This window comes from Panthera onca, chromosome E1 (assembly GCF_046562875.1).
Source record: "Panthera onca isolate mPanOnc1 chromosome E1, mPanOnc1 haplotype 2, whole genome shotgun sequence".
NCBI classification, from domain to species: Eukaryota; Metazoa; Chordata; class Mammalia; order Carnivora; family Felidae; genus Panthera; species Panthera onca.
In genome coordinates this window covers 1,090,952-1,203,137 of record NC_138352.1, presented here as the reverse complement: position 1 = coordinate 1,203,137, position 112,186 = coordinate 1,090,952, and the positions used below count along the sequence as shown (strand labels likewise).

Below are 112,186 nucleotides of genomic sequence, written 5' to 3'. Positions count from 1 at the left end.
TCCACCTGTCCAGTGGGAATAGGCAACGTGAAAATTATTTAGAGCAGCGTTCTACAGCGGATTTATTGGTTTTCGTGGGACGAGTAAAATACTGTATTATCCCAGATTCTCTTTCCTTACTGTTCCTATTTCTACTTATCTTGAAGGATATTAAAGGATGTCAAAGGGAGAGGGCAGTTCTACCCAATAGGAGTGGCTTCTAGTACAGACTGCTAAAACAATAGTGAAAAGTATTACTTTTCTCCGTTTCTGGAGTTTGGTGACCAGCAAAAGATTTATTTGCATTTGGAAGAAAGTGTAATGTTTTAATCTTTGGACAAGCTAAATGCCATCTTCTCAGCTCCATTAACTGAGAAGTAATACCGATTTCAGAAGAAAACTTTTTTTTCCTAAAAGGCAGAAACTTTCATCTACCGTACCACTTTTAATGGCTATTATGTTTTCATTTTCATCTTTTAAAATTAACTGCCTTCTTTAACTTCATCTATTTGGTCTTATCCAAATAGTATAACTTTTATTTACTTAAAAGACACCCAAGCCTTTTTAAGTGATTAGTTCTGTGGAAGTTACATTTGGAAACCAGATAGTTCATCTGCCTAGGTTATTGTATCAGTTTTGCTTGAGGGAGAACTCTTAACTGCTTTCCTATCACATTTTGAACTTAAGTGCTCAAATAGCTTTCTTCTGCATCTTTTTTTTGCATGTAACTGTATCACTTAGAAAGTTTGTAGCCAAGCTGGAAGCTAGTTTTCTGCTTTAGGAAAGAGCCCTGGGTTTGTAGGCAGGGACCCTGGTGCGGTCTTAGTGTTTGAACAAGTCTGTTTCCTCCTCTATAAGTGGGCATTATCCACTCTTACCCCTTCTGAAATGGCTCTTCAGAGGACCTAACAAACACCATGTATAATGTGTTTTGACATATAAGGTGTTCTACAAGTTAAATAATCCCGCCCAATTTATTAAAACCAAGTATCATGAGCATTTCTCTCACTTGAGTATTCTAGGCAATTGGTTTTACCTTACCTTTCTAATCATTTATCTTGAAGAGGCCATTGTGCTTAGTTTAAACTGGATGCGCAGAGTTCAAAGCAAAACTTGCCCATAACAAGTCAAAAGCAAAGCAGGAAGACTTTGTAAACTCTGAAAGTTGACCTTCCATTAACATTGGTTTTCTAAGCTATCTGGATTTAGGAGATGCTTTCGCAAGGAAAACTAAAGTGAGTGGAAATTTGCTCCCTGAAACAGTCACAAAGTCTGCGCCAAAAGTTTCTCTAGCTAGCTTTTGTGGGCAGTCATGAAGATGGTGAGACCTTGGAGCCTCCTTACCTGATTAACATCCAGTTAGAAAATGACAGCTGGGGCGCCTGGGTGGCTTGGTCGGTTGAGCGTCCGACTTCGGCTCAGGTCATGATCTCACGGTCCGTGAGTTCAAGCCCCGCGTCGGGCTCTGTGCTGACAACTCAGAGCCTGGAGCCTGTTTCGGATTCTGTGTCTCCCTCTCTCTCTGCTCCTCCCCTGTTCATGCTCTGTCTCTCTCTGTCTCAAAAATAAATAAATGTTAAAAATAAAAATAAAAAAAAAGAAAATGACAGCTGCCTGGCCACAGGTGGTGGGCGGGGCCTCCGTATTTAAATTCCTCATTGTGACGGCTGCATCACTTGGCATCTCTAAAGGCACTGACCTTTCTAGCACCCACAATTGCAAAGACCACATGTGAAGGTCTTTTCTGAAGAACTCGCCAAGAATTTGACTTCATTTTCTACCATCTTGCTTTGTCAGTTTAACATCTGCTGCAGAGAGCGCCATCCTAATTTGAAAATGATAGAATAGGGGCACCTGGGTGGCTCAGTTAAGCAGCTGTTGATCTCAGCTGGGGTCTTGATCTCTGGGTTGTGAATTCAAGTCCCGTGTTGGCCTCCACTGGGCCTGAAGCCTACTTAAAAAAGAGAGAGAAAGAGAGAGTAGTGAGGGCCTTGCTTTGGAATGTTAAAGGACTAGGTAACATCAAAGTGCTGTGTGTAAAATTGAATGAGGCCCCGAGGCGCGCGTTATCAGTCACTAGGCAAAGTTCACATTGAGTTTCAGCATCATTTATCCATCAGTTTGGATGCAGCAGAACTTCTCCCCCATCTTGGAAGTTAGACCAGCACAAATCTGTGTCCAGGGTCAGAGTTGCGAAGAGCCAGTGTTCAATACTTGATGGGCTACCTAATTGTGGGCACACGCCCCACCCCGAGGGTAAGTCACTGGAAAAAACCGCAGTCTCAGATCTGTCTCACTTGGTTGTGTCTTCTGTCAAGACCAACACAGCTCGGCTTAGGCTTGACGGGTTTCTACAGAACGTCTCTCAGAGTTGTGCACTGGGAAGGATCCAGGGACGTAAAGATCCAGAAGGGGGAAAAAAAGTTCGCGTTCGTTGAGCTTTTTTTCCTCCTTTTACAAATAAGGAATCTGAGGCACAGCGAAGGAGTGGGTTTCCCCTTTGCAGCTCGTTTGGTGCTGGAAGGGCGTTTGAGAGGTCTTCAAAGAAGAGTGCGAAACAGCTTTTTCCATTGAAGTACTGCCACACAAAATGAGAAAAAAAAATTTTCTTTTTAAAGTAGCCAAGTCATCAGCTATTTGCCCTACTCTAGTCCCTCTGACTCTTCATTATTGAAATTATCCTACTTCCTGCTGCAGGGGCGCGGAGGCTCCCGGGAGCTCTTGTCGAACCCCACAGGCCCCACCGAGGACGAGCTAATGCCTTCGGCTTCCACACACATGGGGGAAAAGATCCCTTCTGTTACAGACAGACTGCGTCTGATTCCGTCAAGGACCGAGCTAACTCTGAAGCGAAGAAGCGCATTCTACGCGGCCGCAAAGGAAGGCCCTCCGCTGGGGCTGGACGCCCCCGAGGCGACGAACCAACCGCTGGGGAGCTGCCCGGCTGGTTCGCGGCTGCGGGGGTGGGGCGGAGCTTCCTCACCCGCCTTGGCCGGGGGGGCGGAGCTTCCGTGCTCGCGCGGGCTGAGCCGGGGCGGGGTGGAGCTCTCCTCCACCGGCCCTCCCCGGGTCCCGCTACTGCGCATGGCACGTTGCGTACCTTCTCCCCCACCCCCTCCCACCCCCCAGCAACCGGCCTGGCTGCGCGGCCCTAAACTCAGGAGGCGGAGCTGAGACGGGGTCGGGACTGCTTGCTAACTCCAAGACCAGGTACCGGGCTGGCGGGGCCGCCTGGTGCGCTCCAGGACCAGTTCTTTCTCGCCCTGACGCCGATTCCATCTCCTCAGGGGCGGGCCTTCGTCAGATCGGCCATCCCGGCCCCCCCTCACCCTCCACGGGCCCCTTTTCACCCAGTTCCTCGATTCCCGCAATGAGGGACTGCAGCCTGAGAGCAGAATAGGCTTGGGCCTGCCCGGGAGACACCGGAGCGGAGTTGCCGGGAGAGGCGAGCGCCTGCTTTCCGTACCCATCTTCCCCCCCCCCCCCCCCCCCAGACTTCCAGGTGGGGAACCTGGGGCCCAGGTGTCAGTTTGTCCTGCTCAAAGAGGCGGCCGATCCTGTGTTGACCTTTTCCGCTCCCCCCCGCCCCCCTCCCTCCCCGATCCCATAACCCCAATTTCCATCTATCCCAGGCTGGACAGGCAAACCCCCTTAGGAGAGCGATTTAGGTGACTCCCTGAATCAGCAAAAACAAAGAGCTGCTAATTGTCTTGTTTTCCAAGAATGTTTCAGCGCCCACAGTAGATTTGGGGTGGAGATGGGCGGTGGGGGTAGGGAAGTGAGCTCGAGGGAAGGGGAGTGGTTAAATAAAATTGTTCAAGTTTCCAGGAAATGGGGAACTAATTTATCAGCCCAGCTCTCTGTTAAGATATCCTAGCATATTCTAATTTGATTCCCTCAAAGAGGAAAAACCATTAGTATTGGTCCCTTTCTTATTGTATACTACCTGTTGAAGTAGAACCGTATTCCAATACGTATTTGAGGCATTAAGACAGTTCTTCACTGACTGATTGATACTGTCTAAAGACACCCAAGACTTTCTTGTCCCTGAGAATTGAAAGCAAGTCTCACCCGGTTACCTGCCTTAGGCCAGGATCCTATTCAGCCATTAGTTACAGTGCTGAACTTGTTAAGTCTGTTCCCCCAGCCTTTGATGAGGTTTCTTAGAATATTGTGACTCAGATGCAGTGTTTATAGTTGTAACCCCAGACATTGAAGAAGTTTAGGAAAGCAGTGACAAAAATAGGGAAAAAAGAAAAATAAATCAAGGCAAATGAATTATTTCTATACTGTTTGTCATCTGGTCAGCAGCATTGTCAAATCAGGCGATGTCTTCTCAGTCATCTTTGTATCTTCGCACACACAGTCTTGACACTTCTCCCTATGTTTCTATGTTACCACTCTGGCTTCTAGAGCATGGGCTTTGGAACAGATCTAGCAAGTCCTCTACCACTTGCCTGTGGGGAATTTGGGGCATTTAACCTCTTTGAGCTTTAAGTTCCTGATCTGTAAAACGAGGATGATAGTACTTATTGTGAGCTGATCTCTGTGAAGCCTTTGGCACAGATCCTTGCACATAGTAAGTTCACCATAAATGCTTACTGTTTTTTTTTTTATTTTAACTATTAATAATTTAACAGATACGGGAGTGCCCATATTATGTGTTGGGCAGAGTAAAGCAATAGTGAACAAGACTCTTGGCAGTTAACATTGTGGTAGTTGTAAGGATTGAATACTGAGACTGAACACCTAACATGAGTGGGGGCAGGGGGAGCGGTGGTCAGGGAGAGCTTCTGTAGCACAGGACATCTGAGATGAGTAGTAAGCAGTGACAAGTCAAAGTTAACCAGGTTGGAGGAGCAAAAGTGGTCCAGTAAGGGAAGCAGAACCTTTAAAGTTTTTCCTTTGGGCTCCATTTCCTACCTGCCTTCAAGTGCCATGTCCTAAGTATGGACCTATCCCAAGTCTTGCTGCCCAGCCTGCTTTTCTCTCCCCATTTTCTCCTTTGGTGAGTTTGTCACTTGTAGATCTTTAGCTGCTAACTCCCAAGTTCACATAGCCATCTCTAATGTGTCTCTTCTAACTGACTGCTACACCTTTCCATTTGGGATGCATAACTACTTTCTCAACCTCCTTATGATTTAAAAACTCGAACTCATCGTTCCTCTTAAACCACTTCCACCTCTGAGTTTCCTGTTTTGTCGCTGACACACTACTCTTTCCCAGTTCCTTGGGCACAAAAAAATCAGGAGTCATCTGAGTTGTCAAGTAGAATGGGTTCCCTGATAAGGTAGAGTGTCTAGTGGGGGCAGTTTTCAAGCAGAGGTTAAAAGTAACCTTACATTCAGGAGTTTGTAAAAGCTGTTCCTCTGAAGGGTGGAGGATGGGCTAGATGACTTAGGGTGTCCTTGCTAATTAAATATAATTTCTTTATTTTTCCTTATCCCCTGTCCATCTATTTCTTACCATTCCTTCTCCTACAGGCTCTTATCACCCCAAATATGGTCCACTGTAATTGTGTTCTAACTGGCATTCCTTTCTCTGGGTTTTTTCACCTCCCCTTCTCCCATCCCTTTGCAGATTAATATTCCTTAGAATGTTCCTTCCAACAAGGCTTCTCAAACATTAGTCAGTACGATGGTGCACAGATCAGCAGCATTACCATCATCTGGAAGTTTTTTAGAACTACCAGGCCCCACTCCAGATCTCTAAATCAAAATCTGCAATTTTAGCAGTATCCTCAAATGATTTGAATGCATAATAAAGTTTGAGAGACACTTAGACCACTGTCCTGTGTTTGTCACCTTTCTGTTCAAAACCTAGTCACTTCCTACTGCCTGGTGAAGAAAGTCGATAGTCTTAGCATTCACATAAGGCCTCTTCATTGTTCTCATATCTGTGGACTTGTGCTCCTATAACTGGCCTCACATTAAGTGGAGAGTATGCAAAGTGCCAACACATTTGTCAGTATATTTGGTTGGTCATTTAACATTTCTGAGTGCCTACCATGTGATAGGCACTATTCTAGAAACTGGGAGATACATGTGTGAACAAAACAAAGAATGTACTAAAAATCAGTAGTAATACTATTTCATGTTTGGAATTGCTGTTTTCTTTAAGTTGTATTTGACATTCAAGCCCCCCCCCCCCCCATCCCTTCCATAAAACTATTCAGGTCCCTTGTCTTTTCCCTTTGCTGAACACCATAATGAATTGCCCGTTTCTACTTGTGCATTCCCCAGACTTGCTGGATTAAAATTTTTGAAGGGGGGAGTTTGCGCATCCAAAGGTTTTTATAACTAACAAGTTAATTTGAAAGACATCCTGGTTTGGGAGCCAATGGTTCAGATAATTAATGAAGCTGTTGGTGTGGTGGTCTAAGACCAGTTTTTAGGTTTGTTATATTAGTTTATACAGTGTTTTGGGATTGACTTTATTTTCTAGTGCTAGTATTTTTCCAGAGCATAGGCAGTTCCTTCAGATAAAAATCATCTTTTTATCTACATTAATATTCTATTTTCTTTCTGTTGTAGACTGCATATGGATGTGGACTTTGTTTCCTCTTAAATTTCTTTTGCATGATGCTTTGTGTTTCATGTTATTAAATAATGTGTATTCTAATAATCTTTTTTTCTTCAAATTCAGTTAATATGTTTACTATTTAATGCCAGGATAAATGATTCTTAACATGATGATGATCTTCTGTAAGAAAATTAGGATAGGGGTGAAGATAAATGCAATTTGATAAAACAAAACAAAACAAAACAAAACTATAGATGATTTTGAAAGGCCTCCTCTCTCCCCTGGATTGAAAACTATTTCTTTGATTTCTCTGAAGCAGTTCTAAGGATTCCTAGAAAAAAAAGGAGGAATTTGGCAGTGGTTTTTTTTTTCTATACTATTCAAAAGCATTTCTGATTATTTTAGTCATTTGACTTTTTTTTATAATTAAAAAAAATTTTTTTAATGTTTATTTATTTTTGAGAGACAGAGAGAGAGTGTGAGCAGGGTAGGGGCAGAGAGAGAGGGAGACACAGAATCCGAAGCAGGCTCCAGGCTCCGAACTGTCAGCACAGAGCCCCACGCGGGGCTTGAACCCACGAACCATGAGATCATGACCTGAGCCGAAGTCAGCCACTTAACCAACTGAGCCTCCCAGGTGTCTCTCGTCATTTGATTTTTAAAATCATTTTTGTTGTGGGGTGCCTGGGTGGCTCAGTTGGTTAAGTGGCTGACTTCGGCTCAGGGCATGATCTCGTAGTTAGTGAGTTCGAGCCCCGCGTCGGCCTCTGTGCTGACAGCTTGGAGCCTGCTTTGGATTCTGTGTCTCCCTCTCCCTCTGCCCCTCCCCTGCTTGTACTCTGTCTGTCTCTCTCTCAAAAATAAACACGAAAAAAAATTTTTTTTAAAAATCATTTTTGTTGAGATGTAATTTACCCTCAATAAAATACACCTACATTAAGTTAATGGTTTTGTTGAGTTTTGACAGATACACTTAGGTAACTACCATGTAATCAAAATACAGAACATTTTCATCACCCAAAAAGTTCTTTTTGTTGCTGAGTAGTATTCTGCTGATACATATACTACATTTTGTTTTTTCATTTACCAGTTGATAGATGTTTGTTTCCAGTTTGGGGCCAATTGTGAATAATGCTGTTATGAACATTCATATACAAATCTATGTGAACATATGTTTTCATTTCTTTTGAATAGACTACCTAGGAGCAGAATTATTTGGTCATAGGAAGCTACTAAATTATTTTCCAAAGTGGCTATACTACTTTGTATCCCTATCCCCATATATCCCCATTAATGTATGAAAGTTCCTGTTGGTAACTATCCTTGTCAAGCACTTGGTATTGTGAGTTTTTATTTTCAGCCATTTTGGTAGGTGTGTAGTAGTATCTCATTGTAGCTTTATATACATTTCCTTGATGACAAGTGATGTTGAGTACCATTTCATGTGCTTAGTGGCCATTCCTGTATCTTCTGTACAAATCTTTTGCCCATTTTTTAAATTGAGTTGTTTTATTGAATTGTAGAAGTTCTTTAAATATTCTGTATATAAAATGTTATGTACACACACACACACACACACACACACACACACTGTTTTCTCCCAACTTGTTCATTTTCTTAGTAGTATCTTTCAAAGACAGAATTTTTTAATTTTCATAAATTTATCATATTTTTCTTTTTCCTTTCATGCTCTTGATATTCCTTTTTTTTTTTTTTAATTTTTACTTATCCTAACATCATGAAGATTTCCTCCTCTGTTTTATTTAGTAGTTTTAACTTTTTCTTTAGTTCTGTGATCCATGTCAAGTTAATTTTTGTGTATGGTGTAAGGTAAGGGTCAAAGTTCATTTTTTCTAAATAGATAGACATTTGTATTCGATTATTTTTCCCCATGGAATTACTTTGTCCTCTCTCTGGAAAGAGATCTATTTCTGGATTCTCTACTCTGCTTCATTGATCCATTTGTCTATCCTTAAACCAAAGTACACTGTCTTGATTACTATAGCATTAAAATAAGTCTGATCAGGTATCATAAGTCTTCTAATTTTGTTCTTTTTCGAAATTATTTTGGCTATTTTAGGTCCCTTGTATTTCTGTATAAATTTTAGAATCAGCTTATCAATTTCTTTTAAAAAGTCTGCTGGGATTTTGATTGAGATTACACTGAATCTATAGATCAACTTGGAGGGAATTGACATCTTCACAATATTGAGTCTTCCAATCTATGAACATGGAATATCTCTTGTTTAGCTTATCTTTAATACCTCTTAGCAATGTTTTATAACTTTAAACATACATATCTTATTTATAATTTAAGAAAACGCTCCTAATTATTTTATGTTTTTGTTGATACTGTAAGCTTTCATTTTTTTTAATTCATTTTCTACTAATTCATTGCTAGTATATAGAAGTACAATTGTGTTTTGTAATTGACCTTCTTTCTAAATTCATTTTTTAGGTCTAATGTCTTTTTTGTAAAATATTTATAATTTTCTATGTATACAATCACGTTGTCTATGAATAAAGGGTTTTAAACCTTCTTTTCCAATTTGTATGCCTTTTGTTTCTTTTTCCCTTTTTGCATTGGCCAAGACCACCAGTACAATGATGAACAGAAATAAATGATGATGAGATAACAAGAAAATTCTTGTTTCGCTTCTGTTCTTAGAGGGAACTCATTAATTCTTTTTACTATTAAGTATGATGTTAGTGATACATTTTTTATGCATATCTTTTACCAAGTTGACTTGGTAAATTCTATTTCTATCTTGTTCCTATTTGACTATTCCTAGTTGCCTGAGAGTTTCTTTTAAATCATGAATGATGTTGAGTTTTTTCAGATGCTTTTTCTCCATCTATTGAGATGATTGTATGTTTTTCTTGTTTATTCAAGTAAAATTACATTGATTTTTTTTTTTTTTTAAGTAAGCTCTACACCCAGTGTGGAACTTGAACTCGCGACCCTGAGATCAAGAGTCGCATGCTCTACCAACTGAGCCAGCAAGTGCGCTTCATTGATTCACTTTTTAAAATTCCTTAAAATTGGTTGTTTTTTATTTGCAAACAACTTCGGACAAAGACAGTTTGTATACATTGATTCATTTTTTAATGTTCAAACTGTCTTTCATTTCTGAGATAAACCCTATATGGTCATGATGCATTAAGCTTTTAGCCATTCTAGATATAATTTTAACTATAAGCAAACATAAAAGAAGATCAGGATGACATGAAAAAAGATACATTTGAGAAATGGCAGAAGGTCTTGGAAATGTGTAACCAAGATTTAAAAATTAATAGAAGGGTTAGAAAATAAAATGGAAGGAATCTCTTGGAAAAGAGAGTTGTAAAATAGGAGTGAAACAAGCATAAATTAATTCTAGGTAATTCTAGAAGTAAGTCTTCAACTATTAGGAATTCTGTAACATGAAAACAGAGAAAGTGAAGGAGACAAAATTATCAAAGAAATAATACAAGAATATTTCTCAGAATTGGAAGATCCAGATTTCCACACTAAAAAGGTTGTTGCAGGGTTGCCTGGCTGACTCAGTCAGTAGAGCATGTGTCTCGATTTTGGGGTTGTGAGTTCAGCAACAGGGGGATGGAGGGCCTTGGAAAGGCAACCTCCAGGGAAAAATTGGAATGGATGAGTTTGAATGTATGAGAAAATATATTGATAAGATGAATAGCAAAGATATTGAAGTACTCAGAAAAAGTTAACTATAGCTATATGGGAAACCAAGCAAGTGAAAAAGAAATGAATCCGTTATTAACTTTAGGAAAACAAATGGTGTACAAGAAGAAAGACATAGTCGTCTCTAACTGTTTGCCTCAGCTCTAAACCATGTTTCCACAGTCATAGCAATGTAAATGCAGACTGTTGATTTAATAAAAAAATTATGCTCGAATTATGTTGGGAGAATGAAGGCAGGAAACTAGGGTGCAGGAAGGTGATATAAGAGAGCTTAGTCTTCATCTACCACAGTAGTGAAGTTAGTAGGTAACTGTCTCAAATGGATAAGTCATGGCCATGTAAACATTATTTAAGAATGATAGTAAAAAGGATAAACTTGAAACAGCCAAAAGAACTGAAGGTAACTGCTTCTGGGAAAGAATCAGTGGGGAATTTGGTCAAGAGAAATTTGAAAATTAAAGAAGAAACCATATAATAATAAACCTGTCTTATAGAGATTGCAGTATCTCACAATGTACTTGGCCAGTACATCCAGCTTTACTGTCACTGAAATGTTCTGTAAACAAATCATTAGAATCTAGAAATGTATAGGTCTGGTACAGTGCTTTGAATGGTAGACTCATAGTAAGTTTTTGTTAATCAAAAAGCATTTTTATAAAAGGAGATTTGACTAATTCAACCTGTTTATATTTCCCTTTTAGGTTTAAATTTTTGAAATTGAAGTAGGTCTACACATTAGGAACTCATGTCTTTTCTTGTAAGTAAACCAGAGCGAATTAGGGTGAGTGTTTCTATTCTTCTGGCTTTACTATTTTTATTTTCTGTAAAGCAGTGTAGGTGGTGTTTTTATATGATGCTCAGAATCCTACAAACATGAGGGATGTAGGAAGTAAAGCAGACATTGCGGCCTCCACTCCCGAGGAGAGAGCTTGCAAGCAGAGGGCTGACCAGAGACACTAGATACACCCACCAGCTTGTCCGATAGAGAAGAAACAAGGTGGCTTATTTTATGAATATCAGTCATACAAAATTAAATGAATCAGTGACACTTTTCACTGTAGATATGTAACTGCTAATAAGCTGCCCATTTCCTACATATTTTCAATGAGTGTCTGTGTTTTAAAAATCAGTATCAAATTGTAATTATTGGAACACACTTTCTAAGTATAATCATAGGTTTAATTGGAGCCTCTTTGAACATGAAAAATGTTACTAAACCTGAAAACCTCACCAGCTAAAATGACCCCAACAAACACTGGAGTTAGCTTCTTTATAATAGCTTCCATGATGTCATAAAAAAAGAGTATTGTATTCTATTTATTATCTATTATCAAGTATTTGATTTCTAAATGCAGTAGTTATTATTTTAAAATTTTGTAACAAGATATAAGTGCTATGACACATGAATATATCACTTTCTAAATATTAAAGTATACGTTATATTTTGTGATACAGTACATATGATTTTTTTATACCAAATTTTTTACTTTGGGTGTTCCTTTTTTTTTTTTTAATTTAGAAAAAAATTGATATAGAGAAGGACAGAGAATGATGTTATAGTTCCAATTCATGAACCATATTATGCAACTTGTTTTTTTGAATGTTAATCTTCTTTTTTCTTATGTTTGTATATATAAGAATAATTTATACTGGAAAGAGTAAACTTCACTGTTAATTAAGAGGAAAAAATAGAATCTCTCCTTAGTCTGAACTCTGCCAGGTGGAAAGAATGCCCCCAAGCCAAACTTTAACACCAGTCCTTAAGTGAAATGCAATCTTGATACTGTTACTTTTACATGTGAGCTTCTTTTCTATTTCAACCTTGCCTGGTTTGGGTGACACCAGACCATTGATCAGTAAGGAAATCCAATACTCATTGGAAATAGGATAGTAAAGTGAACCACAGATTGGTGATGCTAGTTTGGTCCTTGTAAACTTGATAGAAAATGTAAGTGTGGTGATGATGTTTTTAGAAATCCTAGTGGATGAAAGAACATGCAGTTTACTGTTTTCTTTTACAAACTAATAGAGGATGGTGAAAAACAGTTTCATCTCTGTTTTCTGTGTTGTGAATTTCAGTAGTATTTTTCACATTGGCATTTATGATCCAAAGCATCTGTAATAGCCATTGAATGAGTAAGATGGAACCAGAAGGTAGTTGTATGTATAGGAAGAACAAAAACATTCTTCTTGTTTAGGGCCAGTCCTAGGGCCCTTGTTTAGGGCCAAGAACATGGTTCTCATCAGTCTGTGAGATTTAAGTATTATTTATCAAATTAGGCACAGAAGGATAGAGGAAGGAATTAACCTATTGTTTTCAGTTGATTTAAATTCAAGATTCTTTTTAAAACTTTTCCATAGAAATGCATCTTAACTATACTGCATGATTCTGGTTTTGTAGTTTATTTGTTTGTCTAATGGCTGATAGCTAATTTTTTGTGGCTTGGAAGAAATACTAATTCTCTTTGGGGTTTTCCTCTTTAGCGGTGGGTCTCGGAAAAGTTCATTGTTGAGGGCTTAAGAGATTTGGAACTATTTGGAGGTAAGTACAGTATGGCATTTAGCCATCACTTCAGGATAAACATTACTACTCTTGTTGACTAAATCAGTTTATAGAAATTAGCAATTCTAAGGGCAGGTGTAAATTACAGTTGTTATATTTGTTTGGCTCTATTTTGAATCTATGGTTTCCCAAAGATTTGAGGACTAATCTGGCAGTTGACCTTGATCTGTCTTGATTGTTAGAAAGTCAGTATTTACTTAAAGGCATATTTATTTCTTCTAAGTATTTGTCCAGTTAAAATACATATTCTTAAAGGAAAAAACCCAAGTGTTCAAAAGCTTCTAACCTTGAAGATTTTAAAAATAAAACTATAGTCAGGACAATGGTAGCAATGATATAAAAGTTCTGGTTTTACTGATCAATCTAGTTGACTCATCTTTTCGTGGTAGAAATTATGAGACTTAGGAGAACTAAGGAAAAAAATCTGTCAGGACAAAAATATTAACTTCCTGTTGTAAAATCCACATGTTGATTTCGGAAGTAGCCTTGCAACTTTGAGGTTTAACAGGGCCAGGCATTGTCTTTGGCTGTTTTCCAATTGACCCTTTTTGAGAACTGCTATGTTAATTTAAGGCAAAGAAAATTCTTTTCTATACAAATGATAATATTGGAGCCCCATTCTTTGTGTCTGAATACCAAAGACACTCTCTTCAGCTCCTATAGTTAAAGAAACAGGTTATCAGATTGAGTGTGTTGGTTGACTGATCCAAACAAAATACCCTGGGGTAGGCTCAGGTCATTGAAAATTCAAACTTTTTAGTTACTAAATGGTACCTGTTAATTTATTTTCCCTAATGCATTCAAAGAACTTCCAGAGGAGTATTATTTGTGAACTCTGTCAAAATGTTATGTTTTAGACAAATGAGAGTTTAGAAACATGATGAGTTGTTTTTGTTTTAGTTCCGAAGAATAAAAATTAGCTGCACAGTAAAGGAAAAGCTAATGGAACAAAACTACAGCATTCTGGTCCTGCTCTCATTTTCTTCTCATCATTAACGGGAATACCGTGTTTAAAAGTAAACATTGGCCCTGGTGAAAATTGAGTTGGAAGTCCAGTTTACAATTAGTTAAAAATATTACAGGATATGTGAACTGAATGAAGGGATTTTGGTTTCAGTGTCTTGAGTGTGGGATCTCTGGCGGTCTTTTGACAATTGCCTCATCACTGACTGATCTGAGGAGAGTGAAGAGGTTGTTCTGTATATTGCTTACAGCTTGATGAAGTATATATTATCAAATTTTATACAACCTGGAATTTGCCTTCTACTCTGTGAGACTGGGCTTGATTTCCTTTAATCTATTCACTTGGTTTTTTACCTTTTTTTAAATTTTTTTTTTTAACATTTATTTATTTTTGAGACAGAGAGAGACAGAGCATGAACAGGGGAGGGGCAGAGAGAGGGAGACACAGAATCTGAAACAGGCTGCAGGCTCCGAGCTGTCAGCACAGAGCCCGACGCAGGGCTCGAACTCACAGGCCGCGAGATCATGACCTGAGCCGAAGTCGGACGCTCAACCGACCAAGCCACCCAGGCGCCCCTTGGTTTTTTACCTTTAACAGACTGTCTTAAGCAACTGCACCTGCCATTTGTGTACCAGAAAACTGATGTCCAAGGCAAAAAAAAAAAAAATCTTATTTTGACAAATTGAGGCTAATTTACTGTGCAGCCAATCTCCTTCAACAATACAGTTGGATGCTCTGATTTCTAATTTAAGATATTTGGAGATGTGTGATCATTCCAGTACTTTCCAGTTAAAAATCTACTTTGATGATTTTTTTCACTTTTATAGAATGGAGAAAATAAAAAGGACAGATACAGAATTTGTCTGATTTAAGAGCAGAATGTTATTTCAGTTGCCCTTTGCTTTATTTTCACCAAGGGTAGCAGAGGCCCAGAAAGCCCTTGCTTTATTTGTATTCAGAATAGAATGTATGTGTCTGGTGAATCTAATTGGGTTATGGTCTCACATGTACATGTTGCTGCTAAAACCTTTTTTGCCTTTTTTTTTTTTTTTTTTTTAAAGCCTGTTTTCTAGCCTCTGCACTCTCTGGGAAATAGCCAGCCATCTCTATAACTTTATAATGAATTTTTTGTTCACAGTATAAGACTCTGAAACCAGCCTATTGAAACTAACATTGTGCTGATGGAAAGTAAATGTAAGACTGGGATTATAGCAGTTGAGTTATACTCAGAAGAATACCCATAGAATAGTAGCCTTGCCATGTTTTCAGGAGCCATAGATTCATGTTGAAAACCCCATCTATGTGTAGTGTTTTTACTCTGTGTGTGTGTGTGTGTGTACGTACATGTATGTGTTTATATATAGCACTGCAGACACTTTTTACTATAATGACTCTTAGGTGGTTTCTATTAATAAATGTAGTTCTAAGTGTAATAATTGCTGTTCTGAATGTGGATGTGTCTTCTGCTAAAAAACAAAATGCCAACAATCAATTTCTCTACTCCAGAGCAGCCTCCGGGTGACACTCGGAGAAAAGTAAGTGACTTTCTAGGCTCGAGCTCTATGGCTGTTGCATGGGAATGATTTCTTGTGGAAATCTGTGTTTTTTGTTGGCTTATCATTTTGTGTTTTTGCTTATTTCATTGAGTTTTATTTGTAGTATAATTCTTTTACTTGTGGAAAGTCAGGTTTCACCCTGGAAAGATTTTGACCTGTACTTTAGAAGCTGAAAAAGTCTCAGGCACTTTTTGCTCTCTCTTGGGGATTAAGGTCTCCTCCCCTTCCCAACTTTACCAATCGCCCAGCGCCCCCTCCAAAAAAAAGAAGAAAGAAAGAAAGAAAAGAAAAGAAAAGAAAAGAAAAGAAAATTTCAACAATCTAAGATGTGGTTACTTTTAGTGGCTAGTGATACTAAATTTTTCCTCTGTGGTCTATTGCTGATAGATTTCAGTTCACAGAGATACTACAGAGCTTTCCCTAGATTATAGGCAGGATATCAAATCTCCTACCTTAAAATCAAAACCCCACATTAAAAAGTACAAGACAGAAAGTGTACTTTTTTTTTAATTGGCAAGGGTTGGAAGACTTGTTCTGTTTCCTACTCTTGTAGTTTATTTTACCAAAGTAAATAACACCACATGTGCACAGATGTGCAGTGTACCAAGCTATTTTTGATAATGTGAATCAGTGTCTTCTAAAGAGAGAGGATAAGAACGCTTTTCTAAATAAACTTCTTTTCAGATGACAGACATCTGCACCTTTGGCAGGCAGCCCCAACAGCAGAAGGGTGGTGACGTTGACTAGGAATTTCTCTTTGAGTGAAGCTTTGACTACGCTCTAGTAAGGAGCACCTCTCTATCAGATCCAAATATTTTCCAGTCAGGAGACTAAAAACATTCCCTATATGATCAGTTAAATATTTTTCCAGACAAGAATGCCCATTTTATATAATTTTTATATTTTCACAGCTGCCGGTGTTATGCCAAGACTTATCCTGTGTGAAACCTGTGGGGGGTTGGATGTAGCATTTCACAAATATGGTCTTTGTGTGCTCTCTTGTATTTTGTTTTAAACTCTTTAAACAATGTTATTTTATGGTGCTTTCTGGATATCAGTAGCTTATGTATTTTTCAAATGCTTCAAAATAAACAACAATGCTTTTCATGGTGGGAAAAAACTAAGAAGCAGCTTTGCTAGAATTAGTTTCTCTAGACAATTTGAGATTATATATCATACTAATAAAGCTATGCTGTGCTGTGTTTTTTAAAGAGACTGGACTAAACATTTCATCCTTTTCATCTGAATTTTGTCCTTTTCTAACTCTGAAACAGTCTACTGAGCTAACCCGCCTCTCTTGTGGCGATATCCCACCAGACCTCTTCCTCTCAAAACACTGTTTTTGTTTTCCTAAATAAAGATCGGTTTCTGAGTTCAGACTTGTAGAACATCCACAATGTGGAAATTGCCCATTTTAGGAGTGTTCCCAGTGAGACAAGGACAATAACCAAGAGACAAATTCATTTCTTGCAATTCCAGATTGCCAAGAATTCATATTCCCAATTAACTAAGGAATTGTATTTCCTAAAACTAACACTTTTGAGTATTATTCTGTAGTCAACAGAGATAGTAGAAATATCTGGTCAAGTTACTACCTAATCATATCAGTAGTTTAATGCATAATTTCCTACCTTGGCTCAGCAAGTGTATGTCTTTAGTGTATTGCCTAGTAGACAGCATGTCTTATATGCACTTCTAGCAAGGAAGAGGGTCATAGGTAATGAAAAAGTATCTATCAGTAGTTTTTCCCATGGGAGTTTTTTAAAATGCATTTAATAAGCACTTTAATCTCACAACTCCAGCTGTCCTTCATAGCCTCTTTTTCAAATTAGAGAAATATTTTGGAGTTTGCCTGGAGATCAGGGGGAAGACCTTCAAATATATAGTGGTTCTAGATTGTACCTGCTAAAAAATGCAGTACTTTCTCACATGCAGGTACCAGATTCTGATCTATAAAGTGCCCCTAGCAGCAGGGGATCCAGTGAGTTGCATGAGGGCTGGTTTTTCCAGTATAGGTCATGATGTTGAACTCTGTCTCCAGTGGAACTGGCTGGTACATGTACCCTACTGTCCTCTTTAACTCATGGCAATGACAAGGTCATGGCCAGGAAACCTCAGCTCAAACTTGTTTAAATCATCTTTTTATGTGCCAGCATCACTGTAGGCATTGGGAATACCAAATTGACAAGACAGTCAGGATCTATACCCTCATGGAGGTTGCATTCTAATTGAGGAGGCAGGCAACAGATCAATGAACACAATAATAACTACTGTGAGGAAAGTAAAACAAGATGACATAATAAAGTGACTGAGAGCCTACTTTACTTTCTGCTCAGAGTCCTCAATGCATAGATGACACTTAAGTTGAAATCTCAATGCTAGGAAGAAGCAGCTATGAGAAAATAGCAGGGGCAGGAAGGAGGAGGGCAGGAATGTTCCAAACCAAGGGACCTCTAGTGTGAGCTTCCTAAGATTGAAGTGCACCTGTTCGTATGGGTCAAGTGTAGCAAGTCACAGGGATGTGGTAAGGGATGAAGTCATTAGAAGTAGGCAGGGGCCGAATCATGTGGATACTCACAGATCAGAGTAGGGACTTTGGGTCTGAAAGCCACACCCTGGGTTTTGTGTTAACTGATGATGCCGATTTTATGAGGGGCAGATTGATAGTTGAGAAAACAGGATCTGTAGAACAAGATTATGCACAGGTGGTGAGAGGTATGAAGTTAAGGTGGGACTCAAGACTAACTTAGCTTGCAGCTTATAAATTCTAAACAAATGGTAGGTTGCCATTTCAGAGCTCCTGGTTTGGGTTTTTTGCTCAAATTACTACTCTGTTTTGTCCCATAGTTGTGTGTGTGTCTCTCAGCTGGCAGAGGCACTTGGGATTATTCTGAACACCACAGTGTCAAGAAGCCACAATGGCTATAAATGTTCCTAGAACATATTTTCAGAGCATTTGAAAACAGATAACTGTAAAAGTGAAAATCAAACCAACCTTAACTACTGATCAAGCTCTACCCCGCATACTCTGGTTTCTCCATTTTCTCTGTTCCATCTTATTTGTTGAACAGGAGAGTGACCAAACAGTAGGCAGCAAAAGAGGGAGGAAAAGAATAGAATTCACATTTACTGAATACCTATGAAACACCAGGTAGCACTAAGACCTTTACATATTTTATCTCATTTGTCTTAGCAACCCTATAAACTGGGAATTATTCCATTAATGAGACAACAGAGATCCCAAGAATTTAGCGTGATTTACCCACGGTCACAGAACAAGTGATAGACCTGAGTTCAAGTTCTGCCTCTGTCTGGCCCCAGAGCCTATAGTCTTTGCATAATACCATATGTTTTACTTAAAATACCCTTTCCCAAATTACCTTTCCCAAAATTTAACAGATATGAGGTACAAAAGGTTCTCTGGACAAGTAGATTTGGGAAATGCTAGGTTAAACAAAATTAAACAAGTTTCCTTACTACAAAACTTCTTGAAGCCATTTTATGCAAGCACACCTTGTGATTCTCCATGAGAGAGAATGCTTCATTTTCTCATTTAATTGGACGTGTAAACCATTTATATGTGTTAACTGCCAAGGTCAGTGTTCCAGGCGGCCTACTTTGGGGAAATCCTACATTAAGACATTCCAGTAGAGAAATGGACAAGAGACACAAAGAGCCAATTTCACCTGAGAGAAAACCCACATGGCTAATAAATGCATGAAAAGATGCTCAATTTCATTAGCAATCACGGAAATATAAATCACACTCACAATGAGATTGGCAAAAACTTAAGTCTGATTACACTAAGCGATGGGGGAAAATGGATCAATGAGAACATACATACAGTACTGGAGGGAGTGTAGATTGGTTTAACCATTTTGGAAAACAATTTTGCATTATTTTGTAAAGTCGATTGTTCATATACTCTGTAACCTAGCAATTCAGTTTCTGGGTATAAGCTTTAGAATATCTCTTGCATATACACATCAAGAGACACATTCAAATGGGTTTCTAATAGCACAGTTCATACGAGCAGAACCAAAAACAACCCCAAAAGCCTATCAACACTGGAATGGATAAACAGGTATATTCACAAGATGACTCTTACACAACATGGGTGTACAGCACGGCTAAATACAACAATATGGATGAATCTTGGAAATATAAAAAATTGATTGAATTAGAAATTTGCTGACAGGGCTCACTTTTGGTTGGCTAGATTCCTCTTACTGTCATACTTAAGTGGTGCAAGAGGAAGAAGCCCAGTTGGTTTCTTTCCCCTTGGCAGTTCCATCAACTCCTGAAACCGGATGCCCTTGAAACGTCAGGGATCCCCAGCAAGGAGGTACCACCATGTCGGAACATTCTTGACTCCCTGTCTTCTGGCTAGTGCTGAGTGAGGGGCCTTTCTTGTGTTCACAAAGATCTTTTCCTAACTAGAGGTCAGGTTTAGGAATACAGCATATGAAATTTGAGCTGGCCTAAGGTACTCCATCTCCGTAGGAAAGAGGATCCAAAAGAAAGAAAAATATGGCCCGTAAATCACACAAATAAATTTAGGTCTGAGCCTTTTGAGCTGAAGGGAGAGTTAGTCTGCCATCAATTTTGCTGGGCACTTTTCCTTTAGGACCTCAAAGGCCAGAGGTGTGATGCCCACATCCTAACTGGTTGAGGTCCAGCTTCATTTACGGCAGGAACCAGGAAGCAGGTCACTTCCTCCGCCTGGGATGATGGCTGAGACGTGACAGCCCTGTGCCTTGCCTGCAGCCCTATGTGTTCTCTGTTTTCTTGCTTCACTTGAAAATGTCAGAGAATTGGGGCGTCTGGGTGGCCCAGTCAAGTTGGGCGGCCGACTACAGTTCAGGCCATGATCTCGCGGTCTGTGAGTTCGAGCCCCGTGTCGGCTCTGTGCTGACAGCTCAGAGCCTGGAGCCTGCTTCCGATTCTATGTCTCTCTCTCTGTCTCTCTGCCCCTGCCCTGCTTGCTCTCTGTCTCTCTCTCTCAAAAACAATAAACATTAAAAAAAAATTTTTTTTTTTTTTTTTTTTAAGAAAGAAAGAAAATGTCAGAGAATGATTGGTCTGGGCTCTTGGTTTGCTCAAGAGGGTACTTCTTATGGCCAAATTTCCCCTATAGCAAAATTCAGCATGTGACCTTTGGAGTCTTGTAGTCAGGGCCCTAAAATAGGACCCCAATACAGCAGGAAATTCAAGAGAACCCCTCACTTCTCCATCCCCCTTCTCTTTTCTAAACATGCCTTTCTCTAGACATCCTTTCCCCAAGTAAGAATTTCATAGTTTTTAGCAAATGAGCCAATTGTTGGAAAGGACAAGCAAATCAATAGTTGACTAGGAACCAGCCCTGTCCCCTACCCCCATTTGTAGATGGTGCTCACACTTACTGGCTCTGATGTTAGTGCTAATGACTACACTGAACATCTGGTGTTCTACATTTCTCATCGAATAGTGTTGGACCTATTTCTTTGACCCCGAGTCAGAATTTGTATGTTTAGATGCCAGTCTCCTTGTAGGTCTGAATCACCCCCTCCCCACTCCCATCCCACACCCAATTTTCTCTTATTAACCTACTTTTCTTTTTCTTTAGACCAATGAGGCGAGCTCAGAGTCGATAGCATCCCTGTCTAAACAGGAGATCATGAGTAGCTTCCTGCCGGAAGGAGGGCGCTATGAGCTACTCTCTGTCATAGGTAAAGTCCTAGGACTGCTATTTTACCTTCAGGCTCCTGGGCACTCCTGTGGCCTCCTCTGCATCCCCAGATCAGCGTGTGCCAGAGGCTGTCAGCTAGTTAGCAGGACTCAGGGTGACAAAACTGGCTTTTGTGACTCTCCTTTGCTTCTGTCTTCCAAATCTGGGAAAAGAGATCATGTTACCAGGAGAGAAGCTCTTTTTTTTTTTTAAATTTTTTTTTTTTCACATTTATTCATCTTTGAGAGACAGAGAGAGAGCGTGAGTGGGGGAGGAGCAGAGAGAGAGGGAGACACAGAGTCTGAAGCAGGCTCCAGGCTCGGAGCTGTCAGCATAGAGCCCGATACAGGACCGGAACTCACTGGCTGTGACCTTATGACCTGAGCCAAAGTCAGACGCTTAACTGACTGAGCCACCCAGGCGCCCCTAGGAGAGAAGCTCTTTTGCAATTTTTTCTTTTTGGCTTCTGATGTCCTGGACCATAGGCACTTCAAGTGGTTGGCTGAGAAGGAACTGATAAGAGAAAAATCAAGAAATGTCAGCCACAAGGGGAATAGTTAGTGAAAGTTTTGAGTTTTCTTTTTATTATTATTTTTTTTAATGTTTATTTCTGAGACAGTGAGAGACAGAGCATGAGTGGGGGAGGGACAGACAGAGAGGGAGACACAGAATCCGAAGCAGGCTCCAGGCTCTGAGCCATCAACACAGAGCCCGACGCGGGGCTCAAACTCACAAACCATGAGATCATGACTTGAGCTGAGGCCGTTCGCTCAACGGACTGAGCCACCCAGGCGCCCCGAGTTCTCATTTTAAATCAAGTCTCTTTAAGGCTACCTCTGTTGCCATTGTCCTTGTTCATGACATTCTCCTTTTCTTTTAGGCAAAGGATTTGAGGACCTGATGACAGTGAATCTAGCAAGGTACAAACCGACAGGAGAGTACGTGACGGTACGAAGGATTAACCTGGAAGCTTGTTCCAATGAGATGGTGACATTCTTGCAGGTAATAAAATGTGTTGGGACACTTCAAGGATGGGCTCTTAGTTCCAATCACAATTACAAGGCAACTCTTACATCTGTCTTCTGAAAATAGCTGGCAGAAAATGAAGGCGGACCAAACCAGGAAGTTAACAGAAGCTCTTAACGAAGAATCGTGGGCATTTGGCACTAAGGATTCTGTAATTCTGCTCAGGCCAATTTATACTCCCCTCTTCCTCTCCAAAGATGCCTTTGTGGCTCATTTATTCATTTATTTACTATTCAGAGAGGCCGAGTAACTTGCCCACAGTCACACATACTAGTGAGTGGTAGAGACAGGATTCAAACCCAGGCAGTCTTGTTCCAGATTCGGGGCAGCCTGCTTTGCCGTGACAGCCACCTTCTGGCTCTCATTGTCCTGTTTCCTGAGGTTCCTTTCTGTTGGAGAAGGAGGTAGCTGCCCTCTTGTTACAGGGGACATCACAGATCTTAGAGCAGCCGGCCGGGGCCTGGGTTCCTCCCTGACTCAGGCTTGCACCGGGAGCTCTTTAGATTCAGGGCCTGGGTCAGTGTGTTTTCAGCAGTTTGACTGCAACCTATCCCTCTTCTTCATCACAGTGTTTCCCTGAATTCATGCTCTTCTGATGGTGCTCTAACACCCATTCGTGTTCAGAGTAGTTTTGTGGGTCTGAGGATGGGACCGAAAGTCAGTCCCAGCTTAAGTTATTTGGGAAGAAAGATATCTGAGTTCATTCTAGAGCATGTTGGACTTTAGGATTCTTTTTTAAATTCTTTGGAGCAGTAGATAGGCAGAAAGTATTGCCTGTTTGGCCTTTAGCTCATGTCCCAGAGGCCAGGACCCCTGAGTTTCTGTAGTTCTTTTGTCCAAATTCATTCTAAAATCCCATAGGTCTGACACTTTCTGTAGCTGCTCTCTCGCTCCTAGGTTGCTGGAGAAGTACCTTCGGCTGTCTGGTAGTTCGTGTTTTCTCTCTGATAACTTTGTTTCCTTGTCCTATCGATTACAACATTTTCCTTTATAAGAGGGAAATGTTTTTTGTTTTCCTTTTTTTATTTTTTTATTTTTTTGATGTTTATTTTTGAGAGAGAGAGAGAGAGAGGGTGAGCGTGAGTGGGGGGAGGGGCAGAGAGAGAGGGAGACACAGAATTGGTTCCAGGCTCCGAGCTGTCAGCACAGAGCCCGATATGGGGCTCGAACCCACGAACTGTGAGATCATGACCTGAGCCAAAGTCGGATGCTTAACCAACTGAGCCACGCAGGTGCCCCAGTGTTTTTTGTTTTCTTATCTTAAAGAGGAGTTCTGTGCCTTGGCCCTTGAAGTTGAACTAAGCTTATTACTTTATAAGTCTTCAGTCAACTGTTGGTTCTCATCATTTCTGACGTGGCGAGCTGTGACCCTCTACCCTGTTGTTAGCAGTTTCGCTGTTGGTGGGGAATTTTTCTTGAGGCTCTCTCTAAGATTGGCTAGTGGAGCCAAATGCAGGCAGAAGCTGGCAGAGCAGTGCTGGCTTCCCTGTGGAGACAGCAGAGCCTGGCTTCTCTCATGTGGGTGGCCACCTGCTTGGGCTGCTTCCAGGACTCTGAGAAGAGCTCCAGGAAAGACTGGGTCCCCATGTTATTCATGCCACCACCTTCATGTTGAGCGTCTTCTTCAGCACCCCTTGATTCTGACTTCCGCTTACCATTGTTTTCAGGGGGAGCTTCATGTCTCTAAACTCTTCAGCCATCCCAATATCCTGCCATATCGAGCCACCTTTATTGCAGACAATGAGCTGTGGGTTGTCACATCATTCATGGCGTATGGTGAGTGGAACAGGGGTCCTGGCAGAGAGGTGCTTTGAGAACGCTGTTGTCAGCAGGTTCATGTCTGTTTCCCTTCTTTGTTACCCTTCCCCGTGTCCCCACAATTCTTCAGGTTCTGCAAAGGATCTCATCTGCACACACTTCATGGACGGCATGAATGAACTGGCGATTGCTTACATCCTGCAGGGGGTGCTCAAGGCCCTGGACTACATCCACCACATGGGATACGTACACAGGTGCATTCTTAGGCGTAATCGCCCTTGACAAGAGCGGGGATCTGTGCCCAGGAGCCCTCAAGTAAACAGGGGAAGGGGAGAAGGTTGACTGAGGTTAGTGAAGTCAGAGTTTAAATCAAAGCTTGGGATTTTGTCCTTGCCTCTGACTTGGTAGAGCATTTAGCCTATCGGTGCCAACTTTCTCTTTACTGAGCAGCTCAGTCCTGAGTGCTGTGTGAGAAGAACATCTGGCATGGGCCTCTGTGCCCCACCCCCCTCCTTCCTTGGAGCACCTAAACTTGCGTGTGTGCCCCACAGTCAGCCCTGTGCTGAGAGGCTGGGGCGAGGGGCTGCTTAATAGATGGTATTAGGAAAAGACACTCACAGTAGGGAAGCTGGACCCTTACCTAATTCCACGTACAAAGGAGCACTTTTCAGATGGATTAAGGCCTAAATGTCTGATATAAAACTACAGACTTGGACAGAAGGAAATATTTTTGTGACCTGAGGCACAGAAGAATGTCTAGATATTTTAGAAGCACAAAACAACATATGATGGATTTGATTATATCAAGATTAAAGATATCTCTCTGAAAAAGAACACCGTGGACAAAATTAAGAAATGGGTGACAGCGTGCAAGATGTTAGCTGTGTCTAGAACACACAGGAGATTAGTAACAAGGAAATTATGTGAATCAATAAGAAAAGGATAAGCAAAGCAACAGAAAAATGAGCAAAGGGTTTGAAGTTTATAGAAGAGGAAACCCAAAGGACTCTCAATATGACCAGACACTCAAATCTAATAAGAATCAGAAAAGCAAATTAAACAGGAGGATGTCACCCTACACACCTGAGACCAGTGTCATTTGGAGGCTGGCTGAGGCCCAGCGTGGTGAGGTGGGGTCTCCTAACCGCACAGTGGAAGATGGCCCAATGCAACCAGTCAGGGTAAGTCGGCACTGGGGCCGTCAATGCTGCTCTGGGGGTACGCCCCAAAGAAACCCTCACACAGGCCTCTCAGGGGACATATGTAGATGCCATCATTCATATCCATGGTGGTTAGAGGCAGCATCAATGTTCCTTCCTGGAAGAAGGGGTCAGTAGAAGTGTTCGATCCCACCCCAGAGTGCAGGTGGCAGTTAGAAGCAAAGGTTGGTTGTATACAGGTGGCCACACGGATGGATCTTACAAACAGCACTGAGGAGTGAAGGAAGGATGGGATGCATAACACAGTACCTTTAGGTAAACTGAAAATATATGGATATCACACCATGATCCGCTTTATAAGAATACCCACAGATTCAAAGCAGTGGGCTGTGAGCCTAAAATAACTTTAGCAAAATATAAAGATTTAAAATCTGGTGGTATGTAAATTGGGTCATGCTATTTTCTCTTTTTTTATGCATGTATTATATTAAAATGTGTTTATGTGTATATAATATTTACCTAGTATGTGAAGATCAGAGGTCTGTGACGTGAAGGGCTCCTGTGGCCCCGTGACACCCTCTCTCTGCTCCCCACCCCACCCCACCCCAGGAGCGTCAAAGCCAGCCACATTCTGATTTCCTCGGAGGGAAAGGTCTACCTGTCTGGTTTACGCAGCAACCTCAGCATGATCAGCCATGGGCAGCGGCAGCGTGTGGTCCACGACTTTCCCAAGTACAGTGTCAAGGTTCTGCCTTGGCTCAGCCCAGAGGTCCTCCAGCAGGTCTGTGGACTGAGTCCTGAGAAGCCCCTATCCCTCACCAATTCACAGTTTCCCTAGGGAGCCCTCAGGAATTTCCCCAGATGGGAGTGCTCTGCTTCTGAGTGGAGTAAGGGGTTCCAGAGGGAGGGGTTCCCTGCTGGTAGGTGGACCCGGGAGGCCTCTCAGCCCATTGCACACGGTGGTGTTTCCCCTCTGTGGGGTCCCAAAGTGGACCTACTGCTATTTCAGTTCCCTTCAGAGACCTTCCTTACAGGAAGAGTGAGCATTCTTGAAATACTCGGTGCTCTCCACATCCTTCCACTAAGCAGGAGTATGGGGACCCACACTTCTCCCTGGTTGTTACACAGCATCATTCATTCCTTTACAATATCAGCTACTCTTCAGTAGTACAGGCAAGGAAAGTGGGCTGGATTTGAGACAGATAGTGTCTTCCTCCCCTCGGATGTTGCCCCATGCTGGTCTCTTCTAAGAACAACTGTGGCTACAAAAGGAGTGATCTGTGGCTTTTTTCTCCTGACTTAGAATCTGCAGGGTTACGATGCCAAGTCTGACATCTACAGTGTGGGAATCACAGCCTGTGAGCTGGCCAATGGCCATGTCCCCTTTAAGGATATGCCTGCCACCCAGGTGAGCCCTCAGCCTGTTTTCCTTCTTACCTGCCCACCACTGCCTTCCCCTGCTGTGGGAGGGGACCCTGGAGAAGGAGAGCCCAGGAGCAGGCCTGCCACTGCCTGTTGCAGGGCCTGGAGCAGGTGTGCAAATGGAGGCCCACATACCATGTTGTCTACTTAGATGAATTTCATAAATTTACAAAAAATAAATTTCCGTCCTACCTTGATAAATATACCTGGAAGGCCAGTTTCTAATTTAGAGTTCTCAGGCTTCTCGGGTTCTGTGCTACCATATTCTGGCCAATACCTTTGGAACCTCCAGCCTACAAGTTCAACATCTGTTCATGCCCCTTACAATGACTGTCCTTTGGCCACTCCTTGGCACACACAGCCAGTGGCATAGTCTACCTTTGGGAGACAGACCAGGGAAGAGGCTTATCAGGCTTTATCAAGTCTAGGAAGCAGACTTGGGTCATTTCGGCAAGAATTACCTGAATCCTAAGTATCTGGAGCATGATCTAGAACTGGGAGGGGGTGGAGGGGTGGAGGCTCTGAGTGAGGCTCTCCCTTGAACCCACAGACTGCCCTGTGGGAATAGGGGCAGCTAGAGAGTGGCCAGAGGGGAGCTCTGTAGAGCAGGGGATCCAGGGAGACTTCTGGGAGGAGGTGACATTTGAGTCTTGAAGGCAAATAGTAATTGTTTGCTGTGTGAGGAATGGGAACTAGAAGGAAACTTAGGCAGAGAGAACAGCATGTGCAAAGACCCAGAGTCAAACAGGGGTAGGATCTGGGGAATAGCAATGGTTACAAATAGCTGAAGTACAGGTGCTTCTGGGGGGCTGCTGGGTGATGTGGCTGGAGCAGGAAGCCAGGGCAGAGCATGAAGGACTTTGTGTGCCACACCTGGGCATTTGGTTCCTGTCCCAAACCACATGGAGAATTGCTGAAGGCTTTTAAGCCCAGGAGCGATAGCATCAGATACATATTTCAGAAAGATCACAATAGCAGGTAGATTAGATCTAGCAGACTCATTAGGAGGGTATGGAAACCTCAGTAAGAAGTCTAGAAAATCTAAGTAAGAGAGTCACAGAAAGTGCTCAGGAAAGGCAGAAGGCTATTTAAGGTGAATGAGAGGTACAGGAGCTGCACTATCCAATAGCATCTTCTGAGGTAGTGGCAGCGTTCTCTTATCTATGCTGCCCAGTACAGTGGCCACTAGCCACCTGTGGCTGTTGAGCATTTACAGTGTGGCCAGTGAGGTTGAGAAACTGAATCTTAAACCAAATTTCATGTAAGTATAAATAGCTACATGTGGCTGGTGGCTGCCACATTAGACAGCACAGCTCTAGAGAGACTTCTGGGTTCTGGCCCGGAAGTTCAGGAGGACAACCCCAAAGGCAGCAATCCCCAAGCTGGGGCTGTTTTGCATGTGTGGCATCAGAGGACTTTGTGGCACAGCTGCCCAAGCTTAGTCGGCCCTTGGGCACCCTGCTCCCGTGCAGCGACAACCCAGGGCGTGCCTGGCAGGCGCTGTGTAACACACCCCTCCCGAACCACCTGGGCACAAGAGACTGGGGCTGGACTCCAAAGACAATGACCTGACAGCCGCCTTCACCCTACGGTGAGTGCTCTACAGTTAAAAGGACGTGAAGAAGTCTTATAAACGGGAGAGAAGACAGGGACCTTCCTTGCAGCCATGGCGGAAGGGTGCATTCTTGCAGGCCCTCTCCTCCTCTTCCCTTTGGCTGAGCTGGGGTATGGCTGCGGAGCCAGTGGCCAGCATACCTTTGAGAAAACTAGACTTACTCCGCTTTTCTTTTCTCTGCTCCCCTAAACCACACTTGTATACTGGGAAAAGTGTATTTGTGAAGAAACTCCATAGATCTTCCAGGGCCCCCCCCCTCCAGCCCGCGTCCTGGCTCTGTCCTCCCCAGATGCTGCTGGAGAAGCTGAATGGCACCGTGCCCTGCCTGCTGGACACCAGCACCATCCCTGCCGAGGAGCTGACCATGAGCACCTCACGCTCAGCAGCCAACTCTGGCCTGAGTGACAGCCTGGCCACCGGCACCCCCAGGACCTCCAATGGCGACTCGCCCTCCCACCCCTATCACCGCACCTTTTCCCCCCACTTCCATCACTTTGTGGAGCAGTGCCTTCAGCGTAGTCCAGACGTAAGGTATTTCCTGTGGGCTGGGAGCTGGGCTTTGTGGGGGGCAGAGAGGGCCTGGGGGGTCGAAGGCAGGGTTTGAGAGGATTCATCTGTTCTGTGGAGGGCTGGGTTCCTGGAGGAGTCCCGAGCTCCTGCGGCCAGAGGGATCGACACAACGGTTTGCTAAGAAGCGACCTGGGTAGCTCAGGCTGTTGTTTCTTCTAGAGCTGAGGGAAGAAGCAGAGGGAGCCTGGGGATAAGGTGTGAGCAGCAGGATTCGGGAATCCCGGGGCACAGGGGTAATGCTGGGCTCTCCTCCCCTTTCTCCACAGACCAAGTGCCAGTACCCTCCTGAACCACTCTTTCTTCAAGCAGGTATGGTAGCACTCTCCTGAGGCTCCCTGGGATTTTCTTCTTGCCTATGCTTCTAACGACCCTCAACCCCCTTAGCTTCGGGGTCCTTAGGTGTTCTCTCCTCCTCCCTTTGAATCAAAGAGAAATGCCCAGTTTTCTGAAGCCCCTTAAAGGCGCTGTGCCTTCCTCTCATAGAGATTCTTGGCTCTAACAGTCCGACTGTCACGGGGCCATAGTTCTTGCCTGATGGTGTCCTGGGACCCAGAGCAACAGGATCCACCCCTAACTGCCTCTCCTCCCTCAGATCAAGCGGCGCGCCTCAGAGGCCTTGCCTGAGTTACTTCGCCCTGTCACCCCCATCACCAGTTTTGAGGGCAGTCAGCCTCAGGATCACAGCGGGATCTTTGGCCTGGTAACAAACCTGGAAGAGCTGGAGGTGGACGACTGGGAGTTCTGAGCCTCCGAAGAAGGTGCATGTTCTCAGTCCTGGAACATGTGAGCCTCAGGGGCCCTTTCTGAGGGCCGGCCACACTCCCACCCTCCCGGGTGCAGGTTGGGTAGAAAAGACATTTCTGCCAGGAGAGTTGGCCGCTTACTCACTGGGAGAGAAATTCTTGGAGAGAAACCTTTTTTACTGCTCCAGGACTTCTGAGACACCCGGGAATCCCAGCAACCGGTGATCAGAGGCCAGAAATCTGACATTCCATCCTGGGAGTTCAGGCAACCTCTTCAGAAGAAAGAGATGCTGTTCTGGCCCTGGAAGGCTAAAGGCCAAGCCCAGGGTTTGACTCCTTGACCTGGGGACTGTGTGACTTCCTCTTCTCACTGTAGCTGTCCTACCAGCCTATTGCATTCTCTCCCTCTGCTCTCAGATCTTAGAGGTCCGTGGAGGGGTAAGCAATAAGCCACCTGCCCCCCCTCTCCAGCCCCCAGGCCTCTCCCTGGTAATTGAAGGGAAGGGCATTTTTTTTCTTGTTAAGCACCAGGTCAAGGCTGGGGCAGTCCATCCTCACCCCTTTCATCACTTGTGCCCCAACACCTAAAGCCTTCCCATAGTTCATCTGTGCAGCTCATCCCTTTCACACCATCTTACTGCCTCCTGCCAGCCTCCTTGAGGCTTTCTCCAAGGCCACAGTGTCTTGCCTAGCCTGAGGACCTAAGTCCTTATGCCACGTTAGTTTCATTGCCAGAACAAATTAAACATTTCAGAGAACCCATTGGAGAGTGGCATTGCTGTGTGCTGGCCTTACAGGCTCAGATGGGAGTCCTTCAGTGCCACATTCTGCCATCCAAGAGTGGTCCCACGGGTGCACGTGGAAGCCCGACCATGACCGCTTTCGTTAGATAGCCTCACAACATGCCAGTTTCTTTTAAAACCCGTAATAGATGTATCACCTGACTATTCATTTTAGCCTGTGGCCATCAAACCACTTTGGGGCTGGGAAGGTCTAGGTGCTAAAGACCAGCCCTTCTACGTGTGGGACCACTTCTGGGCCGCTAGGAGTCCAGGCAGAAGAGGCTTACCTTTGGCAGGAAACGAGGTAGAGGGTTTTGTTTTGTAACATGACTTTGCAGTGTCTCCTTACCGCTGGAACTAATACCCAAAGAGCAGGTAACCTAAGAGCCAGACCTGTCCCCTCTCTGTCATCCTGGCTGGTGGCCGGCAAGTGTGGGAAGACTCTGACCTGGGTCTCCATGGTGCTGCCTGGCCTGCAGGTGCATGGGCCTGGCGAGCTCCCTGCCCCCCCCCCTCCAGCCCAGGCACTTCAAACTTCAGGTGAAGGAAGTGCCCCTCCCTCTTCCCTGCTTGAAGCTGCTTTGAACCATCAAATGCTCTCACTTTCCCTTCCCTCAGAAATTGTAACTCCAGTTTAAAAGAAAAATACCACCCCCCCCCCCCCTTCCTTTGGGCAGTTACAGCAGTTGAGGTGAAGGGAACGATCCCATCCCCACTATGAGGTGGAGGCCAGGTCACATTTATTTCCAGCCTTCCTCCTTCCTCTTGCCCAGCTCATTTTTTTTTTTTTTTTCTTGAAACCTCAAGTTCCCTTTTCTCAACACCATTATCAGCCTGTTTTTCTTTCCTTCTGAACTGCTTTCTTCACCTTGCTCTCCACTCATCCTTAGTGCCCAGGCTGCCTGCTGCTTCTGTGGTAGCTGTCTGCAGACCCTACCACCTCTGGGCCCAGGCTGCTGCTGGGTGTCTGCTGTCCACCCAGCCTGCTCCCTGCTGCACCTTGGTGCAGCAGGGCGGCAGCCTTTGAGAATTTGATGACCTCTGTGCCAGCTGCCGGGAAAGATGCACACAACACAATTTTTGAAGTTACACACACACACACAACACACACACACACACACACAAACCATCATGGGAGTCCTGGGCCTACAGCTCCACCCAAACAGATATCTCCTCTAGGGAGAAGTGGGAGGCTGGGGAGGAAAGCCAGTTGCAGTGTGGGGGCCCTGAGGGAGCCAAGGGAACAGCTAGCTGGGGGCTGGGGAAGCCTGCTGCCTCCCTCCCTCCCCTGCCAGGCACGGAGGCGCTGAGTTGTTCTGTTCCCTGATGCTTGTGTGGGCTGCGCTCTGGAGCCACCAGTTCTATTCCTGCCACAGTGTGGGAACAAGCTATGTTTAGGGCTGTGTGGTGAAACAGTTTCCAGCCAGACATCAGGCAAAGCCCAGCAGTCCCTGGGGCCGTTTAGACCCCGATCTCCCAGCAGAGGTCGTCCAAGAAGCCAGGGCCCCACGTGTGGGGCACAGCTGAGGCTCCACCCCGACCAGGTGCCAGCCACTTGCCTCCTGGGTGCCTTGGACCTGTGCTGTGTGCTGGAGGCACGGCAGCCGGCTGGGCCAGAGGGGCTGGAGGCCTGGCTTCTGGCACCGGCCCTGCTGCTCTTCACATCTTCAGGCCTCGCTCCCTTGTGTTAAATGGGGTGAGGGGACACCGAGATTTGCTTGTTTGACGGATGTAAATTTCCTTCCCTGAAGGGGGGAGCCCCTGATTTCTCGCAGGCAATAGTGCCCGCCCGCAGGAACCTGGGGTGACTAATGCCACAAAAACCGGCCACAAACGTTTTAGGACGGCGGGCCTTGGAGGGCTGCTGCCTTTGGTGATCCCGGGTCCCTTGTCTATGGGGTCGCGCGAGAAGGCGCTGGGGAGTGGGGTGGTCCACTGGACCTCTCGTGTAGACTGGCACTCGGTGAGCCCGCGCCCCAAGGTGACAGGACACAGGGGCGCCGGGCCTCGCGGCCTCGCAGCCTCGCGTGTCTGGACCGCGTGCCAGCCGCCGCGGCCACCTTCCTCGGGCGGCCGTATGGGGGCGGCCCCTGGCGGCGGGAGGACTCCGCGGCCGGCGGGGGCGTGGGAGCCGGGACCCGGCCGCCCCCGCGGGGTCTGTCAAACCTCAGCGCCCACGGAGATCCGGGCGGGCCCGAGGGCCAACCGGGGGGAACTGAGGCACCTAAAGGCCCAGGGGCACTCCGGTTATCCTTTTTCGCCCCAGGGGCGTCGCCGGGAGCGCCATTTGTCCCGGGACCCCAGGCATCTCAACCTGAACTCGTCCGCGCCCGGAGGCGTGCGGTATCCTCCGGCTCCAGTCCCGGCCTCGGTCGGGAGCGGACCTACCGACGGGGCGGCGGGCAAAGCGCGGGGCCCGCGGGGATGGTGCGAGTGCCGGGAGCGCGGGGTCGGGGCGGGGGGCAGACAAAGGCAGGGAACGGCGAGCGAGGGAAAGACAAAGCGCAGAGGGGGTCGGCGGCGGCGCGGGGGCCCCGGAGGCGGCTCCGGGCGCGGCGGAGCCAATGGGCGGGCGCGGGGCGGGGGCCGGCGGGGGCGGTGCCGCGATAAGGCGGTGGCGGCGGCGGCCGCACGGGGACCACTGGCAGCGGCGGCAGCTCGCGCCCGCGCCCTCCTCGCACCCGAGGCGCCCCCCGGAGACCGACCCCCCACCCCGCAGCCCAGGCCGGGGCCCCGGTGAGACCCGCGGACGGGCCGGGGAGGGGGCCTGCATCCGTCTCACGAACCCGGGCGCCGAGGTGGGGGTGGAGGCGCGAGGGCCGCCGCCCGCGGGGGTCCCGACGCCCAGCGCCTGCGCCCGTCGCTCTCGGCCGGGGCTCCGGGACCAGCGACCGTCCTCCCGGGCGGGCTTCCAAGCGGGGACGGGGCCGAAGCCCCATGGTGGGGCCCGCAGGGGTACCGGGTCTAGGGTCCCGTCCTCGCGGGCCCCGGAGCCGAGAAGCGGGGCGCGCGGGCGGCGGCTCGGGCGGGGCTGGCGGCACGGCCGGGGAGCGCTGTCCAGGGGCTGGGCCGGCCGAGCGGTGGGCGCCCGCGGCCTCAGCAGCGTCGGGCCGGGGTCAGGCGGGGCCAGCGGATTCTCACAGAGGCCCCGCCTGGCCCGCCTGCCCCTGACCTCCCCTCATCCAGGCGGGGTCCCGGGCGGCTCACGGCGGCTGCGCGGTGCCCCCTCCCCGGGCCGCCCCGGCTCTCTCCGTTCTTCCCCCACACCTGGTTAAGCTCAGGGACCCCTGCCCCTCGGGGAGCAGCGTGGGGGGCGGGCGGGCGAAGGGGGAGGTGGGGGGGGGGCGGAAGTGGCAAGACCCAGAGCAACAGGAAATGACTTAGGGAAAGTCCCAACCGCAGCCCCCCAGCCCCCTGCCTGTAAACACTCCCACCCCACCCTGCAGGCTGGGGAAGGGCTTGTGGGGCCCGACCCACCGACTTCCCCTTGCAGAACCCAGCGGGTGCCGCGTCTCTACCTGGGTCCTCCATCACCTCCACCGAGCCATGTACCAGGCTGCAGGAGCTGCCCAGGCCACCCCCTCTCATGTAGGTGATCAGCGGGGTGGGAGACCCCCGCCGCCGCAGGCGTCTGGCCTGGGGGTGAAGGGGTGAGGGGCGGCGGGTTTGCCTGCCACCCTTTGCCCCGCCCCCATGCCCCTGGGATCTGGGCCTGTGACCCCAGCAATGATCTGGGGCATCCCTCCTGACCTGGCCCTGACTGGCCCTCTCCCATAGGAAGCCAAAGGCAGCGGTGGCAGCAGCACTGTCCAGCGCTCCAAGGTAGGGCCCTGAGACCCGGGTGTTGGGGGAGAAGGGGATGGGCATGCGTCAGGCCCCCAGCTGACTCTCTCCCCGGGACAGTCCTTCAGCCTTCGGGCCCAGGTGAAGGAGAGCTGTGCCGCCTGCCAGAAGACCGTGTACCCTATGGAGCGCCTGGTGGCCGACAAGCTCATTTTCCACAACTCTTGCTTCTGTTGCAAGCACTGTCACACCAAGCTGAGGTGCGCCCTTGCCCTGCCCCTGCCCTCGCCCGCCAGCCCTCACCTGACCTGACCACAGTTGTTCTGCTTCTGCAGCCTGGGCAGCTACGCGGCACTGCACGGGGAATTTTACTGCAAGCCCCACTTTCAGCAGCTGTTTAAGAGCAAAGGCAACTATGATGAGGGCTTTGGCCGGAAGCAGCACAAGGAGCTCTGGGCCCACAAGGAGGTGGACGCCGGCACCAAGACGGCCTGAGGCCCCTCTGCTGTCCACCCCCTCCGTAGAAGAGGGCCTGGAGTGGGGCAGTGGGAAGGGTGGGAAAGAGATTGGACCTGGGCTCCGGTTGGGGGGCAGGGTGGGAGGGGGATAAGGTCATCTTGCTCAGGCAGAGGGTTGGGGGGGCAGAGCTCCAGGATTCTTTCATTCTCCCTGGGGGTGGGTGGTGGTGGTTTGGGAATCAGGATTGGGGGTTTCTCACCACCCTGCTTCCTACTTCTTTCAGCCTACCCCACCTCACCCTATGGCCCCCTGGGAGGTCCCCAAGCCCAGCTTCCCTATCTAGGTGCCTTTTCTCCAGCAAGGAGTCAGCATGCCCCCCTCAGGGTCCCAAGCTCCCTCACTGCCACCTGGGGCCCTCTGTGGCCCCCACATCTCCCCATCTACCTCTGCCCTTAGCCTGGTCCTGAGCCATGGAGACTGGAGGAAGGAGAGCCAGCATGCCCTCGCTGGGCCTCACAGAATGCCCACCAAGGCCCTGTGGGGGAGTGGAGGGGGAAGTTGATTAGCCCTGCCCTCCCCCCCCCCCCCCCCCCCGGCCCCATAGGCGAGGCAGGGCATGCCCAGTGGGGCTGGGGACCCATCTTGCACCACCGGAGTCAAGAAGCGGAAGCTAAAGCACCGCCAGGCTGAGAGCCACAGAGACTGGCTGGGTGGGGGCTGGCATTGGCCATGCTCCCCTCCTCTTGTCCCCTATTGCTGCCGGTTCTGACTGTTGCGATCAACCCTGTTTTAAACATGTTTTAACAGATCCTGACTCTGTATTATGTGGCCTGATGGGGGGCTTTGTGGCAGGAAAGATACAGACTAGTCATGTAGAGGTGACAGGGGACATGGTCAGCCTAGAGCACTCCTGGACTTGATTGGGGTGGGATGGGGCTGAGAAATGGGTGTCAGGGAAATACCAGCCAGCCTGAGAAAAAGGGGGTGCTCCTTTTTCAACAGCCAGGTCTCCATGCTGTCGTACCCAGAGTGGCTTTAAAACTGAAACTCCACGTCGGTTGAAAAATTGAGGTCAGGCTGGGGTGCCTAGCTTGCTCAGTTGGTAGAGCATGTGGCTCTTGATCTCAGGGTTGTGAGTTCAAACCCCACATTGGGTGTGGAGCCTATTAAAAAAGAAGAAGGAGGAGGTCAGGCCATCAGCAGGTGATGTGGAGCCCGGCCTCACTGCACTTAAGTATATTATTGCAAGGCAGAACCCTTCTTGTCCTTGCCTAGACCCCCTTTGCCCTAGAAATCAACAAAGGCTGGTGGAAACCAGCAGATTCAGCAAGTGCTGTTAAAGGGTTTCTGGTTCTCTGTGCCCTTCCCCATCTGTTATCTTCCCCTTGCTTTTTCAAGCTCTGGGGAGTGGGGCAGCCATGGTCACTCCCATGTAGTTCAAGGAGAAACAGCTCCTGTGCTTCTCTGAGGGACACCAGTTTACAGCAGGGCGAATACTGCAAGCTTGGAGGAACTGAGACCCACCCCACCCCCAGCGGATTACAGGCAGGAAATCTGGGTTGTCCTGTCTCAGACCCAACTGTCCTGATTTCCCCCAAACTGCCTGTGGGCTACCTGAACTGATGGAACAAGAGGGCTGACTCCTGGGGGATTTGCTGCCACCGCCCCATACAACTCAAGTTCCTAAATGACCTCATGGCCATAGGACAGGATAGGAAGCTGGGACTCAAATTCCAGTGGCAGATGGGCCACTGTGCTGTGTTGGGGTGGACCCTGCCCCTCGAAGCAGTAGAGCTACCACTCAGCAGAGTTGGCACTGGGTCCTCAGCATGAGAGCTGATAGCCTCATGCAAAGCAGGCCCAAATTCTGCACTGGAGGTCTCAGGTGGGGACAAGGACAGTCTCTCCTGGCTCTGAGCTAAGCACCAGCAGCAGGCAGACCAGGGGGAGATGCCAGAGAGGTGGCTCCTGGAGGTACCTGAACTCTGCCCTGCAAGGATATGGCTCTGGGGAGTACATACCTGCAGCGGGATGACTACTAGATGGCCACAAAAGTCCTGGGAACCCAGCCAGTGGTGACACTTGGGTCAGGTGGGGCTGACAGTAGTATACCACCTTGATAATCAGCTGCGATAGAAGCACCCTCAGCAGAGCTCCTGGGAGTGGGGGGAAGAGGGGAGCCACCTCTGAGCTAACAGTGGTACCAGTCAAGTCATCCCCTCCTAGGACCCCTCTTGGAGTCAAATTTCCTGCTGAGGGACCCAAGCTGGTTGTCAGGCACCATAGCTGGCTCCTCCCAGGCAAACACCTACTCCACACCTCAACCAAAAGCATTTCCACAGGACCCCTTGGGTATAAATGATCCCTTTTATTGTAAGTAATGCGCGACACTGGCCTGGCTTTGCACTGCAAGCCCTCGGTCGAGATATAGTCAAATAACTATGGCTGCAGGTTCTTCTGCACGATCCACAATTCAGACACAGACACAGAGTGAGGGGGAGGGGAGGGGCATGGGAGGGGCAGGAGGGTGGCAGGGTGTGGACCGTCCCCAGCCTTGACCTCTCCGTGAAGGTTTGGCCAAGGCCGGCATAGCCCATGGAATGATGAGCAAATGGCAGCATGGCCCTTCCCACAGCAAGCCTGGGGCTGCTAGGGGGCTGCCTTTCAGAATCTTTGGGCCCAGGCTGTCCTAGGCCCACAACTTGTCATCTGGGTTAATTAATATAAAGACAATAAATTAAAATTAAGCAACAGCTTGGTCCTGAGGATGCTGAGCCAGCATGTCCACAGTTTTTGGCACAAAAAAGTCAGGGTCTTTTGTTTTTTTGGAGTGCAGCGTTTGTTGGCTTGTTTGTAAATTCACTTTTAAAACCCATTCCCTGTGAGGTAAGACCCCGGGGCGTGGGGCTCTGTGAGAGCCTGAAGCTGGGACACACAGAGTCGTCTTGCGGCAAGGGCACTGTGCTCTGTTTCCTCTTGGGGCACAGGGACTGGGCACAGGGACGTGGGCCCAAGAAGAGTGCTGCAGCCGTCAGGACGGGGTCGTGGAGAGGCCGAGCTGCCATCTGGCAGCTTTGGTCAAGATGAGGGGCCAGTCCCCACCCTGGGCAAGGGCCGAGGTGGCGACAGGAGCACATTGCTCACTGTCTTCACAGGGCTGGGCTGGAGGTGCCTGACAGGCCCCTGACGGACAAGGATGGAAACAGAGGGGCCTCGGCCCAACTGGCACCGTGCAGCACACATTCCCGCAAAACCAGCTGCTTTCATTTTCTCTTCTCTCTCTCGAGGCGTCCATCACCTGTAACAATCTAGAATTGATATATATAAAAACCATCAAATATGATCTGAGATATAAATTAACAAGTACAAGGCCTCACATTACATGATGTGAAAAGGCTAAAAACAGCGATAGAAACTACATTCATAAAAGTGCATCGTCAACATACAACGAAGGCTTTGGCTTGTTCTGGTGCCCGTGGGGAAGTGGGCATGGCTGGCAATGAGCTGCCTGGCACTAATCCCCAGCTCCCTGGAGAGACCCATCCCTGGGCACTGGCTTTGTTGTTGTTGTTGTTGTTGTTGTTCCTTTAATGACAACTCCCAAGGAACTGGGTTTTGGGAGGGAGGAGCTCTAGCAATAGGCACATTTTGGAGGGGAGGGGCCGGAAGAAAGGACCAGCGCCCAGGCTGAGGTAAATAAGGCCAACTCTAAGCTGCTTGGAGATACTGGCTCCCCGACCCCTGCTACCATTCCTCCTCCAAGAAGGGAAAGGGGCTGAGACCTCATGGGGGAGGGCAAGGCTGGCCAAGGAGGAACAGAGACGGTAGTCTGGGACACAGTTGGTGACATCATATGGGCTCTCCCTTCTACCAGGGAGGGCTCTGGCCTAGCAGGGTCACAACTCACAGACAACCCGATACAACTTCCCTGGCTATCCAGAAGAGCCTGCCCAGGGCTCAGGGCGGCTAGTGGGGTCAGGTGCCCTCACCATGCTGTCCATCTTCCTTTCTGCTCCAGTGGGGAGACAGGTGCCAGGTCAGGAACACAAAGGCCATTACCTTCAGCTCTTTCCAATCCAGCCCAAAGGCCCAAGCCCACAACAGGGATACTCAGAGCCCGAGGGCACACAGAGTCTCCAGTTTAGAAACTGGGTACAGCATAAGAGTGACTCCAACTTGTAAAACAGAGACAATTGCATTGACAAAACTGGGTCTCCCCACCTCGAGTGGGGGAGTTCCACATCTCAGGCCCCTGCTGGGGGTGGGGGAGGGGTGCAGGGTCATGGGAGCAGGCAGGATGGGCTCCTCCTTCCCTGAATAAGGCAGCAAAACATTTGCTTCATTCATCTTTGGTAAAGGACAGGGACTGGCAAAGCTGGCCTGGGGGCTCTGGGGAGAGCACAGCCCAGGCCTCTGCCTTCCATTGGCTGTGGGATGCTGGGCTTGACCTCAGGCTTGGGTGGGCTCATCCAGCCCAGAGACGCCCTGGTGGTCTCCAGACATGGGGAGGAGAAACAAAATAACACTCTGCATGAAAGTTAACACTATTCAGACCCTTGTGTCTGTCCTGTGCCCCAAGACCCTTGGGGCTCTGGTGCCGACTGCAGTGTCAGGACACAGCCCTGAGGGTAAGGCCCTCAGTGCTTTGCACACTGTTCCTAGCCCCTTCCCCTCCACACTGAGCTTAGGATGCTGGAGCTCTCGGGTCTGGCAGGCTGGGGGCTCCCAGTCCTTGAGGCCGCAGCCACCCCACCCTGGCTCTGAGCCCCAGCAGTGGAAGGGGCATAGACAAACGCTGGTTGGACTGGAGCTCCATGGTCCACAGCCTTGCCTGGGAGAAGCAGCAGCTTTGCTGAGCCCCACAGCAGCCCCATGCCTGTGCAGCAGGGGCGGCGGGCAGCAGCGTGCCTTAAGAGCTCAGTACACGAGCTGTGCAAAGTGGTGTGTGAGCAGCTCCTCGGCCGAAGGTCTCTGGCGAGCCTCCACAAAAATACGCCTCAGGAAGTCCCGGCCGTGCTCAGAGATGTGGGAGGGCAGCTGAGGATTTGTGGGCTGGGTGGCAATCTTGAAAATGGCGGCCATGGCTTCATACTCTGCCCAAGGTGGTTTCTCTGTCAGCATCTCTACCACAGTGCAGCCCAGGCTCCTGGAGAGAGAATCCCATGTCACCCCTTGGCCAGCCCCAGGCTCCCTAACCTGCCCATCGCCGTGGAAGGAGGTGCCTTTCTCAGAAAACCCTGAGGCAGGATGGACCAAGCTGAGGGTTGACATCTCTGTAGAGAGTCCTCAAAGCCAGAAGAGGCCTCAAAGCACTGTTGGCCTCATCTACATGGGCTTCATCAACCAATACCCATGCAGGGGGGTCTTGAGATTGGGGAAGAGATCCCTTAGGCATGGACAGAAAGAGCTCTGAGATAACCGTATTAGTCTCCTACTGCTGCTGTAACAAATTACTATGAGCCCGGTGGCATAAGAACACAAATTTATTCTGGAGACCAGAAGTCTAGTAGAACTAGTCTCCATGGGCTAAGGTGAACATGTCAGCAGGGATGGCTCCTTTCGGAGGCTCTGCTTGGAGAGGCTGCCAGCACTCTTTGGTTCATGTCCCCTTCCAGCTTCTTGCTTCCACTGTCACATCACTTGCTATCCACTCTGGCCTGCTGCCTCTCTTTTGTAAGGACCTTTGCAATTATTCTGAGCCCACCTGGATAATCCAGGATAATCTCTCCATCACAAAAGTCTTAAATTAATCCTATCTGCAAAGGCCCTCTGCCACGTAAGGAGACATTTACAGGTTATGGGGTCAGTACGTGGGCACCTTCAGGGAACCATACTCAGCCTACCACAATGACACTGTGAGGGGAAGAGATGCTCTCACAACCTCCAGGCCCTTTCAGAGGATGGACATAAAGTTAGGGCGAGCAAATGCAAGCCATCTGAATGCTAGGAAAGGAAGAAGCTTGCTAATATTTAGAGACTGACCCAGGCCTTCAGAATGGGTGCTACTTCCTTTAGGGATGTTTTCTGTGGCCTAAGTTCCCAGCAATAACAAACTGGTGCTATCTGGGGTTAAAACGCAATGCATTTGCCCTATGGGCTGCTGCGGGCACCCACTTCCCTGCATATGACCCAGCTGCCAGGAGGGAAGCCTCCTCTTCCTCCCACCACACTGAAACATTTCAAATGGGCTCATTTCTAGGTTGGAGTCACTACAGACCAGACACAGATATGCCATCCCAGCACGTCCCCAGCACTCACCACACGTCTGCCTTCCTTCCGTAGCCCTCACCGCTGATCACCTCAGGGCTCATCCAGTAGGGTGTGCCCGTGACCGAGCGCATGCCCGTGCCCGACATGCAGATGGTCTGCAGGCGCTTGCTGGCCCCAAAGTCCCCCAGCTTCACGTTCCCGGCAGAGTCTCGGAGGATGTTGGCTCCTAAGGCATGGAAGAACAGAGGCTGCCACCCTCTGGGCATTTCCTACCATCCACCCTTTCCCCCCACCTTCCCAGGTCACAGGGCTGCTGGAGAGGATGGACTCTACCATGAATTGGACATGAATAGAAACACGCTATTGGCTCAGCCCTACAGCATGAAATGATCATCACCAGGGCCAACAACTGCACAACACCCAACAAGTATTTTCCCAAAGTGCTCAACCAATCTGCACCAATCCCCCAAAGAAGCAATTAAAGTCCCACTTTTCAGAAAATCCAGAATTCTTAAGTGGTCAGGTCTTGAGGACCCCACAGCTTGTGCCTGCTCACCCTTGATGTCTCGGTGAACGATCATGTTGCTATGCAGGTAGGACATGCCCTCCAGGATCTGCCGGGTATACTTGCGAGTCACACTCTCTGTCAGAGCTCCGTAGGCCTTCAGTTGGTCTTTCACTGAGCCCTACAGCCACAGGAGTCAGAGGGAGTCAGCTCAGGAAGGGGTAGGAAGGGGCAAGGCTATTTCCAGCCCCCAGCATTGTAGCAGGAGCGATTTAGCCACCCACCATGAGCAATGCACCAGGCTTTGCTTGGAGAACAATATGAGGCAGCCCTTCCGTCAAGCAACGTGTGACCCGCATCCAGAAGGGAAGGCCCTCTGCACCAGCTACAGGCAGTACTTACTGGACAGTGCAATCACCCTGTAAGCTTCGGGTCAGGGTGACCTGGGACACTTCACATCTCACACCATCATTGTGGCCAGATGGAGGACCCCCGCCGACTTTTGAGTATCACCTCACCTTCTTCCCTGAGCCTCCGGTGTCTCAAGTGATCAGAAGCATGTCCAAGGGGCCCCTCCCCCGGAGCCCACGGCCCAAGTCTGGCCCTCCTTTGTGTGTGTCCCACATGCACCAAGGAGCACATACCCCTGGCATGTACTCCATGAAGATGGTCAGAGTCTTCTCGGCGCGGTCCCGCAGGCAGCCATAGTACTGAACTATGCGCTCGTGCTGCAGGTTCTTCAGCAGCTGGATCTCACACTCCAGGGCACTCACCTCCTGTGGGAGGGGCTCAGTGGTCACCTTGGCTTCCAGGGTCCTGGCTCTGCCCATGTGGGATCAGCTCAGCTTCCCTAGTAAGTGACTTTAGAGGGGTCTGTCTGCCTCGGGAACTTCAGCTGGAGCAAAGGAGTCTCTCCCAACTGGCCCTTGGACACAACGCTGGGTAGCCCATGGGACGGTAGCATTCCCATGCTGGAAGAGGGCAGGCAGTGGGGTGGGAGAATGGGCTGTGGTGCTCAGTTACGGTAACTGCTGTATTTGTCCACTCGGACTGGAGTACAGGCCACAATCACAGTTGAACTCCAAAGATAAGCTCCTTCCTGGACTGAGGGCTGAGAGAGACTGTGCATCTGGTGAGGGTGGCCAGGACTGGCCACTGCCTCTCGGTTTGGGTGGTTTGGTACTTTGGCATCAAATTAGTTCCTCATACCTAATCCCTTCCCTGGAGGGTTTGATGCTCTTTGGACCACAGTCCCTTTGCCCCATAGCCATGGCCAGAGTGGAGAGCAAGGGAACTTGGGAAGAAGAATAATGGGGGAAAGATCCTGCAGCATCTCGAGCAATTAGTTTATGCAACAAGACAGGCATTTTTATTGGGGAGGGGGTGGGGGACTGTAAGCCAGACCATGCGAAAGGCAGTACCTTGCTTGTCTCAGGGCTGTCTGGGTCAAATTGGACCTGTTTGGAAGCAAGTTCACGTCCTGTGTCCACGTCATAGCACAAATAGACCCTGCCGAAGGCACCCTGGCCCAGGAGCTTCCCACGGCGCCAATTGATGGGGGCACTAGGAGCTACAGGAGAATGGAAGGAAAGAGCATTAGCTCGGGCACATTATTTACTGAGATGTTGCCTTGGTTTCCAGAGGCTTTGTGATGGCACCTCTGGCTCAAGACCCCCTCTAGTTCTCAGCCCAACATCCCCACCCACCTGGAGCAGGCCCAGTGCCCCAATCAGTTGGACCATTAGGCCCAAGTCCTGAGAAGCAGATGATTAGCTAACGTCATGGTTAAATGCTCCTCTGCATTGATCAAATATCTTTATTTCCTAAGTCCCTAAATATTTTTTTAAGTTTATTTATTTTGTTTAGGGGGGCAGAGAGAGAGGGAAAGAGAGAATCAATCCCAAGCAGGCTCCGCACCATCAGCACAGAGCCTGATGCAGGGCTCGAACTCATGAACTGTGAGATAATGACCTGAGCTGAAACCAAGAGTCAGACGCTTAACTGACTGAGCTACCCAGGCATCCCCCTAAATATCTTAATATGGCAAGGACCGAGAACACTGCTCTTCTGGTTAAACATGGTCAAACTAGAGACCAGAGAGGGGAAGTGGCTTGTTGCACAGCAGTGGACTGAGGCCTAAGGCCTAGGGGATCTGCTGCTGACTCACAGGCTCTTTCAGTGTGGTGAGGATGGGCCAGAGCAGCTTGCTGCTGAGCTGAACGAGCCCGGTGGACCACCGGTCTCCTGCCCTGCCGCTTGTCTGAGCACCCCCTGGGCAGTCTCCTCCTAGCCAGGGCCCACTCCTCACACTTGGTAGGCACGTTCCTCTCCTGCACAGAGAGGGCATTCTCGCTGTCCGCGCTCCGCAGGCGCCCTCTGGGGTCCAGGTACTGCACTGCCAAACCCATGTTCTCGCCATTTGTGCTCAGGGAACGGCTGGATGGCACCAATGTAAAGAGGTTGCCTTGATGACGCCGTATTCGGGGAAATGTTCTTCTGCCTGAAGGAGTGCAGGGGCCAGAGAAGAGCAAGTCAGACCCCTGCCCACCAGGCTAATTGTGCACGTCACATCATTCACCGTCACCATTTGCCCTTTCACCTAACTCAAGCCAGAATGGTTCATGTCACAAGCACCCTGAGAATCAGGACAAAAGCAGGAATTAGAAGGCAGCCACAGATGGCTCAGGAAGCCCTGGCCAAAGGGAAGGCACGGGGCTGGCCCTCGGGTGCCACATCACTCACAAGGCCAATCCACTGCTGAAGTCTGTCTTCCCTGGCATGGTAATCCCAAATCAAACCTTTGTGGAAGCTCCATTCTGTCTGCTGCCATGGGGCAGAAGAGGGCGCTGGAGAGCTGGTGTCATGCAGCACGCTCAGACAAAGGACAGTGTTCCCAGTGCCAGCATCTTGGTTTCCAAATGCCGTCCTTTCCCCCATCTCCCCTCAGTCTCTAGTGCCTCAAGTCTGGGCACACTTTCTCAGGAATAAAGGAAAGAAACATGGGGTCTGGGGTGCCCGGGCCCAGCCCCTGGCAGTGCTTTTGTGTGGCAAAGCTCTACCTGAGTCCGTTCTGAGAGAGCCAGCAGGGGGCAGGGTGGAGGTGCACTCACCCTCATTGTAGTCCTTGTGGTGCACAGATACGTGGTAGCGCCGGGGGTAGGTTCCACCTTTGACCCCTTTGTCATACAGCTGAGTTTCCCGATCTGAATAAGATAGAGGAATCGCTGGTTTCTGGGTAGATCAATGTGAGTAAGCCATTTAAGCCCCTATGTTACCTGAGACCTCAGGACAGCAGGCCCGAGGAGAACTGAAGTACAGTCCTGGCTGCCCAACTCAGCTAGCAAGAGTGGAATGCCTGCAGCCCCACCCGGAAGCCCTGTAGTACTCATCCAGACTCTGGGGAACTCACCAGAGAACTCCTGTCTGTTGTCGGGGAAGCTCTGGGCTCGGGACATCCTCGATTTCCGGAAGGATGGGCTGGAAAAAACAAAACGAAATCACGACGTGGACATCGGCTCAGTGTACTTCAAAAGGCTGCCCACTAGGGCAGAAGGCAGGATATCCAGATGGACTCCCTTTTCTAACTCCCTCCCGCATCACTACATGGGATAGAAAACCCAGAAAACAAGATATCCAAACTGCTTAGCTGTTTGGTATGGAGTCTTGTTCTCACAGTTTGGGAAGGAAGCAGAGTTTGAGAGAAACGGCCCTCTTCTGAGTTCAGCCTTCTACTACTTTCTCTTTACTAGTCTGAGGCCCAAATCTGACAGAACCTTGAATAATAAACCCCTCCAGGCCTCCCAAATTCCACCTTGGCAGCACAACACTTTCCCTTCTTGCCCATTCCTCCCACCTTGGTAACAGGGGAAGAGTTGAAAAAACTCCCTTGTTCAGGGCAGTAATAAAAATAGCAACAACACCAAGCATCTTCCTTTCAGACTAATCACCACCATCCCATTTTAGAGATGGAGAAACTGAGGAATAGAGAGGTTAAGGGACTTGTCCCAAGCTATTGGACTTCTACTTGGTGGAGCTGGGCTCTATATGGCTCCAGATCCCATAAAGAGGAGGAGAGGAAAGCCCTGTGCTTTAGGCTGGGCCTCAAGGGAGTAAGTCCAGGTCACTGGGTTTCACTCCCAAGGGAAAGAAAACAAAGTATTGAAGGGGCAGAGGAAAAACCCAAGAACCAAGTGGGTACATTTAGCTATCTTTCCTAGCATTCACCTGAAGGGTCTTCTCCCTTACATGTAAGTGCCTTTTGAGAGAGCCACAGGTCAGAAACGGTCAAGGCAATGACACAGGGGCCGCCCCCTACTTCACAACTACTAGATTTTCTGTAGTCTTGTCCCACTGCCCACCCCACTCCCCACCCCTGCTCAGCCACAAAGCTTAGGAGATAACCCAAAGCCAGAGTTGGTCCCTGTCCTGGCAGAGCCTACAGTTTGTGGCAGTAACTCCTGGCACTTTTGCCTGGGCCTTCTTGCTACCCTGGCTGAAGAGCAAGCCCCTGACAAGGCTATGAGCTGGACACTAGCAAGTAACTATGACTGAATTCTATGACATCTAGAGGGAAGACACTGTTCATCAGTTTTCAGATCTGTTAGGAAAGACATAATACAGATCTGGCCATAGTCACAAGGTCAGTACCCATATGAACAATCAGTTACAGGGAAAAAAAAAAAATCTCAAACCTGCTCCAAAGCCTCTGACCACAGCCCTAAACACAGCCAGACATGATCAAATGTGTTATTGGAAATAACAAGGTCAAGGTGAGAGGCTGGCTGGATAAGTGCTAAAGCCAACTCTAAACATACCCCTGCCGATGGGTGAATCAGCTCCACAGAACCATTTGGTATGTAAAAGATAGCACTTGTTCCCTCCCCAAGTGTGTGAACAAAATTCCACACCAAGCAGCATGGTAAGCTAGGCAGTCTGGATATTTTGTTTTCTGGTTTTTACAGCCCAGTGTCTTATTCCGCCAGAAACACTTGGAGGAAAAAAAATAAGGTAAACCCACAGGTAACAACTCAATTTTGTCCCCAAAACACTGAACTTCACTGCTTGTCAGGCCAGATCACAGCAATGAGGCCAAGCGCACAAGAGCAGCGTGTATATTATACAGAACCTCAGAACATGTCAAGCACTCAGAATAACAGAGCAAGCATTTAATACATGTGAATTGCTATCATGAGCTTCTATGACATTCATCAAACTATACAAACATAACATTCTTCATGGTATTTGAAAAATTAAGGAGATGGCTAGGAATCCCAGAAAGAGATTTCTTTCCCAGAAGCATGATGCTTTAACCATGGGTCTGCAGACCAGTGTCTAGATCAGAGACATACTAGCTAACTCTATTTCCTCAGCCCACCAGTTCCAAAAATGCCTACGCACTAACCCGCAGAGCAGCCACAGTCCCGTACCTGTCGGCTGACCTGTCCAAGGATTGGCAGCTTCCTGACAAGGAATTTTCAGCACTGCTCAGAGGATCCAACATCTGCAAGGCAAGTCATACAATAAAACCCAATCCCAGCCAGGTGACTCAGGGCTTTACGGCCCAGCCAAGTCCAGCAAATGGTGCTTTTTGTCAAAATATGAAAGTGCCCTTTCTCTGCCTGTGCAGTGGGAAGAATAATTAGGAAGGTACCATTCTCCCCCATAGTCTGAAAGGCAAGTTTCCAGGAGTGAGAAAAGTGCCTGGCCAGCATCCCAAGGAGCTCTGCCAGGAGAGCAAAGCAGAGATGCTACTTCTCCTGTTGGCATTTTGTTGGCTCGTGAACATTGGGAGCCTGGCGATGGAGCTGGTACTACCCTGCAGAGGCTTCCAGTGCATCTGGGTGGGACTGTAATGCTTCTGTTTACACTCCATGATTTAAAATTTATAAAGACAAGTATTGTCCTCGTTTCACTGACAAATCACTGCAGGTCTAGAAAGGTTAGGAGAATTGTTTAAAGTCATGAAACTAGTTATTGTACAGCTGATACAGATGAAAAATTTCCTAGTTCCTGGTTCTCATATACAAGCAATAAGTACCTACTATGTAAGTTAAAGTGTTTCTCTGGCCCTTGGTCGAATGCAGTAATAAAAAGCCTTCAGATTAGTTTTTTCTCCAACTAAACTCCCTTCATTTAGCCTAAGGGGGTATTCCCTATCAGCGTATTCATTATCTAAGAGACAAAGTTAAAAATTACATAGAGAAGCAGAAATCAGACTTATGAAAATTCACTAACAACTTTCATAAAATTAGTTTCCAACTCAAATTATCTCTTCCTATTTAATGCTAGGGTCCATCTTGCCCATAATTTCAAAGTGAGACCAGTTAACAGAAGAAGAATGTGCGAGTACAATAACATGGCAGGTATGATGAAGGAGGAATACCAAAGGTTCAAAAGGGGCCTTTGGAAAATTCACTGAATCCTGCGAAGTCTTCTGTAAAAAAGGATAATTTTTTTTAATGTTTACTTATTTTTGAGGGGCGCCTGGGTGGCTCAGTTGGTTGAGCGTCCAGCTTTGGCTCAGGTCATGATCTCACGGTTCGTGGGTTCGAGTCCCGCGTTGGGCTCTGTGCTGACACCTCAGAGCCTGCAGCCTGCTTCGGATTCTGTGTCTCCTTCACTCTCTGCCCCTGCCTCACTCACTCTGTCTCTCTCTTTCTCAAAAATAAACATTAAAAAAAATGTTTATTTTTGAGAGAGAGAGCAAGGAGGGGAGGGGCACAGAGAGAGGGACACAGAGGATCTGAAGTGGGCTCTGTACTGACAGCAAAGAGCTCAATGCAGGGCTCCAACTCATAAACCATGAGATCGTGACCTGAGCCGAAGTTGGACGTTTAACCTACTGAGATGCCCTGGAGCCCCCCAAAAGGACAATCTTTATGACAATGCTGAAGAAATCAAAGGGGAAGTCAAGGAAGTTACATTGTGTTAGCAAAATTTTTGATATACAAATTAAGCCAAAAAATTTTACCTGAATCATGCTTTTGTTCATTCTAAAAATTAGCAAATAGATGCAACTATCTCCTTAATCTGATTAAAGAAAAAACAAAATAAACTTATCTTAGTTTCACTTTTCCAGAAAGGCCCAATTGAATATTCTTTCACTACATACATGTTTTGGTCTCCGTTAAGTGGATTTATCTTGAATGGTCCGTTACCAGGAACAATTCACTTTAGCTAAAGAGTCCGGGGCACCAGGGAAGGACCTATGCATTCCTTCTTTGGCCTCTTTCTAAAAGTCTGTCCTCTCTAGGAGTCTAATACTCCCACACCTTCTAGGGCTAGCCAGGTAAAACAAAGAAGTAAAAGGACCAGAATATAGGGCCACGGGGAGGGATCAAGACCAAAGGCAATAAACTCATTTGCAATCTGAGATTTTACACCCAAGTCACCTCTAACACAGCCAATGTCCAGAAGTGTTCTGGTTAAAGAAAACAGAAAGAATAGTCAGTAAAATACCTAAGAAGGGAATCCTTATCTAAAAGCACTCCATAAACATAATTTTATCTGGAAAGCAAGAGTTAACAGAAGAGAGAAGAAGCAGTGTAAAGGGCTTCTCACAGCCTGTATAGTTTGGATAACGCTTTCAGAGATTAGCTATCATGGGGAAAGAAAAGTTGTAAGAATCAGTTTTAGGGGAAAGAAAAGTTACAAGGATCAGTTTTTTTGTAAAATCCCTCACGTGATGGTGCTGGTCCTTCTACTGGACACTTTACTCTTAAGAAATCCCCCTTTCCCAGACCGACTCCTAAACATTTATAAGTGCAGATCCTTCTCTTACGCAATCAAAGCAAAGCTCTGTGACAAGACTTCAGAACGAAGCCAGAGATCTCGCTCTCGCTGAATTCACTAAGCTAAAATGTCATTTCATCAAGCGAGCCACTAGTTAAAAAGTTAGCCATTGAAATGGGTAAACTGTTCTGGAGGACGTACCCTAGAGTGACCCCCACAATGAGTCACAGCCTTGTATAAACCCCTTCCCTTAAATAAGGGGAGAACTTGTAACTTGCTTCTAGTCAACAGACTATGGCAAAGAGGGTGGCATGTTCATTCCTGTGATTATGTTACATTTGATGACTCCATCTTTATGTTACATTTTATGATCCACAGACTGGAGCAAGAGATTCTCCTTCTGGCCTTGAAGAAGCTGCCATATTGTGAGAGAGCCAAATGGCAAGGAACTGAAGGTGATTTCTAAGAGCTCAGAGTGCTCTTAGTCGCTCTTAGTGACCACTGAGAAGCCCCTTTATAGCCTTGGTCTGACACACTCCAAGGCATATCCCGGACCCCATACTCACACACTGCTCACTGGTCTCTGGGATGAACTCCCCCTCGCTGTTGATGCTGGTATAGGACCCCTGCCGGGCAATGCGCTGCTGCCGCTCAGGCACATAGCCAGGGGGAGGTGAGCTTCGTCCAGGGTTCTGGGAGCCTAGAGCACAGAAACAAGATCTTTTACAACAGAGCCCAGGATGTGCCCTTGAGAGGAGCAGACACAGGACCAGGTGAGACCAAATGTCTGTTGCAGAGGCTGGTACAAGGTAGGAGCTCAGCAGAATTCCATTCGTTTCCTTCACTGTATGTGGCCGATAAAATGGGTTAGACTCAAGATCCATTCCACGCTTCAGGTATGCCTTCCTGCACTTTCGAAGTTAATCAGCTAAAAGCTATTACATCTAAGACCCCCTGGGGTCCAGCCAATCAGACGCACTTGTGTGAGATTGAGATGGCTTCCTGCTATTCCTACCGCTCCTGGACACAGTCATGGGAGCCGCGGTTTTCCTGCTGCAGTGTTACCAGAGGCCCCACACCTGGTCTCCAGTTTTTCCGATGTCAAGACACAGACGCAGGCATCCTCTATGTATGTGGTGTGAAGCAGAGCAGAGGGGCACTGTGCTTCTGAATCTGGTAGCTTCCAGATTACAGAAGAGGGAGTAGCTCTGTGGTGTCTGTTTCTCTCTCTCTCCACCCTGTAAGCCAAGATGTGCACTAAATCTATTCTTCCTGAAACTAGTTAGAGTGGATTCTACTCTGTGCACCTGAACCCTGAGCAATACGTGCTGGGGTAAAAAGGTATTACACATCTGACCTAGAATGAACAAAAATGTCTCTTGTAAGGGACTGATGAGAGAAAAAGAAAAACCCACTTATTGATGAAATCCCCAGACAGGGATCTAAACTATCCCCAGACAGGATGAACTGCCCCAGTCTGTTACATGGAGTGCCTAGGTGAATATCCAAGAATGCAACATCCATTCTCTTCTTCACCAGCTGCCACTGAACTCTCCCCTGGTTTTCCAGGTAGGATGGGACTGACTCACAAGGCCAGCACTACAGACCCAGGAGGGGCTGGGGGAAAATAGCAAAGGTTTTCTGAGCTTTTATTTCCAGCCAGAGACTTTCACTTTTTCCAATACACATTGCTGCCTGCAGAGAGCCAGCCTTATTATCTGATGGGCAATGGGCCAGGGGCTATTGTGCACAGGCCCACAGCTTGGGGCAGGAAAGGGAAGTCTCCCCAAACCAATGGCTATCAGAGGAAGCAAATGGAAAAACCAGGAGTTGGCAGAACTGCCCCAGAGCATTTTCAGTTTTGTTTTTATCTTCAATTCAGAAATTGGGGGCTACAACAGCAGTCGAGAACAAGTAAGACAGGGACCTGAACAGGACAGGACACTGGACTGCAAGACTCACTGATGCGCCCACATTTACCAGCAGAGACAGCAGTGAGCTAGACAACACAAATCACAGCACTACGCAAGCAAGACCACTCAACTCAGGCCTTGGAAAGCAGGCATGGCAGGGACAGCAGGCTCTCTAGGATGCCCTTCCCTGGCATTCCAGCCCAATCTTGTTCTATTCTCATGAGGCCATTTGTGCCAAGGGGCCCCAGCAGCAACAGCTGAAGCAACAAAGCAGAGTAGTAGGCCTGTGTCCAGAGTGGCCCACTGCTTTGCATGATGGTGTTCTACACATAAGGAGAAAGCCAGGGCTTTAAGCTGCCGGCCGTCTGTGCTCCTCCTGGGCCATGCCAGCTCTCTGCTAGGTCCTTAACCCATAGTGCAGAGTCCGAGCAAAACTCTCACCCAAAGCTGAAAGACTGGCTCTCAGATTCTACCCATTCTCATAGGAGATTCCTGTCAGGAAGCTGATGCAGTCAGGAAGTTGCCTCTGCAGGGAGTTCTAGGGTTTGGGGTCAGTGTTAATGTGCAGGTCATTCCAAGTACAAAGAGATAGCTGTTTTGGACATCAACTATTTTCTCTAAACTCTGCTGTCTCTTGCTGGGCAGATGAGATTGGGGGAGGAATTGAATCTTTTTTTCTTCTTCAGTGGGAAGTCTTAACCAGTATTTCTTAGTGTGCTCACACTGGACCAGGCTGTGCAGAATATTTCATCCCATGAGACCCGGAGGACAACCTAATGTGTTTCAACTTTCAAAATTCCCATTTTATTCTGAAGTTGCCACCACTACTAAACAGTTTCTGGTCTCATCTAGCATCACAGAAGAATTTCTGGCAAGGAGAAGAGCCCTGTGGAAGTGAAGGGAGCTGACTTGTGTGATCCCAGGCCCCGCCCTTCCGACTGCACCAGGACAGGGGGGACAGGAGGTCTGCACTGTGCACAGCTCTCTACCCCACTGCTGCCATGGCTCCCTCCAGTCACCTCATCCTTTCAACACTTCTCTCCTCCTCTGCTTGAACTTTTCCTTCTCTCCTTCCCCTGGCCAAAGCATTCTGGACCCTCTACCTGCACTCCTCGCTTCATCTGCCACAGGAGTCGGCTTCCCTACGGTTCCTTTGGCACCACCCTCAGCACTCTTTTCACCTGACTTTGCGCCTCCCTTCTTGGTGAGCATGCTCAGATCTCTGGCTTACAGTCTGGCTCTCCTATAAACCACTAACCCATCTCTGATTTTCTTTCACCACCAAGCTCCTTGAAAGAACTGATTGCCTTTGCTCCCCCACTACCCATTCCTTAAGGGTTGCAATCTGGTTTGCCTAACTGTGGGATTGCAGTAGCAAGACAAGGAATAAGATGGAGCAGGAACAGAGGCAAAGGCACTTAACAAGACACACTAGACGGAACATGAGTCAGAAGGTGGCAGGGCTTGGCTACATGGGTTAAGGGCACCACCCAATGTATATGGGAAAAAATGGTGCTCGAGCTTGGCTTCAAAGGTGGGTAAAATTTCTACAGGCAAAGACAGGAGGAAGGGCATCGTCACATAGGGAAACTCCAGCTGCCTTGTCTGAAGATCTCCCCACAGGGATCTTTCTTTTGGGTTAACTCATCACCTAGTTGTTTTTGTTTGTTTGTTGCTTGTTTTTAGTTTTTAGCATGAACTAGTTTAATAGACTAATTGGCTTGAAAAAATTAAAATTCAAGGTATGTATATTACAATGGAAAGAACAAAAAGTAAACATAACTGGTTTCAAATAGTTGAAAAATTGTCAGATGAAAGATGTTATCTGTACATCTGTGTTGCTCAAGAGAGCAGTACCAGAGTCACTGGGTAATGTGAGAGAAGGCAGATTTTCAATTCAATATAAGGAAAAACTTCAAACAAATAGCGTGACCTAAAATTGCACTTGCACTTCCCCATCACTGAACATGGTGCGGTGGGGGCTGAATGACGTGCATGTTACTGTCTCTCACTAAATACAGGTTCCTTCATATTGGTGGAGGGAGGAGGAAAACCCCACTTGCTCCTGCTGGTTGGGGGCTGAATGGCTAAGGCTTCTTGACCCCATTTCTACTCCAAGCACTTTTTCTACTGCCCAATGCTTAAACCCTGACTCTTTCCTCTTCCTGTTTCCTTCCATTTCCAAACAGCCTTATGCTGCACCAACACAGCAAGCACTCAGACATTTGTGGACCAAACGACAAGTTGCCCTTGGTCTGCCCTTTCCAACCTGGCTGGTACCATGTAAGGCCTCCCCCTATCCCCTCCTGTTTCTCTGGTCACTCCTTTGCTGTGCCCTTTGCAGGTTCATCTTCCCCTAATTGGCCATAAAGTGTCTGGGTTCCTAAGGCTCAGTCCTAGGCCTCTTCTTACTCTGCAGTCTCTCCTTAGGGCCCCTCACCTGGGCACATGGCTTCAGCTGGACAATTTCTAATTTTTTTTTTCTAGTCCTGATTTTCTCCTCTAGAGACCTGTATATCTAACTGTTCATTTGCTATCTCCTCTTAGGTCTCTCAAAGGCACCTCTAATTCAACCTCTAAAACATCAGGTCTGCCTCTTCTCAGCATGCGAAACCAGGCTCTCGTCGACTGTTTCTGTTTTGGTGAAAGGCAGTGCCATTCATCCAGATCCATAAACCAGTAACTTATCTCCTGCTCATTCAACCCCTCCAAAATCAATATAGTATCATGGTAGTTCTGAAATCTTTGGTCTTAGAACCCTTTTACACTTTAAAAACCAAGGACATCAAATAGCTTTTATTAAGAGGGTTTTATCAATTGATATTCACTGTATTAGATATTAAAGCTCAAAAATTTTGCAAACACACAGGGCGCCTGGGTGGCTCAGTAGTTGAGCATCTGACTCTTGATTTCAGCTCAGGTCATGATCTCACAGTTCGTAAGAGATCAGGCCCCAAGCTGGGCTCTGTGCTGACAATATACAGCTTGTTTGGGATTCTCTCTCTCTCTGCTCCTCCCCCACTCGTGCTTTCTCTCTCAAAATAAATAAATAAGTAAATAAATAAATAAACTTTAAAAAACAACTTTTTTTGAAAACACATTAATATACAAGCACACATTCTATTAGCCATCAGAGCAATGACATCACCTCACACATGTAACCTCTGGAAAACTCCAATGTATATTCATGAGAGAATCAGTAAAAAAGCAAACCGCAGACCCCCTGAAGGGATCTCAGGGACCCCCTGAACTGAGTCCCCACCCTAGACCACACTTTGAGAACCACCACAATGCTGTGTTCTGTTGTTTTTACCTTCTAAATGTCTCAAATACACCTGTGCCTTCTCTCCAATACTGTCACCAGCCTAATCCAAGCTTCTGTCTTCTTCCTCTGGACCAAACTGCATTACCTTAACATGGTTTCTCTTCTTTCTTCCCTCCCTCCCTCCTTCCATCCATTCATTCTAATTTACATCCAAGTTAGTTGGCATATAGTACAATGATTTCAGTAGATTCCTTAATGCCTCTTACCCATTTAGCCCATCCCCCCCCACAATCCCTCCAGCAACCCTCTGCTTGTTCTCTATATTTAAGAGTCTCTTATGTTTTGTCTCCCTCCCTGTTTTTATATTATTTTTGCTTCCCTTCCCTTATGTTCATCTGTTTTGTCTCTTAAATTCCTCATACGAGTGAAGTCATATGATATTTGTCTTTCTCTAATTTCACTGAGCATGATACCCTCAAGTTCCATCCACGTAGTTGCAAATGGCAAGATTTCATTCTTTTTGATTGTCGAGTAATACTCCATTGTATATATATACCACATCTTCTTTATCCATTCATCTGTCGATGGACATTTGGGATCTTTCCATACTTTGGCTATTGTCGATAGCACTGCTATAAACATTGGGGTGCATGTGCCCCTTCGAAACAGCACAACATGGTTTCTCTTTGATCTGTTCTTGCTCCCCTGTAATCTGTTCTCCACAATGTAGCTAGAGCAATCTTTTCAAAACACAAATTGGAATATGTCACATTACCCATTTCTATTCACTTTAAAAACAAGAAAGTGGATTTTCACTGCTTTCAACATTAAAGATCAAAATCTTTAATCATAGGACCATGGACCCTAAGGCTCTGCCTCCCTCCCTGGCCTTAGATGGTTCCTCCCCATTGTTCTCAGCTCTCCAGCCTCAGGGCTTCTTTCTGTTTCTCAGTCACACCATATTCCCCCAGCCAGCAGGCCTCCACACGTGTAGCTCCCCCTGCCTCAGACTTTCTTCCCTGTTTCCCTTTGCAAAATTCCCACATGCATGCTCCGGATCATAGGCTACGGCTTTTCTGGCCCCCCAAGTCAGGGCACATCCCTCTGTTATACATGCTCATAGCACCACACACCTTTCAGCCACAGCCTGTAAGTCATACATTAATCTCATGATAAGTAAGTATTTGTCTTCCCAAAGACAAATTGTCTTATGCATCTACAAGAGACATAAGGGGCAGAAGCCAGGTCATTTTGCCTTCCCATGTTTCTGGCACATAGCTGATATTTTGACAATTAAACCTGAAGTGAATAAATGAATGAATAAAAATGTCATTTGATACGGAGATAATGTGACAAACACTGTAACGGAGATGGGCATAAGGGACCAACATTTTCAGTGGCTTCCCACTGCCTACCAATAAGCCCAAGGGCATTAAAGGCTCCTTAGGAAGTGGCCCAGGCATCCTTTCTCACCTTCCTTTATTCTCCTCCAAATACATCAGCCAGTCTGAAGCACAAGTGAGATTTCCACAGGCTAACAGTCAAAAAGCCCTCTCCCCTCATCCTTGCCTATAGAAGTCCCCCATGATCTCTGAGCCACACTCTACACCACCTGGGGTTCTTGGAACCCAACACCTTCTTTTTCAATTATGTCTGGCAGGTACCCCTTCCTGTGCCTTGAATATCTCTATGCTAAACAAATCTTCATGTGTCAGCTCTGGTGTTTCCTCTTCTGTGGAAGACCTCCAAAGCCTGGGCAGAGTCAGTTATTGCCTGCTCTGTGCTCCCACCCCACCCTGCCCTCCACTGCAGCCTCATTGTACATGTGTCCATTGTAGCCCTCATCTCAGCCCAATGGCTGGTACATCATGCTTGCTGAACGAAGGAACCCAGGATCTATACATGCTGGGAGGCTGTACTGCCCAATCTCTAGATACAAAGGAACTACTTCATAAAAATCCTATTCCTCAGCATTCTCAGACAAGGAAATTCTATACATGGCTCTTCACAACAATGCCTAGCATTTAGGCCCTGCCTCTACACACAAATCATGGGCTCTTGCTTAGGACCAGGAGGCCCAATGGACCAATCACTGCCCCATGTCGATCCTCACTGCTTACTGTACAAATGAACAATACTGCCCTCCTCCAGCCCCTCAGTCTCTCTGAGGGTTCTGGAACAGAAGCCATTCTGGCAGAGTCAGGGCACCTGGATACGAGGACTAGAGATGTTCTGGACGGTGTCTCCTTGCTGGGGTTCTGGCTCTTTCTCCTCAACCAGCTTATTAAAAACATAGCCACCAGTTATTTACAATGTTAGAGAAATATGGAACTCATATGTGGACCTTCAGCTGGGCAACACTTACTACCAGTGTTTGCTCAGGTTCCTGAAATTACTCAGTAAGGCAAAGTCAGTGCCTTAGTAACACATTCTTCCTGCTTATCACTCACAGACAGGCTCAGCAGCAGGAATGATGTTCAGAACTCCCCAAGCTCAGCTCAAGATCTTCAGAGAGCAGTTTAATTTGATGCAATTCTACCTTATGAAGAGAACTTGCCTTCCTAGCAGCAGCAGTAACCTCACCACAAATGTTTGAAGGCCTGGTTTCCCTTTTGATACAGATACCACAATTCAGGACGTGGCTTTCTCTTCAGACTCTGGGAAATGGGATCCAGTACAATATTGGATTATCTGGCATAAGGCACAGACCTGACTTAGATTTCCTTCCTGGGGAGGCTTGGGAGCAGCTACATAGCTTTCTTCCTAGTTAGCCAATCATATATACTCTGTCAACAGTCTCCTGTCCTTTCCAGACAACTTAGTTTGATTTTCTAAGAGTTTCATTGGTCAACATCTTCCTCAGAGCATAAGGACTCTTCAGGAATCATAAGCAAGAGGTCTAAGGTCAAAACTCAAACTTGGACCTGACTCCTAACCTCACAAGTCCCCAGTTCTTTGGCAAAATGATGGTCAAAAATGAGAGTGGACTGGGAGCCTGGGTGGCTCAGTCAGTTAAGCATCTGACTTCAGCTCAGGTCATGATCTCATGGTTTGTGGGTTTCAGCCCCGCGTAGCACTCTCTGTTGGCAGCTCACAGCCTGGAGCCCACTTTGGATTCTGTGTTTCCCTCTCTCTGCCCCTCCCCCACTCATGCTCTGTCTCTCAAAAATAATATAAATAAACGTTACAAAAAATGAGAGTAGACTGTCGTTGGAGGTCTTCAAGCAGATGTTTGAGGAGATCACTTTTTCAGACATATTCAAAAGGAACTTGGTCATGCCATCATGTTGTTACACTATAAGCTCCTTGAGGGTTGGGACACTATTCCAGTCATTTCTCTACCCATTCCCCCCAAATAAAGGCACAGAGGATTATTTTGCACAGGGTAGTAATCTACAAATGATGGTTTTTTAATTAATAAATATTTGATTTTTAAAAAGCATGGGCAGATAAATTAGATGACAGGGAAAAAAGGGGTGAAATACTCACTGACAGAGAGGTGCCTGCTTCTGGGCTCGGGGGGCTGGTAGATGGTATTTATATCTCCTGCAGACTGGGAAGCTTTGATCCGCACCTGCCTGGACACCCCAGAATGGGGAGAGGGACTGGTCTGCAAGATAAGAGGAAAAAAGCTGAGCTATCTTTAGGCAGGCAGGCCAAGAAAGGCCTCCTCCCCTTCCCTAAGACTCATGTTCTTAGCTGCCTTCATGCTTTCAATACATGAGCTACCCAGTCTTCCCCCAAATCTCACTCCTCAATATGTCTTGGCAAATCACTATTTCCTCACAGTAGTTTTACAGCTTCAGTGTTATCTGAGTACTGAGACCCACTGCCCCAGTTTAAAGAGTGATGACCTAGGCATGGAGGAATAACAAGTTTTCCTATAATAATATGCCAAACAGAAAAGACAGTTGTAAACACTCCCTCATAAAATTCTCCAGAGAGCTTGGGAAAAATAGCAGGAAATTATTTCGGCAGCGAGATCACCTGCTGAGTGGGGGGTCAGAATAGAGAATGATGGCAACCTCCCTGCGCAACAGAAATCTGGGTGATAAACACGTATTTCTCAAAGTAGCTTGATGTGCTGCTTCTGCCCCAATCATAATCACTCCCTCAAAATTAAGGCAAAGTCTCAGTTGATTAACATAACCAGGCTTTCCATGAAAACCATCTCAGGATTGTGTTCATCTGGGAAAGGCTATCAAAGGTACCATTCTGCCAGAGGTCAAGGATCTCAGAACAGAATGGGATCGTCAACATTACCACATGCACCCTTGCTCTGGCACTGTCCCAGTCAAGCCACCAGTGAGCCCTAGAAAAAAAATCAAAGCAACAAAGGGGGGCCCTTGCACTGAGAAAGCTAAAAACTGAAGCTCAGTGGTGAGCAAGTGGCATCAGGATGCAGTCACAAACATGCAGAGCACTCCAGAGAGTGGGGAGGGGAGGTCAGGACTCTAAAGAACTTGGGTCAAATTTCTAGTTGCTTCTCGAGCTCTTCTACCTCACGTAAGAAAAAAAAGTCTGACCTAAACAAACTATATCCTGTCCTCCAGGAAAAAGGCTTCCCGCTTTCAGGGGTAATTCAGCTGCCAAGCAGCCTCCTCTGGTCTCCCCACACCAGACTTTATCACATGCAGGGCTGTCTTCACAAACTGTCTTGCTCTAACGGGAAGTCAGAACCAAGGGGAAGTGAATGTTCTTGCAGAAGCCTCCGATGTGCAATAGCTCTCTGCTGAGAGTCAGAAAGGAAAAAACAGTCAAAGCCACATACTGGGGAAGCAGGCCAGTGAAGGGCAAGGGAAGGCCACAGCCCTGCAGTCAGAAAGAGAAGAGCCACGTGATGAGCGCTCCCCCTTCCCCCCCCCACCGAGGACACCTACTTACACACAGGGCCTATTCCAGAAATCTTGGTGGCGTGAATTTGAAATGTATCAAAGAACATATACTCTAAACTCTCAATTCTAAACTCTAAAAGCTGAGATGAGAAAGTAGGTTCCACGGCCAGCAAAAGCACAGACTACAGAAGGAAAGGCGCAGTTGTGGCAACAGGTTGGAAAACATATGAAGGTTTCAAAGCAGGCTTTTCACACTTTAATGTGCACAAATCCAACTTGAACCTTGTTAAAACAGAGATTCTGACTCAGTAGGTCTGGGATGGAGTAGAGAATCTGCATTTCTTTCTTTTTTTTTTTTTTTTAAAGATTTTATTTTTAAGTGATCTCTACACCCAATATGGGGTTTGGGATCAAGAGTCACACACTCCACCGACTAAGCCAGCCAGGTGCCCCGAGAATCTGCATTTCTAACAAGCTTCCAGGCATGCTAATGCTGCTGATCCATGGGTCACACTTTGAGCAGGAGGTCTTAGGAGGAGAGTGACACTTCAATTTAAGGTCACGGTTCCCAACCCTAGCCACCCACTTAAAGAGCTGCCTGTGGGGCCAAACACACCTCACACCAACTACAACAGGATCTCTGGGGCTGGGGCCAAAGGGTTGGTATTTTTTAAATCTCCCCAAGTGTGTGTAATATTCAGTCAATTTTGAAAACCCTGATTTAAGGGGATAAAAGGCAATGGCATGGCAAACAAAGATGAGGTTCATGCAAGGATTCAGGGAACCTTGAACAAGACAGAGAAGTGGGAAAGAGAGGAAGGAGGAAGGTGGGACTAGGAAAACCAAAAGGGGACAGCAGTGGAGTGAAAGCAGAGCCCACAGGTATAGAGTGGGTAGCCAGCAGAACGTTCTAAAGACAGCAAACAGAAGGTGGCATTTGCCTACCCCGTGCCTCACTGAAGGACTCTGCAGGTAGCAGTGTGTCTGGCTGATACAAATGACATGAAAAATTACCAGGGAACCAATTTCATAAAGATTGCAGTGACTGGAAGCTAGAAAATCAGCAGAAAAGAAGGTCACAAAAGTGGATTCACAAATTACCTTGCTAAGAGATCTGGTGGTATGAGACAGTGAACAAGTAGGCTCAACTATGCAGGGGGAAGGGGGGTGTGTGTGTGGTTGCGTCAGTTTGGTTCGCAGGAGCATCAAGTGAGAAACGGCACCTGGATCTCACCAGGCCTCTGCCTCGAGGGTGGCAACAAGAGACTTTGCACCAAATATTCCCCCCAATATTTAAGGGGTTCATCCAAAGCAGGACAAGGTGACTAAATCTGTGTTTTCATTATCCCTACTCTTCAGTGCTTCGTAGATTCTGATTATGTATATGCTTAGGCTGCCTTTCCAGACTAAAGAGTTCCAGGCTTTTTAAGCTATTCACATATAAAAGTGAATTTTCAACCCCTTGAAAATTTCATCTTCCCTTAGACCTATTCTAGTTCGGTTGCCCTCTGAGCTGTGGGGAAGAGAGTGACATAACATCTCACAACTTCTCCCCATGGGCAATGTTATATTTTCTGTTGTGTTTCTAACAAACTGTGGAGGAACCTGGAGGAGGTTTCTCAAGGACTACAATAATTCTAAGATCCCCATCCTGGATGGTAACTGATAGATACTGAACTACACAGAACATCTGGATTTCAGACCAGTTCTGTCACCATTTACTGCTTCACCTCAGGCAAGTCACTCTGTCTCAGTCTCCCCAGGTTTAGACTGGCAAGAACAGATACCTGCCCTGGACCCCTCAAAGTTGCAAGAATCAATGAGAGACAAAAGCACTTACACATGTAAGGTCTTTCCATGTTTAAACAGGGACCAGACTGAAGCTATGCCACTCAACAACTTTGATCCTGTCTTCTTGCACTTGCCCCATTATTTTAGTAAGACAAAAAAGAATGGATTACTCTTTATATTGTCCTTGATATTTTGAACTTAAATAGCAGACAAGATAGCATCAAACTCATTGATGGGATATTTGGGAACTGGGCAACATTTGGAAGAGAAGATTAGAAGTTTACTTTTGTCAGGGAGAATCTGATGTAATAAAATAAAATGCCATACTCAGTTTAAGGTGGCTGGGTATTTAGTTTTTATCATATTCGGATATAAGTGACAAAAGAACATTAAGCTTGAAGTGGCTTAGTCGGTTAAGTGTCCGACTCCTTATATCAGCTCAGGTCATGATCTCATGTTCGTGAGATTGATCCCTGTGTTGGGCTCTGTGCTGGGTGTGGAACCTGCTTAGGATTCTCCCTCCCTCCCTCTCTCCCCCCCCCCCCCCCCCGCCCCATGCTTACTTGCTTGCTCTCTTTCTCTCTCAAAAAAATAAAAAATAAAAATTATAAAAAACCTTCTTATAAAAAAAAAAGAATGTTAAGCTTGAGATTACTTTAAGAGAATAGAAAAGCTGGGTCTAGGAAGTTATAAGATCAAGAGAGGAAAGATAAACTAACAGATGCACACATGTTTAGAGAAGTCTGTAATAGCAATAATCTAAGAGGTGATGGTTCCAGGCACAGGCCTAATGTGGCAAGAACTACTGAAGGAGATGGTGAAGTTTCTTAAAAGGGCAGGAGAAAGTAAGGCTAGAGAGAGGCTCTTCAGACTCTGTGATGACCAAAGTCCAGGAGTTCTCAGGTAAGAACAATATTGAAGCCTAAGGCATGGCCTTGGCCAGGTGAGGTGGGAGGGGTATGATATACACCTTGGTGAGGGGTAAAGGCAGAGGAAAGATTAGAAGTCGTCATAGAAGGATCAGCAGAAAAGGAATTCAGAGAGAAGAGACCACACATTTATTTATTTATTTATTTATTTATTTATTTATTTATTTATTATTTATTTTTTTGAGACCGCACATTTAAAAACAGGAATAAGAAGGGAAGTAAAGGTATAAGTGATAACAATAGGTGGATGAGGCAATAGCTTGCTAAAAAGAAAAGAAACTCAGTAGAGAAACGAAGTGGCTGAGAGTTGCCAGCAAGAGATGAGGCAGGCAGGGTGCTATGGTATCCTGGAGCAGCATACCAAAGTATGATCTGTAGGCTGGCACCAGGCCACAAGCTGTGGTGTAACAGTCCTCAACGAGGTAAATACAGAAACGGAGAATAACTCTGTACAGACTTTTACAGCAATTTGGCAGACTGACTTTCTGTCTATTGAATCTAATAATAAAAACTGTGGTCTTGTATTTTGTATGTCACTGGTTTCCTTTTCCATTTCATTTTTCAGTTTTTGTGTTTTAAAAGGAACTGATGCATGACAGACTAGAAATCAGAACAAAACTGACATTGCATCATAGATGCTTAGAGAAGCACTGTTCTGGAGGTGGGATTCCTGAGCACATAGCAAATCTGGATCATGATACTTGTGTTTATTAAGAAGTCTGAGGTCTAGCTGAGGAAGTTCCCAAAGAAAGGTTTTATCACCACCATTACCACTGCTAGTCTTAAATGTAAATCTTTATAAATGCAAAAAAATAAAAAATAAAAAAAAAAGCTTGAATGACTTGACAGTAACAAAAATGGTTATTATAGTATATCCACTCAAGGGAATTATGAACCCTTATAAATTATAATTATGAAGATTGCATATTAACATAGAAAAATGTGCGTGACAATATTAAGTGAAAAAATAATTGAGAAAATTATGACTACCATGACAACATTTGAGTATGTACACATATGCTCAAAAGCTACAGGGGTACATGTAAATATCAATCAATGTGTCATACTGATAGGATTACATAGGATAGTTCTCTCTCTTTTAAACTTTATAAAAAAGTTATACTGACTTTATAGTAATTTTTTAAAATATAGGTCGTTAGAAGGGGAGGCATCAGTGCTTGCTCTGGCAGCACAAATACTAAAACTGGAATAATACAAAAATTAGCATGTATAAGGATGACATGCAAATTCATGAAGTGTTCCATAAAAAGAAGGAAGGAAGGAAGGAAGGAAAGAAAGAAAGAAAGAAAAAGAAAGAAAGAAAGAAAGAAAGAAAAGAAAGAAAGAAAGAAAGAAAGAAGAAAGAAAGAAAGAGAGGCATCAGTGTGGCATTTATTTTATGCAACATCTAATGCAATGCAATGCCTTGGGTATCAGAGCTCAGATGGTCGTCTTTCAGGCAGCTCACAGTGTTGTATCAGTCTCTGCAGCCATGTACACCCCTTAATGGATGGGAAAGTAGATGTAAGGATCGAGTTGTCTATGCCTTCTCATCATGGGAATGGAGGGATCATGATCAAGTGTGCTAGCTCCCAGTCAAGCAATCACATCATTAAACCAAACCCCGATTCTGGCTTCTTCCATATAGAAGATTTGCTGAATACGATTTCTGCTTGACTTCTGCTAATAATCAAGAAGCATTCACTGTGTTTTCTTAAGAGGATGGGTGGCGAAGGGTTCCAAAACAGTAAGTCACAGCTCCTGTTCTCAAGGACCTTAATAATCTTTTGGGATAACATGTACAAATATGCAACAACTAGAGGGGAATTAGTAAGCAACTTATAAACAAGTATACAAATTATATCCAATGACTAAAAGAACAGAAAGTAATCAAGATGGCTCAGGCAAAAACACTGACCAAACTGTAGCAGGTAAATCAAGCCAGATACTAAAAATAGCCACGGTCTGGGAAAGAGCAAAAAGTAAGAACTGTAGAAAGGGGAGAGTATGCTGAAGAATGTGGAAAGATGAGACTGGGGAGTTGAAAGCAAGGGTAGACAGTGATAAGCCCTGGGTGCTAGGCTAAATTTAGATCCTATGATAGGATCCTATGAAAGAAATAAAGCCTATAAAGAGGAGGTGAGTAACTTGAACAGAAAAATAAAATAATAAAGGATATACTTCATTTCAGAATATTTTCCAACACAAAGCCAGAAAAAAGACAGAGAAGACCATCCTCAATCACAAGGACACTTCGGTAATATTAGAAAATGTCTTCTTGGGGCACCTGGGTGGCTCATTTGGTTAAGCGTCCAACTCTCGATTTTGGCTCAGGTCATGATCTCAGTTGTGAGATTGAGCCCCATGTTGGGCTCTTTGGTGAGCGTGGAATCTGCTTGGGATTCTCTCTTTCCCTCTCTCTCTGCCCTTCCCCCTCCTAAGGCCTCCTAACTGCATTCTCTTGTGCTCCCCCCTAATCAGTAGGGCAGCCCAATATCAATACGTCTTTTTAAAAATAAATGGTCAGCATGAGCACCATTCCACCTAAACTCCGTCCTGGTATGGTGTGTTCATGAAGGTATGTCACAGCTAGCTGTCTTCGAGCAAAGGGAAAGGAAAGAGTGCCAAGAAACCTTTAGGAACATGCATCTCAAGAAAACTGGTACAGGAATCAGTGATTAGAAGACAGACAGATTGCAATCATTCTTGTGAAATGTAGGCCCCCAGGGACCTTTTACAGAAGTTAACAAGGGATAATCCTTCACTTCTGACGGCCTCTGAAGATCGCCTGCCATTTGGTAAGGTAGTGGCTGGTAAGTTACAAGAGGCCCTCCACTCCATGGCCTTTCTCCCATTGAAAAGAAGGAAAAGCTTGTTTCCTACATGTATCTCAAGAGACAGGCAACGGTTGCTGAGGGGTTGTAAGAGTAGGTCTACAGGATAGTCTTAAATCCCTAGCAGCCTTCGCTAAGCACCTTCACCCTCATCAAATCTCTCTTGTTAGGGTCCAAATCAAATGGAAATAACATAAATATAGAGAAAAAGAATTTTCTCTTTAATCATAAATGTTTTCCTTCCTCCCATGCCACAAGCCAAGTAACCTTTAGCTGCAACTTTAACACAGGTGACTTGACTTCACAGTGAAATCACATCCAAACTGCTATCTGGCCACTGGCACAGTGGGCTGTGCTGGGCTCCACGTATGTGCTTGCTTGCTTTAGCAGCAGCTGAGGAATACAAAATTCTGTCAAGGAAACCAGGTGAACTCTTAAAGCACAGCAAGTTTTGCCCTCTGTCCAGCCGCCAGGTCATCAGAGGGGCTACTTACATGATTTCTGTCTTGGGACAGCAGCAATATCCTAAGGCTTTTCATGCTTGAGCTTCTGTCTAATATGTCAATTGCTTTATCAAGATCATCTTGGTTCTTCAGCAGGATGGAAAGCTGGGACAAAGACACAGAAAAAGGGAATCATAAAATATGTCTTTAGTTTAGAAACAGGCTAAATTAAAAAAAATACCTGAATGAAAACAATCTAATTGGATAGTATGGGGTCGTAAAATTAATTCAAACCATCTAGGTATTTTTTCTTTTCCTTAGTGTACAATTCAATAATTTTTAGTAAAGTTACAAAGTTGTGCAACCATCATCATAATTCAATTTTAAAACATTTCCATTGTTTCAAAAAGATCTTGTGCCCATTTACAGTCACTCCTTCTTCCCACCTGTAGCCCCAGGCAACTATGAATCTACTCTGTCTCTGTAGATTTACCTCTTTTGGATATTTCACATAAATGGAATCCTATTAATTCATACATGTTCAATTCAGTTCATAGTCTTTTGTATCTGCTTCTTTTGCTTAATGTTTCTGAGTTTATCCATGCTGTGCAACACATCAGTAGTTTGTTTCAAGATACTTTCTGAGAAGAGCTTCCTCTCTAAAAATTCTCTTTTCTCCAAAGCATCAAATCCTAAACAGTTAAAGCCCCATATTTCTTCCCAAATTAATTAAATATCTCACCTTAGCCTGTGCTGCAATTAACACAACAAGCAGAGAAGGCATAGGAGGAGGAGGGGGATAGGCAGAGGATGAAAACTGTTACTCAAATAAGAACACGAATTTAGGCCACATAACAGAGTTTAATATCTTAACGTTTAAAGATAAAAATCAGTGACTAGAATTCAGAAACAATTTCCTCTGTTTTCATTCCCCTGAAGTATTAAAGAGATCGCCCTTGAGGGTATGGATAAGTCTCACTTGCTGTTAAATGCAGAGGACACTATGAGTACTTAGTATTAAAAAATGCAAAAGTACACTTTGCCTAGGACCCAGCAAATGTCAGATCTTACACGTTTGTGGCAAACACAAAATCAAGCAAAAGTCCAATTCATTTCTTCAGTTCCCATGTTATATAATAAAAGGAGATGGCAACACTAAATTCTAGGCCAGGAGAAAACAAAGAGCAAGAACAGTATTTAAAATAAAATTTCGGGGCGCCTGGGTGGCTCAGTCAGTTAAGCGTCCGACTTCAGCTCAGGTCACGATCTCGCGGTCCGTGAGTTCAAGCCCCGCGTCGGGCTCTGGGCTGATGGCTCAGAGCCTGGAGCCTGCTTCAGATTCTGTGTCTCCCTCTCTCTCTGCCCCTCCCCCGTTCATGCTCTGTCTCTCTCTGTCTCAAAAATAAACGTTAAAAAAAAATTTTTTTTTTTAAAATAATAATAAAATTTCAAGGGGCACCTGGCTGGCTCAGTCAAAAGATCATGCAACTCATGATCTTGGGGTTGTGAGTTTGAGCCCCATGTGGGGAGCAGAGATTGCTTAAAATAAATAAATAAAAAATAAAATAAAATAAAATTTCAAGACAACTCATGGAATGGGAGAAAAATTTGCAAATCTTATCACATCGTAAAAGAATTCCTTCCTGTAACATTCAAAGTATGAATAAACAAGAACTGTTGTGGGAGGTGGAGAGAGATAAAGAAATAACTGGAGTAGGCTTTAACTTAAACAAACAAACAAACTACAATTGTGCAAAAGTATGATATGGGTCTAGTATCCAGAATATATATAGAACTCTTACAACTCAACAGTAAGAGGACAAAGAATCCAATTCTCCTAATGGACAAAAGATTTGAATAGACATCGCCCAAAGAAGACAGACAAATGGCCAATAAGCACCAAAAAGACACTCCATGTCATTAGTCATTAGGGAAATGCAAATTAAAACCACAATGAGATACCACTTCGTACCTACTAGGATGGCTATAATTTAAAAAACAGATATGCAAAAACCCAAAAAGTAACAAGTCTTGATGAGGACATAGGGAAATTATAACTTTTCTATGCTGCTGGTAGGAATGTAAAATGGTACAGTGGATATGGGAAGGATGGACAGTTTCTCAAAACGATAACATAGAGTTACCGTAAGACAACAGTTCTACTCCTTGGTATATACTCCAGGGAACTGAAAAAAATACGTGCATATGAAAATGTGTACACAGATGTTTATGGCAGCATTACTCATAATGGTCAAAAAAGTGAAAACAATTCCAGTATCCAGATGGATACACAAAATGTGGTTTCTCCATACAATGGAATATTATTATCTTGAAAACATTATGTTAAGTGCAAGAAGCCAAACACAAAAGGCCACATATTATATGATTCCACGTATATGAAATGTTCAGAACAGGCAAATCCAAAGAGACAGAAAGTAGGTTTGTGTTTGCCTGCCAGGTGCTAGGGAGAGGAGGGGACAGGAAGTGACTGAGAATGGATACAGGCCTTTTCTTTGGGGTATCTGGAGTTAGATAGTAGTGTTGGTTATACAACTCTGTACATATATTAAAAACCACTGAATTGTACAGCTTAAAAGGGTAAATGTTATGGTGGGTAAATTGTACCTCAATAATGCTATTAAAAAAATAAGTAAACATAAAATAAAATACCAACCGATTTCTCACATGTGGTTCTCAAATCCTGACGTGGCAAGGTTTAGAGGGCAAAGAAAAGAAAAAGGTTGAGGGATTTTTAAATTAATAAAATGTAAACTAGTCAATTCTCGGTCATTCACATTAGCAGAGCATGGAAAGACATGCATCATCTAAAATAATTACTAACTACTAATTATGTTTGGCTTTAGAATTAACATCTGCATAAATATTTAAATAAAGGAATGACTAACATTCTGGGAAGCCACTTTATTGCCCAAAGAATTTGAAAATGGATTTTGGGACATGCGGAATTCTTAATGGAAAGAGAAATGAGCACTAAATCAGTCAGTAAAGTCTTTCCTCACTAAAGAATACCTTCTTTAATGCTGATTAGCTGGCAGACTCCAGCCTTGCTTTCTATGCAGTGACTGAAGCTTGAGCTGCAATTTTTAAAAGTTCATCTGCATTACTTATTAACTATAGAGCTAGTGGTTTATTTTCCAAATCTGCTGTATTTCTAAAATTTGTCACAAAAAAACAAAAGATCAGACAGTCTTATTTTTGTTAGCTATTGGGCAACATATCCAATTGTAGTTGTATATTTTGTATAAAAGGGGATTGGGGGGTTTTAGCCAACAAATCTCAGCCCCTATAGATGTCAGCCCCAAATTATGGAAGAAATTCCTTTTTCCTCCAGCTGAAGGTTTTTTGCTTTTATTTTTTAAAGTATAGTTGACACATAATGTCACGTTAGTTTCAGGTGTACAACACACTGATTTAACAAGTCTGTATGTTATACTGTGCTCACCACAAATGCAGCTACCATCTGTTGCCATATAACGCTACTGCAATACCATTATATTCCCTCTGCTGTACCTTTTATCCCCATGACTTCTCATTCCATAACTGGAAGCTTGTATCTCTCACCTCCTTTACACATTTTGCCTACCTCTCCCCTCTGATAACCATCAGTTTGTTCTCCGTGTTTATGGGTCTGTTTCTGCTTTTCATTTATTTATTCATTTGTTTTGTGTTTTAGATTCTATATATAAGTGAAATCATATGGTATTTGTCTTTCTCTGTCTCACTTATTTCACTTAGCATAACACCCTCTAGGTCCATCCATGTTGTTGCAAATGGTAAGATCTCATCTTTTTTATGGCTGAGTAATATTTCACTCTCTCTATATATACCATATCTTCTTCATCCATTCATCTATTGATGGATGGATGGACACTTGGGTTGCTTTATGGAGGAGATTCTTCACTCTTTAACCAATAAAACAAAACTACACAGTAAGGACCCAATTCTCAAAGAGCCAGGATGTTGTCCAGCTTTCTTGTCTTGTCCCCCAATTCAATTCCCTCAAGATGCACACTTTTTACTAGGCACCAACACACTGCCTCTCAGACTAATGCAAAGCATCAGCCCAAGCAGACTGTAGCCTCTAGTACCTTTCTTGGAGCTGGGAAAGCAGCCAAGTAACTGACACTCAAAAGAATCCCTTCCTGGGTGACAAAGTATGAAAAAATAAGAACTGGAAGGAAGGGCAGGGGACAGGAGGAAGAAGAGTTAAAGAAATCACTTGAGTAGGTGCTAACTTTGGAAACAAACTATACTTGAGAGTTAAACTTTGAGAGAAGAGTCCAGTATTTATGACTGTCAATAGAGGAACTACCCACCAGTTTTCCACACCTCTCCAGCCCCTCCTAAACCTCTGCTTCTTGTTAAGGTTGTGCTGGAAAGAAAAAGATAAGCTACAAAACATAACAGAGACAATATACATCCTGGCCCCAGTACCGTACCTGTTCCCACCATGGAGTATTAGAGCTACCACCACTGACTGAGCAGGCAGAATGGAAGTAGCTATGGAATCTCCCATGTAGCAAAAACCAGAAATCCCAGAATTATTGAAATTAAGGAAAGAGGCTCCAGAAAAGGAAAACCTGCAGATGATAGTAAAGGAACAAACTAAAATATCCGCAGTTAAGGAGAAAGAAAAAGGTAGTCAGCTGTCACCCCATCTTGTCTCCATACCATCCATCTACTTTCTTACCTCATTATTCATGTAATGAAGATCAAGAGGCTGCCCAAACACTGTTGTCACCTTGTGTTCCACATCTTCATATCTAACAGGCCGGCTGAATGCTATAATTCTGAAAAGGAATAGGAAGCATCGTTAATTGTATATTTTAAAAGTCAGATTTGGAAAGCTAGGACTTCTGAATATCTTCCTGTTCTTTTAAACATAGGATTCTCTTTTTCTCCTTCATACAGTTTGACTTTCTATTTTTTCTTTTCTTCTCTTACCTACTTTTTTTTTTTTTACCTTTCTCCTGAGCATCACAAACATTGCTCAGTCCCAATAATTGTTCTACCATTTCAGCTCAGATCTTTCTATCAATGACAGTTCAGTATCCAAGCAGGACTACCTGGGGCGCTTGGGTGGCTCAGTCAGTTAAGCATCCGAATTTGGCTCAGGTCATGATCTCACGGTTCGTGAGTTTGAGCCCCGCATTAGGCTCTCTGCTGTCAGTATGGAGCCCGCTTAGGATCCTCTGTCCCTCTCTCTCTGCCCCTCCTCTGCTTATGCTCTCTGTCTCTCTCAAAAATAAATAAATAAAATTAAAAAAAGAAAAAAGCAGGACATCTGGATTTAAACATTAGGTTCTAAACACTCTTGTTAGGAAGAAAACCTGGAGACTGGAGCAGTGGTCCTGAAAACATGGTCTTAACTCCTAAATGACTCAACTCCAGGACTTGAAAGGTCTTATCCATTGCTGATGCCAGAGGAATCTCAATGCTGATTATCTTCAGAATTGAGATTTCCTACCTAAGAGTCAAAAGAATTTCCCTTGAGTTGGTTACATGCCTAAGTTTTTTTTTAACAAGTGACACATATGATCATATAAGTAGTGTTGATATTGACACTTTTCTAGAGAAACTCATTAGGTCAGTTCAAAAAACAACTTTTTTAAAAATGTTTTATTTATTTTTGAGAGAGAAACAGAGTGCGAGCAGGGCAGGGGCAGAGAGAGAGGGAGTCACAGAATCTGAAGCAGGCTCCAGGCTCCAAGCTGTCAGCACAGAGCCCGATGCAAGGCTCGAACTCACGAACCATGAGATCATGACCTGAGCCGAAGTCGGACACTTAACCAACAGAGCCACCCAGGTGCCCCCAAAAAACAATGTCTGTAAATACAGAGTAGAGTAAGAACTTGTTCAAAGATGTGTTAAAAGAATCTGTCAATTAAACATCACAGCAAAATTTAAAACTGGGGACAGATTAAACATACAAAATGAATGAAACAGAAGAATGAAATATACAAAAAATTGACAAAATATTGGTAATATCAAATCTGGGTTACAGGTTCAGAAGGGTTCAGTATAACATTCTCTCTACCTTTGTATGCTGCTGGTAGTCAACAATTTTTGATGTACAAAAGTGGTCATATGGGCCCAACCCAATACATTACAACTTAAATACTTAAGATAAAAATAAACAATGAGATAAGTGAAAACAAGAGAATATCAGAAAGTAACTCATATATTCTCTCTCTCCCTCTCTCTCTCTCTACGTGTGTGTGTGTGTGTGTGTGTGTGTGTGTGTGTGTGTACACACACACACACATACATACAGAAGAATGCATAGGATTAAAAAATATTGGAGTGGAGAAGGTCTTCCTAAGCATTATATAAAATACAGAAGACAAGGAGGAAGAAGGCAGATTTAACAACAAAAATTTAAACTTCTGATAGCAAAATGATCAGCCCTCAACAAAGTTAAGAAATATCAAACTTGGAAAAATAATCCATGCAAAATCAGTAAGACAAACAACCCAACAGAAACATAGACAAGGATATTATGACAATTCAAAGAGTTATTAATGACTAATAAACACATGAATTTATGCTTAATGTGATGGGGAAAATATATATCAAAACCACCTTCATCTCTTAGTAGCCTAGGCTGGACGAAATATGACTAGTGCTCGGTAGAGTAGCAGTATTCAGCCATGGAGCGTCTCCAGTTCTTGCCCTCCTCATGCTGAGAAGTGTGTGGTTTTTTTACATCTTCTCTGCTCCTCCAGAGTGGGAAGTGGTATAACCAGAGTAAGAAGCAATAAACCACAGGACAGAGGGATCTAAGCTACTGGATTTTAATGGAATCTGACCAGATAATTTCTTTAATGTTCTTCTGTGCCAGGCTGGCACAAATAAGTAGGCAGCATAAAAGCTTCCATCATCCTAGAACTGTACTATTCAATGTGGTAGCCACTAGCCACATGCAGCTGGTTAAATTCAAACTGATTAAAATTAAATTTTATACTGGTTCCTCAGTCTCACTAGCCACAAGGCAATGTGACCAGTGGTTACTATGCTGGACAACAAAGGTACATGACATTTACATTATAGCAGAAAGTTCTTTTGGACAACCTTAATAGCATACTTCTATCAACCAGTCTATCCTTCACACAAAGCCTAACATCCCAGGAAGATAATTTCTCCATAACTTTTCCTTTATCCATCACCACCTTTCATTTTTGGAAATTATATTGAATATATTAGTTCATATCCCACCTGGGAATCCATTCATACTGTAATCCTTGTATTTTTTTTTCCCTCAAACCAACTGTGCCAAGGAATGATACTGTGTAATGCTATCTAGATATGGGTTATCTAGATATGGACGTTTTCTGGAGACTTTTGAGAGAATGGCTTTCCATTAATTCCTAATAGCAAATCATACCTCCTTCATCAGCATCTCAGCAACAGGGGCCAGTCTTCCTGAATAAAATACCAGGAGACCATTCATATGTCCCTAGCACACCATTAGAAAAGGATCAGGCTCAGATAAATTCTCCTGCACTGTGCCTGGCAACAAGCCATTCAAAACCTCAAAAGCAGCCCCAAAGTCAAGATGAGAAACCAGGACTATCAGCGTTGGTAAGATCGAAGCTGCCGCCATCACCCTGAGTGGTAGGCATTTTTAGCCAATGGTTCAAAGAGGGGACTAACACCTGTGACAACCACCCTCACCAGTGTCCAGACAGGGAAGCTTTCCAAGGGAAGGAGTTTGAATCTACAGTCCTCTTCTGCCCTCCTGGGGCTAAAAGGTAAAAGCGTTAGGAGCCGGATCCCTACCCTTCCAAAGCAAAGGGAAACAGAATGGATACTTAGCATAGGTGAATGGAAAAAGACTATTTCTTCCCTCTTTTCTGTACATTCTAATTCTCTAAGGGCCTACAACATTTAGATATATACTATCCATATTCCCTGCAAAAAGTAAAGAAAGCCCACAATCATATCCTCTATAAAATCTCTAAGACATAAAACACATGAAACCAGAGCTGTCTGGCATAGTGCAGCTGCAACTTGGCTTCCCCGCACCAACTTAAAAGTCCTCAATTCCACACATAGTACACAAACAGTGAAATGCAATGGCTCCTGAAAACAGCTCCATAAAAAGAGAATGCACAGTTTTCGAAATCTTGATACCAACACTCTGCTGTTCAGGCTTTGAAAGGCCATTCCTACCTGACCACCTTAAATATTTGTGGTTTCGATCTGGCAGCTTCTCTGAAACTAAACACATACAGTTTCTCAGTGTACGTCTGCTCACTGTAACTACATACCACTTTGGGAACAGGAATTCAGGAGAGCGTAACCACATAATTAGGCTCCAACACAATTGAGCTTTTGATTTTGTATCTACTTCTGAAAACTCTCTGCCAGTCTGAGTTTGGCAATCCTTCCAAAACCCAGTCATGTCAGAAGTGTGAAAAGCAGCAACAATCAAGTGACAATTTAACTTCTCTGCTACTGGCAGGACACAGGATGAGCCGCTGGGGACAGAAATCAGAAGACTTTCCTCCCTCCAGGCCTGAAACAGCCCTAGAACACACACCGCAGTAACAGGGCTCTGGCTCCGCAGACCACAGTGTTTCCACCAGGCAATCTCTGACAACCTTGCAGGCTTGTTAATATATCTTTTTAAGGGAGAACAGCAGCCACATATCTGGACTTGTGCTAACAATGTTTGGAGGCACTAATGTCCTCTGGTGGAACTAATCTAATAGGAAGAGCTTATTCTCATGGGTTTGCTCTTCACATTTCCAAATGCTCAAAGCAAAGGCAAAAGTGGGGTATCTATGAGAGAGACTGGAATAGCAGGAAACATATTGAAAAGCACACTCAGGCACATATATGCCACATGCGTGCACGCACAGGGTCCCAATTATCCCATTACCAGAGTTCTGTATGCTTTTCAAAAGTTATTCCTTAAGTGGCGTCTGGGTGGCTCAGTCTGTTAGCATCCAACTCTTGATTTCAGCTCATGTCATGATCTCATGGTTGTGAGATCAAGCCCCACACTGGGCTCAGCATTGATAGTGCGGAGCCTGCTTGGGATGCTCTGTCTCTCTCTCAAAATAAAGTTTATTTATAAGTTCTTCCTTAAGGAGCATCTGGCTGGCTCAGTCAGAACATGCGATTCTTGATGTTGGGGTTGTGAGTTCAAGCCCCATGTTGAGTTTAAAAAAAATAAGTTTTTCCTTAAATAACTTTAGAAATTAAGTGGAGTCCTATTTTTCTCCACTGAAAACTTCTATCTTGGCTTCCTACAAAAAACTAAATACTAACAATGGAGGAAAGGACAAAAGCGTTTCATAACATTACTTTCACTTCCCTAACAAGGTAAGATACTGAATATAGACTGAAAAACTCCCTCTTTCTATGTCCTCAAATGATCTGAAATCTTTCACAACTGACAGACTTGATGCAGCTTCCCATGACCCTGACACATTATAAAGAAACTTCCAAGTCACTAACCTGGCCCATCAGGTGGACAAAGCCAGGGGCCAGGGCCACTCTACTGGGCTGGAAATAGCACCACATCACAGGAGAATCTTGATCCTCTTTTAACTAATTTTTTATTTTTATTTTCTGAGAGAGAGAGAGAGATAAGAAGAGAGGGGCAGAGGGAAGAGAGAGAGAGAAGAGGAGAGGGCAGAGGGAGGACAGAGAGAGGAGAGGGGCAGAGGGAGAGAGAGAGAGAATCTTAAACAGGCTCCACACTTAGCATGGAGCCTGACATGGGGCTCAATCCCATAACCCTGGGATCATGACCTGAGTGGAAATCAAGAGTCGGACACTCAACCGACTGAGCCACCCAGACGCCTCCTGATCTCCTTCTGATGCTATCAGGTGGCACAATGTCAGTGTATCTGGAAGTCATAACTGAGTAGGGCTGGAGTCCTGACTTCCTCCCCTAGCAAAATGGTGGACCCCACAGGAGCAGAATAATAGCAGAAGAGTAAAAACAGTAAAAGCAGTTGAAATGGCTTCCATTCCTAAGACCAAAAATAAAGTTTAATTGGTAAGCCAAGCCAAAAGTAAGAATTGCCCTTTTATGCCAAATCAACCCCATCATCTAGCCAGGGAGCCCACAGGGATCACTCCAGGGAAACAGCTTCCATAAGCTCGATGCTTTCTGAGAACCGCAGCACACGTGAACACAACCACTGATCAGAAGGCAGACTTACCGCCTTTCCCCGTTGTGCTCAAACTTGATTCTGACGTCACTCTGTCAAAGGAATGATAGACAGGTTAGCGGGTTCTCTGGCATGTGTTATCCTGCCATTCCCAGGTAAGCTTCAGGTAGTCCTTTAGCAACCTTAGGCAAACATCCCTGATGGCTCCCGTTACAGCGTCTCTACCTCATACGCATTCCTTTCCAGTGACTTGTAGCCTTTGAGTTCTAACTTCAGGGGCAACACAGCTCTTAGGACAAGATCTCTAAGTGGCTGCCCAGCTCAGCTGCTATGCTGACATGTCATTTCTAAGTTCATACACTCTATTTCTACAACTGGCTCTGGAGTTTCTCCTACCATATCACCTCCTGGCCAGGACACCTTTCCTTCTTGGCTGATAGGACTGAAGAGAAAGAGAAATCTTGGGATGGATACTTCCTAGCTATAAGTCCACAAGCAAGTTACTTATGCTCTATGAATCTTAGTTTTCCATGTGTACAGTGAGGCTAAACATAGCTGATTTGAAGAGCTATGAGAACTAAACAACATAATATACACAAGATACCTCATACATAGTAGACATGCAGTTGCTGCTGTTACAATGGATTTCCATGACCCTTTCAAGACTACCCCTGGTGGCATAAAGCAGGACCCTGGACAAGTTACCTTAGAAGTGTCTCCAGATTTGTCTTAACTTATTATCATGGGTAGCCTATGGGTACCCTGTGGACCGTGTCTATCTTGTTTCTGTACTACCAGTGACAAGCAAAGGAAATGGTATCTAATATTTGTGCCTAATATTTATTAAATGGATTGAGCGAGAACAGAATTGAGTGTAAACGTCAGAAATAGGAGGAAGTAGAAGCATTAGAATGTTAAGAAACAAATCAAGGAGGAAGAAATACTGTAAAGAGCAAGCGAGTTTAAAATGGCAGGAAAAGGGAAGAGATATTACAGAAGAAAAGAACACGTATAGTGAAAAAATAAAACTAAGCCTGTCAGGATACCAACAAATTAACAGAGATGGAGGAAAGGAAGAGTGGACAGTGAGCGAAAAGTATACTGAGAAAGAGAAATTAATAGGCTGTGGCTTGGAAGAAAGAAGAAAGTTTCAGAGTATCTTTAGATGAGAAACACAGAGCAGACAGAGAAGTCGACAGAAACAGGACAGAATGCGAAAGGTGGGGTGGGTACATAAAGAACTTCTTTTTCCCAAGAGATGAGAAAGCTAGAATTCTCTTATAGTCCACTGAACTGGACGAGTGGTTCTAATTTACATCCTAAAAATGACTGAGGATAGGGCACCTGGGTGGCTCAGTTGGTTAAGCCTCTGACTCCTGGTTTCGGTTCAGGTCATCATCTTGCAGTTTGAGACTGAGCCCTGCGTCAGACTCTGCACTGACAGTGTGGAGCCTGCTTGGGATTCTCTCTCCCCTGCTCTCTGCCCCTCCCCCACTCATGTCTTTTTCTTTTCCTCAAAAATAAACTTTTTTTTTTTTTAAGGCTGAGGTGGTTTAGTCGGATGAATATCTGACTTCGGCTCAGGTCACGATCTTACATCCGTGGGTTCAAGCCCCACCTCTGGTTCTGTGCTGACAGCTCAGACAGAGCCTGGAGCCTGCTTCGGATTCAGTGTCTCCCTTCTCTCTGCCCACCCCCCCCCCCCCCCCCCACTGCCCCACCAAACGCCGCTTGCACTCTGTCTCTCTCTTTCAAAAAATAAAATAAAACATTAAAAAAATTAAAAGAAAAAAAGGCTCAGGACCTCAAAGAGCTTTTGTTTGCATAGATTGTATCCACTGATATTTGCCACATTAGAAATTAAAACAAAATTTATATTCATTTTGTTCATTTTAAAACAATTTAAAAAATATTACATGCTAACATAAACACAGTTATAAAAAAGAACTATATTTTTAGAGTTTAGTGACAGAATACAAATCTCCTTAATGCATGGCTTAATAGGAGACAGCTGGATTCTCATGTCAACTTCTGCTTTTAATCTGTTGTGATAATACGTATCATGCAGTCGCTGGAAAACTCTACTGTACATTCTTAAGAGATTGAGGGTAAAAAGGGCAAGTAACATTTTAGTATTAATATGAAAATAGTTTTGACCTCACGGACCCCCTGAAAAGTTCTTGGGAACTTCCCAGGGATCCCTAGACCACAGCTTGAGAATCATTGAATCAAAATATAATAATGCCACCCTCTATCCCATTATTTTAAAGACGAGGTGGAATTGGGGCTCAAAGAGCTTCATGTCCCTGAAAAGTTCATATACTAAACAGCGGATGGCAAAGCTCCTGCTCTGCTGACCTGCAATGTGACAACTCTTCAAAACACAGCTCTGATCTTGCCCTCTCACTCTTTAATGTAACATGTAGACCACTTCATCCATTAATAGTATATGACAATAGCTAACATTTACTGAACGTTTACTATGTATTAAGCCTTGTTCTAAGCCTGTTACATGTATCAATTAAGCAAATCCTCACAACAAATACTATTATTGTCCCTATTTTACAGGAGAAACTGAGTGACAATAAAGTCAAATAAGTTCCTTCAAGGTCACCATGCTTTAAAGAGCCAGGATTCAAACCCTGGAAGCCCAGCTCTTAACCATCATGTTTTGCCACAACTTAAGTGTCACACAGGCAAAGGAGGTTTATTTTGGGGCGCCTGGGTGGCTCAGTTGGTTAAGCGTCCGGCTTCGGCTCAGGTCATGATCTCACGGTTCATGAGTTCGAGCCCCGCATCGGGCTCTGTGCCGACAGCCCAGAGCCTGGAGCCTGCTTCGGATTCTGTTTCTCCCTCTCTCTCTGCTCCTCCCCTGCTATCGCTCTGTCTCTCTCTCTCTTTCTCAAACATAAATAAACATTAAAAAAAAAAAAAAAAAAAAAAAAAAGGAGGAGGTTTATTTTACTCACAGACGCAGAGCTTCAATGGGACCTTACTTCTTGGAACTCATGGAGGAGATGGGAGTAATAATGAAGTCAGAACCAGGACACTGAGGTACCAATCATGCAGCAAACTATGGGGCCTGGGGAGCCAGTAGGGGATGCTTTGGCTGAGGTTGTGAGTAGATGGGGATGGAGGAAGTAGAATGGAAAAGCACCGTGCCCCATCTGGTCTGCACTCTAGGTGAGTGTAAGTGTGTGTGTGTGTGTGTGTGTGTGTGTGCGCGCGCACGTGCAGGCATGTGCAAGCAGAAAGGTGGGGCAGTGCTGCAGAGAAAGTTACTGTGTGGATTTGAGGTTTACACAGGTGACAGCAGTTGTCTGTCCTCTTTTTCTCCTTCCCTGGAATGCTGAGCAGTTAGCATGGCAAGGGCCCTCCACAGCACAGTGCCCCGACATGCCGCTGCACACGGACGTGCCACCTCCAGCTGCCTACACTCTCTGGTCCCACAGCTGGCTCGGGAGTACCCGAGCGCTCACCGAAGTCTGCAAACCTGTATGCCCCCGCAGGGGGGCTACCAGAGCCTTTCACCTGCTGCTGCTCACAGTCCAGCACACCATGGTGTAGCTTTTGCACTGTTAGTATTTTCTATTAACAGATTCTGTTTCTAGAACAGCTTTAGAGTTTCAGAAAAATTGAGCAAACAGATCCCACATACTTTTCCTCTATTATTAACATCATACATTACTATAGTACATTTGTTTTTATTACAATTAGTTAACCAATATTGATGTATTAACTAAAGCCCCTTAGGATTTATTTCTCTCTGTTGATTTAAAATAAAATTGTATTCTTTTGTTGCTTTTCATCTCATTTTTTATAGCAATAAAAAACATATAGCAATAGCTCTTATTCATAAACTGGGACATTATACTTCGATGTACTTACAAAGGAATCCCCTCTGTCCCTTTGTGGGACTGAAGGAACTGAATTTATTTAATGACGACCATAATCCAAGCACTGTTCCGTGTGAATTCAGTTAGAAAGGGAATTTAAACTTTTGCCTTAAACCACAAATCACTCCTACTCAAGACCAACCAAGCCTGTGATTAGTAAGCAGTGTAAACAAAGATGCTTAGGGCGCTGAATCCCTTCTTTGATGTGGTGACAGCCTTTCTAGGGCAGGATGCTGGCATGTACCACATGGTGTGCCCACATCTGCCAAGTTCCTAAATCCAAGTTCCCCCTGTCAGGCTGAAGAGAATAAGCCATGGATAAGAAAAGTTCAGATAAAGATAAATATATTCAATTCCTCCTGCCAACCATTCTCCTTGCTTCTCTGAGACATTTCACACTGGTGGCCAAGTTCTCTTTCATGAGGTTCTCTCCTCCCCTGCTTTCTGTGACTCTATCCCAGCCCAGGGAACCTGCCATCACTCTAACCACTTCTGCTTCTTTGCTGGTTCCTCTTCCTCATGCCTTCTCCCACCCCTCCCCCCACATGTTGATGTTTGGACTTTTGGCCTCTGGATTTCTCCTGCTTTCCTCACATCCTCTCTTCAGTAAGAATAAAAAATGGGCAACTTGAGGGGCACCTGGGTGGCTCAGTCGGTTAAGTGTCCAACTCTTGATCTTGCGAGGCTCAGGTCATGATCTCATGATTTGTTGAGATCAAGCCCTGCTTCAAGCTCTGTGCCAGCAACGTGGAGCCTGCTTGGGATTCTGTCTCCTGTCTCTCTGCCCCTCTCCTGCTCATGCTGGCACACACATGCTCCCTCCCTCCCCCACCCTCTCTCAAAATAAATAAATAAACTTAAAAATTTTTAATAATAAAAAAATAGGCAACTTGTAAATAGAAAATTTCCAAATCTCTATGACCAGCCCCAATCTCTCAAGCAAAACTTCCTCTGTCTGCCATGTATTTGAGGCAGATATGTTGTTCTTAAAAATGTGACAGCAGAGTCCAACCATCTGGTTTCAAACCCTGGCTCTACAACCTCCTAGCTCTATGACTTTGAATTTGACTAACCTATCTGTAACTCAGTTTCCTCATCTGTCAAGTGCGAATAGTAACAATATTTATCTCATGGAGTTATCAGAAGAATTAAATGAAATAATTAGGTAAAGACATGAGAATGGTACCTGGCACATAGTAAGTGCTCAATAAATGAAAACACAGGTCCCATTAGCCTTTAGCCAAAATTCTTGGGGCGAAAAGGGTTTCAGAATGCGTTTTTGAGCTTAGAGAGGAAGTATGGTACCTGTCATATACATTATGTGACGCCTCCCCCCAGGGAGGGTCCCTGGGGCAGCGCTTCCACAGCACAGGCAGAACATGAACAGGTATTCCCCCACGCACCTCTGTCCTGCTTAGCCTCTCTTGAAGTTAGTTTGGGACTTTATCACTAGTTCTGACCAAGAGCTGGGAACATAACTGAGTTCTACACTCTCTTCTTTGGTGGCCACATGTTCCAGGTCAGTGGGGCCACCCTCGATCAGGGTTCTGACTGTGGGGAACACTGTCCTTCCCTTCCCCACACTGGGCATATTGTGTTAAGTCACCTAAGACTTAGGGTTTTTCTGTTAACACGGTACAAGCTAGTTTTTGTAGTGAAAAGTGTGAATACTCACAATAAGTGGAATAAATAAAGACTATAAACAGCCCTAAGTCCACTCAAACCAGGTTTTGCTGCCAAATGAGTCTGCCACAAATTTACCAAAAAAAAAAAAAAAAAAAGTATTTCAGTTTCCAGTACCCTTTGGATTTCAGAAATGCAGATAAAGGATTGTGGACCTGCAAAAACACACATACACACATGCATACAATCTGAATTTTTTTTTTTTTTTTTACTATGATCTCAAACTCAACCTCACTACATGTATGTTTGCCCCAACCATCCTCCTAAACTAGTCTCCTTTCTCATCAATGCCATTTCTAACATTGGTACCACTGCTCTCTTGGCTGAAGACAAACCTCTGAGTTCCACTTGATTCTTTCCTTCCTCTCCCCTCCAATTCTCCCTTCAAAGGCCTCTGGGACAGAACCCCACTTCCCATTCTCTCTGTCATCACTCTCACTGAGACCCTTTCCCCTTACTCCTGGATTCCTAAAGCGGACTCTGCACTTCTGAGCTCCCTCTGCCAACACAGTCTACATTCCTCTACGGTTTCAGTCATCTTAACCACCACTTTCACCATGTCCCTTCCTTGTTCAAAAAGTAATCAGTGACACCCCTGATCTATACAATAAAGTCTAAATCCTCAGCTGTCATTCAAAGTCCTCTGGAACTTAAGCTCACTCAGTTTACGTAGCCATCTCACACTGTCCTCAGCAGGACTGCTCTCTCCGGCCCAAACAATGCCCACTCTATTTCCTGAAATAAGCCAGGTTCGTTCTTTGCCCTAAGCCTTTGGCCTTTCAGTTGCCTGACTTGGAGTGCCACCCTTCCTCCTGTCCACCTAGCTAAACATTCACACATTCCTTCACAGCCTAGTTAAGTGCTACCCCCTCCAGAAATGACTCTGTAACTCCTTCGGCTCAAGCTCACCTTACACTTTCGTGGCACTCACTATCTGTACCATATATTTAGGCACAGTTGCATCCTACCTCAGTTTCTTATTTTTAATGTAGTTTTCATTTCCCAATAAGACTGTATGGCTCCCAGGGTACAGGGAACACAACACATTTCTTTGTATATCTAACAGGCTTGACTACAGACACATGTTGAACTGAAGGGAGAGGTGCCATCCCTGCTAAGAAAAGAAGTTCCAATATAAAAATTCAGGTCTAGGCAAGTTCAAGTCGCCTGCCCACCACAGCCAATCTCAGGAAGATAGTGTAGGCCTCCTGGCTGAACTACAGATTTGGGAACTCAGCAGGGACAATAGGAGTAATCAATAATGATGCCAAACTGAAGTAGAAATAACCTTCTCAAAGTCTAAACTCAACAACTGAACATGCAACCCAGGAAAGCTCCCAGGAATCCCTGTACAAATCTGGGTTTATTAAACAAATGTTTGTGAACTAATTGGACTTGACAAAGGTTTCAGCTAGCCATTGTTCAGAGTAGCTCTCCTTTTCCCTGTATTTGCTATGTGTCTTTAATGGCTCCCATATTTTTGGCACTAGAGTCCTTATTTTGCCAAAGATAAAAAATGAAAAGAAAAAAAAAAAGGACAACAAAAATAATTTTGTGTGGGTCTGGAAAGTCCTAAGGGCAACGGAAGAGATGACTGTAAAGCAACCTTCTCTGCCCTAGTTCTTTCTATATGCCCAGTCCTTGCACTGTGTCTGGCATGCAGGAGCAGCTCAGTGAGCATCTGAATGAATCAATGATTGAATGGTATATTGCTTAGCTATTGCTGCCTAATAAACCACTGCTACACACACACGCACAAATATAAATATATATATATGTATAAAATATAAATAAAGCAGCCTTCTTATAAAATAAAATATCAAGCTTATATATTGCTTTATGTTTCACTTTCAAACTAGCCAGACAATCTTATCAACAACCCCTGAAAGAGAATGGAAGTCCTGAAGAGCCAGGTCTGTCACAGTAAAAGCAAAAGACAGTCTGCTCAATCACTGGCCATACTGGAGGAACAGCCCCCAGAATTTTCCTCCTTTAGAACTGATAGCCAAGAGTCCTGTCCTGCTAGTGCCTGAAATGAGGAAAGCAACTTTTCCATTCAGCACCCACTAGTGAACACCTGCAAAGTCAGACCCAGAGCCTGGATGCTATTCAAGCCTCTACTTACCAGTTACTGGTAAGACTTGAGAGAAACGGGAATTAAGGATTCTATTTCTTCCTCCACTGGGATTTTAAGAAATTAGGCTAGCTTCAGAAATTTGCAAAGAACTATCTGATAGACAGGAATAACAATCCAATAAAGGTAGAAAACCTTAACCTTTTCAGTTCCATGACAGTATGCAGAATTCTGATTAGAGGCTTTCACTAGAACTCATACCTGCAGTGCCAGAACATAACAGAGTGATGTAATCACTACCACTTTACATCTGTACATCTGTTTTACGATGTACAAAATGCTTTACATTCTGCCTGTGACCTTACAACAACTTTAAGAGGTAGATACAACGGGTATTATTTCAGATGGAAAAACTGAGGTTTAGAAAGATGATTAGACTTATATACAGTAAAATTACTGTGACCAGCAGTCAGAAGATCTGGGTTTGCTTCCTGGCTCTACCAAATACCTTTGTGTAAGCACTCTGCAAACTTTTAAGCATCATACACATGCTTACAGTTGTTAGTGCTATCAACTGTTGTTGTTGAAAGCACTCGGTAAACTGTAAAATCCTAGGTTAATGGATTATTAACAACTCCAAGACTTCTAGGCCAGTACTCTTTTCAGTACACTAAGCTGTCAGCTTCACAGAGAAATTGCACCTATTGATAAAGCACTGTGAGCTGATGACTGCTAAAGGGGTGTTGCTCATCACCGCCTGCAAAACTGTCTGTAGGCTCCAACCACACACTGGGATGGGCCACACATCTAAGATTGTTCGGCCAGCTCTAACAAGGCTGTAGGCTTCCAGGGATCTAACGTACAAGAGGAAGAATGCAGAGAACCCAGATCCTACCCCCTAGCAAAGAGTTCATAGTTGAGCACCTCATTGCCCATATACGTCCGAAGCTGCTCAGAAAGCTTAGTTGTTGCCAAACGCATTCTCTTTTTCAATTAGTTACCTAGCTTTCTCACTTAGGCAAGAGGATGCCTGAAGTCCTGCTAAGCAGAGATATTAAATTAGGTTTTCCAATTCTTCCAGGCCTCAGCTCCCCAGCAATTGTCAATCCATAGCTCCTCTGGCTTTCCTTTGCTGTGTCCAGCTTGAACCCCGTAAGGCTCTGCTAATCTTAGCGCTGCCCTGTGGCCAGCACTGCGCTTCTCATGCTGCAGTAAGTGCCCTTTGCCTCTGTCAGCGCCATCCCCTGCCTGAAAAAGCAACCTTTCTAACCAAACACTTGGTTACTTTCAACTGGTACTCTGCAGTTTGAATCTTTAGCCCTATTTGACATTTCCTAGCTCAATTTGGCATCTCTTAGCCATTTAAATTAGGTTTTGATCTTTCATTCTTCTCTGCTAAGTATGGACTTTCTGGCAGAGGAACTGGTAATGGAGAATAGAGTTTAATCCTATCCCAAGCCTAAGCAAACAACAACAATAACAAATAGGGATTCACTCTGTAAAGTCCTACGTTAACAGATTATTAACACTGGCAGACTCCTAGGCCAGGTTCTTTTCATTACACTAAGCTATAAACACATCTCCCTCCAAAGGTTTCCTCCACTTTCATCTCACCCCATCCTTCCTAGAAATATATTCACTGAGACTTTCTCCCCCTTTCTCCTTTTGGATTTTACTGAAGAATACCTCCCCTGGTCAGAAGCTGAACATCTGCTACAATTCCCAGGAGAGGCCATTCTACAACCTTGATTTTATTAAGGGGGAAAAATGATCTTGACATTTTCATTGCCCTTCTGTCTGATATTAGCATACAACTTTGAGCTTCCATTTCTAAACAGTCATGTCAGTTCCACAGCTTCACTACCCCCCAGCCCCCATGCCTCTGGAATAGAATCTTAGATAGGATTCTCATGAATGAGCTTATCACAATGTATAGAAACACATGACCTGTGTGGAAGAATGAATGTACACCAATGAATTGCTAAACACCTCCAAGCATGCACTTAATTTCTTGCCCAGCAAAACCAACAGTCTCTTATAGTATATAAAGTTGTGCTGTCCAAGACAGTAGCCACTAGCCACATATGGCTATTTAAATTTAAATTAATTAAAATTAAATAAAATCTGGGGTGCCTGGGTGGCTAAGTCGGTTAAGCGTCCGACTTCGGCTCAGGTCATGATCTCACAGTTCGTGGGTTCGAGCCCCATGTCAGGCTCTGTGCTGACAGCTCAGAGCCTGGAGCCTGCTTTGGATTCTGTGTCTCCCTCTCTCTCTGCCCCTCCCCTGCTCATGTTCTGTCTTTCTCTCTCAAAAATAAACATTAAAAAAAATTTTTTTTAATTAAATAAAACCTAAAATTGACTTCCTCAGTTGATCAATAGCTATGTGTGGCTAGTGGCTATCACATTGGACAGCACAGATACAGAACACTTCTATCATCACACCAAGTATACTGGACAGCACTGACAGACACTGCTTATGAATAATACTATTCTGCAAATTGGTGGCTAAAAGCACAGAATACAGGTTATAAGTAACCAGTGCTCCCTACAAATTCACTAAAATGACTTGTCTGGGAAATGAACTCCACACTCTTCCAGCACTTGGATCAGATTTGAAAGCACATTTTAGCTTTAATGAGTAATGTGGTTCCTTCCCAAAAATTTCTTTTTCTTACAGCCCCTGCACATGAGCTTGTTGTTACTGTGGGGCTGTTCAGAAGGGCTGAGCTCCTACTGCTGCTGTGTTTTTTCTTTAAAAACAAAAAAACTGAGGTTAATAATTTGTATCCTCCATGCAACAGAAAAAGTATGATGATATTCAAGTAAATTGTGGGTCCTTAGAGCCACTACCTCTTGTTAAGGTTACTTCTTAACCAGCAGTCAATCCTTTCCACAGCCTTCTCCCTTCATAACCACTGACTTTATTCCAATAACACAGCAGCAGGCACAGTAAAGATCAGGACTTTTCTTATAATAGTTTTTAGGCTCTAAGCAGAGGATCTCTAGGGGCACCTGGGTGGCTCAGTCGGTTGAGTGTCCGACTTCAGCTCAGGTCATGATCTCACAGTTCCTGGGTTTGAGCCCCAAAACAGGCTCTGTACTGACAGCTCAGTACAGATTCTGTGTCTCCCCCTCTCTCTCTCTGCCCCTCCCCCGCTGGTGTGCACTCATGCACTCTCTCCCCAGAATAAATAAATAAACATAAAAAAAAAAAAAAAGAAGAAGAAGAAGAAGAAGAAGAAGAAAAAGAAAAAGAAGGATCTCTAAAAGGTAACTCCCTTCAAGGAATGATCAGAGGCCATGCCACCCTCCTCTTCCCGGACTGGTCCATTTGGGCCTTCCAACTCAAGAAAGCTTCCCCTTTTCACCTAACTGATATCCACACTATCAGCCCCATTTGGAGAAAGATCAGCTGACTGGAGCAGCACACTCCACATAGGAAGACAGGAAGGAAAGTGAGGTCATTAGGCTCAAGCCTGGGGGAGGGGACTCACTTCTGGTAAAATGCTCCTTCCAAAAGCAGCTTTGAATAGCAAAGAGTTACCACAAGGCAGAACCCACACAATTAGACAGAATAATGTATGAAAATAGTAAAAGAATGGGCCCTATTCCCCCAGTTCTGTAAGGTAGCCACAAAAACAAACCAGCCTTCTAAGCTAATCCTTCTGTTATATCATGAAACAAAAGGATGCAGGGTCCCCAGTTTTCCTAAAGGCAGGAAATACTCTGGGAGACTATATCTAGCAAGACCTTAGACAGAAAAAGTTCTAGGGCCTTACTTTTTCTCTAGGAACCAAGGATTCTTCCGAAGAATTGGTAAACGAGGTGCAAATGAGGAAAGAGAAGGAAGGTTAGCTGATAAGGAAGTGAACCACAAAGGAGAATGGCATGTACAAATTTTCACCAAATACACTAAACATGCCATATGATATAGCACTAGATAACCCACTAGGGAGGAAAGCTCCCCATCATTCACTCCTCTCTGAAGGCCAAAGTACCCAGGAAACAGGGAGTTTGTAAATGACACTAGAGATGGGAAAAAGATTCTCAACAGTGCACAGGTTTAAATGTTAATAAAAATAGTAACTATTTTCCTAAAGAAGCACACAACTCTCAGTAGAGTAGACACTCTCAACCACCTAAGTTACCATAAGGGGAAACAAGTGTAAACAAAAATAATAAAATCGCTCATTGTTACCTTTAGAATATATTATGTGACATCTTATTAAGTAAATTTCCCTTCCTGATTATATTTTACATATGCTAAAACTAAAATTAACTAATTTTTCCTGAGTATCACTGTAAGGTAGCTAAAAAACCTCCTGAGAGATTATGAATCTGGATTAAACATCTGCCAATAATCAGTAAAGGAAGAGTTACATGAATACTGTCCCCATAATACATGAAGGAATTATTCTTATTCTCCACAGATACAACACTATACACAAGGTCAGATGCACAAGGCTTTGGGGATCCAGATCAGGACCCACACCTGGCTGGTATATACCACTCACCACTTAATAAACTCTGAAAGAAAGGGGCCAAAAGCATTCTAACCTGGTATTAGAGTATCCTTGGCTTCTCAAATATTGCCCATTTGAAAACCCCTTCCCAGCAACTGTAGGTGGATCTGCCATGGCCACACACACCTGCCTATTTGGGTGACCCGTGTCTTTGCTCTTCATGGTCTCATATCCAGGCACCCGGTGACGTCGGCTCATCTGGAGGGCCACCAGATCCTTCATGATTGAGTTCAATGCCTCCTGTTCATCTGCAATGAAAGAGAGCACATGGGCTAAGATACTTTAAAATGGACCACAGGTAAGTGCTGAATCACCAAATTGTACACCTGAAAGTAGTATTACACTGTATGGTAACTAATTGGAATTCAAATAAAAACTTAAAAATAAAATACAGACCAGCAAATTAGTACTAAAAATTGTAAGTTCTGCCCAGGTAAAACGACAGATCCTATAACTATAATCACATGCACTTGATGTCTCTGAAAAGTAGATAACTGAGGTCAGACTCTGGCAATTTGAATTTTAATGGATTCTTAACATATCTCCAATCAGATTTCTGGCAGCAATATTTACCAATTCACTGGCGGCAAGGGAGTTGCTCAGACAGGGCAATTCTTCCAGTGCCAGAGAAACTCAATCAGGAAAAACAAATGAAAAGTTGGAGTGAACAACAACCAGCACAGTGTAGTAGGGTACTAAGTGAAAAGATGAATTCATGGAGAGCTGATTATGGGACAGAGTCACACACAGACTTATTCTTAAAGCATCCCAGGTAGAAAAGCACATTAAAAAAAATTTTTTTTAAGTTTATTTATTTTGAGAGAGAGAGAGAGAGAGAGAGAGCAAGCAGGGGAGGGGAGAGGGGGGAGATAGAATCCTAAATAGGCTCTGCACTGTTTGCACAGAGCCAGATGTGGGGCTCAAACTCATGAACCGTGAGATCTTGACCTGAGCTGAAACCAAGAGTCTGACTGAGGCACCCAGTTGCCCCTAGAAGAACACACTTTATGTATGTATGTATGTATGTATTTATTTATTTATTATTTTAAGATTTATTTATTTTGGCGGGGGGGGGGGGGGGGGAGAGTGCATGAGCAAGCAGGGGAGGGCAGAAAGAGGAGACACAGAATCCGAAGCAGGCTCCAGGCTCTGAGCTGTCAGTACAGAGCCTGATGTGGCACTTGAACTCACAAACCATGAGGTCAAAACCTGAGCTGAAGTCTCAGATGCTTAACCTAGTGAGCCACCCAGGTGCCCCTAGAAAAGCACATTTTATTTAAAAAAAAATTTTTTTTTTTTAACATTTATTTATTTTTGAGACAGAGAGAGACAGAGCATGAACGGGGGAGGGTCCGAGAGAGGGAGACACAGAATCTGAAACAGGCTCCAGGCTCTGAGCTATCAGCACAGAGCCTGACGCGGGGCTCGAACTCACGGACCGCGAGATCATGACCTGAGCCGAAGTCGGCCGCTTAACCGACTGAGCCACCCAGGCGCCCCTTGAAAAGCACATTTTAAAAGGTACCAAACAAGGACCTCAAGGTAGCTGCTTTGAACAGAAGCTGTTTTACATGCCTAGCCTTTGAGCACCGCCCCCCCCCCCACCCCAACTCTTTACAAGTTTATAGGCCTTCTGCTTCCCACAGGGAAGTGAAAAGGCAGTTCTATTGTTTTTCTTCCCTAACTGGCCAAGCAATGCATTGTCTCTGCCTTACTGGCATTACTTTTAATCCCCTTTTCTTGAAATAGCAGAGTACTGGAATTCTCATGCATTGAAGACAAGTGGCCAAAACCCAGAACTCAAACCAGCCCAATTCCATGTTTTGCAAAATTCTCCCAGGTCTTTCAAGACATCCTTGTCTACTCAAATAGCATTTGGGAGTTGAAAATAAATCTGTTGATCTGGAAAGGAACATGACAGATGAGTTGTTACACTTGTTTTGGTGACGACTGAGTCACTTGAGGACCAGAAGCACAGCTTAAAAGAAGCAAGTACAAAAGACTCCACCCATAGAGCACCTATCTTTTGTCTTTCATCATCATGCCTTGGAAATATTCTAATACCTTGTGGAAAGGAAAGAACAGCCTGAAGTATAAGAAGTAAATCTGTGCTATTTGCCTCTCTTCTTTCTAGATCAAATCTGCTCAGGTACCCTACATGCCCTCTGAGAAGGTGCAGGAAAGGAAGGAGAAAGGTGCCCATTGTAGAGGTTTCTGACTGCTCATAAAAGTAAAATTAGACTTAAAAATGTGCAGGAAAAACATGAGTAGAGTAGCTTCCTATCTAATTCCATTTCAAAATATATACCAAAGTATGTTTGAGAGGTGATGTAGAACCAAAAGGATAAGTAAATGGGATAATGAGTAAAAAGAAAGTGGGTACCTACAAAAAGACATTTGTCAAAATTAAAACACATACATCCCATCAATTATTTTATATTTTCTAGTGATTTTCCTATAGGCTCCTTAAAGAAAGAGACTTGCATATTTTGTTTTTTTAACTTCCCAACAAAAGTTTAAAAATTAGAGCATAACATCTAAGCTAGGAAGATTGGCTTATGTATACAATATACATAAGCTTATATATTATGTATATTTAATATGTGTATACGATGTTTGGACCAACTGTAACAGTAAATTGGGATCACTATAAGGAGGATCATGACTAGGTATGTGTTTTCTGAGGCACATCCAGTGAGTGATATTCCTAACAGCAGAATACATGGAGTTATCATTATCAAGATAACCACTCTGAGAACTGGTAATTTCTGTTGTTGGCTAAACTCAGATACTGAACTGAGATGGATGTGAGTACACACAGAGACGCATGCTTTTTAAGTCAAATCCACAACAAGCAGGACTACAGAAAGCGTTTCTAATTCTGTGTAAGATGATGCTATTATAAGAGCTGGTTTATCAGGTTGACAAATTCTGTTTCCAGGAAGCTAACCAGTTCCTGGCATTACTTCATGGATAAACTTGTTTGGTAGTTCCAGCGCTGAGAACACATTTGAGGAATGGTTTGGCACTATCTCCTGAAACCCGGGATAACTGACACAAATGACACAGGGTAATAGAATCTGATTTTGTGTCAAAGTCGAAAACATTGCTAGAGGCAGACAGGTTCTTAAACTGATACTTCAAACTGAGGACGTGGATAAAGACAGGAAGTAAATCAAGTGGCTCTTTTAGGCATTTCTTCCTGGATTGAGATTTTAACTTAATTATTAACCCTCCAGTATGGTATTTCTTAAAAACAAAAACAATCAAACAAAAATTTTAAAAACAAATAGCAGCTTTCTTAGCGTTCAGCAGTCATTTATATGTAGTCAGAAAGACCTGGATTTAAGGAGGCTTTGAACAAATCACTATTCACCCTAAACCTCAATTTCCTCATCTATAAAATGGAGATAAATAAATATATCATATCACAGAGCTGCTGTGAGAGTTAAAAGAAAAACGAACTTACAAATTATTCCCTCATGGTACCTAACACTTAGTAATGCTAAAAAAATGTTGGCTATTATTTTCAATGGAGAAAGGTCAATGGGAAAAGACTGGACACTACTTATTCTATCCTAATGCTTAATTTTATTCCTGAATTTTTATTAGTCATTACCAACAACCATTTACTGAGTACTAATATGTGTTATACATTAGATAGTTTTGAAAGATACTTCAAGCTGTTCAAACTCTAGGAGTAAATGGATGAATGACACCGAAATACAAGGTTATACAAGTAAAGCAATTGATTTAGACAATATACAAACTAGAGCATATAAATACATCCATGTAAAAAATTTTTTACAGTGTGATTAGCAAGAGGTTTCATAGACGATTTTACATAACTATTAATAGAATAAGGATTCTTTCAGAAAAGCAAGCTTTTCCAGCTATGTAGGAGAGATTAGAAAAATAAACTTAAGAAAGGACCTAAAAGCAAGTGAGGGGCTGAGGGGAAGAAAACTGGGTCAGGGATTGAAGCTCAATGAATATTAATCCTTATTGAGTAGAGTAGGAAGAAGGTATGCTGGCAAAGATTTTAAGAGGTCTGGAAAAATACAAGAATGACACCACAGCAAGTCAGGACCAAAGAAAGACAGTAGCAGGCATAGACCAGGCAGGTCCAATACAGTGATAGAGGCAGAAACAAAATTTTAAAGGGAATCAAGAAGTTGGAGATTAAAAGGAAGTTGGAAGTAGTGGAAATCAACAATTCATTTGTGAACTTTACACATGAACAACTTGAGGCTGGGGTAATAGTGTGCTATCACCTTGAAAAGATTTCCTGAGGATGGAGGTGGTTTGACACACTTAAAAGCTACCAGGAAGAAGCACAGAGGAAGAAGTTAATTCTAGAGATTAAGAGGTTATGACTATGGAGGCAAGTATTCATAGAAAATAGAAAAGAAGGGATCTATGAAACTAGGATTAGAGTTCAGGCTTGAAAAGTGGAAGCTCTTGGGGCGCCTGGGTGGCGCTGTCGGTTAAGCGTCCGACTTCAGCCAGGTCACGATCTCGCGGTCCGTGAGTTCGAGCCCCGCGTCTGGCTCTGGGCTGATGGCTCGGAGCCTGGAGCCTGCTTCCGATTCTGTGTCTCCCTCTCTCTCTGCCCCTCCCCCGTTCATGCTCTGTCTCTCTCTGTCCCAAAAATAAATAAAAAACGTTGAAAAAAAAATTAAAAAAAAAAAAAAAAGAAAAGTGGAAGCTCTTAAGCAGTCTTAAGCGGACAGCTATCCATAATTATCCAGCAGCATGTACTTCTTCTCTGGATACCCCGACCTATGGTATGGGGGCTGCCAGGCAGCATATTCCTCTTTCCTTAGCTCCAGCAGGAAGTCAATCTTCCAGAATGAACTATTACTTCTATCTAAAACCAGGGTCTTGGGGCGTCTGGGTGGCTCAGTCGGTTAAGCATCCGACTTTTGATTTCGACTCAGGTCATGATCTCACAGTTTGTGAGTTTGAGCCCATCGGGCTCTGTGCTGACAGCATAAAGTCTGTTTGGGGTTCTCTCTCTCTCTCTCTCTCTCTCTCTCTCTCTCTCATTCTCTCCCCCCGCCCCCCGCCAGTCCCCTGCTTGCACGCTCTCTCAATCTCAAAATAAATAAATCAACAAACATTATTTTAAAATAAAACATAAAATAAATAAATAGAAGCAGGGTCTTGGGCACCTGGGTGGCTCAGTTACTTGAGCATCTGACTCTTGATTTCGGTTCAGGTCATGATCCCACAGTTCATGGGATGAAGCTCTGCATCGGGCTCTGGGCTGACAGTGCAGAGATTGCTTGGGATTCTCTCATTCAAAATAAATACATAAACATTTAAGTAAATAAAATAAAAGCAGGGTCTTAAGGCACTCCTGTTTATGAATCCCCTTGGCTAAAACCCCAGAAAAGTTTCCAGTAGCACCATGTCCTTCAGTAAACATTGTTGTCCTGTGTGACATCTGTTTACTATGTCAGACACCCCTTTCCATATATACAAATCCCTACAGTAATGTTTTAATTGTTGTGTTCGCTTAACTAACAATGTTATTTCTTCATGTGGCCAACTCTTTACCCAGTTCTCCCAGATCATCTGTGTATACTGCTCACCCAGGAGATGCTGTCTTCAGAATGTCTTTATGTCAGATTTTACTATCTTACTCTTCGTGACATTTCTCACACTCCCACTGCCTCCACCTTGTCAATACCTGGGCAAACATCATTTTATAGTAAGTATAAGCAAAAAGGTCTGAGCCTCAATTCATAAGAAACTTTTTTCCTTCATGGATATGGTTGAACCTTTGCTAGATCTCAAAGTCAAATCCTGGTGTTTATTTTTCTGTTTCTGGGATATCCCATAACAGCCCTTCAAAAATAACTAATGGGGGGGGGGGCACATGGGTGGCTCAATTGGTTTTGTCCAACTCTCAATTTCAGCTCAGGTTTTGATCTCAGGGTCGTGAGTTCAAGCCCTGTGTTGGGCTCCACACTGAACACGGAGCCCACTTTAAAAAACAAAAAATTTTTTAAAGTAACTGATGACCCAAAATTTAAAAATACATATTACAAAGTAAGCCATTGCTTCCTCATAAGAATCAACATATCACCACTATATTTTATTTTAATGTTTAATGAAATTAACCCAAAGGTCTGGAGACTATAGGATTATGTATGTTTATCCCAAAACTACAGAATTGATGTCTCCTTCCTATGCATCTTTACACAGTTTTGACAAATTACCTACAACAACTCCTTGCACTTATTTGTTTACATGTTTCTGGTTCACCTTACCTAACTGTAACTTCTTAAGGACAGGATAAATGCAGATACAGGGCCTAATACTGCACCTGACACATAAGAGACATTCAAATGGGCAAAGAATAAAGGAATAGCTTACATAGACAGGACCAAGAAAACAGTTTCTTATCCTTTATGTATTCCCCCAAGTAACACTCAGTTGGATAGATATTTACTTTTTATGAATGCCTAAAATTCAGTTTTAAAGTCCAACTGTCATTTAAAAAATATCAGAAACCGGGGCGCCTGGGTGGCTCAGTCGGTTGAGCGTCCGACTTCAGCTCAGGTCACGATCTTGCGGTCCGTGAGTTCGAGCCCCGCGTCAGGCTCTGGGCTGATGGCCCAGAGCCTGGAGCCTGCTTCTGATTCTGTGTCTCCCTCTCTCTCTGCCCCTCCCCCGTTCATGCTCTGTCTCTCTCTGTCTCAAAAATAAATAAATGTTAAAAAATTTTTAAAAATATCAGAAACCTAGTCAACACATGGCCAGCTTGACTCATTAAATTGTGACCCAAATTTCAATCAAAACAGTTGTTGACCAGAGTCTATATAGAAACTGGTCTAACTGGGAGCTCCCAGTTAGCCTTGGAAGGAGCCTCGGAAGGTTGTTGGAACTTTAGAGATGCAAGGTGTCTGTAAATCACAATGATTCTGACTTCTAACCAAGCTATCAAACCAAAACCACACCATCCTTAACCCTGTACTCAGTTTACTATAGTTTCCTGTAACATTTCCAAATTGTTACATGTTTTTCAAAAACACTTCCCACTAAGTTTCAGAATACACATATAAAAAGTCCAAATAAACACTCATGAATTAGTCTCAAGTGTTACTAACAGCATTTGCCACATAATTACTAAAACTGGGATAGGGGCACCTGGTTGGCTCAGTTCCATAAGTGTCCAACTCTTGATTTCAGCTCAGGTCATGATCTCACAGTTTCTGAGTTTGAGCCCTACATTGGGCTCTGTGCTGACAGTGCAGAGCCTGCCTGGGATTCTCTCTCTGCCCCTCCCCTGCTCTTGCTCTCTCTCTCTCTCTCAAAATAAATAAATAAATACAGTAAACTTTAAAAAAAATAAATAATAAATAAAACTGGGAGAGAATTCTAGCGTGACCAACAAAAATGACCAGTTAATCTGAATTTTTTTAATAGCCATAGTATCAAAGCCAAAAAAAAATTTTAAAAAGGTTAATTATTTCCATATTTCCTATTATTTACAGGGATAAGTGTAGTTCCCACTAGAAATTTACTGAGGCTAACAGCCAATATAAAATTTAACCTGTTTTTATTACCAACCCAAGTTGCCAAACAAGCTTGAGTGTGGGGCTTTGAACAGCTCAGGGAAACATGACTGCTAACCAAAGAACCTACAGGGCAGGGAGTCAAATTAGTTTTGATCCTTTCCTCACTGGGCTGAAGTTTTAACAAGTATAATGAATATACTAATAATTCTGTATGTCTCTCTTATCAACCTCTTGTTGATCGCAATTTATTTAGAACTACAGCAACTAAAGGAAACTAACCTGGGAATTTGAATTTTCATCACATACATCACCAAAGTGGAAACCAGTATTTAAGAAACAGACTCTGTGAGTGTGTGTGTGTGCGCGTGCGTGTACATATATCCTTGCTGAACCTCATATAAAGTAAATTAAAGTTCTAGGTAGGTTCTGGAAGATTCAGTACTAGCTCTAATTGCATATCAAGGTCATCCACAAAAAACAGAGAATAGTATGAGAGGAAACTGCTGAAGAAAGGTAGGCAGTGGTTCTTAAACCAACTTGCCTAATATACTGCAGCCACCATGCAAGTTACTTCCCCTCTCAATGCCTCAGTTTCTTTACATAAAACTGACATGCAGACAAATGATAGGGCCCTTTTTTTTCTCTGGGGTTCTGGCCCCTACCTATACAGTTCCTTTCCTCCCCATCACTGTCCCTCTATATACTCATACACTTAAAGTATATTTTTTAAACGTCTTGAAATGTGAAAACAGGGTGACATCTATTTTCATGTTAGATACTAAAATGTAATCAACACATCTGTGCACTCTTACTGATTTAGCAGTCCAGAAAGTGGGGAATGGGAGTCAGCCCACCCTCAAGTAATACACACTCCCTTTTGGGACTTAAGACTGCCCTCACAAGACAAAGAGGAAAGACTATCACAAACCAATTCAAGGATTGAGTTCGATCATCAAATTCCAAAACACAAGATAAATGTTGAAGGGGAGGACAAGAAGAGTTATGTGCCCCATTTACAGTAATAAATGTCTGATAAGTATTTGCTGAATTCTAGATTTAAATCACAGGCCTTACTGGGTTCCTTTTCTGCTTACTGTCATAGGAGACTTACCCCAGAAGAGCAAGCACTTTCGAAGCAAAGCATGGGAAGGAAGCAGTAAACCCAGCAAATGAACAAACCAAACCCATCCATTTCTGTACAAGGGCAGCATGGAACAGAACAAGGCAATTCATTCAAAGCCATAGTGTAGAGACAGGCAGCAAAACAATATCTGCCCAATGTGACACAGCATACACTTAACCTTCTACAAAAATGACCTGACCTTGCTATAAGGCAAAGCAAATATTAACATTCCCTCTTCACGTGGGCACTTCACAGATGCAATGAATGCCTTTGCAAAGGATCCTTTCACTGAAATTTACTCCTTGATTTTTTAGGACAATACCAAACACTTTGCAAAACTTGTGATTGTGGACAACAGTATCACAGTAACTGATCCAACAAAAGCAGCAAAGAACAGCGAAAATGTTACTTGCTTCATAACCTAGTCCAATAATCATTTGCTAAATTACCAAAAAGGACATGAAAATGTCAAATGCCGCGTGTGGAAGACATTAAAAGCGATTCTTAGATTACATCTTCACAAAAGAAATCGCAAGTATTCATAAAAAAAAAAAATGACTGAACAGATTCTTTTACATAGCGAATGCTCCTTTAAAAAGTTACATAATTTCAGGGATGCCGCTAACTAAACATAATAAATGTAAAACACTGCAACCGTGTTTTTCAAAAAGTAGGACTAACTGGCAGTCCCCGACCAATTCCTAACCTCCAGCAATCTGCGTGCGTCTCGCATTTCTCAACCGCGCTGCTGATAACAGAGATTGTCGTTTTAATCACCTCCCAGCCTATCTCCCCGCACGCCCTCCCCCCTGAGCTGGGGCGCGCACAGGGCTGGAGAGCAAGCCCCGGGAACTCTCGCTGGCCGGCCTGTGTGAGCAAAGGGAAGGAAATGACACAGGCAGGAAAAAAAAGCAAATCAAGGAAAAGACACAACAGCAGCTGGGCCTGCACCAGCCTCCAGCCCGGGCCCCACACTGAGCTCCCGCTCCCCCGCCCTCGGGCTCGCGGTCCGGCTCGCTCGGGCCGGAGCGGGCTGCCCCGCTGAGCACGGGCCCTCGATTCCGCCGCCTCCTCCTCGGGATGCGCCTGCCGCGCGGCCCGGAAGGAGGCTGCCCAGTGGGCTCCGCCGGCCCGGACCGCCCCGGCGGGCCAAGAAAAACCGAACCCCCGCCCGGGCCGCCGAGCCGCGAGCGGGGCGGGCGGACGCCGGCGGTCCGCAGCCCGGGCCGGGCGGGCTGTCCATGCCTGTCAGGCGGCGGCCCAGGGTCCTCCTCCCCTCAGCCCGGGGCGGGGCGACGCGAAGCAGCGCGGGCAGAGGCCGGGGCGGTGGCGACACTCACCCATGGTGGCGATGGCGGCGGCGGCGGCTCGGACCCGAGTGTCACCTCCGCAGCCGGAGCTGCATGCCGGGGGCCCGGGCGGCGGGGACGGCAGCGGGCCTGGCTCCGCGCGGGGGGCGCGGGCTGCGCTCGGGGCCCCCGCCGCCTCCCCAGGCTCCGGCTCCGGCTCCGCCCGCGGCCGGGCGCTGTGGCATGGGCAGGGTGGCCCGCTACATCCCCGGCGCTCCTCGGCTCGGCCCAGCCCGGCCTCGGCGGCGCCGCTCGGCCCGCCCGCCCGCCCGTCTCTCAGTCCCGCAGTCGCTCCGTCCGGCCACCGTTCTCCACCTCAGGAACGCTCCGAAAAACAAACCGCTGGTCGCGCAGCTCGCCCCCTTGTCTGTCACTCACTGCAGCGCCCGCCAATCCCAGGCAGTCGCTGGACCTTCGTACCACCCCCGCTCACTTCGCTAGCCAATAAGAGGGAAGAAGTCGCTGCCCCAGTAGCCCCCCAACCCCACTCTCTCCCCAACACCCTAACTCTCAGCCGCCAGCTAATCATCAGCACCACACCATGAACCAATCCCGCCCACTCTCTCAGTATGCCAATGGGCGAAGCCAAGGCCGTTTCCGAAGGCTGTCTACCGCCTGCCAATCATCGAAACAGCACCCGGTTCCCTCTCTTCTAGCCAATCACGTAGAGGGCTCTGAGCACCCGCCTCTGCGCATCCTTGCCGTCTCAGCCTCCCTCTCTCCCCGGGAGGTGTTTGTTGCTCCAATCACAGCTCGCGCGTGAGGCTCCGCCCACATTCCCACCTCCCGTCAGTCACTGAAGGCTCGGCTGGCGCGCGGGCTGGCGGTGTTCCCCTCCGGCTACTTTGGGGCTGGAGTTTGGGAAAACGGCTGGAGGGGCCCCCGGCCTCCCGCCCTCTCAGCTCTCGGCAGTCCAGGCGGGCCCTGAGACCAGCGTCCTGCCCCTCCCAGTGCCCACACCGGGCGCTTAATAACCGGGGAGAGTTCTGGCTCTGAGCGCTTCCCGGCGTGTGGCCACCTTTGCTGCCCGACCCCCGGACGACTCCTCTGGTCCAGACGTTGCACTTGCCCGGAGGCGGGGGCGGCCTCACCGGTGCCCGCCTTTTCCCGGGTCTCCTACCTCCGGGGCCACACCCTCCGAGGGGCTGGGATAGTACTGGAATGTGGGTCCTCGGGAGCCTGGGAGTTGCGCTGCTGGCCAGGGTAGAAAGCAGTAAGTGGCAAAGTCAGAGAGGTTCTTTCGGATAAGAGTTTTTTCTTTGGTTATGAAAGCAATACAAGCTCTTTGAATTAAAATTGAAAGAAAAAATTGCACCCCAGAGATAGTTTTATCTCTTTCCTACCAAGATATACAACGTTTGACAAAAATGGCTTCATACTGTTTTGTAGTATGCTTACATTTTATTAAAAGTGTTTTCCCGTGCCACTGAAATATTGTTCCAAAACAATTGTACTGGCTGCATGATATTTCAAAATAGAGAATGACCGTAAGTAATTTCCCCAACCCCCATTGTTCAACATTTTCTACACCCACATCTTTAGATGCCAAGTCCATCACAATTAATATGCGCTCCCTTCCTCTAGTCCCTGTTCCAGTGGAATATAAATCAGACGCCAGAATAATCTTCCCCTGATGCCATTTTCAACCGTCAGCTAAGAACCTTTAGTGGTGGCTTTGCTTTGGGTGTCAAATCGTTCAAGAACTACCTTAGACTCCTCTCTTTACACTCCCTCCTCCCCACAATATTTAATCAGGCCCCTTGTCCAAGCTGTTTCTTTTTCTCCAACGAGTTTTTAAGTCTGTCATTCTTCTTGATTAGATCCCTATTCAGTTTATTGTACTTCCTTAACTATAATAATCTCTTTCCTAGGGAGGGGAGAAAGAGCAAAGGGGAAAGAAAATTTATAATTATGTCATCTATTATATGCCAGGCACATCGTCTCATTTTATCTTTCCAATAACTCTGAGGTAAACAATACTATTGGCATTTAAATGATGAAAGTGAAGCTCAGAGAAGTTTAAGTACCATGTCTGGGTAGGAGAGCCAGAATTCATACCCAGTCTGTCTGCCACCCAAAGGTCATGTTCTTCTACTGAGCCAGGTCAGTGTTTCTCAACTGCTTTTTCATGATCACCTCGCAAGGAGAAAATTTTGAATTAATTAAATGTAATTTTTTTTTAACGTTTATTTATTTTTGAGACAGAGACAGGAGTGTGAGCAGGGGAGGGGCAGAGAGAGAAGGAGACACAGAATCCAAAGCAGGCTCCAGGTTCCGAGCTGTCAGCACAGAGCCTGACACAGGGCTCCAACTCCCAAACCATGAGATCATGACCTGAGCCAAAGTCGAACACCCAACTGACTGAACCACCCAGGCAACCCTAATTAAATGTAAATTCTAATGGGAGAAATTAAATACTAAGGAATAAGATTTTGTCAAGTAGGGTTGAGCTTTGAAGGCCACATACCATTGTATTATCTAAGGTTTTTCTCATCCCTTACGAATCATTTTTTACCTCACTGGAGTATCACCCTGTTGAGAATGTGTGTAATAAGCCAGTGCTAGAGGTCCCAATATACCGGTCTGAGGCTCATATCTGACCCTTAATTGTACTGACCTATGAGATTAAAAAAAAAAAAAAGACAACCATGTGAGTGGAAATCTGGTTAGTACTCTATTGCCTGTGTTGGAAGGTTTATTCAGCAGCTTCTCTTGGAAAGTCTAAAACACATCTCCAATTTCACAAGTTTCACACCAAACTCTTTATCCTTTCCCCCTCCCCACCAAACACCCCCTCTCCTCTGTTTTCCCAATTGTGAAAATACAAACCTAGGAGGAGTCTTCCTTGGTTTTACTCTTTCCCTACCCCTACATCTAATCCTTCAGCAAGTTTCTCACCTATTGTTTCAAAATGTATCTGAATCCAATCCACTTCTCACCACTACAGCCTTGGTCCAAGCCGCCACCCTCTGTTGGATGACTGCCTTAGCCTCCTAACCCTTGGATGACTGCCTTAGCCTCCTAACCCATCACCTGTTTCCTCTGTGGCCACCCAAAAAATGATTCTCCACACAGCAGCCAGAGCAATCCTTGTAAAATGTAATTCAGATCATGTCATTGCCCTGCTGTTAACCCTCCAATGGCTTTCCATCACACTTATAATAAAACCCAAACTCTTTGCCATGGCCTTTCAGGCTTAGTAGGAGCTGGCCCTGCCATTCTCTCTTGCCTCATCTCTACTTCTCTCCCATGACCTCTCTCCTAGCCACACTGGCCTTCTTACCCTATTTTGAACCTGTCAAGTTCAGGAACTTTGCACTTGCCATTTCTACCTGGAATGCTCTCCGCCATCCCCCCTCCCCCACAAGGTGTTCCCATGGCTAATTCCTACATTTTATTCAGGTCTTCACTCAAACTGTCAACTCTTCTGAGTTTCTAACCACCCCATTCAAAAAGAGCCTCTCTCCTCTCCATCATTCTTTATCCCCATATTTTGCCTTATTTTTCTTCAGTGTCTGTGTCTAAAAGTATGTATTTACAGGGTGCCTGGGTGGCTCAGAGAGTTAAGCGTTGGGCTCTCAGTTTCAGCTCAGGTTGCAATCTCACAGTTCATGGGATCGAGCCCCGTGTCAAGCTCTGTGCCAACAGAGCTCTCTCTCTCTCCCTCTCTCTGCCCCTCCCCAACTTGCGTGTGCAAGCACACTCTCTCTCAAAATAAATAAACACCTTTTTAAAAATTACATTTACTTGTCTTTCCTTTAATTACAATGAACATAAGCTATGTAGGAGCACAGATTTTGTCCTGTTCACTGCCCCATCACCAGCACTTAGAATACTGCCTTGCACATGGTAGAGAACTATAGTACAACCACATAAGTACTTGGCTGAAAAAAAGAGCCTTCTGATTGTCTTTCTTTCTAGCAAGAGCTTTCTTTGAGGGCTTATTTTCCATTGTCTGTACCTTAACCAGCCATCTCAAACATTCCCACGCTGAAGTTACCATATCAGACTTTCTTCTGAGCTCCCAAACATCCATTAGCCTCTCAAAGGCACCTCAAATTCTACAGGTTCAAACTGAGTTCATTATTTTCCTCCATAGTTCTGTATTTCTTCTACCATTTTCAGTTTCCCAAGTTAGGTTCTCAACTCCAAGTTGAGTTCTCTACCTTGGAGAACTCTTCCTCACCATTTCCTTCCCCCCTTCAGCTAATCTTGACCATGTTACCAATCTGTCCACTCCTCGCCCATCCTCAGCTCCACCATCCCAATTGAAACCTAATGTAACAGTATCTACTTATGTCAAAGGGTGATCTTTTTAAAATGGACACCTGATCTTGTCACGCTCTGCTTAAAAATTTTAAGTTTTTTCCTATTGCCCTTAGGATAAGTCGAATATATGAATGTAGTTAAGAAGGCCCTTCAGGACCCAGGCTATGCCTCTCCAGCCACAAGTTTTCCCATTTCCTACCTCTGCCAACCTCATCATATGTTCTGGCCACACTGACCACTGGCAGTTTGTTTTGCCTCTTTTCCTCTGCATGTGCTATTTTGTTTTGAACACTCTTCTCCTCCACTTTTGCCTCCATCCTCATTCTTCCAGGAAAGAACTAAGCCTGAACATCACTCCCTCCAGAAAGCCCTTCCAGACAAATACAATTCTGGGTACCAGAGCACCTAGTACTTTCTTCATCAAAGCACCTGTCCCACTCTGTTGTAATTGGCTTTAAAGGAAGTAGGCACAGAGACAGAAGCTGTCATTCAAATTGGTATGCCTAGCATCTTTCATAGTTCATTAAAAAAAACAAACAAACATTTTTTTGAATGAGTAAGTGAACCTCAAATGGGGAGGTCAGTAGTTGTAGCCTCCACAAGTATGTTATGTATCTTTTCTTTCTATATTCTCTCCTCACTCATTTTCCCCATGTGAAGCCTCCCATCTGTGTCATATCTTCTCAAGTCTGTTACCCTGGTTTTACACTGAGTAGATGCCCCTGATTAAATACCTGAACCATACCTGACTTCAAGGATCACGACCTGCCCCTAGAGCTCAGGGCCTCAGGCAGCCCTGTCATATACAAGCTGCATTACTACTTTCCTTTTTTTTCTTTCAAGAGCAGAGGGACACTTGAACACAAGATAGGGAACAATAAACACAAATGAATGCTCTTTGGGATAGTTCAATGAATTTGGTATAAAAAAAAAAAAGAAAACAAAACTACCACCTGATTTTCTGAAAATTCTTTTAATTCAGAGGTAAAGTAGAATATATTCAGGTTACCAGTTCAAACACTTTATCTGCATTGTTAAGGATTGATGTATACCTCATAGAAGATTTTTACAACCATGATATTTTATTATTGACATTAACTTATAGAGAAAAACTGCTTTTCCATTTTGAAATTCCATTTCTATAAATTTATCCAAAGGAACCCTTTGCAAATGAGCAAAAGTAAGTAATGTTGATTGCAACATCCAGGATATATTGTGAAGTGAAAAACAAAAACAAAAACAAAAATAGTTTATAAGGCTGAAATGTAGAGGGCAATCACATTTCAGTTTTAAAAAAATGTTCATTCATATTTAGTGGGGGGGGGGGGGGGGAGGAGGCCAACATTTATTGAGCACTTACTATTGCCAGGCACTGTCTTAAGTGCTTAACATATATTAACTTACTTAATTCTCAAAATAGCCCTAAGAGATAGATACTATTATCCACATTTTATACATGAAGAAACAGGTACAAAGAGGTGAAGTTCTTGTCCAAGGTTGCTGGCAACTGGAAGAGTTAAAATTTATTCCCCAGCAGATCAGTTCCAATGAGTAGAATAATAAAGAGTAGATTGTTAATGTTGGTGGTATCTTACAAGTAAGGGGGTAGGGAAGTCCCCCATTTGAGGTTCACTTATTAAAAAAAAAACCCAATGTTACCTTTTTGGCATAGTCAAAAGAAAGATAAAAAGAGGAAAAAGTAAAAACTACTATCCTGTTCAGTGTCCGGGGGTAGCATCAGGAGAGAAAGCGATTTCAGTCAAGACTAATATAGCATCTATCATAACATTCTCTTTTGTTAGACCTACTGGCACATTTATTTCCTCCTCAGAATGTCTCCAGAGGAGTCCAGGGGACTTGTAAAAGTCTACAAGTTGCGATTTCTTCCAGTGTGAAGTTATACTGACTGTTGTACTATAAGTTTCAGAGAATAAAAAAAAGACAAAAAAATAACTCAGTAACTCATGGTTTTTCTATTGTCAGCTGGAGGCAAAGCCTTCATGGTTCCTATTTGATTCAGCTGGGGCCTCTGGCAGAGTGAAGGCAGCTACAAAGCACATGAACACTTCTTTTAAGAGTCAAGGCTATGGACAGAACTGGCCACCAATACTCCCATCCCACTAAAAGGTCACTTGAAAGTGAGCCCAAGCCAGCTGCGAGGTATTGAATGATTTTGTGTTGCTAAGACAATGACCAAAGACAAGGTAAAGGCAAGCCAGGACCAGACCTCATTCTTCTGACTTTAAGGTATGCCTGACTCCTGGCCTCTCACATGTGGTCTCCCTAGTTGGACAATAATGTGACGAGTTTTCTTTTGAAAAAATGTTTCCCCTGGTAAAATATATGATTATAGAAAATAAAACTCAGTGATAACATCACCATTCAGAGATAACCAGTTTTGAGATTTTGATACACTTCCTTCTGTTTTTTTTTTTAAGTTCATACATAGATATGACTAGATTTTAAAATTTGGACCATACTATACAGTTTTTCACATCTTTGTTTTCCACTTGACATTATATTGTAAACATTTTCTGACCTAAAATATTCTTTGAAAAATAAGTTTTAGAAGAATAACTCCTACCCTCTCTAATTAACTATTCAGTTAAATAGTTATTTAACTACTTAACCTATGTAGCTAAAGGGCTCTAGCAGACTTAGAAGCAGAACAGGTCCAAATAAGGTTTCATTTCTGCCTCTTCCATATTAACCTCAGGAAAGACTGTGGGGCACCACCAGGGGTCAGTGCAGAGCCATCTAGTATGCCTTGCTGGAAGAAATTGGTTACACAAAAATTATTAACAAATCCTACCTATTAGATTAGAGGAATGTTCACATGAGTAGCCAAGTTCCCTTCCAGAGATGGCTTTCCTGGTGCAGATGTCTCATATCAGAAATTATCACATTCCTCCAAATTATAATTATATTCAAAGTTTACAAAACAGAGCTATTTTACAAACCAAGGTCTATCAATAGAAAATGTAGTATTAGACCTATTCTCACCTGCTTCGTATGAGACCATTTGTGCATAAAATACTTGGCCTCATTATTTTATAGGTTTGCTGTGAAAATCAAATAAATAACATATGAAAGAATCATCTTATAAATTACAAAGCAGCACTTCAACTTTAAGTTACACTATTTTAATGATGTGTTCAGCAGATATTTGGATGAGTTATCTCCTATACAAACAAAATTCCAGGTAGTATCATGATTATGAAATGAGGTATAAGAGCATATGCTTTGGCATTTTCATGGTTTATTCATTGGTTTTCCTCCCCCTTGCCCTTGCTCTCCAACTGCTGAAGTCATGATGGAATTAGGAATCCTTTCCTAGAAGGAGGAAGTTATTATTTATAGCCAAATTGGTTTTTCTTCTTTTCCTCATTTACCTGAGGCTGCTTCAGAAAAATTACTGAGTTCAGAACTGGCTTAAAAAACTTGAGTAGGTGAATAATAGGGATCAAAAAGCTACTCCAGGCCTGACATGCTTGATGGGCTCCAGCACAGGTGATTGGCACTCTTGGTCTCTCTAACCCAAAAGTGACTCTGAAGAGCATAATGTACAAAGGGTCCTATTCCCCAGCTGTCAGGCTCTGACTCAGTCCTTCACCCTTCCTTCTATTCTCATTTCCTCTCCAGTTCCCAGTGCCCCATCATTTAGCAGCAGGGATGAAAAGGAGCCAGGGTGGGTGTTCTGGGGATCAAGCAAGTTTCAAAACCAGCATGGCATAGCCTTTCCTGAGAGCGGTCCAATCTGCTCACAGGTCCACTCTGACCAATCTCAGAACACATGGAAGGCTGGGCAAAGCAGGGCCTGGGAGTCCCTTATTATTGGCACTTGGGTTTCCTACTGGGTTAGAACCTTAAGCTCTCTGGCAGAAGCAGGGCACAGAGGCCACCTGAAGAGAACAAGGATGCAGGCACAGCAGCTCACACTGCCCTAGGATAGCTCCAGCAGACAGAAGTCCTGTGTCTGACCTCTGAGGTCTTATGCCTTAGGGCAGGATCTAACTCAGGGCACCAAATAAATAGCCTGTACTCCTGGTAAGTACAGGTCTTGGTACACAGGTGTTTGACAAATACTATTTGCAGGATCAGTGACAGGTTTAGGCCATTAAACCAGCATTAGAGCACAGAGTAGTACCCAAAGAGAGCTACATTTCTTTGGTCAATTAAAAAAAAAAAAGTTCTGGAGTAGTGGAACTAAACCCATAGATGTCAAAGGAAGTCAAGAGGGTTCCAACAGCTGGACGAAAACCCAGGAAAACAGAAGACCCACACAATAGCAGTGCAGCAACCCACATCAGTCACCTTATTTTTTTTATTTTTTCAATCACCTTATTTAAGAGTAGTTTCCGAGGTGCCTGGGTGGCTCAGTTGATTATCTGGCTCTTGATTTCGGCTCAGGTCATTTGTGGGACTGAGCCCTGTGTCAGGCTCCATGCTGAGCGTGGAGCCTGCTTGAGATTCTCTCTCCCTCTGCCCCTCTACCTTGCTCAGGCATTCTCCCTCTCTCTCTTAAAAAAAAAAGAAAGTAGTTTATAGTACATGGGTCCTCAGGGCACCTATCCTTCCCTGAGATCAGAGTCTGATTAGCTGGCTGTTTCCACCCTGCATCCAGGAGGGCTATGAGACATCAGCAGAACTGACAAAGAGGCCCCACAGAGATGTAGTGATTCCCTTGGCCTCAAAGGGCTGCAGGTCTTGGTTTTGTGTCTCCTAAGCTGCTAGGTCTCCAATCTGCTTCAGTCTCAGAGTACGCTGCAAAAGCCTGTGCTCCAGAAAGGGCTGCCAGTTGCCTAGGAAGGACCTCATGGGCACATACAGCCTTGTTACTCAATGTTGTCATAGACCTGGATCACATCCTCGTGGTTGCCAAGAGCCTGGATGAGAAGGGCAGCCTGCTCCAGGTCGGGGTCAGCGAGCCGCACCTTTGTGTTGGGGATGAATTCTAGCGAACAGGACACAGAACACAAGCCCAGCGAGTCCAGCTTCTTCCTCACTTGATGCAGTGAAGAGGCATCACAAATAAACTAGGGACAAAGGAAAGTCAGGTGAGGAGTCAGGAGGTAACAGGGTAAGGCCAGTCAGAACTCTGCAAAACCTGAATGCAATTACTATTATGAATCACCAGATTTAAGTTCTTTACGAGCAGAGATATAGTTTTCAGAGTTCTGAATCCTTCTCAAAGTCCTCAGTAAGCCCTTTCCAGTATTCACTTAATACGTGTTTGTGCAATGTGTGAACTCTTTATGTCACCTGTACCCCAGGGCACAAAAGAAGAAACCGAGAGAGGCATGCCTTAACGCATCTATTAGGACCCTCTCAGAAGTCCACCAAACACTAAGTCTTCATACTCACTTTAAAAATGTTCTTTTCCTCTTCGTCTTCAGTTTCCTTGACATCTTCAGCTCCTGCTTCAATTGCCATCTCCAGGGCACGCTCTAGGTTCACAGCTTTCTTCTCTCGGTCCTCCACTCCAACCACGATCACCCCCTTTTTGTCAAAGGAGTGGCGAGCTCCATCAGCCATCATTCCCCTAAAAGGAAAGGAAATGCGCCAGACCGAATGCCTTTAGACTCAGCCTCCACATAGCACTGCATTCTAATACTCTTATTTCCCACCCAGCCTTCGGAGTATAGACATACATACTTCTGAAGGAGAAGATGTAGCTACGACCTGGCAAGGAAATAATCCAAACATATCTCCATCCCCTACTTTCTGCCCTGATTGGAGTTTAGTGGATGCAAAAACTTTGCTCATCTTTTAAGATTCCAGTCTCGGTGGTACATTTTAAGACCTGGACATTATATGGCTACACATAAGGAAAAATAGGTCAAAGAGCCCCTTCTACATCTAATGAACAAGTCTTCTGGATCCTGCCTAGTACAGAACGAAACAAGGGAGAAGAAATGATCCCACCTGGATTCTGCTAAGGATGAAGTGTGCTTAAAACTTGAAACACCGCCAAGAACAACAGTATTTTCCTTGCAAAGAATTGGAACTTTAAGGCTTCATAGCCTTCCACTTTCCCTAGACATATACCTACCCGTTCTTGTTCAGGATATGTCTGATGTCTGAATGGCACTTGGAGCCACTGTTGGATAATGCCTCAATGAGCAGGGAAGAGCCACCAGGGCCTCGGCCCTCATACAGCAAATAAACATCCTTGGTTTTCTGCAATAAACAACATGAGCACATTTTCCTGTTTCCCAGTTCCCTCCTGCATCCCAGCCCAGAACACAGATAACAACTCCATGGGAGGGGCTCTCTGGAGTAGAGCTCAGACTCTCAAGTCTTTATTGTTGTCCCCCACCTCTGAGAGGTGGCCCTTGGGACCAACTTTTGAGGTAACTGAAAGTATAACCCCTTACTGGGAAGGGAGTCTGTTTCTCTGGTCCCTGAACAATCAGTCAGCCATCTCCCAGTTTCATTTCCTCCCTGTCCCAGCTGAATCTCACATCTAACCCCCCCACCCCACCCCGCGCCAACTCCCACCAAGACTCCTCCTCCTATGCCCACCCCGCATGAGGCCCACCCCGCATGAAACCCATCAGTGAAGTCTCCCCTGGGGTGCTGAGTACTGCTTCAGGAAATAGCACACCTGGGCCCTATCATAAGAACCACTGAAAATAGCAGGGCCACAAAATTCAAACAATTCATCAGAAGTCTAATGACCAATCAATCTCATCTGGACCTTCCATGCCACCTCCATTTATCCTTTGCCTGCACATTCAACTTTCACGACTCTCTCCAAGCACCCTGCCCTGCTGCCTTTCCAGGAACTCCCAAATGACAATTTCTTCCTTCCACAGCCCACATGAGGGCAGTGTTTATAAATGGTTAAAGAACAGGCTCTAGAGTCTGTCTGGTTTCAAGTCTGTCATTTTCTGTGTGACTTGGTCACCTAATCTTTCTGTTTCCCGGTTTCCACTTAAGGTTGTTTTGCGGATTCAGTGAGATAACGCATACAAAGTTCCTATCAAAGTGTTTGGCCAAGAGTAAGCACTCAATAATTATTGGCTATTAAGATGATTATCATTCCTCAAATCCTTCCTACTTGTCCCAGAGGAAGAGGTGTCCTCTCACCTGGGCTCAAAGACAATTCACATAACTGGGCTCTACATCCTTGCCCCTCCCACCATCACTATTGCCCCTGTCTCTCTTTCTACTGGCTCTTCTCCTTTAGGGCATAAATATCTGAAAAACAAACCTTTTCTCAATCTAATATTCCCCACACTGTGTCCCTTCTTTCTCTCTCATCTCCTCACATACTTGGCTAAGCAGTCCTAGGTCCCTAGGCCATATGCTTCTGTACATTGTCTATTCATCCTGTTCCTGATTATGCTCCCACAACCAATGTCCAAGGACACAGAGGCACCAGAAGGCTCTGTATTGAGGGTATCGACCACAATGCTACTCTTCTCTCTGATAATTTGAGTGTTTAGTGGCCTTCCAGACATGGGCCCTGGAGGGGCTGTGATCAATAAGAAAATGTCAAAGTGAGGACACACCCCCATTTTCAGTGATGCATCAATCGTTGACTTGGGCATGTGCTTGCTGCGACACACCTCTAAGATGTTGGCCAGACTGCTGTTGAGTTCAGGGTTGGGGCCTCCTTCTGAGATAGAGAGAAAAGAGTGAGTGAAAACACTGCATTACAGCCAGGGGGAAAGAAGGGATTTTTGCCACTTTACCCACCTCCAGCCAGAAGAGCAGCAGGTCGCCACTTAGCTCTCAGTTCATTTAGAACATTAATTCAGCATTTGAATACAGAAAGGTATTTTGGAAAAGAAGGTTCTAATTCACTCTTTAAGGGCGGATATCTTCCTGCTAGGTTTCAGTGAACACCACTTTGAATCGGGTAAGAAATGAAAATGGTACCAACATTTCCTGGACTTATTAATACCTCTTGCTCTGACACCACTATTTTGTAATTATTGAAACATTCACATGACAGCATGTAATCACGCTGTCTCTAAGAGTAGGGACTATATCTCATTATCTTGTATTACCAGTGCATATAACAAACATTCAATACTGTTATCTAACTCAGTATCAAGATTTTAGAAGAAAAGGAAGCAAAGAGAAATATCAGGCATGAGTTCTAGGGGTAAACTTATATTTACTGAGTGCCTATTATGCACCAGAAATGACCTCAAGGTAGGCACTATGCCTGTTTTAGATTAGAAAACTGAAACTCGGGGAACCTGGGTGGCTCAGTTGGTTAAGTGTCCGACTCCAGCTCAGGTCATGATCTCATCATTTATGAGTTCGAGCCCTACGTCAGGCTCTGTGCTGACAGCTCAGAGCCTGGAGCCTGCTTCAGATTCCGTGTCTCCCTCTCTCTGTCCCTCCTCTGCTTGCTCTCTCTCTCTCTCTCTCTCCCTCAAAAATAAACATTTAAAAAAAGAAAGAAAGAAAACTGAAACTCATCAAGGTTAAGCCATTTGCTCAAAGTCATACAGTTAGTAAGTGACAGAAACCAAGTCTTCTTGACTCCGAAGTCCATGATTTTTACAGGACTTGTTCTCCACTCCTACAGGTATCTGACACTAAATACAAAAACAAACAAACAAAAAAAGCCTTTCTACAGTGGCTACACAGTTGGAAAAAACCATGGTTGCAAACTTACCTTCGAAGAAAATGTGTCTTAGGAAACCCTAACAAAGCAAACTGAGTCTGGGCAACTAACAGCTTTACTCAATGCCCCTGCCACACAACCTATGTGCTACCAGAGGGGACTAGAGGGTTTGATTTGTCTCTACTGAAAAGACACACGAGTGACCTTACCCTTAGGGTCTGTTTCTAAGAAGTACCCAGCTACACTCTAGAATGAAGTTACTTTCACCATTATCATCCTAAGAGCAACTCTGTGACAAGCAGGCATACGCTCAGCATCTGGAAAGGTGAGTGGAGACCTACAGTGTAGGGAGGTGTTTTGAACGTTTATAAAGTGGGCAACGGTGAGTATTAGGAAAAGAAAAGAATATGAAGGACCAAGGATCGGGGTTGGCTCTGGTTTAGCTCTGAGAGGCAAGCGAGGCTTTGGGCGCGGAGAGGACAGCAGCGGACGACCGTCAGGTTCTTACCTTTAACCGCCAGGCGGATGCTCAAACAGAGTTTGGAGAAGATGCGACTCCTTTCGGCGTCCTTGGGACCCTTGATATGCCGGACTTTGGACCACTTGTTGTGCCCTGCGGGGACCGCCGCGCTGAGGTGCAGCGTCCTGCCCGGAGCGGGGTTGCAGCCCGTGGGCTCAGGCTGGGAGGCCGCGAGGGTGGACGGAAGAGCCGCCCGGACACCGGGGCTTTGCGCCCACAAGCACCGGGCAGGAACTCTGCTTAGGCTGACAGCGGCCCAAGACGCCATCGGCTCCGACCCTGGGCCAAGGTCAGCAAGAGCAGCCAAAGAGCAGCGACCACGGTCAGCCCGTGGTGTCCGCCAGAGAAACAAGCAGGTCCCGCGCCTGCGGCTACCTCCGCCCTTCACCGGAGACCCAGGCCAGGCCGGGGAAGCAGTGACACGAAGCACCCTGCACCATCCCCGCGGAAGCCGGGAGTGGGTGCCCTCCATAAAGTAACACACTTCCTTTCCCCGGTCCGTTCCGGAAACGTGCCCCCATCGCCCGCAAAATCCGTTCCGCCTCGCGGTACTCGCTTGCTTGTCGTACCTGTGCAGAGCTGGGGCGAAGCGGGGCGACCTGTTTTGTTTTTTTTTTTTTTCTCTTTTCTTTTTTTTAAGGTGTAACTAATAGTTCACTTAGGAATTTATTATTGTTATTATCCAAGCTTCTTTGCGATGGGCTCGGCACTCTCCTCGTACTTTGCCGTATTAGAAACATCAGATTACTCCTAGTACTTCTCCCAGTTCCTTTGTTCAACACAAACCTGTCTTTGCTGGTCTTTGTTCCACTTGACTTCACCTGGCTAACTTTTGTTTTCCTTCAAGATTCAGCTCAGGCATCATTTTTCACCAAATGGAAACATCTCCAGATTCTCCAGTCGGGTTCAGATGCCCTACTTTGTGCTCACATAACTCTTCATACACGTCTGTACCTTAGCACATAACTTTTTAATATAAACATGTTTATGGCTCTGCCACAGTATTAAATTCTTTGAGAGCAGGTTGGTACCTTGTGTCTGGCACAGTTCTTCGGGTTTTTTGTTTTGTTTTGTTTTAAACAGCTTTATTGACATGATTTACATGTCATACAAGTCACCAATTTAAAGTGTATAATGGCTTTTAGTATATGTATTCACAGATTTGTGTTGCCATCATAACAATCAATTTTACATTTTAGTCACTCCAGAAAGAAACCTTTTACCCATTAGTCATTGCCCATTTCCCCCCAATTCCCTCAGTCCTAGGAAACCACCAATTTACTTCTGCCTCTATGGGTTTGCCTATTCTGAACATCTCATGTGAACAGAATCATACAATATGTGGTCCTCTGTGACTGCCTTCTTTCACTTAGCATACAGTGTTTTTAGGGTTCATCCATGTAGCATGTGTCAGTATTTCATTCCTTTTAATTGCCAAAAAATATTCCATTGTATGGATATACCAATTTTATTTACCCATTCATCAGTTGATGGACATTTGGGTTGTTTCCACCTTTTGACTATTATGAATAATATTGTCATGAACATTCATGTTCAAGTTTTTGTACAGACATGTTTTTGTTTCTCTTGGGTATATAACAAGGAGTGGAACTGGTGGGTTGTATAGTAACTCCATTTAACCTTTTGAGGAACTGCCACAGTTTTCCAAAACAGTTGCATTATTTTACATTCCCACCAGCAAGGTATGATGTTTCCACTTTTCTGT

General features: G+C 44.9%; 4 protein-coding genes and 1 long non-coding RNA gene across 21 annotated transcripts; 2 read left to right on the top strand and 3 right to left on the bottom strand.

The window, feature by feature from the left end:
- Positions 1 to 1,700: 1,700 nt before the first annotated feature.
- Positions 1,701 to 30,038, top strand: STRADA (STE20 related adaptor alpha). 12 transcript variants are annotated; one of them, XM_078438307.2, is made up of 14 exons: positions 1,701 to 2,011; positions 2,100 to 2,235; positions 10,894 to 10,973; positions 12,677 to 12,734; positions 15,226 to 15,254; positions 20,881 to 20,983; positions 21,863 to 21,984; positions 23,676 to 23,784; positions 23,897 to 24,020; positions 25,536 to 25,707; positions 26,230 to 26,334; positions 28,253 to 28,494; positions 28,800 to 28,842; positions 29,126 to 30,038. In XM_078438307.2, the coding sequence occupies exons 3-14, from the start codon at positions 10,938 to 10,940 to the stop codon at positions 29,276 to 29,278; spliced, it is 1,296 nt and encodes a 431-aa protein (XP_078294433.1). In that variant the 5' UTR covers positions 1,701 to 2,011; positions 2,100 to 2,235; positions 10,894 to 10,937; the 3' UTR covers positions 29,279 to 30,038. The 12 variants fall into 12 exon arrangements, with proteins under 12 accessions (XP_078294433.1, XP_060501720.2, XP_078294434.1 ...); XM_060645736.3 differs by lacking the exons at positions 1,701 to 2,011; positions 2,100 to 2,235 and adding exons at positions 3,003 to 3,189; positions 4,393 to 4,558 and having other exon boundaries at positions 10,894 to 10,949; XM_078438305.2 differs by lacking the exons at positions 1,701 to 2,011; positions 2,100 to 2,235 and adding exons at positions 3,003 to 3,189; positions 4,393 to 4,558.
- On the bottom strand, positions 16,756 to 21,856 carry LOC144614423 (uncharacterized). Its single transcript, XR_014136027.1, has 3 exons — positions 21,010 to 21,856; positions 18,271 to 18,330; positions 16,756 to 17,957 (listed from the first exon to the last, which is right to left on the bottom strand). It is a non-coding gene; the product is annotated as an uncharacterized LOC144614423 (long non-coding RNA).
- A 1,332-nt stretch (positions 30,039 to 31,370) lies between the features above and the next one.
- LIMD2 (LIM domain containing 2) lies at positions 31,371 to 34,420 on the top strand. Of its 3 annotated transcripts, none has more exons than XM_078438311.2 (5): positions 31,371 to 31,941; positions 33,552 to 33,646; positions 33,836 to 33,880; positions 33,962 to 34,101; positions 34,177 to 34,420. In XM_078438311.2, exons 2-5 carry the CDS (start codon positions 33,605 to 33,607, stop codon positions 34,334 to 34,336), a joined length of 387 nt encoding a protein of 128 aa, XP_078294437.1. In that variant the 5' UTR covers positions 31,371 to 31,941; positions 33,552 to 33,604; the 3' UTR covers positions 34,337 to 34,420. The 3 variants fall into 3 exon arrangements, with proteins under 3 accessions (XP_078294437.1, XP_078294438.1, XP_060501731.2); XM_078438312.2 differs by lacking the exon at positions 31,371 to 31,941 and adding an exon at positions 32,595 to 32,794 and having other exon boundaries at positions 33,505 to 33,646; XM_060645748.3 differs by lacking the exon at positions 31,371 to 31,941 and adding an exon at positions 32,598 to 32,794.
- A 446-nt stretch (positions 34,421 to 34,866) lies between these two features.
- Positions 34,867 to 97,553, bottom strand: MAP3K3 (mitogen-activated protein kinase kinase kinase 3). Of its 3 annotated transcripts, XR_014136026.1 has the most exons (18): positions 97,076 to 97,553; positions 87,210 to 87,331; positions 74,956 to 74,996; positions 69,468 to 69,567; positions 67,431 to 67,457; positions 64,808 to 64,921; positions 57,414 to 57,534; positions 49,313 to 49,446; positions 46,442 to 46,515; positions 44,425 to 44,492; positions 44,126 to 44,218; positions 43,324 to 43,515; positions 42,437 to 42,585; positions 41,660 to 41,791; positions 41,067 to 41,196; positions 40,559 to 40,736; positions 36,322 to 39,446; positions 34,867 to 35,463 (listed from the first exon to the last, which is right to left on the bottom strand). XR_014136026.1 is itself a non-coding variant. In XM_060645729.3 (17 exons), exons 1-17 carry the CDS (start codon positions 97,077 to 97,079, stop codon positions 39,218 to 39,220), a joined length of 1,908 nt encoding a protein of 635 aa, XP_060501712.1. In that variant the 5' UTR covers positions 97,080 to 97,553; the 3' UTR covers positions 34,867 to 39,217. The 3 variants fall into 3 exon arrangements, 2 of the variants coding, with proteins under 2 accessions (XP_060501712.1, XP_060501713.1); XM_060645729.3 differs by having other exon boundaries at positions 34,867 to 39,446; XM_060645730.3 differs by lacking the exon at positions 67,431 to 67,457 and having other exon boundaries at positions 34,867 to 39,446; positions 97,076 to 97,549.
- A 4,754-nt stretch (positions 97,554 to 102,307) lies between these two features.
- On the bottom strand, positions 102,308 to 111,045 carry TACO1 (translational activator of cytochrome c oxidase I). Of its 2 annotated transcripts, none has more exons than XM_060645747.3 (5): positions 110,449 to 111,045; positions 108,928 to 108,977; positions 107,406 to 107,533; positions 106,718 to 106,895; positions 102,308 to 106,389 (listed from the first exon to the last, which is right to left on the bottom strand). In XM_060645747.3, exons 1-5 carry the CDS (start codon positions 110,930 to 110,932, stop codon positions 106,189 to 106,191), a joined length of 1,041 nt encoding a protein of 346 aa, XP_060501730.3. In that variant the 5' UTR covers positions 110,933 to 111,045; the 3' UTR covers positions 102,308 to 106,188. The 2 variants fall into 2 exon arrangements, with proteins under 2 accessions (XP_060501730.3, XP_060501729.3); XM_060645746.3 differs by having other exon boundaries at positions 108,871 to 108,977; positions 110,449 to 111,036.
- Between the last annotated feature and the right edge of the window lie 1,141 nt (positions 111,046 to 112,186).

Coding starts and splice junctions, on each gene's coding strand:
- TACO1 (XM_060645746.3), bottom strand. CDS start 110,932: ATGGAGGGCACCCACTCCCGGCTTCCGCGGGGATGGTGCAGGGTGCTT. Junction 108,978..110,448: donor CATCCGCCTGGCGGTTAAAG/GTAAGAACCTGA, acceptor TCTCTATCTCAG/AAGGAGGCCCCAACCCTGAA. Junction 107,534..108,870: donor ATGCATCACTGAAAATGGGG/GTGTGTCCTCAC, acceptor TGTTTATTGCAG/AAAACCAAGGATGTTTATTT.
- LIMD2 (XM_060645748.3), top strand. CDS start 32,623: ATGGGCGGGCGCGGGGCGGGGGCCGGCGGGGGCGGTGCCGCGATAAGG. Junction 33,647..33,835: donor CCCAGGCCACCCCCTCTCAT/GTAGGTGATCAG, acceptor CCTCTCCCATAG/GAAGCCAAAGGCAGCGGTGG. Junction 34,102..34,176: donor CACTGTCACACCAAGCTGAG/GTGCGCCCTTGC, acceptor CTGCTTCTGCAG/CCTGGGCAGCTACGCGGCAC.
- MAP3K3 (XM_060645729.3), bottom strand. Junction 64,922..67,430: donor GAACCACATGTGAGAAATCG/GTTGGTATTTTA, acceptor TCTTTGTCCCAG/CTTTCCATCCTGCTGAAGAA. Junction 41,792..42,436: donor ACAGCCCTGAGACAAGCAAG/GTACTGCCTTTC, acceptor CCCCTCCCACAG/GAGGTGAGTGCCCTGGAGTG.
- STRADA (XM_078438307.2), top strand. CDS start 10,938: ATGTCTTTTCTTGTAAGTAAACCAGAGCGAATTAGG. Junction 21,985..23,675: donor AGATGGTGACATTCTTGCAG/GTAATAAAATGT, acceptor CATTGTTTTCAG/GGGGAGCTTCATGTCTCTAA. Junction 25,708..26,229: donor GCCCAGAGGTCCTCCAGCAG/GTCTGTGGACTG, acceptor CTCCTGACTTAG/AATCTGCAGGGTTACGATGC.